This window comes from Myotis daubentonii, chromosome 9 (assembly GCF_963259705.1).
Source record: "Myotis daubentonii chromosome 9, mMyoDau2.1, whole genome shotgun sequence".
Taxonomy (NCBI): Eukaryota; Metazoa; Chordata; class Mammalia; order Chiroptera; family Vespertilionidae; genus Myotis; species Myotis daubentonii.
The window spans coordinates 68,531,969-68,676,147 of record NC_081848.1 but is presented as its reverse complement, the minus strand read 5'-3'; the positions used below and the strand labels follow the sequence as shown (position 1 = coordinate 68,676,147).

Below are 144,179 nucleotides of genomic sequence, written 5' to 3'. Positions count from 1 at the left end.
TCCTATCCTCCATGAAGTCTTCCCCATGTTCTCCCAATGGGATGTGAGCTTCCCTTCCTGGGAGCCCATGGTGCTTGGTTTCAGCAGCTCCTGGCACATATTGCCTTGTACCATAGTCACCACAGCGTTGTCTCTAGAACTCAGTGACTGTCCTTTTTCAGTGCACCAGGCTTTGTTCTACATATGGTTCCGTTTAATCCTCCCACCACTCCTCGTTTTTGTTCTTGTCACACCACATCCCTCCCTCAGGGCACAGCAAGTGCCAGGGAGGACAGGGAGAGATTTACTGCATGCTGTACATTCTCCCCTGACCCTACCACAGGACTTTGCCTCGGCTACACGTTTAATAACGGAGGGCTGCACTTATAAATTCTAAAATTTAAGTCCCTTGGGGGGAGGAAAGGCATGAAATACCAAATTCCAGTAGGAGGTGAGCAGTATGCAGTGAGGTGTGGCTGTTGTTTCCATTTTCACCTTCTCTTTTCATTTTTAGCCAAAGGACATTCTCCCCAGTCTTTCTGATGCCAGGAGGGCAGGGCCCCAGACTGGATAGAGAGTAGGTACAATTCTGTTTCTTGTCCTTATTTGACCTTTAGCTCCTCATGCTAGTCTGTCTGGAAACAAGCTGCAATACCAAGTAGATTTTCCATGGAAATGTGGCATGACCAGAGAACATTCTTCTGGCTGCCTTAGTGAGCAGGAATTGGTGTAGAAAACTTCCTCTTACCCACTGTCATTGTGTAGACTTTGGGAGGGGCGGGGCTTGTTTCAGTATTTGCCCTTCCTCTCAGGAAGCTGGTGAGTCTTTTTTTTTTTTTTTTTTTAATACATTTTATTGAGTTTTCACAGAGGAAGGGAGAGGGATAGAGCTAGAAACATCGATGAGAGAGAAACATCGATCAGCTGCCTCCTACACACTCCCCACTGGGGATGTGCCTGCAACCAAGGTACATGCCCTTGACTAGAATCGAACCTGGGACCTTTGAGTCCGCAGGCTGATGCTCTATCCACTGAGCCAAACCAGTTAGGGCTGGTGAGTCTTGATTAGCACCTCCAGGTCACGTTTCTTTTTCTGAACCTGTTCTCCAATCATATTTTGGAGGGTGATAGTGACCTGAATCTATTTGAAAATACTCTTTTTCAGGGCCATAGTAAGTTGGGTCAACAACTGTGGTTTTAAAATTTGCCAAATTGGTCCCACACTGGAGATTTGGGCCTGGATTGCAGAGGAATGCACTATAAGAGCAAGGCAAAATGGGCTTTCCAAGATTTCAGCTTGAGGCCATGAATCACGGAAGACTAGTACAGTGTGTGGGGACCTCCCCAAGACATCTCTTTAGGCAGCAGACAGATGAGGAAGCTGATTCTTAGGGACAAAATTTGTTGGAAGGAAAACACTCAGTTGCTTTAGAAATTTAATCAGTCACCTTCAAAAATATTCTGAAAAGAAGGCATTGGTTGGTGGCAGAAGAACCTTTCATTTGCAAATTTCCCCTTAAGACAAAAATCACAGTGCAAGATTATCTCAAGTCTTAAGAGACAATAGGATGTGGGGCCAATGGGGGTGGGGGTAATGAGATGTCACATGTGACATTCTTAGGTACCCGAAAAATCTCTGCAAAGGAGATAAATGCTCATCTTTGTCTATATTTAAAAAACAAAAAACTCCAAGATTAAATTACTATGGCATTTAGAAAGGCAGCCTGAATAAAGCCCCCCAATATACAAGGATGTTCTAGAAAAATCCATCAGAGGAGCTGACACATAGATCACTCTGAAGAAATGTTATCCTCCAAAAGCGGTAGAAATCCAAATAAGGACTGATACTACTCCTAAAGAGTAAATCCTAAATATACAAGAACTTTGCTTTCCAGCTGCATAAACCATCATAACAGTCTAGGTGGGCCATGGCAATTGTATCTATTTTCAGTTACTTCACCTGTTTATCGTTCTGCTGAGGCAAGAACTACGTATTTCCTGATTTAAGACCATTCTGCTCTCTGTCCTATGGGAGGCCTGTTCTTCAGTTCACTGCTTTCACTAAGAGCTGGGCCTTTTTCTTCAGATGGATGACTTACTTACCATTTGGTTCATTTGGCTGATTTTTTTCCTCAGCCTCCATGAAGCAGTAAATAGACCTTACAATTTGAAACTCGGGTTTGAATGCAGCTTTGAAACCTACTCTGCAGTTTTGAATGAGTAATTTAATCTGAATCTCATTTTCTTTATTTCCACCAAAGATTATGAGAAAACTTATGCAACAGGCTTGGCAGTTATTACTTCCCAAATCTCTCTCTTCCTGCTCCCTCACCTTAGACTGACCAACTGCATATACTGCTGCTCCTTGATCAGCTAGTTTTTTTTATAAAGTCCAGTGTTTTAGGGGGCCTGTCTAAAAGGGCTAAATGTAATTATTTTCACAGAATTTCAAATCAGAGAGAAGTAATGCCCTGCTGGGTAAGCCTTACACTTGGTTTTGGATGTAGTTTCCATTTTGTCAGTTCAGTTTATACTGTAATTACGGGACTTGGGGGAGGGGAGTTTGAAGGCAAGTACCTTCAAACTAGGATTATGAGTGAGAGACTTCACAAGGAGATCGCACAAGAGCTGAGTCTTACTATAGAGGACAAATGTCAATGGGAGAGGGAAAGGAAGACAGTTCTAAAGTAGATCACAACAAAGCCAACGTATGTTCAGGTAACAGTAAGAAGCTGGAATGTAGGGTTATGTTTAAAGTTTATTTCATTGTAAGGTTGCTTTTACAACCACCCCAAAAGTTCCAGGAAACCCCTCATTCTTTTCTTTATTTAATCAAGGCTTCAATGACCATCACACTCCCTAGAGGGGGATATTTCCTGGCACTTTTGCTCAGCCCTGCCAAAGCAAAGCACTTGCCCAGTGTCACGGGTGCGGTTTACTAGATAACTCTCATATAACTCTATATTACATATATAATGAGCCAGTTCATTATTTTTACATATGTATCTTAAGAGTAACTTTGAATTTAATAGCCCCTGAATAAAGTTCAGACTTTTTATTCTATGAATAGCCTTTAAACTTAATGAGGAACATAGGAATAGCACCCTTATCGGACCTATTGCTTGGATGTAATCAGATTGCCTAGACTAGTACTTTGAACAATTCCAGGCCTTGGTGAAATATTTTAGCAACCCAACTTGCACAGGCAAAACCAGAGTCTTGGCGCCCTCTGGTGGTAGAACGGTCCTTACAGTCAGACTCAACTAGGAAGAGGCAGGCGTGTATGAGCACAGAAGCCACAGGATAATAAACATGGCACATTTTCCTAGATCATCTTTACTTGAAGATTTTTTTGGGGGAAAAAGATGGGTAATGCAAAACATTTTTATATTAAAACAAATGCATATAATATTGAATAGAATATAAAATTTACATTACTTTTTAAGACAAAGTAAGAGATATCAAAGACATTTCAAGGTAAGCTACTCATGAGCTTCAGGCTGATTCCTAAACCCTGGGGAAGGAGAGACCTGCATGCTCAGTCGGATATCCTGGGGGCTGCTGCTTTCATAGAGAAATCTGAGAAGCAGCAAATTAAGTGCTTTCTCATTTGGCAACATCCTAGTGGGTTACTTAAATAAGTAAAACAACATGCTTTCTCATCTTGGAGCATTTTAACCTGCTTTTAAAAGTCCTGAGTAAATAGAAGCTTTATGCTTGAATTGAAATTCATTGCCTCCTAAAATGATTTTTCCCCCTTCTATAAATGCTGTTAACATGCCTAACTGAGGGTATGACATGCGAGGTGGTCAATATCCTAAGAACCCTGTGGACTGCATCACCTGATATGAAGTTACAAGTACACTTTCCAAGGGTGTCATAAGGAATGAAAAACAAACTACTCACCTTCTGCAACAAAAAGGAAACAAAACAAAAACTGAAGAACAAGAGTATATACAATTAGAACTATGTAATGATGTCATTTAGGGACTGGAAAACACTTAGCTTTTAGAGAAGGGGCTACTGCTGCAGCATTTGCTTTTCATATTTTAAATAACAAGAATTTCTTTTGGGGGGGGAAAGCCAGTATGCTTCTTTTCCAAATCTTGCTTATTCTCTATAATTGTCTTTTTTTTTCTTTTTCTGTTGACAACAATTTATTACTTTGCAATAACAGACTGAAGGTGTGGATGCTTCATGTAGAGATTTTGTAGGGTGATTTAGCAATGGATTGTCCCTTTTATGAAGTATGAGAGACAGGATTAATAAAAAATGCTTAGAAGCATATAATGGGAGGCAAATTCTGGAGGATACTGCTGAGTTTTTAGGGTGTACTAAAGAAAGGTCATTCATGACCTCCCATACAGTTTGCCTTACTATTCTGAAATTTTACAGTATTTATCTTTCTTCTTGGGACTGTACTCTTCATTTTACAAAGCCTTGAATTAAGGCCAAATCACATGACAATAGTTAGGAAAATGCAACTTTTTTCCCCTGTTTAAGTAAAATAAAGAGTCTGGAGCAAAAATGTACAATTGCAGAATAACTAAAGGGGGAATATTAGTGGTAAATTATGCTGTGCTAGGAAAAAGAACAAAAAAAAGGCAGACACCAAATACCTCCATTTTCCCAAGATTAAATGATTATTAAAAAAGCGTGCCACACTGTATAGAAATCAACATTCTCTCCCATAATTCTGTGCATCTGGGACTATAGAAATGTCACTGTCCCTGTCCCACATCTTCAAATTAACATTCTCAGGTCACAACAATAAGTCTTCCCAAAGGGGACCTTCCGGAAAAACAAGCTATTTCCTCGGCTCATATTTCCCTGGAAAACAAATAAATACAAATAAAATCTAGTGTGAAGATGAGATCAACCAGTCCAAATCAGTAGAGATGCTTCTAGACATGTTTCTAGGAGATGTAACCAAGCAGCTAGGGCAAAACCAATGATCATGAAGAGTAGCAATTTGTACTTTCTGACTCATGCTAAGCTTTTGTGGAACTAACTCCAATTTTGCCACATGGATAAGGCAAAAAACTTCTTACTTATTTAGACAAAATTCCCAGTTTGGACTCTGGCTCTGACACTTGCTGGCTGGGCTATGAAATGAATCACTATATATAGAGTGCTGAGAACAGTCCTAACAGTCAGTAAGTGCTAGCTTTTATTTATTTTTAAAAATACATGTCTTTATTGATTTTTAGATAGAGAGGAAGGGAGAGAGAGAGATAAAAACATCGATGATGAGAGAGAATCATTGATCAGCTGCCTCCTGCACGGGGATCTAGCCTGTAAACTGGGCATGTGCCCTGATAGGGAATTGAACTGTGACCTCCTGGTTCAGAGGTCAACACTCAACCACTGAGTCACACTGGCCAGGTGCTTTTATTTATTTTTTAATAGAATGGTCAGGTCTCTAGGAAGTGGTTATACAATCTTATAATTAAAGTAGTAATGTGTGAGTTTAACTGAGTAGACTGTGAAGTTAGATAGCCTACACATAGATCCCACTCTCCCAAATATAGGTCGTGTAACCTTGAGTTACATAATTGGTGTTATTTAACTGTTCAAAATCCCAGTTTTTCCCATATGTAAAGTAGGATGATAGAAAATGGTTATTTTGCCCAGCCAGTGTGGCTCACTTAGTTGAGCATCATCGATGCACCAAGAGGTCACACATTCAATTCCTGGTCAGGACACATGCCTGCATTGTGGGTTCCTTCCCCAGTAGAGGGCATGCAGGAGGCAGCAGATCTATGATACTCTCTCATCATTGATGTTTCTATCTCTCTCCCTCTCTCCCTACTTCTCTCTGAAATTAATAAAAATATATCTAAAGGTGGTAAAAAATATACACATATATATATTTAAAAATAAAATTATAATAAAAACATAAAGAAAAAAAAAGGCCCTAGCTGGTTTGGCGCAGTGGATAGAGCATTGGCCTGCGGACTGAAGGGTCTCAGGTTCGATTCTGGTAAAGGGCACATGCCTGGGGTTGTGGGCTCGATCCCTAGTGCGGGGTGAGCAGGAGGCAGCCGATCAATGATTCTCTCTCATCATTGATGTTTCTACCTCTCTCTCTCCCTCTCCTTTCCTCTCTGAAATCAATAAAAATACATATTTAAAAAAGAAAAAGAAAAAAAGAATTCTAGCCTGGATTCAGGAGGGGCTTGTTGTGTATGCACACTGAGCATAAACAACTGCAGTAGTACTGAGCTTTATGAACAAAGGCCTTTCTCATATGTATCACTAGTGCTATAATATAATGAAACAAAGAGTTTCTTCATATGTTTTCTTCTACAATCCTATAAAAAGTGCTACCCACTTGCCCTGGCTGGTATGGCTAAGTGGGTTGGACCATTATCCTGTGCACTGAAAGGCTTCAGGTTTGATTCCTACTGGGGGCACCTATGTGAGGCAACCAATTGATGTTTCTTTCACACATCAGTGTTTCTCTCTCTCCCCTCCTTTCTCTAAATTTAGTAAAAACAGCTTTAAACTGATGGCAATTTTAAGTGGTCCTGTGTTAAATTTAGCACACAGCCATCCATTACTTTGGTTCCTAATAAAACTTTGCCTAGAGTGATCAGGAATTTTTGGTTGCAGATGATATATCTCACAGCAATAACAAACAATAAATTGGAGTCAAAACAAAATGATTCACTAACGTATTTAGGAGACATAACTAAATAACAGGACAAAACTGGGACTAAGACTCTAGCAGTAAGAGATCAGGTCTATCAACATCATTGTGAACAAATAATGACATAAACAACTTCTCATTTCTCCGTTTACTCCTACCACACTGTGAGAAAAAACTGGAATACATAAGGAGATTCTGAGAAGTTACAAAAAGGTGAAGTGGGGAAAAAAATCTGAAATCAAGGCTATCATTTTCACAACCAGGATAAGCGTTTACCCGGAGCCCATTTGTAATTTGAATGTGATAACTCAAAAGGCATCTGGATCACATCTAGGGATTCCTGCTTCTTCATTACCCCTGCTGGTTTCTAAGCAGCATATTTTACTACTATGCCAGATGACATATGGAACACTGTCAAGGGCACAGTAATTGGTAGCTAAAAGGTAAGCTACAAGAATTAACCTGGGATCCCAGAAACATTAAGAAAACAAACAAGAACAAAATAAAGTAAAATATATGGAGGAGGAGGTGTGTGAAGGGGGGAAGAATAGGGGCAAGAGAGGAAGAGAGAATGAGAGAAGTACCTCTTTTTGTAGCATGCTCCAGCAGTCTATCCAAGAAGTATATATTGGGGAGTAAGGAGGGCACCCACCAGCAAGCCTGAAATAGAAATAAAGATGAGCCATTCAAGTTAATATTCACAAAACATTCTCTCAAGAGTCCAGTAAATCTTTGTCAAAACATTCTTCTGCCTAGAAGTTTCTCTGAGAGGCAATTTTAGTTCTAATAAATTTCCCTTATATTTATATTTTGAAATCAACAAATAAACTTCAGTTATGTATTTTCTAAAACATCTAGGTTTTTAATTTGTGGAGATATGAAATTCTAAAACACATCAATTATATAACTAAAGAGTAGGAAAACGGGATTTAAAAACTAAGTGGTGTTTAAAAGCACCTATTGAGGGAACAGTGGCTCTTTTTTCCTCCCTGGCTGCCTGAAGATCAACCTTCATCATGAATGACACAGGAACTATATGGATCAGGAAGCTAATGACCAACAGACTACTTCAGCAGAAGCAAATGGTCATTAATGCCCTTCACCCTGGAAAGGCAACGTACCCAAGACAGAAATTTGGGAAAAACTAGCCAAAATGTGTAAGACCACACCTGATGTCATCTTTGTGTTTGGATTCAGAACCTACTTTGGTGCTGGTAAGACCACTGGCTTTGGCATGATTTATGATTCCTTGGATTACGCAGAGAAAAATGAACCCACATATAGACTTGCAAAACATGGCCTAAATGAGAAGACGATGACCTCAAGAAAACAGAAAGGAACGCAAGAACAGAATGAAGAAAGTCAAGGGGACTGCAAAGGCCAATGTTGGTGTTGGCTAAAAGAAGGAGTAAAGGTTCTGCAGGACTTTATCTGTGGTGATTGTGCAGATTTTTCATGAAAAGATTAATAAACTAAACTTTTATGTGAGGAAAAGAAAAGGCACCTAAATATGACAATGGATGTAACAGTGGTGACTACATGCTCTTACTCACGTATAATCACTTCCTCTCCAAAAATTATAAGGAATAAACACACTTAACTCGTCCTTCAAGTATGCTCTGGGCTAAAATATGGCAGCTACTCTACAAAGCAAACAGAATGTAACATGATATGAAATACTAGAGGCCTGATGCACAAAATTCGTGCGATGGTAGGCCTTCCTTCTCCTGGCTGCCAGCACCCAGGCTGGGCTTCCCTCCCGGATCGATCACTACCCCCACCCCAGGCAGAGGGAGGCCCAGGCTACCCGGCCAGTAGCGCTGCGGCGGGTGGGCAGGGCCTCCCTCTTTGGGGTGATCACGGAGCCCCCTGATCAATTGCCCTGCAGAGGGTGGCCTGGGTCTCTCTTTGCGGGGCGATCGTGGAGCGATGGCGGGGCCCCCTGACCAATCGCATCGCACCCGCCTTGGCTGTCCTGGCACCAGTGCATGTCATAGTGTGTTCGTCCAGATGGTTGTTCTGCCCTTTGGCTGTTTGGTTGATTTGCATATTATGCTTTTATTATTATAGAAGATTATTATAGATGACAACTGTGCTCAAAACTACATACAGCTTTCCAGTTGCTATCTTGTTGGAAAACAATGACATACACGTCCAATGGTATATTGTATCAGGTACTGTATTAGAACAGAGTTCTCCTGAATCGAATCAAGAGGCAAAACCTGTTTCAACTTGGTATGGTCACTTGGCATCTAGAAGCTTGAACTCAATGGTGTTCAGCACCACACCACACCTATCCTTCCTGACCAATACACTAAAAGGTTAAGAAACTTTCCATGGACCAAATTCCCCATTTTTCTTTCTTTAAAACTCACTTTCTCCTAGGAAAAACAGGTACAGATTGTCATTCAATCCCTGATATACCTGTTGTAACTTTCAAGGAAAAGAGGATAAAGATTTAAAATAATGGAAAGATGTAAAAATAGAATAATTTGGTAATTATCCAGTCCTTTTCGGAATAGGACCTATAATGGCAAGTGCATATTATATTTAAGGACTTGAGAAACATTATCTATGCTTTCTCTATTCCAAAAAAAGGATATGACGTGGCCACTTATAATATAAACTAGAGGCCTGATGCATAAAATTTGTGCAAGAGTAGGCCTTCCTTCCCGTGGCTGCCGGCATCGGCTTCCCTTCAGCAGGCACCCGGAACCTGGACTGGCTTCCCTGGGGCCGCCCGCAGGTATCAGGGGCCCAGGCTGGCTTCCCTCGGACCGCCTGCCGGCCCGGGCTGACATGTAAGCCTGGCTTCCCTCTGGCCCCAGCTTCGTCAGGAAGGACGTCCGGAAGACGTCCGGTCTAATTAGCATACTGCCCTTTTATTATTATAGGTTAATGCCACTGCTGATACATGGGACTTACAGAGAAAAAAAATTGGAAATATAGTAATAGCATCAACTGTACTTTTCTCCCTGACATTTCCACCAGGACCACTCTGCCTGTCAAGCACACAGCAGCCAACTACCAGGAGAAGAAATGCAAAGCACTTACCCGCAGTTGTTGACAGCCATGAGATTAGAGACAAGCACAAAGGGATAGGTCAACATACTGGCAAAAAACTGTAAAACAGTAAAACAATAGCTAAGTTATTAGGTCATCAGTCTCCTTTCTTCTCTTCTTTCTTCTCCCTTAAATTCCTAGCGTCTCTGTGGTCAAATACTCCAATACTGGCTTTGCTTTTTCAGTATTCCAGGAAAGACTAAATGACAAATTTTCAGCTTGAGATACTTCCTTCTCTTAATATACCTCTATAGCTAACATATTAATAAAGGCCAGAAGAATTCCTTATTTTGTGATTGAGTCCTCATTTAAATAAAACTGAACTACAGTATTTAAGAGAAAAAGCAAATATTACTAAATACAATTTCAAAACACCCCTGAAGAAAATAAGAAAAAACGCTTGGCTAGTGTGCTCAGGGGTTGAGCATTGACATGTGAACCTGGAGGTTAACAGTCTGATTCCCAGTCAGGGCACATGCTCAAGTTGTGGGCTCAATCCCAAATGTGGGGCATGCAGGAGGCAACCAATCAATGATTCTCTCTCATCATTCATGTTTCTATCTGGCCCTCTCCCTTCCTCTCTGAAATCAATAAAAATATTTTTTTTAAAAAAAGAAAAGAAAAAAAACATGAGTAGCCTTCCAAAAACAATGAAAATGACTTCAGAAGTCAACTACTGGAAGGCTCCATATGACTAAAGTGGGTGACTTCTCCACGGTAAGATCAACGGGCTGCAGGGAGAAGCAGCCCTGAGAATCAGGGTAAGCGGTGATGAGAATGCCCACATCCCCCTCCTGAAAGCTCAACACGAAACCATGTGGGCTCATTATCACTGGTACTGTCATGTAGGAACTCTGGGCTATTCTTAGCTCTGCCAAACATTAACAAATCTGACTTTCCTGGGAAACATCTGGTTGCTTCAAAGCAGTATAACACAGGCCAAATTAAAAAACACACACACAAAATTCCTAGAAGGTTAAAGGATTTAAAAAAACAGCAACTCACTCCTGTGACAGCTTGGGAATAACTCTTCATTTCATTCATGGTAGAAACCTAAAACAGGAAGGAAGCCTTTATTAGAATGAATAATGAGATGAAGTTGATATTAACAGCTACTTGTCCCCAACCATACCCATATATTCTATCTCTAAATTATCAGTTTGACAGCTTAAAAATTAATTTTGAGCATGAAAACATAAAATACTGATTATGAACATAAAAAGATAGTGGTCAAAATGATGAATTTGATTCAAAATCAGTAGACATATTCACAATAGATGAATTTATAAGATGGCTTAGGAACCAATGTAACAGCCTGAGGATTTCAAAAGAAAATGAGATTGTTAACCTTTCCCCATGTCCTAGAAATAAAATCTCCAGAAATTCCCTTTACCATATACCTCTATGTGCACCCAGCTGTGTTCCAGATGCTTTGGAGACCAGGCTCTGTACTCAAGAAGCTTACAGCATGGATTTAGTCCTATCCCTGGGTCTGTTCTATTTTCCACCATGCGAGGGACTACTTGTGTACAAAGAGGCCCACAACTGCTGAAGTGGAGGAAACATTACTTCTAGGGAAGGCCGACTCCCCAGACCTTCCAGACTGAGGTTTCTAGAAAGCCCAATACAGGAGTTACCTTAACATTTCAGATTAGATAAAACACATTGAATAAGTGGGTTTGGAATAAAATTTCTCCTTGTAAAATGAAAAAAAACAACACCACACACATTGAATAACTACAAAACAGTCCTGCTTCATGGTGGCCTCTACAATTAGCTATCAATAAAGAAGTGATCTCCTTGCAGCAGAGACAGGGATAAATCTCTTGGGCTTACTCTGCTACACCGAGGACTTTTTAGGTACATTTCTCTATGGTAAATAGCATGGGTCATTCCGTGAGCCTTTGAAAACTTGACTGATGTTTAGCTACATAATGATGAGTCTGGCACATAATAAACTGTCATCTTACTTTTTAAAGCTAACCTAGCTGCCTATCGAATACAATAAAGTCAGCACTAGCACATCTCATCAAGGTCACAACCTACCCCACTGTCCAGTGCATAGGTATTGACGAGGTAGGCCAGTGAGTTACAGAGCCACAAAGAAATGATGTCACCTAGGAGGCGAGGAATAAGACCCCTACATGGAGAAACAATACAAATAAGAATTAAGAAGTGTGATCAATAAAAAGATAATCCAAACACTTCCCAATGAATTAGAGATTTCAAAACATTCCAGAGAATGGAAAAGACATCGAATAACAGAACCTAGCCCTTATTCTAGTTGATACAACTGTACATGAAGCTAATCTCTAATGACTTTCATTCCTATTTTTAAAATGCAGGCCAGCCATACCCTTTAATCTATGGCCAATGGCTCACCTTACTATTAACAACTACTCTGGAGAAGAGACTTAAATACCTTTTTGCTAAACTATACTTTATATTCAAAGTTGGCAGGGCAAGAGATGAAAAAAATTACAAAATGAAAATGATCCAAACACAGGTACAAGTAAGAGACATAAAAAACCCACGTTTTGAGAGTCTCAGTGATCTTTGTGGGGGAGCATGGAATAGTGGGACAAACATTAATCTACAGACTGAAGACCAGACTCAAATGTCACATCTATCAGATCAGCTATAGGACCAGCATCAAATGAACTTCCCAGAGCATCCATTTTAAAATATATATCTAAAATGAGAATAATATGGCTGTTCTGCCCATTTCCCAGAGTACTTATGACACATGAATAAAATCAATTATGTAGAAACACTCTGAAAATTAAAAAGAACCATTTACTTAATAATGTAGTTTTTACTATTAATTAAAAAAGAAGAGGATAGTAATCTTAAGTTCTTTCAAAGTAAATTCAAGGGAATTGATATACCCTTGCAAAAACGTATTCTCTCAGGATACACGTTAGATGATTTCCCTTTTTTCAAACATTAATTTTCCTTATTTCCACTTACAAAAATCACACACACAAATCAGCGATTTACTCACGCAAAAAATCCTATCATGCCCTCTTCCCGATAGATGGTTACTATGGAGTCACAAAGTCCACTAGGTACAGAGGAAAGAAAGGTAAAATACATTAAGATTCTTTTCAAGCTATTTTTTAAATATCCAATTATCATTTCTGACATGGTCAAATCTCCCCTCCTCACCCCACCACTTTTATCACTCTCACTCTGCAAAGGCGGTTGATTTTGGGCACAGAACTGAAGGTATTACTACCTAAGGATATTGTCACATGGAGCCATTGTGAGTTTTGGCTTCAGTGGCTCTGTAACTTATGAGGTCCCAGGTAGGCTCCTAAACCTGCCTGGGCCATTTTCTACTATTTTCTGGTTTTTATGCAGATTAAATGATATAAGGTATATGAACTGTTCTATAAACACTAAGGCAACATAACAATGTAAAGCACTATTATTCTAATACATTGGTTTCAACATATCTCCTTGAATACTTGAAAACAAAGACACTTACCAGTACTTGGATTCTCTGCCAATGAATTGTACCATGGATCTCAGAGTGATCACTACAGAACACAGAGAAAAAAAATTTTTTTTAACTATACTGAGATAAATTTTGATAGCCCTGGAAAAAAAAAAAGGTTTTCCCACCTAAAGCCACTTTGCTTTCTGGATAAATTAGATAAAAGCCAAAACATGAAGCATACAAAAACATGCAGGCAAGGCACTTGACTGAAATCCCATGTCAACCATCTAAGCAGTCAGGAGAGATCATGTTATAGAAGAGAATAAATCAGATTTCAGTTATCAATTGCAAACATACCATGGAAGGGATGTGTGATGAGGGTAGCAGCAGAACGAGCCATCATCTCTCGTGTTGTCTAGAAACAATCAACACACACTTCTGAAATCTAAATAAATGACACTCAAATTCCTGTGAGAAGGAATGTGGGTGGATATTGTAGAATAAGAAAGTGAGCGACCAGCACCCTTGCCCTGAAGTCAGGAAGAATAAGTAGTTTAAATAATTACAATATAACACACCATCACTGTATCATATCTTTCATTCATGGATTTCAATGTTTAGTTACTGCTTAAAGTTTCTCGGCAAAGATTTATTATCTTCTCAATTTTTCAGACAAGAAAAACAAAAGTAAAGAAACAGGGAGGGCCTGGCCATTGTGGCTCAGTGGTGGATCGTCAACCTATGAAACAGGAGGTCACGGTTTGATTAGTGGTCAGGGCACATCCTGGGTTGTGGGCTCAATCCCCAGTGTGGGATGTGCAGGAGGCAGCCGATTGATGATTCTCTCTCTTCATTGATGTTTCTTTCTCTCTCTCCCACTTCCTTCCTCTCTGAAATCAATAAAATAAAAATAAATAAATAAATAAAAATTAAACAAACAGGGAGAGTCACCGGCAGTCACTGAGCCGGAATAAAACTATGAGGCCTGTATTCAGATTATTAAGTGGCTCTCTCATTGTGAGTGATTTCAGAGACTGATAACTATGCTAGACAAATGTGAGGCTCAATTTTATCTGTACCAACATCTCTGGGAGAACAAAACTTTGTTTTTTTACCACAACCCTATAACCCTGCAGTATCTTAGAGCTGCTATATTTATCCTACTTTATCTGTCTTTTTACAGGACTCCATATAAAGGTAGTAAAGAAAGCTAAATTATAATACTTGGAGGCAGTTATAAACAGATCAGGTCAGTTATTCATTTTTGCATGTAAACATCTTCAGTCACTAAGTTAAGACATTCCTCACTCCTATTCCAGCGGTAATTCTGAAAAGATCCTATGAGACGGGATGGGTAACTAAAGTTAAGAAAAGACCAAATGCCTATTAATACATTTATCTCTATTTTTAAGGCAATTCACTCCAAAGAAAACCAAGTTGATTCATCTGACATCTAGACCTACAGTAAGGTTTGTTTTGGAATATATATTTTAGATGGCAGCACTTACTAGAAAATTGTGATCTTACTAAAGACAATTAGACAATGTAAAGACTAAGAAATAAGAGTAGTTATGAAAGCCATAAATATTAAGTCAGGAATGAAACAGACTCCAATGGCAGAGTATAAGAGTGGGAAATGAGTCATGAGGAATCTTCGAAAGTCAGAATAATGTTGCAAAAACATTTCTGGATATATAATATCAAACACACAAAGGGCCTGGCCACTATTTTAACATCTCTGTACTAGAGAATTCGAACTCTACTCTTTTAGTAGAAACCTCTTCAATTTTAAAGATGAAATGAGTGGCAAAATTAAGTTTCCTTGAAATGTACATATTCATAACAGCACGCAATGCTTTTCTTTTCTCTCTTTTTAAATATTTTATACACACACACACACACACCAAATTACATTGAAGGTTTAATTCCATTTGGAATAGACACTGCAGACAGGCCTGATGATCCTGATCCTACAGCCACCACACTGCACATTCCCTTATTTAGGGAAATAGCATAGGACATAACTCATCTCTTACCTCCTTGATAACTTGGTCGAAGGAAGATGGAACTTCTTTTGGTACATTTCCTGGTCCTAACTCCTGGAAATCAAATAAAAGACACAGCTTGATGGTTTTAAATAGAACTGTTAAATAGGAGGTCACCCTCTATGCCAACATTCACTGAGATGAAAGGGAGACTGCCTGCTTGCCCCTTCTCCTAAAGAGGACCAAAGAAGAATAACTTGCAAGGGAAATGGGCCCAAGCATACAAATCAGCTCCAACATACCTCAACCTTGTCACTCTCCTGGTAATGCTGCAAAGGAAGAGAAAAGAAAGGATGAGAAGGGCTGTCACAGTGTCACTGAGGGAGGACATAAAATGAAAACTCTATTGATAGAAAATAAAACCTTTTTTTTTTTTTGCTGCAAATCTCCCATTAACTTCTAACTTTAACTAGTCAATTATAAGTAAGTAGCTCTAAGACAATCTTGTTGCTAAGTTTAACATACTGGGTCAGCTGAAGGGACAAGCAAATGCTCAAGAAAACACATCTAAAAGGAGAAAATGGAAAACAAAAACAAAAATCTAAGATCATTTACTAAACATACATTTAACAGAAAACAAATTTGTTAAAAACATAGCCTAGGACTAAGGCCATGGAAAAAACCTCCTGTCTTTCACAGAGAAAAGCAGGACAATACCAAATTAGGGCAAGACTCTTTTCTTCACTGTACAAAAGAACAGAGAACTGGTGCTAAGTCTGAATAGCTGAAATCGCCTCACATTGTCTTTTGTATCTCTTTCCAAAACAAGCAAAGAGAGACTTTTTTTCTACCAGGGAAGAGAACATGAATACTGATGGAACTCAGTTATATTGAAAGAGGAAATAGTATTTGTGGGATATTTCAGAAATAAAAGATGGGCTAGGTGAAATGGAAAGACTCAGACAATTAAGCTCCTAGTCACACCAGATTAAAAAAAATAGACACTTTATCTTGTAAAAAGAAGTATGTTTTTAAAGATCAGAGGCAAAAGAACAAAGATCAAGAATAAACAAAATAGTGTTTTTTGGTCAAATTAGAGGTCTTTGACTAGAATTAATTGTAATAGTTTCGGGCATGTTTAAAACAATTCTCACTCATTTCTAGACTTTGCTTTTTATTCCATTAATAAAATTTTCTGCCTGTCACTTTCCAAACAGATTTTAGTTTAACCCTTGTTCAGATATGTAGAACTCTTTCTTATAAAGTTTAACAGTTGCATCAACCCTGAATTGGTCTGTCTTCTTGATTGCATAAGCTCTTTTTGATACTAAATGTAGTACCAATCCCGTTATTTTAATTTAACTGCACGTAAAACACATATTCCAATGGATATTTGGATACCTCAAATATCCTACTTTCCGGAACTTGGTTTCAAGCAGTAATTTCACTTTGCTCTCAGTCTATACCTAAACCTCTTTGACTACACGACAATTGCCTTTGTGTATATGAATCTCATTTAGGTAACAGCAATACTTTCCCTGAGCCCAGAGTAGGGTGTGACTAGAAAAGAAACAGTAATCAATGCACCAAAAAATCATTAATACTCCATCATTCTGACCCATAGACTACCTGGAACTGGGCTTCTAAATTCAGTCCACAGGCACAACAACAGGAGTAACATTAAGAGCCCAGCTGGCATGGCTCAGTGGTTGAGCATCGACCTATGAGGAGGTCATAGTTCAATTCCCAGTCAGGGTACATGCCCAGGTTGTGGGCTCAATCCCCAGTGTGGGGCATGCAGGAGGCAGCTGATCAATGATTTTCTCTCATCACTGATGTTTCTCTCTCTCCCCCCCCCCCGCCCCCTTCATCTCTGAAATTAATAAAAAAATATTTTTTTTTAAAAAAAGAATAACATAAATAATATTAAAATAACTGGAGGTTGAAATAGTTTCCATGTGAGAAACTGACTGAAAAAACTCTCCAATTCAAATCAAGGTTGAAAAGCACTTAAAATCTTAAAGGCAATTAGATCATGCAACTATTTAACAAAATCATGATTTGCTGATCAGATGATAAAACATTAGAATTGGGGCAATGTTAAAGCCTAAAAAATTACAAGGAGGATTATACTGAGTACTATTTAAATAAGCCATTAGTAAATATTTGGAATTTAGCACATCTGATACATTATAGGTTGAAAGTATTATACAGATTTGGTTAGCATACACTACTATATATTTTGAGTTATAACACAGAGTATAACACACTCTTGGTACCAGTAGGAGACAGAATAATTCACTAGGAAAAAAACCATTAATTTTGCATTCTCAATTATACTAATGCTGAATAACCTTCTCATAGACTGTTTTAAATGATGTAAAATTTGTATTCATAACAACCTTTATAAATAGAGCAAAGGGCAATGCTGTTTGACCTACATTGTAATGGTGCAACTGAGAAACCAGTACAATTGAAATTATATGCTTTAGCATTTGAAGTTAAAAGAAGGTGGTAAAACAAAGGATCACTAAAAAAGAAATCAATGTAACTTTGATGTTTTCAAAAACATTATGGCCGAAACCGGTTTGGCTCAGTGGATAGAGCGTCGGCTTGCGGACTGAAAGGTCCCAGGTTCGATTCCGGTTAAGGGCATGTACCTGGGTTGCGGGCACATCCCCAGTAGGAGATGTGCAGGAGGCAGCTGATCGATGTCTCTCTCATCGATGTTTCTAGCTCTCTATCTCTCTCCCTTCCTCTCTGTAAAAAATCAATAAAATATATTAAAACAAACAAACAAACAAAAAAACCCATTATGAAACATCTCAAACATACAGAAAAAAATTCACCTTTATATCCACCACCAATAAATGTTAAATAGAGGTTAACATTTTGCCCCTTTTGCTTAAGATCTCTTGCCTTCTTAAAATAAAATGCCACAGCCCTAACCGGTTTGGCTCAGTGGATAGAGCGTCAGCCTGCGGACTGAAGGGTCCCGGGTTCGGTTCCGGTCAAGGGCATGTACCTTGGTTGCGGGCACATCCCCAGTAGGGAGTGTGCAGGAGGCAGCTGGTCGATGTTTCTCTCTCATCGATGTTTCTAACTCTCTATCCCTCTCCCTTCCTCTCTGTAAAAAATCAATAAAATATATTTAAAAATAAAATAAAATAATAAAATGCCACAGATGTAGCTAAATTCCACCCTTACCTCTTCCCCCTTCCCAAAAGTAACCACTACCCTGCAGCTGTTGTATACTTTAGTGAGGTTTTAAAACAAATTTTCAAATTTATGCAAATGTAACACAGATAAAGAAACAGTGCACAAAATACAAATGTATAATGTAATAAGTAATTAAAAGGAAATATCCATATAGCCACAGTCCAGGTCAAGAAAAATCATTTGCATTACCCCAGAACCAATGCAAGGTCCCTCTTCCTCTCTCTCCCCCCACAAATAAGTATTATCCTGACCTTTATGTTGATCTTGTTAAAAAACTTTAAAATTGTAGCAGAAAGCATTTTACTAGGGATTACTCTAGAAATAAGAGGAGAATAACTTCAGAATGAGTTATGTTTCAATCAGCTTTACTTTTTCAAAGAAATAAAATCAGCTATACAGGAGATCAAATAAGTGTATTTAATTTTTGCTCCAACAATAGGTTCAATTCTGGTCAAGGGCAGAATGCAGACTTGACCCTCAGCCCTGGTTGGGGTGCATGCGGGAGGCAACCAATCGATGTCTCTCTCACATCAATGTTTCTCTCTCTCTGTCTCTCCCCGTCCCTTCCACTCTCTCTAAAAATGAATGGAATATCCTCAGGTGAGGAAAAGAACAACAGGTTCAGAGGAAGAAGGTTGTGTAATAAAGATCAATTATTTCATTTCACACAAATTCCCTTTGCTTCCCAAGATAGAATTAATAATGGGTATTTCATGCAAATGTTTTTAAAGAAGAAGAAAAGCCACGGCATATAAATATATATTTGGAATTGATAAGTAGGACAACTGCATAAACGATAATCTAAAGCTGTAGGAAGATTATCTGATTTTCTTCTTACCTGTAAAACTTTGCCATGGACCACAGTCCCGAGAACTCCTGAACACAGCCTTGGAGTTAATCCTGTGAACAACCCACGCTTCCCATCGATGCTCGCAATGTGCTGAGCTAAGAACACAAGTCAGAAATTTAAATTCTAGTTGAAGAAAAGGGTTACACAGACATTTCAAGGAAACATGGTTTCTAAGAATTTTCTTCAGTAACTCCTGCCTGTCATGATCCTCAATGTCATCCAATTCCAAATAAATCAAAGACACTTACCATAACAAAAGAGACCAGGAAGCTGACATACTTGCCGCCCAAAAATATTTCGTCCAATTGTTGGAGGAAGAGGTTCATATCCCACCTTTGAAAACAAGAGAACACATCATCACTACTAAGCAATATTCCCTTGAATGCCTTGGTTGAAAGGTGTTGAATTAAGAACAAAATTAGGGTTAATATTTAACACAAGTTAAAATGCAGTGTATGTTTTCCAAGGTGATGATGAAGCATCATCCTTGACAGTTTTTTGTTTTGTTGATTGATAAGACTGGTTTCAGTTAACTCCAAGTTTTCTTTTGGTTCAAATTCTATAAGGCAAGCCATTTAGCTGAGATACACTAATATCAAACTGAAAGTAGAAAAAGGGAACTTTTGTGCTAGGAAAGCAAAAATATTTTCTGAAGAAAACTAACACATTTCATATATTTGGACAAAATGAGAAGACTAAGCTATCAAATTTGTATTTGGTTAGCAAAACAAAACACTCAAAAAGCAAATGCAGATACAGCTGGATAATTCACTTGGGGAATAATTACAAGCTATGGCCACGTTAAACAGCAGACTGTCATGAACAACCAAATGAAGGCCACTTTAGAGTTAATGATTATCATCTTATTTCTACAGTATATTCTTTTTAGAGTTTGAGAGAATGAAAACGCTGTAGGACACGGTTTGGGCTCTACTGCGGTGATTCTTAACCTGCTCAATTAAATAACTCCTGATGGAGCTCCCTGAAAGTGTAACTATGGCACTATTTTAAAAACTATGTATTTGGATTTCATCTTGAAGGGTGTTTGCTGGTTTCCATTGTCCAAGAACTGCATTTAATACCAGATAAGACTCATCATGATCCCGTTTTCTCAAGCTTCTGACCAGGGGAGCTGGTTGCTGAGAATATGGCAGGGATGGTTTCCCCAGGATTTTTACAAATATATCTCATTTTTAAATACTGGATTAAGCATTCTCCTACTGGGAATTTCTGTGATCGCTTTCTTATCGAGTGATATTCCTTTTTCTCTTGCAATGATAATGGCTGTTTCTGGAGTTGTTTTTGCTGTTATTGTTGTAATGTTCATTTTCTATGAAGCTGGCCAAAACTCAGAAGATTCACCGTTCGCCTTAGAATTATCAAACCTTGGAAACACTCAGGGGCGCAGAAATATTGATTGTGAAATGGACGCATGGGCAGCAGGCACTAGACCAGGGGTGGGCAAACTTTTTGACTCGAGGGCCACAATGGGTTCTTAAACTGGACCGGAGGGCCGGAACAAAAGCATGGATGGAGTGTTTGTGTGAACTAATATAAATTCAAAGTAAACATCATTACATAAAAGGGTACGGTCTTTTTTTTTTTTAGTTTTATTCATTTCAAGTGGGCCGTAGTTTGCCCACGGCTGCACTAGACTATAACTTCTATTAAACCCAAATATCTTTGGGCCTTTGGACTCCTGTACACATTGTTTTAAATAGAAATAAACTCTGGCTTATAAAAAACAAACAAACAAAAAAACAAAACTATGTATTTGGGAATTTTACCATAACCCCTGAGACACTTGGCAACAGGTAAATTTTGTGTAATTAGGATTAAGGATATTCAAGTTTTTGAGGCAAAAGCTTTGAATGTCACTAGAAAATCCTACGTTCCGGAAAAGTACTGGGCAATGGACTCATACCGATTTACTGTAAAATGCTGTCGTCGGAGATACTCTCTGGCCACAAACCTGTCAACTCCGGTTTAGATGACATAGTATACATTCCCATCCAAGTCTTTGTTCTTGGATCAAATAACTTATTTTACAATAGCGTATTACATATAGAATCCGAATCCACACGGGTCAACTCAGCAACACACCATTTGGATCAGCATCAACTCAAGAAGAAGAAAGGTGGTCCTTCCTCCCCAGTGCCTTGCATATATTTTTTGTTGCTGTTAATCCTCACCGGAGGCTATTTTCCCATTGATTTTTAGAGAGTGGAAGGGAAGGGGAGACAGAGAGAGAGAAACATAGATGTGAGACAGACACATCAATCGGTTGCCTCCCACTCACTCCAACCAGGGCCGGGGATGGAGCCTGCAACCCAAACACTTGCCCTGGACCAGAATCGAACCAGAACCGGGACCCTTCAGCCCGCGGGCAGATGCTCTCTCCACTGAGCCAAACCAGCTAGGGCGTGTCTTGCATATTTTTGACAGAAAGGTAGACTTCTTGATTTTTTAAGATTTTTTTTATTGATTTCGGAGAGGAAGGCAGAGATTGAGAGAGAAAGAATCACTGATCCCCTGCCTCCTGCACGCCCCAACCAACCGTGACCTCCGGGGTCACAGGGGGTCACTGAGGCCCGGCCAGGCAGAAAGGACGACTTCTAAAGGCGTCCATGCCTTGGCACAAGGCGTGATGTAAGTATGTCAACTCTCAACAAAGGTAAGCTCTGTGAGTTCCCTCCCACCGGAGGGAAGCTAAAAAGGCAACTGGTAACACTAACTTTATCATAGGCTGAAACCTGGCCTACTTGCCTGTGAATACAAATACCTTTAAGAATTGCCCTGAGCGGAGGCCTGCGGACTGAAGGGTCCCGGGTTCGGTTCCGGTCAAGGGCATGTGCCTTGGTTGCGGGCACATCCCCAGTGAGGGGTGTGCAGGGGGCAGCTGGTGGATGTTTCTCTCTCATCCATGTTTCTAACTCTCTGTCCCTCTCCCTTCCTCTCTGTAAAAAGTCAATAAAATATTTTAAAAAAAAGAATTATTTTACAGTGCACTGGAAACTAACATATATGTTTCAACGCGCTGACACTGTTTCCGCTGAACTGATTTCCAGCGCAGACATGTGATTTCGGCGTCAGGTGCCACAGGGGCGGCTGCCGTCGAGGGCGCTCGGGACCCTCCGCAGTTCCGGGCCCCCTTCGCGGTCCCCGCTGAAAGGGCTCCTGTGTTTATCTGGGGCTAAAATCTCGGAACAGAAGAGCGGCAGTAAGAGCAGTCAAAGAAGAAAAATAATGCTCATGAAATGTTAGCTCTCATTTCAGATTTTAACAGATCTGCGTGTTTCCCGTCCGGGCAGGGGAAGGAGGGAATACCGATTTCGGAGAGGCGAGGGGTGGGAGTGGGAAGCCCTCGGCGACGAGCGGCCGAGATCAACCTCAGGAGAGAAAATACAAAGTTCAGAGGAGCCGCCGTGCAGGGCAGGGCGGCAGTTGGCGACGGGGACCGGGCGGGCCTCGCCTCCTGACAGAGTAGCCGAACCCCCTAAGGCCCACAGCGGCGGATGGGCGGCGGGCGGTGGAAGCTGTCCCTGCCGGGAAGGACGGGGCCGCAGAGGAGCATCTCGGGCAGCTGAAGGCCCGGGAAGGCTGGAGCCGGCCCTCCGGCGCCGCGGGCAGCGGCAACCGAAGAGGGAGCCGGGCGGGGAAGGGAATGGCGACGACTCATACCTGGATGAGCACCTTCACGTACATGAGCGGCTGGGACAAGATGGTGAGACCGGAGCCCAGGAGCACCTGACTGGCCGCGTCCGCCATGATGGCACCCGCGGACGGACGGACAGACCGAGCCACCTAGCGACCAAGCCGGTCCCGGATCACTGGCCCGCCCGCGGCGCGCGCGCACGCACACACAGCGGCGCGCGCCTCTCCCCCAGGCCCCGCCCACCGCCCCGCCCCGAGAAACGGCTGGCGCTCGCGCGCCCGCGCAGGGGGTCTGGGCGGGGCCTACGGGTCTGGGGCGCATGCGTTTTGTAGTAGGATCCGCGCCCTCCACTAGGAACGGCAGTTTCTCCTGCGCCTGCGCAGGCCGGAAGCGCCCGGAAGCAGAAGAATGGGCGTGGCAATGGGGTGTGTGTGACCCTGACAGCTAAGGCAAGGTCAGAAGAAGAAAATAATGGGAAGGATTCTTCGTTATGACTCGCCTCTGCAGTTGGCATTTGGGTATCAGCAACATAAGGTCCAAACGGTATTCGCCGTCAGAACCATAAAAAAAATCTAATAGCCAACAAAAACTCGGGTTGCTATTCATGCATTCATTCAATTAATGCTAGCTTCTCAGAAATGCTTTTTCTGGTCTTTCTGTAAATTTACCTCCCCCTTATTTCCTACCACAGCGTCCTGTAGGACATATCCTTGTAATTTATCTGTTTGTCTTCTCCACACTACAATGTAAACTGAGTTCAGGAACTTTCAGCCTTTTTTCATTGTATATTGAGCCTGGCACATCCCAGGTGCTCATGAATGAACAAACACTTTCGTGCCCATCAGAGTACAGGCTTTTAGAAGCAAAAAGAAAAAGACATTGTCCTTACCCCTTCAGCCCCAGCCCACATGTTCTATATCAAACAACACTTAGTGAGACAAAGTGGGGCACAGAGAATGAAATGCCAAGAAGTCTTGTATTAGATCCTGACTTTATTTTCTTTTTCTGGCTTTCTTTTGTATCAAAGTGATTCAGAAGTCATTTTCTCTTGTTTTCAGATTTTGTATTCAAATTTAAGAGTAACTCTAATACCTATCTCTCAGGGTTACTGAGCATTAAGTGAAATTGTGTACAGGATAAGATTTTTTAAAAACTGTATAATAAAAGACAAAAGTTGCAGGGACTGGTTTGGCTCAGTGGATGGAGCGTCGGCCTGCGGACTGGGGGGTCCCAGGTTCGATTCCGGTCGAGGGCATGTGCCTGGGTTGCGGGCACGTCCCCAGTGGGAGATGTGCAGGAGGCAGCTGGTTGATGTTTCTCTCTCATCGATGTTTCTGGCTCTCTATCTCTCTCCCTTCCTCTCTGTGAAAAATCAATAAAATATATATAAAATATATTAAAAAAAAAAAAAGACAAAAGTTAGCCGAAACCGGTTTGGCTCAGTGGATAGAGCGTCGGCTTGCGGACTGAAAGGTCCCAGGTTCGATTCCGGTCAAGGGCATGTACCTGGGTTGTGGGCACATCCCCAGTAGGAGATGTGCAGGAGGCAGCTGATTGATGTTTCTCTCTCATCGATGTTTCTAACTCTCTATCTCTCTCCCTTCCTCTCTGTAAAAAATCAATAAAATATATTAAAAAAAAAAGACAAAAGTTAGTTTTGATTAATATTGTCCTGTACTCAGCACAGTGCTAGATGATATGGGGAGGCAGTTTACAGAGCAGGAAGGAGCTTGGTCTTTAAAATTCAGTGGACCTGTTCCAAAGTCATCTTCTACCAGTTATTAACTGTGTGACTTTAGGCAAATCACAGGACCTCTTTGAATCTTAGACAAATTAGTATTGTAATGTTTACTTCATACTGTTATGAGGATTGAATGATATAATAAGCCTATCCATCCTGGCACAAAATAAAATAATATATAACTGTAGCTTTTAGAATGATAAGAAACATAAGTTGCTTCTAACTAAATCCAGAAAATTTTAGATATCAATACAATTGATAATCTAAACAACAGTGTCTAACCAGACAATGTCTGAGATCATTTAGCAAGAGGACTTTTAGTCATAGATTTGTATATTGGTGGTGCCAACAAAATATCCACTGTCTTCCCCACTGATACGTGTGGGCACTGAGAGGTACAGAGCCTCTGGCAAGAGTGGATGGTTGGGAGATAAAAGCGGCTCCACCTTATTCTCCTATGGTACAGGAGAGAAGTTGCCCACGAAGTTTGGGGAAGAATCTCAGAGGAAAGGGAGCAGAAGTCAGCAGCATAGATAAGAGAAGTGAAAAAAGGTATAGGGCCCTAGCCGGTTTGGCTAAGTGGATAGAGCATCGGCCTGTGAACAGAAAGGTCCCAGGTTCGATTCCGGTCAAGGGCACATGCCTGAGTTGTGGGCTCGATCTCCAGTGGGGGACTTGCAAGAGGCAGCTGATCCATGATGAGCGAATCATGGATGTTTCTATCTCTCTCTCCCTCTTCCTTCTTCTCTGAAATCAATAAAAATATATTTAAAAGAAAAAGCAAAAAGGTGTAGGGCTGCACCCCAATGTGATAGGAAGAAAGTAATTCAAATGGGAAGCCTGGGAGGACCTGGGGTGATCCTTTCTGAACATGATACTAGCACGCTGACAACATAGGTGCTTGTGAGGGACCTAAAATTCCTGTTCACAAAAGCTTATGCAGTTAACCAATCAATGGAAACAACTGGTTATAGAGAAATAATTTTAATAAATGGGTTTTAAAACTTACATAACTGTGTTGAACATAATATATGCAACATTAAATTTCGGGTAATACATGAATTGTTTTCTATATGTGGGAACATCTCATCCTGAGCAAGTCTGAGATACCACAGTTTGACATCACTAGCAAGTTGTGACACATTTTTAACATGGCACACTCACAGAATATGTTTAAAACAGAGTTTATCACTTAAAATTGATTTGCCCATAATTTTAGACAGGATATCTACTGGTTAAAGTGAGGTATTTCTGTCTATAGTTCCAGGAGAACACACTTGAACTTCTGATAAAGGAAGCTTTTCCATACATCACAATGAAGCTTCATTTTATGAAAAGTAATTTAATGAATGAGGTGTGCATCTTGAAGGCATGCACATAGTGGAAGGTCAGTGCATGTGAATGCACAACACAGTACACCACCAACGAGCGTAGTTACCCACCACACAACTCCCTCATTACAAATGAGGCTCACCCAAAACATGCCATGGAGGCACCGTGTAGTGCGGCCCCAGGGCCCTACGGGAATGTGTATATGTGCAAGGACGGGCACCCCGCCACGGTGGTGTGGCCTCTCTTTGTGGCAAGAAACCTGTTCCTGGACCAGTGTGGCTTCGTATCCGGATCTGGCTCTTGGCCGGTGTTTGTGCTTCTCTTTGAAGAGCATGCAAATCCTGGCTTTTCTGTCTGTGCAAACAAGATATAAAAGTTGAGCTCACTTTATGTTGCAATTTGTAAAGTTAGAATAAGGATGCAGGTTGGTTTACAAGGAGTTAGTGAGAAATAGTTGTTACAGGGCAGAGGCAAATCAAGCATTTGCCTTTGTCCCTCAGAGTGCCAGCTGTCTATGGCCAACATTTTAAAAAAATCTTTATTGTTCAGATTATTACGGATGTTCCTCTCTTTTTCCCCCCATAACCCCCCTCCACTCGGTTCTCACCCCACCCCAGGACCTCACCACCCCACTGTCCGTGTCCATAGGTATAAGATCTTTGTCCAATCTCTTCCTGCACCCCCACACCCCCCTCCCCCTGAGAATTGTCAGTCCACTCCATTTCCATGCCCCTGATTCTATTACATTCACCAGTTTATTCTGTTCATCAGATTTTTTATTCATTTGATTTTTAGATTCACATGTTGATAGATATGTATTTGTTGTCACTTTGTTGTTCATAATTTTTTATCTTTACCTTTTTCCTCCTTCTTCCTCTTCTTAAAGAATACCCTTCAGCATTTCATATAATACTGGCTTAGTGGTGATGAACTCCTTTAGCTTTTTCTTGTCTGTGAAGCTCTTTATCTGACCTTCAATTCTAAATGATAGCTTTGCTGGGTAGAGTAATCTTGGTTGTAGGTTCTTGCTATTCATCACTTTGAACACATTGTATGCGGGAAACGTATTTATATGTTTTACGTATTTATACGTTCTACCAGTGTAGTAGAGTGCGGGACACGTATTAATACGTTTTTTATAGACTAGCGGTAGAATGCGGGTAATGTATAAATACGTAAACTAAAGTTATCGTAATTTTACTGAACATTGCCATTTGTGCAAAAAATTAGCAAAAATGGCCCGCGCCACCTGTTAGCACACGATAAAAACTACCCGCAAACAATGTGTGAATATTTTTGCCACTCCCTTCTGGCCTTCATAGTTTCTGTTGAGAAATCAGCTGACAGTTGTATGGGTACTCCCTTGTAGGTAACTAACTGTTTTGCTCTTGTGCTTTTAAGAGTCTCTCTTTGTCTTTTGCCCTTGGCATTTTAATTATGATGTGTCATGGTGTGGTCCTCTTTGGATTCCTCTTATTTGGGATTCTCTGCACTTCCTGGTCTTGTAAGTCTATTTCTTTCACCAGGTAGGGGAAGTTTTCTGTCATTATTTCTTCAAATAGGTTTTCAATATCTTGCTCTCTCTCTTCTTCTGGCACCCCCATAATTCGGATGTTGGTACGCTTGAAGTTGTCCCAGAGGCTCCAGAGGCTCCTTACACTATCTTTATATTTTTGGATTCTTTTTTCTTTTTGCTCTTCTGGTTGGGTGTTTTTTGCTTCCTAGTATTTCAAATCTTTGACTTGATTCTTGGGATTCTCCAGTCTACTGTTGAATCTCTGTATATTGTTCTTTTTTTTTTTTAATATATTTTATTGATTTTTTACAGAGAGGAAGGGAGAGAGATAGAGAGTCAGAAACATCGATGAGAGAGAAACATCGATCAGCTGCCTCCTGCACATCTCCCACTGGGGATGTGCCCGCAGCCCAGGTACATGCCCTTGACCGGAATCGAACCCGGGACCCTTCAGTCCGCAGGCCGATGCTCTATCCACTGAGCCAAACCGGTTTCGGCTGTATATTGTTCTTTATTTCAGTCAGTGTATGCTTAATTTCTGACTGGTCCTTTTCCTTTTTTTTTTTTTTTTTTTTTTGCATTTTCACTAATATTCTTGTAGGTCTCACTAAGTTCTTCGGAGGTTTGAACTCTATATCCAGTAGTTTGCTTTCTTCCATTTCTTTCCTTTATGACATGTTTCTTTGTCTCAGCATTTTGGCTGCTTCCCTGTCTTTGTTTCTATGTATTGGGTAGCTGTTAAGTCTCCTTGAGTTGATAGAGTGGCCTTGTGTAGTATGTGTCCGATAGGGCCCAGTGGCTCAGCCTCCCCAATCACTTGAGGTGGACACTCTCTGTGCACCCCTTTGTGGACTGTGTGCACAGTCTTGTTGTAGGTGAGCCTTGATTGCTGTTGGTATCACTGGGAGGAATTGACCTCCAGGCCAATTGGCTGTGAGGACCAGCTGTGTCTACAATGGAAGAGCTGCTGTACAGGAGACACCCTTATGGGGCAGGACTTGCTTCAGTGGGGCTTTGGTGCTCACTGAGTCTGCCCCTTGAGTGTGTCGCTTATGGATGTGAAGAGTTATAATCTGGTATGGCCTCACACTCACCATTGGGTACCCTGGCTCTTGGACCTCCAAGGAGGTACAAAGCCAGCCACTGCCTGGGTCCACCCAGCAGGAGCTATGGAGAGATCTGCAGATTCCTCCTCTTTGTATCAGGTTTGGAAGTGCCCAGATACAAGCAAGGCACTGTGCAGCAAGGTGCCAGCCTTGGGCCTTCTTTTGGTAGCTTTGGGGCTCCCTGACCTAGCTGCAGCTTGTTCGACAGGTTTCAGGCCAGGTTTTAGGCCGAGAAAGGACAGGCCATTCATATGCAAAAGCTGGTGTGCACAGCTTGGGTGGAGTTGTAAATTGGGTGGGGCAGGTTCTCAGGGAATCTCCAGGGTGGAGCAAACAGCAATGGCTTCCAATCAGCCCTGCACCTGGGAGGTCCCAGCACAGGAGCAATGACCACTGCGAGCATCTCTGTCTGGAAGAAAGCTGCCCCCATGTTCTTGCCCCGATGCCAGACAGTCCAGTTTCTCCCCGTATGTGTCTGGGTCCCCCAGAGTCTTGCCCAGCACTGGAGCTCAGAGCAAGTGGGAGCTTGTATCTCCCTCCTGATTAAAAAAGCAGCGCACCTGGGTGCCAGCCCGTTCCGTGCCTCCACACCTCCTACCCGTCTCGCTGTGCTTTCTTCTTCACCTCTCTGGTTGTAGTACTTCCACGCAGCCAGCTTTCCCGCGGTTCTGGATGACAGTTGTTCTGTCTTTTAGTTGTAATTTTGATGTCGTTGTGGGAGGCAGCAAGTACAGGTGTTTACCTATGCAGCCATCTTGGTTCTCTATGGGCAACATTTTAATTGCTCTGAGCAGTTCAGGAACTGCATTTTATAAGCTGTCTTGAAGTTGCATGCCTACATTTCTGTTAGAGAGATACTACACTAGGAACTTTAGGAAAATTAAGTAAAGGTACAGGTTTGGAAGGCATTCGTCCAGTACACTGGGTTTCACTGAATCCCTGGTTACATGTTGCAGCTTAACCAGCATGATTCAGTTGCAGGATATGGTTTTAGGCACCCACAGCTTCTTGTAATAAATGCTGAATGGGGAGAAAGGGCAAGTCCATCACTTATTTGTCTGTCAGGACAGAAACTCTCTTTGTTTTGACTTTATTTAAACATCTCTTCTTTTTTTTAAAATTATATTTTTTCAGTTATTTCAGAGATGAAGGGAGATAGATAGAAACATCAATGATGAGAAAAAATCATTGATTGGCTGCCTCCTGCATGTCCCCTACTGGGGAGGGGATCGAGCCTGCAAACTGGGCATGTGCCCTTGGCCAGAATCAAACCTGGGACCCTTTAGTCCACAGGCGACACTCTATCCACTGAGCCAAAACGGCTAGGGCTAACCCTCTTTTTTCATTGCTCTTCAGTTTCTGTTATACCAGGTGGTTGGACTATCTTGCCCCCCCCCATGTAGAGGGTCATTGCCTTAAGGGAGGGGTCATATCTTACTGTCCTCAAAGGGCCTGGCACCTAATAGGTTCTCCATAGGATACTGCTGAATAAATGAGAACATCAACTTGACAATTCTCAAGCAACAGATTTGAGAAGAAAGGAGGGACTTCCCCTCAGGAGAACTGTGGGTGCTATATCCAGTATACCTACTCAATCCAGTGGTTTCCAATCTTTCCCTGGACACATGAGCTGCACCCAGTGGTATTTGAAACAACAGCTTACTTACCATATGTCCCTCTAGCCTCCCTTTCAGGAAAGACTATGCAAGTGCCAAGGAACAAGAGCGATGGACAGGGATAAATATGAGCTCACGCTAACTTATCCTTCTAAAAAAGCAAACCATTCACAAACCTCAGCATTGAAGGATCACTGTAACACAGCGCGTGGGGCACACGTCATAGCTACCCTACTCCACTTGCTGCTAATAACTCTTGAGGTGAGAACTGCTGCATTACGCTATCTCTGTTTTACCTGAGACGTTGCCTGGAGTTACAAAATAACAGCTGCCTAACAAATGTTCGTTGAAATAAAGGTACCTTCTCCATGGCAAACTGTTAGCTCTGGGAGGGCTGTCTGTGTCCTTCAGTACCTGGTGGGCTGTGCCCCAGGGTGCAAATTACCTGAGCAGAACAAATCTGAGAAGGTGAAACTGTGTGGACTGTGGATTACCACCCCTCCAAATCACATAATACATTTCAAAACCAAATAAAGTAAATCACCAGCATATAGGTATAATATATGTTAGGTGAAATACCTGCTTTCTTTCTTTATTCTTAGTCAGAATCAAGCTATTTGCTTTTGACAGGTCCAGGGAGATGTCTTTGTCTCTTCCATTTAACTGTGACTAGAATAAATGAACACATTCTCATTAAAATTTCTACTTGGATAAGTGTGAGTATGTAGAATATACATTCTCTAAGTGTTTTTCATTCATGCATGTTGATTCATTATGATACTCTTAACACAAAAAGAGAGGTAGGACACAAACAAATAATTCAAAGAAAATAATTCAAATAATTCAATAATATTTATTGAATACCTACCATATGCCAGGCCCTTTACACACAGATTCACATCTAATCTTCTCAACCAACCTTATGTTGTTGTTATAATTACCCCAACTAGAGGCCTGGTGCACGAATTCATGCACAGGTGAATGCACAGGTCCCTCGGCCTGGCCGGTGATTGGGGCCAATTGGGGCCCATCTCGCTCAGTCCCTATCAGGCTGATGGGGGCCAGCCATGGGAGGTTGGCTGTGGGAGTGCACTGACCACCAGGGGGCACCTCCTGCATTGAGCATCTGCCCCTGGGTGGTCAATGCATGTCATAGCGATTGGTCATTCGGTCGTAACAGTCACTTAGGCTTTTATATAGATAGATATTTTAGATGCAGAAACAGAGTCCCAGGATGGTTCAGTATCTCACAAAAAATTACATGGTGGGGGTGACGTTTGAACTCAAGACAGATTTCAGAGCTGTTTCCTTGTCACTATTACACTAGACCCCAGCTGTCTCTCACTACTGAATGGAGATGCCTGCGCCTGTGAGGGTTCCTCAGTGTAACACAGCAGGGCCTCTTTATCTTACTGTTACTCACGGGGTAGCATTCTGCCACAGGAGGGCCAATTGTACATTCTACCCACTAAGAAGTAGCTACTGTTGTACCAAAACTTATATTTATATGTAAAGGAACCAAGGACTGCCCTAGCTGGTTTGGCTCAGTGGGTAGAGCGTCAGCCTGCAAACTGAAAGGTCCCAGGTTCAGTTCTGGTCAAGGGCACATGCCCAGGTTGTGGGCTCGATCCCCAGTGGGGATCTTGCAGGAGGCAGCCAATCAATGATTCTCTCTCATCATTGATGTTTCTATCTCTCCCTCTTCCTTCCTCTCTGAAATCAATTAAAAAAAAAAAGAACCAAGGACTTTATAGCCACAAAACTCGAAAGTATAAAAGTTGGTTAGGTGCTTCTCCTCTGTGTTCCCTGTGTTCCCTACTCTGTTATGTCATTTGCTGTTCACTTGTCAAATCCCCAGCCCAGACTCTAAGGTCCCTGAGGCAGAGATAGTGTTTATTCAATGTCGTATTTGCAACATCCAGGAGAGGGCCTGGCACATAGTGGTTACACAAATACAATTTGTTGAATAAACGGCTGGCTGGATGATAAAACAGACTGTTCTTATGTTCTAGATATAAAGTCACAAATCACCAAAATTTGGTGTCAGGCTTCAGTGGTGTGTAATCTAAAGCAGAGCCAGTCTCCCCACCAAATGTTAGTGTTCCCCTGCTCCCAGTGTCACTGACAGGTAAGGGTGACACAGAGGGCTATTGTGTTCTTCGCCCTGAGGGAGAGACATACTAATTGGAAAAATTACAGAATCTGTGTGAAAGAGAGTTAAGAATGGACCAGAATATAGAGCCCAGAAATAAAGTCATGCATATATGGCCATTTAATTTTTAACAAATGAGCCAAGAATATACAATGGTGTTGCAAAAACTAGATATTCACATGTGAAAGAATGAAACTGTACCTGTCTTACACCATACACAAGAGTCAACTCAAAATGGATTAAAAACCTACATTTAAGATCTAACTCTGGAAAACTCCTAAAAGAAAACATAGGAAGTAAGCTCTTTGACATTGGTCTTGGCAATGATTTTTTTTTTGTTTTGACAACAAAAGCAGACAACAAAAGAAAAAAATAAACAAGTGAGACTACATCAACTAAAAAACACAGCACAGAAAATCAATAAAGTTAAAAGGCAATCTACTGAATGGGAAAAAATATGTGCAAACATATGTTATTTAGCCATAATAAAGAAGGAAATTCTGCCATTCATGACAACATGGATGATCATGGAGGACATTATGCTAAGTGAAATAAACCAGACAGAGAAAGACAAATACTACACTTATATGTGGAACCTAAAAAACTCAAACTCATAGAAACAGAGTAGATGGTGGTTGCCAGCGACTGGGAGGTGGGGCAAATAGGGGGAGGATGGTAAAAGGGTACAAACTTTTAGTTATCAGATAATGTATGACGATCTGATGTATAACATGGTGACTATAGTTAATAATACTGCATTGTATAATTAAAACTTGCTAAGAGTAGAAATGGACATGTTCTCACCAAAAGAAAAAAAGATGACCATGTGAGGTGATGGATGTGTTAGTTAACCCAACGGTGAGAATCATTTCACAATGTATGCACATCAAATCATCACGTTGTACACTTTAAAAAACTTACAAAAAAGTTTTAATACATTTTTTCCATGAGTGAGTTAAAAAAAGTCAAGCAAAAACATTACCTCATTCATCCTTGGTCTTTCATTTTTTACTGTTGAAGAACTGGCATTCTCAGAATATTTTAAAAAGGAAGGCTGCTTTTGCATCGTGGAAGCAAATCCTGGTCTTTTCTAGAAGGATTAGTGCAAAGAAAATGTTTTTCAATTGACGGATTGCAATTAATCTGCTCATAATTGACCCAATTCACCCAACAGTGAAACGCCCACCTCTGAAAGCATTTTCAACTTTAGAAAGCAGAGGGTATGATGTAGGTACAACAGCTGGGAGAAAGACAAGGAAGGAGCTATCCAGGTGTCGTTAGTGTTAGCGGGGCCAGGCCTGACCCCTCAGCACCCAGCAACCGTGACTAGCTCCAGCCCCTCTTTTGCCAGCCATTCCACCACTTCCCTCTGGAAATCCAGACTTGGTAAACGCCCAAACTTGCAGCTCCAGAGCACAGCAGAGGACCATGAAAGACAGAAAGCTTTCACCTCTGACCCCCTTCTGATTTAGAGTAAACCTTAACCCCCAGTACTGCCGTTAATGGAATACTCTTTACCTGACAGTAGAGGCAGGCAGCAGAGCTTTCTTACCAGGGCATCTTCTGTTGACTTCAACTCCCGTATCATATTATTTTTCCGATACTGTTCATTTCGCTGTTTCCTCGTCTGAAGCGGCTTCTTTTTTTTCTTCTTGTATATCGTCTTCTTATGATGCAACTATTTCAAATAGTACAGAGAAACTAGTCATAGAGGATCCCAGAGGACTCTTCACACAACACTCAAGATACGATGGCTGAGCCAGTGTGCGGTCCTCAGGTTACACTGTTGGTTTGCAGAACAAATAGTTATTACCTCCTTATCGGAGGCTGCTTCCCATGTAACAGCCCCCAAATCCTACTATCATACATACTCCAATGACCAAGTATTTGTGACTTTTAATTTAAAGCCAGATCACTATGGCAATAATGTCAGGTACAGGCAATACTGACTATTTGATGTGTGGTTAAAAGATTCAATTTGGGCCCTGAATGGTTTGGCTCAGTGGATAAAGCGTCAGCCCGCAGTCTGAAGGTCCCAGGTTCAATTCCAGTCAAGGGCACATACCTCAGTTGTAGGCTCAATCCCCAGCCCTGGTTGTGGGGTGAGTGGGAGGCAACCAATTGATGTGTCTCTCTCACATGGATGTTTCTCTCTGTCTCTCCCCCTCCTTTCCACTCTAAAAATCAATGGAAAAATATTCTTGGGTGAGGATTAACAACAACACCAAAAAGATTCGATTTGGTTGTTACTTCAAGCAAATGACGCTCAGGACAAATTTTCCAGGTACCTATGGTGTGGTGAAGCTTAATCTGATGTTGCCGTAAATACAGTTGAAGAAACTGCAGGGCTAAGTATAATTGGGCTGGCTCCCCCTGACACTATGATGGAGATACTTCTTAATGCAATTAGGAAATCATGTGCATAATAAATCATAAGAAATATTTTGTTGTTTGTAAATATCTATGTAAGAAAACGTCTGTGAGCAGGTGGGGCAAAAAAAGTTACTTAATATGTGAAAGTATAAAAAACGATCTAAGACGACATGAATAAAGAAACACTTTTTAGTCCTGCCAGGCAGTTCAGCTGGTTAGAGCATCGTCCTGACATGCCAAGGTTTCAGGTTTGATTCCCTGTCAGCGCACATACAAGAGTCAACTAGTGAATGCATAAATGAATGGAACAAGTTAACGTCTCTCTCCCTTCCCTTCTCTCTCTAAAGTCAATCAATAAAAAAAGTTTTTAAAGAAACACTTTAAAAAAAAATTATGGGTCATTTTTTTAAATAAAATAACTAAAAACAACTTTAAAATTTCAATTTACATTCAATATTATTTTTTGTAGTCTCAGGTGTACAGCATAGTGGTTAGATAATCATATAATTTCCATAGTGGTCCCCGATATTTCCAGTACCACCTGCCACTATCCATAGTTATCATAATACTAGAGGCCCGGTGCACTCGGGGGGAAGGGGGGGGGGGGTCCCTCAGCCTGGCCTGTGCCCTCTCACAGTCTGGGACCCCTCGGGAGATAACGACCTGCTGGCTTAGGCCCACTCCCAGGTGGCAGAGGGCAGGCCCAATCCCTAGGTGCAGCCCCTGGTCGGGCTCAGAGCAGGGCCGATTGGGGAGTTGGGGAACCGCCCCCTGTCACACACAGAGCAGGGTCGATGGGGAGGTTGCGGTGCCACCCCGTCACCCACAGAACAGGGCCAATCCGGGGGTTGGGGCGCTGCCCCCTGTCATGCACAGAGCAGGGCCCATCAGGGGGTTGAGGAGCTCCCCCCTGTCACTCAGAGAGTAGGGCTGATAGGGGAGTTGGGGCACCGCCCCCTGTCACACACAGAACAGGGCGGATCAGGGGGTTGGGGCGCCGCCACTCTCACACTCAGGGCAGGGCCGATGGGGAGGTTATGGCTCTGCCCTGTCACACACAGAGCAGGGCCCGTGGGGGCAGAGGGGAGTTGGGGCACCACACCCTGTCACACACAGAGCAGGGCCGATCAGGGGGTTGGGGCACCACACCCTGTCACACCCAGAGCCGCAGGGCGATCAGGGGGTTGGGGAGCTCCCCCCGTATCAGGCACAGAGCAGGGCTGATCAGGAGGTTGGGGCACCTTCCCCTGTCACGAACAGAGCAGGGCGGATAGGGAGGTTGTGGCTCCACCCCCTGTCACACACAGAGCCGCAGGGCAATCAGGGGGTTTGGGCGCTGCCCCCTGTTACGCTGATCCCGGTGCCGGGAGGCATATTACCCTTTTACTATATAGGATAGAGGCCTGGTGCATGGGTGGGGCCAGCTGGTTTGCCCTGAAGGGTGTCCTGGATCAGGGTGGGGGTCCCCACTGGGGTGCCTGGCCAGCCTGGATGAGGGGATGATGGCTGTTTGCAGCTGGTCACATACCCTTCAGGGTGGGGGTCCCCATTGGGGTGCCTGGCCAGTCTGGGTGAGGGGCTGAGGGCTGTTTTCAGGCTGGTGGGTGACGGAAGCTCCCAACCGCTCCTTTTTTTCTTTTCTCTTTTTAATTCTGGGCCAGCTTTAGCTCTGAGGCTCCAGCTCTTAGGCCTCCGCTGGTAAAAGTAGGTAATCGAAACAATGTATAACTCCAGCTCTGAGATCCCAGCTCGCTGAAAGCTGGTTTCTGGGTTTTTTTTTGTTAAAATGTTTCAAACTGCCCGCCTGCAGCAGACAGGCGGGAACGTTGGTTTCCTCTGTCACTGAAGCAAGCCTCATGTTAGTTTCAAGCTGCCTGGCTGCCGGCCGCCATCTTGGCTGACAGTTAATTTGCATATCTCACTGATTAGCCAATGAAAAGGGTAGCGGTCGTACGCCAATTACCATGTTTCTCTTTTATTAGTGTAGATTATTGACTATATTCCCTGTGCTGTACTTCATATCCCCATGACTATTTTGTAACTTGCCAATTTGTACTTCTTAAGACCTTCACCTTTTCAACCCTCTTCCCCTCTGGCAAGCAAGTATCAGTCATTTATAATAACCTATTTCTTAACATGGTTTTCACTTTTATTTTATTATTATTTTTTTTTATTTATTTATTTTTTTTTAATTAAATCTTTATTGTTCATATTATTACATTTGTTCCTCTTTTTTCCCCCCCATAACTCCCCTCCTCCCAGTTCCCGCCCCACCCTCCGCCCCCACTCCCCACCCACTGTCCTCATCCATAGGTGCACGATTTTTGTCCAGTCTCTTCCCACATCTCCCACACCCCTTTCCCCCCCAAGAATAGTCAGTCCATTCCCTTTCTATGTCCCTGATTCTATTATAATCAACAGTTTATTCTGTTCATCAGATTATTTATTCACTTGATTCTTAGATTCACTTGTTGATAGATGCATATTTGTTGTTCATAATTTGTATCTTTACCTTTTTCTTCCTCTTCCTCTTCTTAAAGGATACCTTTCAGCATTTCATATAATCCTGGTTTGGTGGTGATGAACTCCTTTAGCTTTTCCTTATCTGTGAAGCTCTTTATCTGACCTTCAATTCTGAATGATAGCTTTGCTGGATAAAGTAATCTTGGTTGTAGGTTCTTGGTATTCATCACTTTGAATATTTCTTGCCACTCCCTTCTGGCCTGCAAAGTTTCTGTTGAGAAATCAGCTGACAGTCGTATGGGTATTCCCTTGTAGGTAACTGAGTTTCTTTCTCTTGCTGTTTTTAAGATTCTCTCTTTATCTTTTGCTCTTGGCATTTTAATTATGATGTGTCTTGGTGTGGTCCTCTTTGGATTCCTTTTGTTTGGGGTTCTCCGCGCTTCTTGGACCTGTAAGTCCATTTCTTTCACCAGGTGGGGGAAGTTTTCTGTCATTATTTCTTCAAATAGGTTTTCAATATCTTGCTCTCTCTCATCTTCTGGCACCCCTATAATTCTGATGTTGGTACGCTTGAAGCTGTCCCAGAGGCTCCTTACACTATCCTCGCATTTTTGGATTCTTTTTTCATTTTGCTTTTCCGGTTGGATGTTTTTTGCTTCCTTGCATTTCAAATCATTGACTTGATTCTTGCGCTCCTCTGGTCTGCTGTCGGGCGTCTGTATAATATTCGTTATTTCAGTCCGTGTGTGCTTAATTTCTAGTTGGTTCCCCAATATAAGATCGAGGGTCTTATTAGTTTTCGTGTAGAGCTCATTAAGTTTATCGGCAGCTTCTAAACAGTTCTTGAGAGACCTTAAAAGTGTGGTTCTGAACTCTATTTCTTCCATTGACAATTTTGTCCTGTTTCTTTGTCTCCGCATTTTGTTATGCTTCCTTGGTGCACCCCCTAGTGGTCTTTGTTTGCAGTCTTATAGATAAATCTTGATTGCTGTAGCTAATTCCAGGGAGGGTTTGACCTCCAGGCCAAGTGGCTATGAGATTCAGCTGTGTCAGCGGTGAGAGAACTTCTGTCCTCTAGGGAGGTGCTAATCTAGCCTTTGCCTGAGGCTATCCGGCAAATGCCTCTGTGCAGGGCTTGGGCAGGGCGGGTCGAACAGGATCAACAGGGTGGGCCGGAGAGAGCAGTTATGGCGGCTCTCAGTCCTGTTCCCAGGGGCTCTGCCTCTCTGAGTCCCAGCACCCGCTGCAAAGCTCGGAGAGAAAGCTGCACTCGCTCTGACCGAAGCCAGACAGTCCCGCTTCTTCCGCCTGAGTCTGGGTCCCTAAAGACTCGCCCGGATCTGGAGCTCAGAGTCTGCGACTCCCTCCCGATTGAAAACAACAACCGCGCCCTCCGCCGCCAGCCCGCTCCGCGCACTCCGCACCTCAGAATTTGACTTCAGCACTGCGCCTCCTCTGAGTGTCCGTATGCGTTTCTCTTTCCTCCTAGTTGTAGGACTTCCACTCAGCCAGCACCCCGGTGGTTCTGGGTGATGTCCCTTCCGTTTTTTGGTTTCACTTTTGAAGTAGTTGTTCAAAGCAGCAAACTCCGGCGTTAACCTATGCCGCCATCTTGGTTCTCAATCCTAATATTCCATGGTTTTCACTTTTAGTTAAACTTTCTTTTTCTCACTCTCAGTTAACTTGGAATAAATATGGAGTCCTCACCCCCCCCCCCCCTAGATTTTTAAAATGAAAGTTATAACAGACAAAGACTTCATAACCAGTTGGGACACTATTGCTCTATTTTCTGCAGATCTTAGAATAGTTGGACAATTCCACCACATTATCTAGTGGTGCCATGCTTTTTAAGGCTGCTACTCTTTGGGTATAAGAGTCTATCTAATCTCACCTCATGTGCTATGTTCAGGAGTTGAACAGGGAGACCGTCTGAGAGGGAACTGTCAGAACCACTGGTGCTGTTTTCAAAAGGAGAGAAGAAAGGGAAAAACCCGTTATTCATGTCTGGAAGTATACCATTCACTAGGCCATCTGCATGCGGTTAGGATATCTAGTCCACTATTTGCCCACTCTGTCTGTGTTTTAATTGTTAAGAATTCTTGACAAGCATATTCATTCATTCATTCATTCATTCATTCATTCTGAATGCCCATTGCATGCCAGGTAGTGCATCAGGCACAGGAAACAGAGATGGACACGGCAGAGCTCCTGCTCCAAGGAGTTTGCAATCTGTGTAGCAAAAAACAAACAAACAAAACAAAAATAAAAACACCTACCTGCCCTGGCCAGTGTGGCTTAGTTGGTTGGGCATCGTCCCATGCACCAAAAGGTTGCAGGTTTGATTTCTGGTCAAGGCACATGCGAGCGTTGCTGGCTCAATTCCTGGTTGGGGGCATGCAGGAGGCAGCCAATCAATTTTGCTCTCCCATCAATGGTCCTCTCCCTCTCCCTTCCTCTCTCTAAAAATTAATTTTAAAAATCTTAAAAAAAATACCAACCAGTCAGATGGGCAGAGCTGCCCTTGGCAGCAACTGTGAGAGGCTGCAGGATTCTCAATGTGCAGCCCTAGAGAATGCCAGGGAACTGTAATTTGTTTGGAAGCAGGGACTCTGTCTCATTCATTCCTGTCTGGCCAGTACCAGTTCAGAGAGCCAGGATCCTACCAGGTCTTCTTTAAGAATGTGTTCAATATATAAATAAATATATTCAATACAAAGAATCTATAGGTCAGAGACTAGGAGTATTATTTTCATCACCCCAATTCACCTTTCAAAAGTTCTGGATGCATGTCTAGACTGATCACAAGTCCTCCCTCACGAACTGTCCCCGCCCCCAGTCTTCAAGGGCTAGGATGAATGAGTCCTCAGATAATGAACCCTTTCTTCCTTTATCATGTGTCACATTATCTTTTCCCCTTTCCTGGAGAGTGGCTGGCTAGAATTCAGAGCTGTGCTCTGCAACATGAGCTCCATATAAAAAAATGTCTTCGGCACAAAACTCAAATCTGGGTAAAGACAGCATTTCAAACCTTCCTTTTGCTCAGTCCTTTCATTCTGTTCTTGCTCCCCCTCCCTCCCGCCGGTGCACAACAAGGAGGAGCCTGACAGAAGACCGCGGGAAGAAAGCCTCCTCTTCTTTGATCTAACTCCCAATTCCACAGCCTTTGAGGCCACTAGATAACAGTCTCTGAGGTGCCTTTCAGAGGCAATGGAGAGCGTTAACAAACGGAATAAGAGCATTAGATGCAGTATGTATGGCCCAGAAATGCTCAAAACCAGTGTGTTCACACCCAGACAGAGCAAACTCCAACTGAGCTTGTACACGCAGTCTGCTTCTCTGTGTAATGGTGAGAATGGAAAGGGGGTTCCTGATGCAGAGGCTGGCAAACTGGTTTCCATAATTCCTAACTGAATGCGTCGGCATTCCCTGCTGAGCATCTGGCTGTTTCTGAGTTGAGTCCCCTGGGCTCTGTTGTATGAGTTGATATGCAGGGGACATTTAGTTTTTGAGGGTGAGAGTGGGGTTGGTGCACTTATCCTGGGGAGTTAGGCAAAGGATTCTAGGAGAATGGAAGAGGAGACCTGGTGAATGGGGCGCTTCACTGGGCCTGATGGTCTGGCTTAAGGTTCCTAAGGAGGCATCTAGGAGACTCAGCCAGCAGAACTGCTTTAGGGTCAGATGTCGATGTGCCACAGGGAGTGTGGGAGAGCCATCCGCTTCCCACTGTCCCCACAGACTACAGTGCAGCCCCTGGCAGAAGACCTCCATGCCTAGCCCAGAAGCCTTCTGACTGAGGGCAGCTGGTGCAGGCTTGAGGCACCTTGGCCAGAAGCTGGAGTAGCTGGTGTTCTTGCACACACGTGAGATACCCACCCACATACAGCTGTGGAGACTATGAGGGTGGGGCTGAGATCTATGTACTAAATTATTTCACTTAATTATTTACTGAGCTCTCCCCATGTGCCAGGTACTGTTGTAGAGATGCATGAGATATAGAAGTGAACAGACTAAAGATCTCTGGCCTTGTGAAACCTACATCCTTGTAGGGAAGATAACAAATAAGAGACACAATACAGTTGTAAGTGATACAGAATGACAGAGGTGATAAAATGCTATAGGTCAGAGACTAGGAATATTACTTTCCTGGGTGCTCTGAAAAAGTCCGAGCAGCCAAGGCAGATGGGCAATGGCAGGAGGGTGAGGCCAGGGGAGCAAGTTGCAATATTAGCGTGAGGAAGGTAGGCCAAGTTCAAAAAGTTACATTGAAGCCTGGCTGGTTGAGCATTGACCTATGAACCAGGAGGTCACAGTTCGATTCCCAGTCAAGACACATGCATAGTTGTCAAAGGAATGAAGTGTATTTAAGTGTGCCATGATTTATTTAATATTTTGCACCTGAGGTTTAAAACCAACAACAGAGCGGAGTAAAACTTTTCTGGTTTTTCTTTGAAATGAAGTTTGTTACCTGGATTCGATGTCAGAGAAAGAGATGTCATTCCAACTTCTTTCTAAATCCGTATCTTGTCCAAGTTCATTGAATTTCTTATAAATTTCCTTTTGTAAGAGCTCTTTAAGCTCTACTAGACACTGCATGAACTGTGGAAATGAAGAAGGAACTATTTTTGATTATTTATTTATTTATTTACTCATCAAATATTACTAAGTATATGCTAAAAGGCACTTTATTGCTGGGGACATAAAGATGCATAAGCTGTGCCCTGGCGGGGTGTGGAAGTGGGGAGGGCTAAGTTGGTTGGAGTGTCGTCCATATACCCAAAGGTTGAGGGTTCAATCCCCAGTGTGGGCATGTTCGGGAGGCAACTGTTGTTTTTCTCTCACGTTGATATCTCTCTTCTCTTCTCTTCTCTTCTCTTCTCTTCTCTTCTCTTCTCTTCTCTTCTCTTCTCTTCTCTTCTCTTCTCTCCTCTCCTCTCCTCTCCTCTCCTCTCCTCTCCTCTCCTCTCCTCTCCTCTCCTCTCCCCCTTCCTTTCTCTTTAAAATCAATAAAAACATATCCTCAAGTGAGGATTAAAATTTTTTTTAATTAAAAAAAAAAAAGGATGAGTAAGCTGTCATGTCTGCTACTAAGGACATGTTAACAGCTACATGAGCTATGGGAACACAAAGAAGTGTTGCCAAGTGGCCAAAGAAAAGAAGGAACTCTTCCTTTTTGCAACAGCATGGATGGACCTGGAGATTATTATACTAAGCAAAATAAGCCACTCAGGGAAGGACAAATACCATATAATCTCACTTATATGTGAAATCTAATGAACAAAATAAACTGATGAATAAAATAGAAACAGGCATGGATACATGGAACAGGCTGACAAATGTCAGAGGGGAGGTGAATGGGGCGGACTGGATGAAAGAAGGTGGAGGGATTAGACAAAGAACATATATGCATAGGCCATGCACACAGACAACAATGTGGTGAGGGCCAGAGGGAGGGGAGGGCAGGGTCTGGGTGGAGGTGGGCACAAAGGGGGGAAATCTATAATAATGTCAACAATAAAAATAAAATATTTTTAAAAAAGAAGTATTTTGGGGGCAGAACACCAAAGAGCACTGCTTTAGCCACTTTTTCCTGCCCATAGCCAATTATAAACTTCTTAACCCAAAGGCCTGATTAATTTAATTTTATTATTATTTTTTAAAATATATTTTATTGATTTTTTTACAGAGAGGAAGGGAGAGGGATAGAGAGTTAGAAACATCGATGAGACAGAAACATCGATCAGCTGCCTCCTGCACACCCCCTTACTGGGGATGTGCCCACATCCAAGGTACATGCCCTTGACCGGAATCGAACCTGGGACCCTTCAGTCCGCAGGCCAATGCTCTATCCACTGAGCCAAACCGGTTAGGGCTAATTTTATTTTTGAGTAGTAAGGAAGGAAGTTAGAATGGGGTGTTCAGATTTTGGCCTATGGCAACTATGATTTAACAGGCCACGTTGCGGTCAAATTCTCCTTTCAATATATTTGTTTAAACAGTTGCATCCAGCCCGGCCAGTGTGGCTCAGTGCTTGAGCATTGACCTATGAACTAGGAGGTTCAATGCCCAATCAGGGCACATGTCTGAGTTATAAGCTCGATTCCCAGTGGGGGGCATGCAGGAGGCAGCTGATCGATGATTCTCTCTCATCATTGATGTTTCTGTCTCTCCCTCTTCCTTCCTCTCTCTGAAAGCAATAAAAACCTATTTAAAAAAACCAAAACAGTTGCATCCAGAGTGGTGCATATCAGGTGTTCCCAGGGCCGACAAGTCAGATGGGGTCTGAGAGAGGAGGTTGTAGGGATGCTTAGCAGGTGCACAAAGGGCAGGGTTAATTTTGGAGAAGAGAAAGGACAGCAGGTTTTCTGAAATGGAAGAAAGGAAATCAAGAATGAGTGCTCTCATGGGTACGCCTGGACGTGAGGGAGAGGAGTGCTGAAGGGAAGCTGGAACAATGGCTTCTATCATCTTGGTGAATTGAGGTCTTACCATTTGCCGAGAGTGTGTAGGCTGGGCCTTTCTTATTTTCTTTGATCATAAAAGCTTCAGAAAAATACTAAGAGGAAATAAAAATCACCTGAAATCGCACTGAGCTGACTGTGGACCCATGGGAAACTGATCACAGTAGCGGCATCACCACACTTCTTGAAGCCCCATTTTTACCTTGGTTCGGTCAGGATCACAGAAATCCAGGAGGGTGTCGCAGACGTGGTAGCCTAGGGACTTCAGATCCTCAGTGGTAAAATGAGTGTCTCTTTTATTGCCTGGAAAAACCCCATAAACATTTCTCATGAAATCTTAATGAGCAAATAAATGCAGATATAATTTACGAATATCTCATTAAAGACACCACCTCTTATTCTAGAACATTGTGCTTCTGGACAGGGTTTCTCTCCTAGCTTTAGGTTGGTTCAGAAGAATCTTTGACAATGAAAATGTTTACAATCATGATGGCTGTAATTGTGAAGCTGTAATTACAATGATAACGTTTTACTCGGTAGCAGGCACTCTGCCAAGTGCTTTCCATGCACTAGCTCATTAAGTAGTACCCATAATGCAGGCACTACTACTGACATTCACAGAGAAGATGAGGCTCAAAGAATTAGGTAACTTCCTCAGGATCACACAACTCGTAAATTCAAACCCAGATCTGCCTGATTCCAGGCCCCTAGCCACTACACTATATTGCCCCATCAAATACTATATTTCACACTCATATTCTGGGTGCTCAAATTTGGCATAAGGCGCAGACAAGAAAAGCCTCTAGATCAACTCTCCTCTCCACATGTTTAAGGATTTCACCTCCCCAGTGCTTCACATGGCTCCCTGGCCATGCTGGCCCACGGTCTACAGAAGTGAGCTCACCCAGGGTGGACCCGCCAAAGGTAGACTCCATGGTGTAGCTGTTCAGGATTCCCATCCGCCACATCACGACTCGTCCTGTTCCTTCTTTGCACTTTTGGACCTTAAAATTACAACTATGAAAAGAGAACTGAAGAGAAATCCAAATCCTCTGTTAATCATAGACTGGCAAATGTAAGATATAGAAGATTCACTGATATGCTACAAGAATGTTTCTCTTGGGAATCTATATATTACTTCCTAAAGTGTGTCCCCTACAACACTGGTTCCCAGGGATGCTAATAGGTATTAGGGAGGAAAACATGAGTTCTATGGTCATGTTCACCAGGGAGATAAAGGGCTAAGAAAATGGCGCAGGCTTCCGCTGCAGCACCTCTCAGGCTATTTAATATGCTATTGTGGACTGTGATCCTCCAAAGGCCAGAGAGCATGTTGCTTTTCATTGCCCATGAACCCTTCCTTCTCCTCCCCATCTTCTCCAGGGGCATTCTGCAGGACTCGGGTTCCTTGAATGTCTGTTTGGGAATGCTGGCTTTCTTTGGCATTCAAGGCTAGTAGCCAACCTTTGTAAGACTTATTTTCTACCTCTCTCCAATTTGAACCCTTCAATATGGTTGGGTTGATCCTCTCTATGCGATTTGTGTATGCCTCAGCCCTACACTACAGTCTCTGCCTGGAACGCTCTCACTCCCTTATGCCAATGTTCTCAGGTCCAAGTTCAGTTTCTTCCATTGTCTTTCATGACCATGCCAATGCTCTTTCCTCTCTTGAAGTTTGTAAATACACTTGGCACCTATCCCAACCTATCCTAGCCCGCCCTGCTGGAAACGCTTTACATTTGGGAGATATCTCACTACCTTGTGGTTTCTAACTGTGCTCTATAGAATCCAGGGCTTCTAATGAGGAGCCACAGGGCAGTCCTGTCCAAGGCCTGAGGGAGGAGGCCGAATGGACAGGTGTTCCAAGCCTTCAACCCCTCTTCAATAACATAGTTCTGCTTTTAATTCTTTTAGATACTGGGTTCTGGATGTGATTTCACTTGAAGAGATACCTGGCAAAAATCGAAATGTTTAAAAAAGAAAAAAGAATGACCCTAGCCTGTTGCTCAGTGGTTAGAGCACCGGTCTGCAGATTGAAGGGTCCTGGGTTCAATTTCAGTCAAGGGCATGTACCTTGGTTACAGGCTCAATCCCAGGTCCTAGTCGGGGTGTGTGCGGGAGGCAACCCATCAATCAATTGATGTATCTCTTTCATATTGATGTTTCTCTTTCTCTCCCTCTCCCTCTCCCTTCCACTTTCTCTAAAAATCAACGGAAAACATATCCTCGGGTGAGGATTAACAACAACAACAAAAATAAAAACAAAAAAAGAAGGAAGGAATGAAGGAAGGGAAAGAGAGAGGAAGAAAAGCTTCCTCTTTTTTAAAAAAAAAAATATATTTTATTGATTTTTTACAGAGAGGAAGGGAGAGGGATAGAGTTAGAAACATCAATGAGAGCGAAACATCGATCAGCTGCCTCTTGCACACTCCCCACTGGGGATGTGCCCGCAACCAAGGTACATGCCCTTGACCGGAATCGAACCCGGGACCCTTCAGTCCGCAGGCCGATGTTCTATCCACTGAGCCAAACCGGTCAGGCGCTCTCTCTCTTTTTTTTAATAATAAGAGCAGCAGATACAAAATATGTCTTAAAGATCTTTATGTGAGAAAATTTGTAATTTAAATGTTTTCCTGAATCAACCCAGTTTCTTCATTATAAGGACAGTTACATTTTGTGGATGTATTTATGATGCTGAAAACCAACTTTCTAAATCAATGCAGATACTCTGTATATGTCCGACTGTCACACTCAGCCAACTATCAAAAACTTGTTGCTTTAAAACAAACAAACAAACAAAAAAACTTGTTGCTTTCATTAGCCCTTTAATATCTTTGTTATTTGTGATCTTGCATTACTCAAACTTTTCTTTGGAGGCTCATGTAACATTAGCATTTTGTCTGTCCTGCAATCCCTGCTTCCACTGCAAATCACAGGATTAATGATAGATAACTCTACCACTAAGAGTTTGAACTTGTGCCCAGGCAAAGCAGCCAGAGCAATTTTTAAAAATCACCTTTATTGAGATATAATTCACATACCATAAGATCCACACATTAAAAGTACACAAGTCAATAGTTTAAGTATATTCACAGAGTTGTAATATAAGTTTAGAATATTTTTAATACCTTCCCAAAACCCAGTACCCATTAGAAGTCACTCCCATGTCACTTGTCCCCAGTTGAGGCAATCACTAAACTACTAGTAAGTTCTGTCTCTATAGCATTGCATAGAATGGAATCATGCAATATGTGGTGTTTTGCATCTTTTCTTTCACTTAGCATCATGATTTCAAGGTTCCTCCATGACCTAGCTGCACAGTGATGGCGAACCTTTTGAGCTCGGCGTGTCAGCATTTTGAAAAACCCTAACTTAACTCTGGTGCCGTGTCACATATAGAAATTTTTTGATATTTGCAACCATAGTAAAACAAAGATTTATATTTTTGATATTTATTTTATATATTTAAATGCCATTTAACAAAGAAAAATCAACCAAAAAAATGAGTTCGCGTGTCACCTCTGACACGCGTGTCATAGGTTCGCCATCACTGAGTCCTAGCATATCAGCAATTAATTCTTTTAAAAAATATATATATATTATTGATTTTTTTACATAGAGAGTTAGAAACATCGATGAAAGAGAAGTATCGACCAGCTGCCTCCTGCACACCCCCTACTGGGGATGTGCCCGCAACCAAGGTACATGCCTGGGACCTTTCAGTCCACAGGCCAACGCAGTTAATTATTTTTATTGCAGAACAGCATTCCATTCCCTCGACATAGTGCATTTTATTTATCTGCTCATCAGTTAGTGGACACAGAATAATTCTTAAAACCACACCTTTCTAAATTCTTCAAGTCCAGGTTGCTGGGATTTACCCAAGATAAAAAAGAGAGACAAAATGGCAAATCAAACACTATTATTGGGTATAGGAAGCAGAGAGTTTCCTTCTTCCTTAGTCAATGAGCAGAAAATTACCTTATGTGCTTACCTTGTCTGGTACATTTTTGCTCAACATGAAAGGAAAGACTCGTTCATGAAGCCAGTACTTGCGATCATGGCTATTACAGCCATATAGGAAGATGTTATTCTTGCGGCTGTGGCCATGGAAATCACAATACAAGAGAACTTCCCTTTCTTCGAGAAGTCTATTAAGGGGAGCAAACAAAGGACTCAGTGGACTCCAAAGGCGTGGATTTTTTTGGAGTCTCTTCCTAAGTATGTCTGTTGACACCTTCCTTTCTAAGAAAGTGTTGACCCTAATGGCCTTCAGAGGACCCTATCTCTACCCTCAGCCACTGCTGTAAACTCGGCATCAGTCCTCCTTGCCCCTGCCCGACAGAAGGACTTGAGATGTGCTGACGTGGAAAGGGGTGGTGGGTAGGCCTTGTGTAAATGAACAAGTGGAGGAAATCTGTTGAAAGAAAGCCCACCCTGGTGCAGACTCGTGGGAAGAGGGGAGAGGTAGAGAGGCTGTAATCGCAGGGATGAAAAAGACAGAACCAAAGAAAGCCTTGGGTCCTCATTTCCAGGGCTCGTTCCTATAAGGCTCAGGTCTGCCTGATCTCCTGAGCACCCAGGACACCTATTCAAGCTTCCAAATGAGGTCACCATCCCCCTGATGGTCACAGGATGAAGAGTATGATAACAATGCCACACATTAACAGTGGCTGGGGACTATGCTAAATAGATAACATGTTAGCTCACCATTTATATATATATATTTAATATATATTTTATTGATTTTTACAGAGAGGAAGGGAGAGGGAGAGAGAGATAGAAACATCAATGATGAGAGAATCATTGATCGGCTGCCTCCTGCATGCCCCACACTGGGGATCAAGCCTGCAACCTAGGCATGTGCCTTGACTGGGAATTGAACCATGGCCTCCTGGTTCATAGGTCAACGTTCAACCACTGAGCCACGCCAGCCTGCTCTCACCATTTATATTTTCTATCTCTCCCTCTCCCTTCCTCTCTGAAATCAATAAAAATATATTTAGAAAAAAGACTGTCTCAAAAGACATTTCCAATTCTTACAACATTAGATCTTCCCTCTTCCCCAGTCCCTGCCATTAGATAGTGCTCACAGTAACCAGAGAAAGTTCAACAGATTAGGGGACTCACCTCTTGATCATGTTCCTGGTGTGCCAGATGCAGGGGAAAGACTCCTTCAGAATGGTCTTATAATGCCTGTTCAAGTCCCTGCCAGCCAACGAACACCGGTAATTCCCCACAATCACTCCATCTGGATTTAACATGGGAATCACTTTGAAGACAAAGATATCTCTGAGGAGCTCGGCATCTGGGGAGTTGCTAAGAATGAAGTCCAAAAAGCCTTTCATGATCCAGGAGCCATTACTTTCCCCAGGGTGGACCCTGGCGCTCAAGACCACGGCTTTCTTCGCAGCAGCCTCTTGCCTGGTTCGGGATGGGTTGGTGATGGTGAGCAGGTACACGGTATTTCCGGCAAGGCTCCTGCATAAAGTGCGGAGTTTGCAGAACTGAGACTGGACAGGGTTTTTTGCCACCGACATGAGGTAGCATTGCAAATCCGTGTATGTATATGGGTAGAAGTGTGCAAAGAAGCAAGTGTCCTGGTCATGAGGAAACTGAATGGTCCACGTGAGACAGTAGAAGGACTGCTGCCCATTATCCGTGTTGTTCTTGTAGTACTTGATTTCATTTCCTTCTCTCCTCCAGCCAATGTTGTAGGTGTTGGCATCCAATTGGGAGTACATGAGCGGCTTCATTCCTATAGTATAAAGGCTCTTGGGTTTTAGCAAGTTGACGATGGTGAAGCGATAGGTGGCATCTTTTCTGGTGTTCTGAACTCGAAAATAAAACCACTGAGTGTGTTTGTTCGTGTAGAGGTCAGTTCGTAAGGTGAGTTCATACTCATAGGTGTCTCTGTAATGAAGAATATAGAATATCTCTGTAATACCTCCCTCAAAAAATAAATATGGGAAAACATTGTTTTTCCCTGGTAAAAATAGATCAAATCACAACAGAAAGGCTGCTACATCAAACATTTGTTTTCTAATCTACTTAGTTCTCCAACTCATGTTAGGCTAACAGGGACTTGGGGGAAGAACGTGCATTTGGGGTGGGACAGAAGAGTTTCATAATTCACATGCAGCACCGGATGTTTGGGCGCGCTGAGCTTCTTGGTGCCTTTCTAGAGCCCGGAAGGTGGTTTCCAACCACTTCCAACCATTTCCCCGAAACACACTGAACTCAGGGAAGCCGGAACCTCTGTTGGCTGTACCTACATCCTGGGCATCACCAGGATGGATCAGACCCGTAAGCTTCCTGTGCTATTTTTATCTCTTATCATCAATTGTTTGAAGATAAGGGGGCTTTGCCAGAATGCATGCACCTTGTGGAAAAGAAGGCCTAACCTGCAGAAGAGGAAATACAAATGCCAAAAACATGAAAAGATGTTCATCCGCATGCATCATGAAAGAAATACAGATTAAAACAGGATGTACAGGATGCCGTGCTTTCTCCTCCATCTCAGCAACATTTCCACATTGGGCAACAGGCCCTCTCATCCACAGTTGATGGGAACTGAAATCATGCTGGAGGGCAATGGGGCAAAAACTAGCAATGCTTAGTGTTCAAACCCTTTGACCCACCAATTTTATATCAGAATCTGTTCCATAACACCACAAATACTAAAAAGTATACATGCACAAGGGTGTGAATTCTGTTCATTCATTTAATAAAAAATTATAAATGTCTTAATTTCTCATCAGGTGGGACTAGGGTAAATAGGTATGGAACACTCATATAATAGAACAATATGAACTATTAAAAATAAGGACATATGTCTGTGGTATTGTCATAGAAAAACATCTAAAATGTATTAAGTGGCGCCCTACCTGTTTGGGCTCAATGGACAGAACATGGGGGTCAGGGTTTGATTCTGGTCAAGGGCCCCGTACCTTGGTTGCAGGTACGTGTGGGAAGCAACCAATTGATGTGTCTCTCTCACATCGATGTTTCTCTCTCTCTCCCCCTCCCTTCCACTCCCTCTAAAAATCGGTGGAAAAATATCCTCAGGTGAGGATTAACAAAAAATAAATAAAATAAAATGTACTAAGTAGAAAAAAGCCAATTTGCAAAAACAGTGTCCAAATGTATACACCATTACCCTATTTTTAAAAATATATAATTTGTGTGTATTACACAGAGAGAGAAACAACTAATGCATAGACATCAAACTGTTATCAATTGCTTGTGTCTGGGAGTCATGATTATAGGATTCAAAATTCTGTCAATATAAATTTTATATGAGCACTAATTTCTTTTATAAACAGAAAAAAACAATTTAGATAAATTTTTATTCTGGGGAAAAAATCATTTCCCTTCACCTCTTTTGCAGAAACACTCCTGACTCCGACTATGATTCCTGAAGACACTTCTCAGTCACTTCAATCGCCATCCCTTTGGGTAAACCCACTTTGTTACTCACACTTTGACAGCTTTTTGCAGATTCCCACTCTCAAACCTTGATTCAAACAGGAGGGTGTTATCTTCTGGTCCTTGCAGTGTGACAGCGAGCTCCTTGATCACTCCCCGCTTGCCTCCCACTCTGGAGCTGGTGAAATAGGAGCCTTTGGTGGGCACTGCAGGTGAGACAGACATATTTAGCCACATTCCTGTCAGAACCCATTCATCCAGCATATTCTTTGCACCCCTCTGTCTTCAGCAGCACTGCCCTAGGTTAACAACAATGAATATTCTAATTTTCAGTTGTTTTTGCTGAGACTTTTCATTCTAAAGTATATTTCTCTGAAGGACTCTTAGAGCACTTCCTTTTGCTACAGGCAACCCTTGTCAGCGCAGATAGTACTGCTTGTGCCCATTTGAATACTAATTTAAAAGGATGTTGGCAAAAGGTAATATTCTAAATCAAGCATCTGAGAACATTTGAAACCTTATTTATAAACACACAACAAATAGCACCTATTTATTGATTTAAGAAAAAGATAAGGGGAAAAACAAAAAAGAGAAAACATAGTAGATGCCATAAAATGTTTTGATATATGCTTCCAGATTTAAATATAACAAAAATAGCAGTTTGAGAAGAATTGGTATGGGTGAATGCCCTTGGGAAAGGAACCAAAATGTAGTTATCAGTGAAAAGGAAGGTCACAATTGAAATTTTAACTTTAAAATGAAATTTTAAAAATGTATGAAATTGCCAAAACCGGTTTGGCTCAGTGGATAGAGCGTCGGCTTGTGGACTGAAAGGTCCCAGGTTCGATTCCGGTCAAGGGCATGTACCTGGGTTGCGGGCACATCCCCAGTGGGAGATGTGTAGGAGGCAGCTGATCGATGTTTCTCTCTCATCGATGTTTCTAACTCTCTATCTCTCTCCCTTCCTCTCTGTAAAAAATCAATAAAATATATTAAAAAAAAATGTATGAAATTTATCTTATTTAACAAAATTTAGATTATAATCACAACCTCTTTCTAATACTTGGGATAATAAAGAATCAATTACTATTATTTTTTTGTGGGGTTATAATTTTTCAGACAAATTCAGTAAGGGTGCCATATGACATCTTTGTTTTGGCAGTTACTTTTGCAAAACTTTCTTAGGACTTCATAGTTCCCTAAGGACTTCCCTTTGTACCACAATGTTCTCATCTTTGTGTCTAGAAGAACCTATTTTTATCATCTTTTGTTGATTTTGTCTTTGCCAACTGATAAAAAATTTTCTAGGTTCTAATTTGTCAGTGGTTTCACAAATGATTCAAGCAATTCTGTAACATTCATCAACTTCTATTTCATAAAATCCTGCATCTCTTGTTAAAAATCGTAATTTCACTTTGCAATGGATTTTTATTTATTTGCATTATATTACCAGATGTTATTAATATCCATCAATCAGCAAGTGACTGACACCATCAAAGATGCTGACCATGGAACATTAAACAAATAGTAATATGTGTGGGGCACGATTATATAAGTGGCCAGTTCATTAGTAAATACAGTAATGCTATGAAGACTTTTTCTCCTAGGCAACCATGTCACTAGAAAGACTTTATAATAAACATATAATAAATAAACTATATAATCAAATACGTGAGAGTGAAGGAGGACTCAAGCTTGAAAAGATTGGGTGAAAGAAGAGGAAGGAACAAAGGCAGAGGCCAAGAGTCCATGTTGTCTAAGTAAAAGCTGGGGCCCCACATGGTTCAGTCTCCTCATGAAACCAGAGTGCAGCCCAGTGACCAGATGTCATTAATATAGAAATTCCAATATTTTCTTGAGTCTCTTAGGTAACATTAAAGATCCAATTCATAGCTCACAGTAACATTTCTCAAAAAAAAACAAAACCAATTTCCTTTTTTCCTCCAATATTCCCACAGCATGTAGTTGCTGTGGGGCCCCTAAAATGACAAACTCCCAAATTCTCTCTGGAGCCCCATCTTCTCAGTTTTCTGCTTCTTTATTCCTCCAATTAGGTGGGTTCAACTCTCCATGAATCCCAAGGACAAGATTAAGGCAGTGGCCACAACTGTGTGTTAACAGAACAAGGACATTCTGCAAGGGCTGCCATATCAGGAGAAAGCACTTCCACCCCAGGGTTCCTTCTTGGGTAAGATACAAAAAATATCTCTGGCTAGAACAGATGAAGCGACTCCAAACCTGTAAAACAGGTTTATAATCCCGAGGTTGTAGAAGCAGCACATAACCTATTATCTAAAACCTAAGTCTACCCACTTATACCTCATACCTTTTAAATGCCTTCCAAACGCCTCCTCAGACATTCCACAAGGTGGAGCTAGGTGGACTGAGTTGCTCCACGGTATTTACTTCACTAGAGGCCTGGTGTATGAAATTCATGCACCGGGGGCGGGGAAGGGGGGGGAGTGGAGTCCTCAGCCCAACCTGCACCCTCTCGCAGTCTGGGAGCCCTTGGGGGATGTCTGACTGACGGCGTGGGGAGCAGGCCTAAGCCGGCAGTTGGACATCCTTAGTGCTGCCATGGAGGCAGGAGAGGCTCCCATTACCGCCACTGCACTTGCCAGTTGTGAGCCTGGTTTCTGGCTGAGCGGCGCTCCCCCTGTGGGAGCACACTGACCACGTGCGTTGAGCAGGATTGGGCTGAAACCAGCTCTCCAACATCCCCCGAGGTATCTCGGATTGTGAGAGGGTGCAGGCCAGGCCAAGGGACCCCACCTGTGCATGAGGGGCTGGGGAGGGACACGGGAGGTTGGCCAGCTGGGGAGGGACTGCAGGAGGGCTCCAGGGCGTGTCTGGCCCATCTCGCTCAGTCCTGATTGGCCAGATCTCAGCAGCAAGCTAACCTACTGGTCAGAGAATCTTCCCCCTGGTGGTCAGTGCACATCATAGCAAGCGGTTGAGCAGACTTAGCATATCATCATATTATGCTTTGATTGGTTGAATGATGGACTGGCCAACCGGCCACTTAGCATATTAGGCTTTTATTATATAGGATTGCTTATAGCTTTTCCCAACATATTATTAACATGAGAGTTCATAATCAAGGAAACTGTGGTGGAGTATGTGCAATTACATCTCAGTGGGGCCCTCGGGAATAACTGGCTCATTTTATTCTTCCACTTGAGGAATGTAAGCACACGGTTGTCCCTTCTATTTCTGGTTTTTCTCCCGAAAGCTTTCCCTTATGTCACTTCTTTAACCTTTTGCGCTCCAACGTTGAGGCTGACTCAACAGACCAGGCACTAGTAGCAGGTCCAACGTCGAGTTGGTGATTGAGCTAATTGGCAATTTCCACCAGGGAACTATTGCAACCAAGAGAGGAAGGACTTCCAATTCGGACCAGACTGTTTGAATTCCAAAAATAAAATTGGAGCGCAAAGGGTTAACACATTCTCTTTCTACTAACTAAACTTTGTGCAGATTCCTCTTCCAGTAAAACAGGTTTCCTTTCTGATAATTATTACTTAACAGAGATTGATTTTTCAAATTAGGAGGATATTTTTTTGCTTTCTATTTCTTGAAGACAGTATTTTCCAACTTCAGAGAATTCCTTTTAAGAAGTTCCAATGAGCTCTGGTACCTGTGGGTTCAATGAGCACCAGGTGATTTTTGGTGATGACGAGGATATCCTTGTTGGCAGCTCCCTTCCATGTCCCTCCCTATTACTAAGCTAGGATCCTGACATTATTAATTCAAAATTTACTTCCCTTTCCTCAGGAAGGTTCATATTGTATTTCTTGGCTCATTGCTCTTTAACATTACCTTTCCTTTCTGTCTTAAGTGTTAGTATTACCACCTGCTCCGCATCCTCCCCAGCACTGGTTATTGTCTATATTTTTATTATAGCTGTTTTGGTGTGTGTGAAGTTGATCCATTGTTTCCGTAAATACCACTTATCGAGTTGGTTAAGAGAATTCTCTTCTATTCCTGGTTTTCTGAATGTTCTTATCACGAAAGGCTGAATTTTGTCCAATGCCTTTTCTGCCTTGACATGGCTGTTTCCTCCCACTCTGTTCTACTAATGTGGTTCTGCTTATTTTCTTACTAGAGGCCCAATGCACAAAGATTCGTGCAAGAATGGGCCTTCTTTCCCCTGGTTGCTGGCACTGCCTTCGCTCTGGCCCAGAGCTGCCCAGAGGCCCGGGGTGGCTGGGGCGGTGCAGAACACCCTGCCCCACCCCACCCCCGCCGCTTGGCACCTGCAAATTAACCTGCCATCTCTGTTGGGTTAATTTGCATGCTCACTCTTGATGGGCTGGTGGGCATCATGAAGGTACGGTCAATTTGCATCTTTCTCTTTTATCAGTGTAGATAGTGAACCACCCCAGGCCTCCTGGGGCAGATCCCCTTCGGTCATGGTGTGTAATCCTTTTAATATGCTGTGGGATTTGGTTTGCTGGTATTTTGTTGAAAAATTTTGCATTTATATTCATAAGGAATACTGATCTATAGTTTTCTTGTGATGTCTTTGTCTGGCTTTATTATGAGGATGATATTGGCTTCACCAAAGAGAGTTGGCAAATGCTTCCTTCTCCTCTGTTTTCAGAGTTTATAAGGAATTAGTACTATTTCATCTTTAAACGTTTGATACAGTGCAAACAAACCCTGGCAAGCCATCTGGGCCAGGGATTTCTTTACAGGAAGATTTTAAATTACTAATTCAATTTTTTTGTTATAATCTATTCAGACTTCTAATTTCTTCCCGAGTCAGTTTTGGTGATTTGTGTCTTTCTAGCAATTGTTCCTGTTCATCTATGTTGTCTATTTGTTGGCGTAAAGTTGTTACAGCATTGTCTTGTAATTCCGTTGATTTCTGTAGAGTTGATGCTTATGTTTCCTTCCATTGCTTATTTTGATCATTTGTATCTCCTCTCCCTTTTTCTTGGTTGGGCTATTTTGTCAATTTTGTTGATTTTTGCAAAAAACCAACTTGATTTTTCTATTATTTTTCTGATTTCTATTTCACCTATTTCATTAGTATCTTTATCAGTTCCTTTCTTCAGCTTGCACTGGATTTATTTTGCTCTTATTTTTAAAATTTATTAAGGTGAAAGCTTGGGTAATTAATTTCAGATCTTCCTTATTTAATTAATTTCCTCCCCCCCCCCTTTTTTTTTTACTGTCCTAAATTGTTTATTATGATTTTACAAACATTACTTATATTAGCAGTAACGGTGAACAGGAGAGTAGTGTGCCTTCTCCAAGCTGCACTATGAGAACCACTAATAGTGTGGTGGGACTTGTGGCCCTTTCTAAGGCCACAGCTCTTGTGCCTGCAGATGTCAGCCCTCACATCTCCCTGGGCTTGCGGACTGGTTTGGTGATCCACTAGGTGTCAGGATTTCTTCTGATAGCCTATGGAATGGAGCAGTGAGGATAACCTCCAAGAATTTGTGTGTGGAATCTTCACCAACCCAGTGAGAATTCAGGACTCTCAGAGCCCCAGAGTGGTGCCCAGCTAGCTCCTCAGCAACATACTGAGGCTTCCAGCAAACTAGCTGGTTAGCACCATGATGGACAGGCTTGCCACTGGTTGCATCCTTAGGAACAGGGTGTTTGTGGCCACCACAGCACACATGAGTCCAATATATGACATAACCTTGTATTCCAGTCTGCTGTGCTTTATTGGGCTTGGTAGGCAGGGGTCCCAGTGGAGCGCAGAGAGCTGGCGTACTGCCAGCAGCACAGCCTGAAAAGAAAGCTTCCTCCATAGCTCCTGGATGTACTTGTAAGCGCCCATCTTGGTTTACCTGACGGCTGTGGGCAGCTGGGAAGGAAAAGACTTTCTCCCACAATCCCTTTTGGGCTCCTTCTCTTCCTTTCAAATATATGTATTTAAAACCATAAATTTACCTTGCAGTGCTTTAGCTGCATCCCATAAATTTTGATATGTTGTTTTATTTTCATTCCAAAATATTTTTAAACTCGCCTTGTGATATCTTTAACACATGGGTTACTTAGAAATGGGTGTTTCCGTCTTGTTCATCACTGTATCTCTAAGACTAAGCACTGTACTTAGTATACAGTAGATGCTCAATTTCCAAATATCTATAGATTTCCCAAATGTCATTCTGTTGTTGATTTCTAATTTAATTTTGTCGTGATAAGAGGATATATTTGGTATCATTTCAATCCTTTTACATAAAAGGTATTAAGACCTGCTTTACAACCTAGCATATGGTGTATACTGGAGAATCTACCAAGGGCCCTTGAAACAAATGTGTATTTTGTGGCTGTTATTGGGTACAGTGTTCTGCACATTTTTATAAAAGACATGCATTCTATCTCTAGGAAATCTGCAACTTAATGCAGGAAGCCACATGGTAAATGACAGTCATATGCACATACTATAAAATACTCACCCAAGTACATATAGGAGGTGGCGAAAAGAAGAATGCATTTCCCAAAGATCCAACCTCTGAATTTCAGGAAGAGGAATTACAAGGGAGAAGCTATAAAATGGACTTAGATTTATTAAGAAAAAGGTACTGTCATTTAAAAAAAATGATTGAAATTTTAAAGCTGATTATTCATGAATATCTGGGTTCCCATTCAGATTGGTTTGGAAAAGACAATTTATCACTGAACTATGGATTTTCTAAAATCACATTTATTATAGAAAATATTTATAACCTTATCACGATTAATTAATTACACACTGCTCAGCGTAATGACAATACCTGAATCTAATTGATAGACAATTGTGCCTTTTTCCTCTCCTACAATTTCTGGTACCTTTTCATTTCCTGTAGGTTGATAAAAATATTCTGGTTGAGGTGGAACTCCCTCTGAAAGAAGACATTTAAAAAGTACAAAATAAGAAATAATGCAGAATCACTTTGTCAGAACCTAAGTTTCTAATTTGTTTGTAAGTTGTCTTGCTTCTTTCCATAAGACTATGTGGAGACTTTTAACAAAAACACATAAACTTTAAATAGAAGATTTAGAAGTAAGCTGGAAAAGTCCATTTAATTGCTGTACTAACTCTTCAAAATTTGGTCCTGAGCTTCCTTTTAAAATCAGGAAAATATGATCCGCTACATACTTTTTATTACCATAGAGGAATAAGTATATCACTTGTTTCAGAGAAAACAAGGCTTTTTCATCAACATTCAATTCTAAAAGATTCTTCGTATGAAACTTGGGGAACTTCTCCATATCATTTTAAGTGATGAAAACCAAGGGCATATAAAGACACAACTCAGTAAAAGACAATGTTCCTTTATTTTCTTTAAGGTAATGGGGAGTAATGAGACTCTGACAACTCAGTTTAAACAGCAGGTACTTGCTATTAGAGTTCTTTGAAATAAAAAAAAAATTGCTTTAAAAAAAGATTTAATGGTTTTTTAGTGGATTATGTTTTACACTTTTTAATTTTCCTTTTGGAATTGAGCCCAAAATCTTCACAGGAATTCTCTATCTTATTCTATTTTATATAGAGAACTACAAAATCCTATTGTCTGGCCTGATCAACTTGGGCTTTTATCTAAGAACTAGAGGCCTGATGCACGAAATTCCTGCAAGATAGGCCTTCCTTCCACTGGCTGCTGGCCCCGGCTTCCCTCCTACACCCAGGACCTGGGCTTCCCTCGTAGCCCCGGCTTTGTCCGGAAGGTCGTCTGGAAGGACGTCCAGTCTAATTAGCATATTACGCCTTTATTATTATAGATTGTACAGAATAGGGGCAGATGACCTTAGGACTTCTCAGCTACTGTGCAAACTCAAAATGGGCCCCCTCCCGCCCCCATGCCACACACATTTCCAAACACCGAAAGAGCAGTTCTATCCCAACCACGACACTAAGCCCATCCCTATATTTCAGCTTCATCTCATCTTTCAGGCTCAATGTTTCATGGTTGCCCAAACATGACATTCTCTTTTTCTGTTCCCTCTAATTGGAATACTTTTCTTTGACACTCTCAATTGGATTACTTCTAACTTCTCCTTCAGATCCCAACTGACATTTCAACTCATTTTGGAAACCCTTACTGATCTTCCAAGCTGAGATTAAGTGTTCCCAAGGGATCAAACTCTATGCAATTGCCTGGTTGTATCTTTAACTTTCCCACTAGTCTGTGAGCTCTGGGTATCTCTGTCTTGTTCATAACTGTATATCTAACACTAAACATTGTACTTAGCATATGGTAAATGCTTCATCAATATTTATTGAGTGAATAATAAATGAGGAAAGGGAGAAAATAAGAAACATCCAGTTGTTTATCCAGCAGTCTAAAGCAGAGGCATTATGTCTGGTAGATATATGTATCCTACCAATTAGCAAAGTCCCCACTTTTCAATGCAATCCATTTCTAAAAATGCTTCACAAAATGAGTGCTGAAGATTATGTTTGCACCAATAGCTCAAAGATATGACCAGCAATGCCATAAAAAAATGTTTAAATGTCTCTAACTGCCCAGCCGGTGTGGTACAGTGGTTGTGTGTCGACCCATGCACCAAGAGGTCACAGGTTTCATTCATGGTCAAGGCACATACCTGGATTTTGGGCTTGATCCCCAGTAGGGGGTGTGCAGGAGGCAACTGATGGATGCTTCTCTCTCTCTCTCCCCCTCTCCCTTCCTTTCTTTAAAATAAATTTTTTAAAAAGTCTCTACCATTCCCATAAAAACTCCAATAAACTAAAAATATGATTAAAAACAGTACAAACTCCGTTCTGACATATATGGTGTGCATCAACTATAACAAGGCCAGTAAAAATACAACTTTTATAAAACTCAACTAAGCACATTAATACTGAGATGGGAATAATCTAGAAAACAGATTTAAGAAAGAATATATTTTGGCCTCTAATAAGGTATCCTTCATTCCAATGGACTCTGAAACATTCTAATTTACACATTAGTGTAACTTTTGACTTTGGTGAGTGTATTTCAGTATCCCAGGGTGAGATAATCATTTTGGGGTGAGATGAGAGGTGTTGAATTTGTCCTGCCTTGTACTTTAGCATATAGGACTTAAAACTATGAGGTTTTGTAATAAAGTCTGTCAGAACAGCAAGACTATGACACATAAGTCACATACCAATATGATGAATGCTTTCTTTGATGACCTCGCATTCTATTGGCCACCTGGGAACCTGCAGTTGCCCGCTGCAAGAGTAAAAGGCAAAGAGATCTTGGGGTTCCCGAAGACATGGGTTTACTTCACCAAAATCATCGTGAAGAAGGAGTCTGCTCCTGAGAAGTGATGAACTCAGCATAAAGGAATCTGCCAAAGGGCAAGGGAATGAGTGAGTGGCTTCTTTCTTCCTTGGGAACTTCACTGATCAACTAGAACCACTAAGCAACTCTAAGCACTACTAAAATATGAGCACAGCCCTAGCTGGGTGCTAAGTGGTTAGAGCATTGGCCCTTGGACCAAAGGATTGCAGATTCTATTCCTAGTCAAGGGCACCTACCTTGGTTGGAGGCTTGATCCCTGACCCAGGTCAGGGCATGTGCAGAAAGCAACCAATCCATGTGTTTCTCTCACATTAATGTTTATCTCTCTCTCTTTTCCCCTTCTCTCGTCCTTCCATTCTCTCACTCTCCCTCAAAAAAAAAAAAAAAAAAAAAAAAAGCACAGATGTGCAATCCTATGACATATTTCTCCTTCAAGGAGATTTAGTCCAGGATGATGGCATAGAAATGATAAAAATCAAATTAAAATTTGACACAGCCTATTAAATATATTTTTTTATATTTTTATTGATTTTTTACAGAGAGGAAGGGAGAGAGATAGAGAGTTAGAAACATCGATGAGAGAGAAACATCGATCAGCTGCCTCCTGCACACCTCCCACTGGGGATGCGCCCGCAACCAAGGTACATGCCCTTGACCGGAATCGAACCCGGGACCCTTCAGTCCACAGGCCGATGCTCTATCCACCGAGCTAAACCGGTTTTGGCTCTATTAAATATTTAAGTGTGAAGTTTTAAGAGTAAATTAGAAGAAACATTTTTGTGTTTTAAAAAAATCAGAGCTATGTATTTAAGACATCTCAACAGTGCGTTGCAAATGAATAAAAAGTTATTTAATGTGTTCTATTACTTTTGTTTAGAGTGAGGCAAGAGAGGGAACTTTCAATTCACCCATTAGCATTTTAGAAAAATGTACATAAAACTATTAAAAACAATCTGCAAGTTAAATTTCAAGTTCAAAATATAACCATTCAAAGGACAGAGCGACTTCGAAAACAGAGGATGATACGGGAAGTGGGAGAGTAGCGTGAATGGTCAGGAGAGAGAGAGGAGCTCTTGGCAAGTAGAAAATGAGAAAAAAGGGAGGAAAAGAAAGGTTTTCAGGGAGAAAGAAAAAGGAAACGAGAGGAAGAATGAAAAGACAGAAAATAACGGGGAAGGAACGAAGGCCCCTCAGTGTGGTGATTCTCAGCTCTGGGGGCGAGAGAAGGGGTGAAGACATGTTCCCACAAAGGAGTTTTGAGTTTTCTGGTCTGGAGGGACATGAAATACCTTTGCTCACAGCGTCTGTCTGTTGATGCACAGCTGAGGACAGACAGGTAGGCCCTAAAAAGAGGAAGGAGGAGGCACGGTTTGTCTTTCTTTTTTCTGCCCCTTTCCATCCTCCCATCCCCACTTTGGAGCCCACTATTTCTGTCTCTAAATCTTTTCCTCACTGTTTAATTGGGGGGTGGGGCAATAAACATTTTAAAATATGGTGAAGCTGTTCAATCTCATTCGTAAAGAAATGTAAATCAAAATGAGAAGGAGACGTCAGTTTTTTTACCTAATGGGAAAAACATTTATAGGTTTGCACACTCATCCTGGCAAAGGTGTAAACAAACAGGTATTCTCAGGCACAGCTGCCAAGAAGCTCAATTGGTGCAACCATTCTGGAAAGCAGTCTAGCAGTATCTGGTATGATTTATATTTACATACTCTTTTTCTTTTTAAACCCTAATCCAGAACCTGGAGAAAAAATTCAAAGGTCATGCTAGCATTTATTGAGCACTTAAAAATAATTAGAAAGTATAAGAATATCTGCATATATTCAATAGTGAGAAATGATGGTACCTTGGGCTGGGGGCAGGGAGGATGTGGAGTAAAGAGAAGCAAATTGATGTTTGGTTGAATATGTATTTAGGGGGGAAATCTATTGAATTCCTGCCCTTGGATTCTAGAAGAAATCTGTGGAATACCTTTAAAAAATTATTTTTGCTTAAGCTGGAATTGGTTTCCACCACTCTTTTGCAAAGAGCCTTAACAAATATATCCATCAAACCTGTGTGAAAAATCAATGTTTTACTCTTGACCAAAAAGTTTTAACAAATTTTCCAACAATTCGGAGGAAGATAATGTATAGTATTTCAATTTAAACCTACAATCCAAAGTAGATCGAGAGGGAACATTTCTGAGTGATGACAGAAACAGTGGCCAAGGCTGCCCCTCTGGCTTCTCCTACGGTTGACCATGTTCTCGGAATACCTAGAGCAGCTGCTCAAGGCACTGAGGGTTCTGGGGATCACACACAGGGAGTATTACTCACATAGAAGGTTCTCCTTTTCCAGGTGGTCTGGTATCAAATCATCTCTTCCCCCAAAAGAGTCACTCAAGACAAATCGGGGCTTATTCTTCCAAACATGCTGGTGCGTAGCCACGTTTGGTACACTGCCTCTTTCATCTAAGAAAAGGCATTTTAAATGAAAGGTGCTGGAAGGCTAGTTACCACCTCTAACATCTAGGCGCATACCCAAACCGCTACTACCAATCCCTACTACCACAGGCCTTTACAACGAATACATCTCATTTTCCAAAGAGTCTTCACATTCCGATTTATTTGAGTTAAACATCATTTTCTCCATTTTACAGTGAGGAGCAGACTTGAGAGGCAGCATGATATAGTGGAAAGAGAAAGGGCTTGGGAGGCAGAAAGACCGGGTGGCTCTAGTATAAGAGCAGCCAAGAGAGCCCACCAAGTGAAGGCTGGTACTCCAAGTGGGAGTGGAACTGCTTTTGTCCTGAGGGCTCTGCTGAATTTGGCAAACTGGAAATTCAGTTTTCAACAACTTAGTAATCACTTAAAAAATGAAATAGTTAATAGGAAAGTTTTACAAGGTTGACAGAAATAAAATCAATATAAAAACTTAATTGTATTTCTCAATACTAGGAACAAAGTTAGAAAACCAAAATTTAAAAAGATACCATTTCAACAGCATAAAAATATGAACTTCTATGAAAAAACTATACTAGTAAACCTTTATTGGGAGAAATTAAGGAAGACCTAAATAAATGGAGAATTCAACTATATTCAGAGATTGGAGAACCCAATACTGGGAAATTCTCAGTTCTTGTGAAATTAGATTTTATAGATTCAGTGTAATCCCAACAATTTTTTTAAACATCAAAAGCCAATTCTAAAATTATATAAAAAGGCAAGAATAACCAAGACACAATCCAGCATATTGAATTTTTATTTTATTTTATTTTTTTAAATATATTTTATTGATTTTTTACAGAGAGGAAAGGAGAGGGATAGAGAGTCAGAAAGATCAATGAGAGAGAAACATCAACCAGCTGCCTCCTGCACACCCCGCACTGGGGATGTGCACGCAACCTAGGTACATGCTCTTGACCGGAATCGAACCTGGGACCCTTCAGTCCGCAGGCCGATGCTCTAGCCACTGAGCCAAACCAGTTAGGGCCATATTGAATTTTTATTTATTTATTTATTAATATATTTTATTGATTTTTTACAGAGAGGAAGGGGGAGAGATAGAGAGTTAGAAACATCGATGAGAGAGAAACATCGATCAGCTGCCTCCTGCACATCCCCCACTGGGGAAGTGCCCGCAACCCAGGTACATGCCCTTGACCGGAATCGAACCTGGGACCTTTCAGTCCGCAGGCCGATGCTCTATCCACTGAGCCAAACCGGTTTCAGCCATATTGAATTTTTAAAGGCAAAACCAAAAATACTGTCTTAATGCCATTTGGTAGAATTAACAAAGAGTGGTATTAGTGTAAGGGTAGACAAACAGGTAATGGGAAAGGAATACTTTTCATTAATAGTGCTGGAAAAATTCATCATTAGTTTATCCTAGCATAACTCTCCCAGTTAATGAGACAATTTACTTCAGGAACCCAGGAAAAGTGATGCTGGATAAGAGCTAGGTCTTACCTTTAAAGTAGCCATAGTACTGGAGGTGATGGTACATAAAGACTTCATAGGGATCAGGAAGAGTCTGTAAAAGGAAAGGCCATCTCAATCAGGAAAGTCCTTTCAAATAATACTGAACTCTTAACAAAAGGTAGGCAAGCACTGTTGCAGAGGGCAGTATACTTGACTTCTGTAAATAAACCAAGTGAGATATTTACACAAATCATTCTGTCTTGGGGATCAAGATCTCCAGCTAGAAAAAGGTGCCACCCGCAGATACATTCTTATCTAGTACTGGATTTCTGTGGAGTTTCCTGGAGAGGGGTGTGTACCGACCTTCTGCTTTAGCTCTGCTTCCAATGCTGGGAACATGTTGCTTCTGTATGGCATACTGGAGACCAGTCATTCACATAGGCATCCAGCCACAACCCTTGCCGGTTTCCAAAAGGTCAGCTGATTACACAGAAGCTAAAAAACCAGAACAGGGCAACTGAACCACCTGCCGACAGTCATCATTCCCACCCTTTGCTTCCGCAGCTCCCCCGCGATTTTAGGAAACCCTGCCACACCGCTCCTTTCCTGCCAACTCGGTGTCTGCTCAAACAAGGACCCGGCTGGTTGTTCCCATGACGAGGCCCGGAGGCGTACCTGAGAAACTAGGGAGGGCGACACGTCTTCCAGCCTTCTCCTCCCGAGGCACCCTTACCCTGGCAGGCCCCATGCTTTCCTCTCCGAAGCAGAAAGGTGCCGCAAGATGTGAAAAAAAACGAGAAAAGTTGTCTCGGGGTGGATGGAAAAGAAAAGTCAGAGGCCCGAAATTCAGGGGTTCAGGGCTTCCTGGTCCGGGTAAGGCGTGAAGGGCAGTTTCCCGAAGGGTGGTGGTGGCGGGGAAGGGAGATTTCCGAGAAGCGCGGAGGGAAAGGTGCAACCGCCTCTGCGCTCCTTCCTGCCGGTCCCAGGCTCAGTGGAGGGCGCGGCGCCTAAGGTGGTTGAAGATCCTCGGCGAGGCGGGAGGCCACGGCACAGCGGGTACAGATGCCCAGCTGTGCCCGGGGCAGAGGAGCTAACCTCGCTCACCCGCCACCGCTTTCGGCTAGGGCGCCGGTAGCCTAGCAACCAGGAAACCAAAGCAGGAGGGCGGGGCGGACGGCGCTTCCGGGGAGGGGGGCCCTGCCTCCCAAGGAAAAGTTGTTGCGCCCTGTTTTTTGGGTAATCAATGGTAATTGATTGAAATACAAAGCCTGTAGTCATACTCCAAACTTCGTTGCTGTTCCATTAGGTAACAAGTAAAGCCAGCTCAACGCGAGAAATGAAAAATTACTTTCGCTGGGCAGGTGTGGCCTCAGTAGTTGACCTTGGACACTTGAATCAGGAGGTCACGGTTGAATTCCCGGTCAGGGCACATGCCGGGGTTGCCAGCTCCATCCCCAGTGTGGGGCGTGCAGAAGGCAGCGGATTAATGATTCTCTCATCATCTCTCTCTCCCTCTTCCTCTCTGAAATCAATAAAAACATAAAAAGTAAAAAAGCAATTAATATTTAAAAGAAAAATTACGTTCTACAATAAGAAACAAAAGAAACAAAGTTAAATTAAACCCACATATTTTGTAAGGTTTTTAAAAATCTCAATTTGGTAGTGTGAGACCCCCGAAGCGGGACCCTCACTCTGTCCCACCAACCGAGGACGACCCCAATCAACCGCAGGAGACGTCACTTGATGCAAAACGCAAGAGGCTTTATTCTTTATTCCAGCGCGCTGGGGCCCAACCCGTACTCACGCAGGAGCAGAGGAGTTGTGCGCCCAGCAAGGGGTTTTTCAGCTATTTATATGCTCAAATCACACATCAGGGAGGGGTTGCATGCAGGAGGGTAAGAGGAGAACAAAGAAATTCCAAAAGGGTCTGGTTTGTGTCTTGATAGGGATAAGGCACTCCTTCCTGGTGTTTTACAGCCTGTTCCTCTCAAGGTTGATTGAAGCTGTGTTTACTCAACCCATCCTTTGTTGGGGCTATCTCCTGTAATAGCCTTGGGGAGGGCGTCATTCCCTTCCGTTCCTATCTCTAGCGTGAGAAACCTGGGGAGTTGAGATAAAACAGGCAGCTAGGCCTGGCAGCTGGGCCTGTGCAGTTTGTAACATCAACATTCTTTTATTCTTTCAGTAGGATAGTGACAAAGGCACTGGTGCTCTGTAGAAATTTAACAGCTAGTTGACAGCCTCAATTTCTAGAAATTTGCTCTATGCAATTACAAGAAAAACAATTTAGCCTTGGCCAGTTTTTCTCAGTGGCTAGTGTTGGCCCACAGAGAAGAAGGTTCATGGGTTCGATTCATGGTCAGGGGCACAAATCTAAGTTCAAGTTCTCAGTCCCTGTAGGCGTGCATGTGGGAGGTGACTAGTCTGTTTCTTTCATGGCCATGTTTCTCTCTCTTCCCCTTCTCCCTCCCTAGAAATCAATGGAGGAAATATTCTCAGGTGAGGACTAATAAAAACACACTATCTATATATATAAAACGCTAATATGCAAAATGTCCCCTTGGAAATTCGACTGGGAGCTCGATCGCTCACTATGACATGTGCTGACCACCAGGGGGCGGTGCAGAGCCTGGTCAGCCAGAAAGCCCCAATCAGCCCTGATCACCAGCCAGGCCTAGGGACTCTCTACCTGTGCATGAATTTCATGCACTGGGCCTCTAGTTTATATATAAAACGGTCACCCCAATACTTGCATAATGGTAACATCTAACACACTAGCATACATGACACTGGTTAGGTAACATTTTAAAATTACATGTATATACCAAAATAAAATTTAAACTACAGTGGGGCCTTGACTTACGAGTGTCCCGACTAACGAGTTTTTCGAGATAGAGATACGAGCACTCTCTCGGCTGATTTTTTGCTCTGAGTTTCGAGCTAAAATTCAGGTTACAAGCCAGCTTCAGATACCCCATTGCTAGTTGGCACAGTGAACGCCAAATCAGCCCAGCATCATGTGTCTCACTCGTTCACTTTTTGATTTGACATACGAGTAATTTGAGCTTCAAGCTCTGTCACGGAACGAATTAAACTCGTAAGTCAAGGCCCCACTGTATTGTCTTTGGTTGACTTTATATGTCCGTATCTGTAAGTAGAGGGTGTTCCAAAACAATGAATATACACTTTTGCATTAATTCCAATGGGTTAAATCTGAAAAAGAAACATCAAGTGTGTATTCATTTTTTGGGGACACCCTGTATTACTTTTATAATCAGAGGATTGAAAAAGCACCTTTATTTTCTCAAAATGTTGAACATATTATTTCCTGGATTTTAGTAGGTTAAACATTAGCTATTATAGAGTGCAACCTCCAAAATTGAAGAAACACAGCATCTTCTGGTACTAGAAGCCTTTTTCTAACCCTGCTGCCCTCCAACTGATTCAAAATCTTGCTCTTTTTTAGAGCTGTCCTTTAATGTTTGCCTCCCTACCATATTTGATTAGAAAAAAACAATTACGATTGACTTGTCTTGGTTACATAATCATGAAATAACAGGTTTAGAAGAGCAAAAGGACAATCAGAAGTATAAAAAAAGCTTTATTAGTGTATATATACAAATTTACAAGGTCAGAAACTGGAGAAATACAAAGAGCTTTAAAACACAGTTTGCCTTTTCTTCAGTTTAAAGTGACTTTTACCTGATTGTGATACAATAGAAAATACAGAATAGTAAACTTTTTAAATACTGGAATTTTATGGAAAATACGTTCACACATGAAAGGGAGGTGAATTTTGGAATAAGACAATATCAACACATACAGTGGCTTCTGTTACATTTACTGCCGCAGATGTAAGGGGAAATTCTCAAAATCAAAGACCTGAACTTGCTGCTGTTGCCTGTACTGAAATTTAAATTTCATCTAGCGCACGAAATGACAGCTATCAATTCTAGAATGTGTGAGATAGAATACTTTTGGAGAGTGTGGCCATCTATCAGCACATGATAAATGACTTGATATATCCTAGCACTCCAGGGTGGCAGACTGGAGGAAGGTCAGAAAGATCTGATAATCCCAGTTAAGCAAGGTAGAATACACAGCTGCCTTCTTAATTGCACTTGTTCTGGAGCAGAAGTTAATGAGAGAGAGAACCATACTAGGAACCCTTATTGAGCCTCCAGTAGGCAGGGAAAATCCTTCACTTTCTGTCAGTGTCCTCTAAAAAGGTGTCACACTCATGAGCCACATGTTCCAGAGTGATGAGGTTAATGTACCTAACATGCTGAGTTTGTCGGTGTGAGAACAAAGGCAGCCAGGTCAAAACAATCATCTTACCCTTCAGCAAAACAGAAAAAATATCATTTCCCAAATGTGAAAACTTTATAGGTCTTATGTTCTTGCCCAGGAAATTCAAAATTCATATGCTCTCCCTCATAACATTTATAGTTTATTGACAACATAAAACAGGTTAAGACTCTGAACTGAATACACACATCCACACACACACACACATCCACACACACCCAATAAACATTTGTTTTTTAATTTTTTAAAATATTATGTGTTTGGTGCCATTTTCCTTCGTTTTAGTCTTGCTCGCCAATCTTCAGGAAGGGCTTCAAAATTAGCGTTTCTCTCTGCCATGCCACTGTGAAAACAACAAATAGATTACTTCACTGGGAAGAAAAAGAATGAATCGGTTCATTACCTAGTACATAAGAAAATACCTCTTAACTGAAACTGAAAATTTGACCTATCACATCTATGTTCATGAAAATGCTTCAAGTTTCTCAGCTAAGTACCAGCAAATTCTTTATCAAATTTCTTCTGATGGGTCAACAAAAGACATACACACATTTTATTAAATTTATTTATCTCCAACAACCATTAAAGATACACTGAAGGAGTAAAGCATTCTTATAAAAGTTTCTCTTGGCCACTAGGAGTTATGATTCTTTAAGGAAGATTTTTTAATCTTCAATATACCATAAGGGACCTTTGGACCTAATGTTTTAGAAATTCTTTTGATCAGTTCTATTTGTAAAGATTGATATCTCATGACAGTCATCTAAAAAATAAATTAAAGCTCATGTTCTATCTTGCAATGATCAGAATGGATGCACTGGATGCTTTTATAAATCTAAAATACTCTAAGATAAATTACAAGATCACTGTGATTGCCTCCCATCATCTTAAATCATTTGCTAATTTCATCTTATAGGAATTCATCATTCAATTCCCAGCAATACTAAAAAACACTAAATAAAAAAACCTGAATGGAATCACCTACAAGGATGATGCAAAAGTGAAATAAACTATCATTAACACCATCCCCTCAGTTTTATTATGTTGCCGAAAATAGTGCATCACTTTTCAAGGAAGTAAAAAATGAAGTTTGGAGACATTTGCATAGTCTTTTTTGCTTTTACAAGTATAAGATGAATGCAAAGAGACAGAGAGTGGCACTAGATTCAATTTCATAACCTAGTATTTTATAACATGAACCCGGACCATCTCATTTTCCTAAAAAGATGTGTAGCAGGAATCTTCCCCGCTTTCCGATGCTGCATGCTAAAATTTATTTGATAGGGTTCTCAAGTGGACAAATGCTGAAAGCAAGTGTGCAGTGATTGGAGAGAAGTAGATATTTTAGAAACAAATTCACTGGAATGACCATTCAATTGACATATATGTATCAAAAAATGAAAAAATGTTTTCAATTATGAAGCAATGAATGACTATCTTTCTCTCAAATTTTTTCTAGTGAGTACATAAAGTATGATACTATTTATTTTGTATAATTTTTTTAACATTACAATTTTGTTACTTCCAAATGTTTTCATATGTACTGTGTTTATGGATGTTGCAAGAGCAAGAACCATAAATAATAAGCTAGACCCATCAGAGACAAATTTGAAATTGGCATCAATCACTATTTATGAGAGAAGTGTGGTCCAGATTACACATGACAATTGAACAACATTAGAAGGATGCTGCTCATTTCAGTATGCGTACCTTTCAAAACTAGGAAAATAAAGAATACAAATTTGGTTTAACTATGTGTAAATTCTTATTAAAATTTATTTTTTTAAAAATATTTTGTATTAATTTCAGAGAGGAAGGGAGAGGGAGAGAGAAACATCAATGATGAGAGATAATCATTGATCGGCTGCTTCCTGCATGTCCGCTACTGGGGATTGAGCCCGCAACCTGGGCATGTGCCCTTGACTGGAATTGAACCCAGGACCCTTCAGTCCACAGGATGATGCTCTATCCACTAAGCCAAACTGGCTAGGGACTTATTAAAATTTCTAATGAAGTGTTCTCCCTTTCTCTTTATTTTTACTTTGGTAAATTATCCTATATAATAGAAACCTAATATGCTAAGAATCTGATCGTCCGTTCAACCAGTCAAAGTGAAGTGCAGTGAAGTGCAGTCCTATCTATGTATCTAATCTCTTATCTATCTTATCTACCTACCTACCTACCTACCTACCTACCTACCTACCTACCTACCTACCTACCTACCTACCTACCAGTGTCCGTGATGACTAGGACGATCAAACGACCGGTCACCATGAGGTGCATTGAGCACCTCTCAGTCCCTCCCTGGCAGCCCACAGGCTCCTATCGCAGCAAGGCAGGCAGCAGATGGGTGGGACTGCAAGCAGCGGTGGGCTACTATGTGCGACTTCGTGTGCTGGGCCTCAAGTCTATAATAATAAAGTGTAATATGCTAATTAGACTGGACATCCTTGCGGACGAAGCTGGGGCTGTGAGGGAAGCCCAGGTCCTAGGTGCCAGAGGGAAGCCGGTGCCGGCAGGGGGAGGAAGGCCTACTCTTGCACAAATTTCATGCATCGGGGCTCTAGTACAATAATGATATGCTAAGGCTACTCAACCACTCGCTATGATGTGCACCGATCACCAGGGGGCAGATGCTCTGACCGAGAGGTTAGCTTGCTGCTGGAGTCCAGCCAATCGGGACTGGAGATGGGCTGGACATGCCCTGGAGCCCTCCCGCATCCCTCCCTGACCGTGATTGTGCACTGGGCCTCTAGTCTGTAAAATTGAAAAAAAAAAAAAATTATATATATATATATGGGTCTACTGGATCCATAAGTAAATGGGGAAGTATGCTGTGCTAAAAACCATTCCTTTGCATAAGATGAGCAATTGATGGGAGAAAGTATTACAATTCTGATAGTTCTGATGTTCAAAAAGGCCAAACCATAATTTTTATAGATAAATGTTTCTATGAATTAATCACAACCCACCCCACCTTTGGTCTCTTTTCTTTTACCTGACCAGCTGCTGCTGTTTCCACTCTTCAATTCGCTTCTGTGCAGTTGATTCCCGGTCCTCTTCACTGGAACTAGAGTTCTCCTCTTCATCTAACTCACGCTGTATGCTCTGCCACTTCTTTACCAGAGATGGCATTTTTGTTTTACTCTTCTTTGCCTATAACAAAGGTTAAAGGTCAGAAGGAATTTAATACATAAGGAAATAAGTCCTTCATATGACATTAGGATCTTTTCTTAGTGCTAAGGATAAGTAAACTTTAAAACCAAAAGAACAGAAACACAAAGTAAGTGCCATTCTACAGTTTTTGCCACCAAAGATTTCTACCGACTATAAACTTAATGCTTGGTTAAAAAGAAAAACTGTAAATGTAGCTATTTTATGAAATCACGTCAGAAAAATTTCCTTTATTAGCCTCCTTATTCTATGGAATTCAGAACTGTAGCCCTTATCTCACCTCAGAATTATGGTGCTCTCCCTTACAAATTTTAAACAGATGCAGTGTTAATAACATCAAGTGAAAAATAGAACTAAGACACCAATGACCAGCTTTTCTGGAAAGAGCAACAAGGTCAATAGCAACTATTAAATATGAAAAAAAGCAAGAATCTATCAAAATATGAATGATGACATTAATTCTAAGAAGGGGGTATTATGATAAATTTTATTTTCTTTTGGCTTAGGTTTGTTTATAAATTGTCTATAATACATATGCACTTTTGTAGTAAAGAAAAATAATTGTGATATTTGCAAAAAGAGAACTATATATCTGTCATCTTATACTGCTTCCATGCTTCCCCCCACTGCATTTTTAATGAAAATAAAAAAATATTTTTATTGATTTCAGAGAAGAAAGAAGGTGATAGAAACACCAATGATGAGAGTGAATCATCTACTGGATGCTTTCTGCACCCACACTACCGGGCATCAAGCTTGCAAACTGGGCATGTGCCCTGACCAGGAACCAAACCATGACCTCCTGGTTCACAGTTTGGGGCTCAACCACTGAGCCATGCCAGCCAGGCCTTTCACTGCATTTTAAAACACTTAACATTTATTTGCTTATCTGTCTTCCCAATTCTATTCCTGTATCTCCCCAATCAGCCAGTAGAGAAACTCCACAAAAGCAGGAATTATATTTGTTTTACTACCAAATCCCAAGCTCCTAGGGAGAATGCCTGATTAGTGTGCATTCAAAATATACTGGTTGACATGTGTGATTAGTTATGTGAAATTAGAGAGCCACTGTATTAGAAGTTGTTTTTAAAGAGGAGCAATGATTCTCTCTCATCATTGATGTTTCTATTTCTCCCTCTCCCTTCCTCTCTAAAATCAATAAATATATTTTAGCCCTAGCCAATTTGGCTTAGTAGATAGAGCGCTGGCCCATGGACTGAAGGGTCCCGGGTTTGATTCTGGTGAAGGGCACATGCCTGGGTTGTGGGCTCGATTCCTAGTAGGGGGTGTGCAGGAAGGAGGCAGCTGATCAATGATTCTTTCTCATCATTGATGTTTCTCTCCTCCCTGAAATCCATAAAAATATATTAAAAATATATTTTAAAAAAAGAATGTCTTAAACGCACACCATATTCTATGCAAACAGTGATCAAGACAAAATAGACTGTAAGTAAAAAACAGTTATAAAAGATAAACAAGGGCCCTAATCGGTTTGGCTCAGTGGATAGAGCGTCGGCCTGGCGACTGAAAGGTCCCAGGTTCGATTCCGGTCAAGGGCATGTACCTTGGTTGCGGGCACATCCCCAGTAGGGGGCGTGCAGGAGGCAGCTGGTCGATGTTTCTCTCTCATCGATGTCTCTAACTCTCTATCCCTCTCCCTTCCTCTCTGTAAAAATCAATAAAATATATTAAAAAAAAAAAAGATAAACAAGGATATTATTTGATAATAAAAGGGTAAATCCAAATAAATTAAAACAATACCACTTACAATAGCATTGAAAAGTGTAGGGAGCAGCTAAAGGGTTAAGCCTGGGACTGACCTGTTGGCAAAACCACAAACAAGTCCCAGCTTAGAGGGCACAGCCCTCTTAGCATAATTAGGCTTGACTTTATGAGCTCCCTAGATCTTACCTGGGTAGCTAATGGGCTGTGGGAGGTGCAGCAGCAGTGCTGCCAAAACAAGTGAAACTCACAAGAACATTTTAAGTATGGTGACCACTACCTTGTTTACCTCTGGCTATAAAATAAAGGCTCAGCTTGCTGTCTGGGTCTCTCTCTGTGGCCTTAGCCAGGCACAGGAGATCCACCTAGACCCAGCTTATTCTGTCTTTTCTTACATCCTTCCACATCCCCCCTCAGGCTCACTGAACACTTGACTGAGCTGGCCCGGCACACAAAAGAATAAAATACTGAGAAAAATATAGCCTAGTAGGTAAAAGACTTGTACACTAAAAACTACAAAACATTTCTGAAATAAATTGAAGACCTAAATAAATGAAAAGGAATCCTGTGTTCATGGATTAAAAAATTCAATTAAAATTGTTAAAATGGTAATGACTCAACAGATTAACGTAATCCCTATTAAAATTTCACTGGCATTTTATGCAAAAACTAGAGGCCCGTTGCACGAAGATTCATGCAATAGGTCTTTCTTCCCCTGGCTGCCGGCACCGGTTTTCCTCCGGCACCCAGGACCCAGGCCTTTGGTCTGGCCACAGCAGCAAGGCTTGGCTTCTCCACTCCGGCTGCTCCCAGCCCCTCCTTTATATTTTTTTTCCAGCCCCTTCTTGAGCAGAGCCCAGGGTGGGCAGGAAGCTTGGTTTCCTCCATCGCCGGGAGCAACCCAAGCCTTCTGCTCGCTCCAGTTCCATGGCCACCGCCATCTTCAGTGGTCTCCGTGCCTGCATATGCAAATTAACCACCATCTTTGTTGGGTTAATTTGCATAGTTGCTCTGATTGGCTGGTGGGCATAGTGGAGTGACACCAATTTGCATGTTTCTCTTTTATTAGTGTAACTAGCATATAGACCACTGGTTCTCAACATTCTGGCCCTTTAAATACAGTTCCTATGTTGTGACCCAACCATAAAATTATTTTCATTGCTACTTCATAACTGTAATGTTGCTACTGTTATGAATCGTAATGTAAATATCTGATGTGCAGGATGGTCTTAGGCGACCCCTGTGAAAGGGTCATTTGACCGCCAAAGGGGTCGCGACCCACAGGTTGAGAACCGCTGATATAGACCAATGGAATAGAATTGAAAGTTCAGAAATAAACCCATACATTCATGGTGAACTGATGGGTACATACCTCAGTTGCAGCCTCTGGTTGGGGCATGTGCAGGAGGCAATCAATTGATGTGCCTCTCTCACATTGATGTTTCTGTCTGTCTCTCCCCCTCCCTTCCACTCACTCTCAAAATCAATGAGAAAATATATCCTCAGGTGAGGATTAACACAAACAAAATATATATAAAAATAAATAAATAAAAGGACACGATCAGAATGAAGACAACCCTCACAGCAGGATAAAATACTTTCAAATCACATATCTTAATGGGGACTTTTACCTGTAACATATACAGAACTCTTATAATTCAATAACAAAAGACAATTAAATTAAAAAGTGGACAAAGGGCCCTGGCCACATTTGCAGCTTAAAAAACATGGGGTCTTAGCTACTGTGACTCGGTTAGTGTTGACCAGTGGACTGAAAGGTTGCCAGCTAGATTCCCAGTGAGGGCACATGCCCACGCTGTGGGTTCGATTTCTAGTCAGGGGTGTGTACAGGAGGCAACCAATCAATGTTTCTTATTCGCTCTCACCTTTCCTCTCTAAAATCAGTTTTTTAAAAATTTAAAAAATTTATTAAAAAAAAAGGACAAAGCACTTAAGTATACATTTCTCCAAAGATATACAAATGGTCAATAAGCAAATGAAAACATACACAATATGATTACTCACTATAGAAACAGAAATCAAAACCATGAGAAGATACCACTTCTTGGCCACTAAAACTTGTATAATAATTTTTTTAAAAATAAATTTTTATTGATTTCTGAGGGGAAGGGAGAGGGAGAGAGAGATAGAAACATCAATGATGAGAGAAAATCACTGATCAGCTGCCTCTTGCATGCCCCCACCGGGGATTAAGCCCACAACCCAGGCATGTGCCCCTGACCAGAATTGAACCCAGGACTCTTCAGTCTGCAGGCTAGTGCTCTAGCCACTGAGCCAAAACAGCTAGGGCTATAACAACTTTTTAAACACAGAATCATCCTATGACTCAGCAATTTTATTCCTATATACCCAATAGAAATGAAAACAAGTACTCAACATGCATGTACTCATATGCACATTTATATCAGTACTATTCATAATAGCTAAAAGGGGGTAAAACAATGTCCATCAATGAATGCATAGATAAACAATTTGTGATATATACAAATAAGTACCTTTACTCAGCTATAAAAAGGATGAAGTACTAATACTAATACATGCTACAACATGTATAGACCTTGCAAACATTGTGCTAAGTAAAGGAAGCCAGGCATTGAAGATCACATATTCATGATTTCAGATTAGGTAAATCCACAGAGACAGAAAGCAGATTGGAGGTTCCAGAGACTTGGGTAAAGAGGTGATGGGGAATGGCTACTTAATGGGTACAAGGTTTTATGCTAAGGTGATGAAAATGTTTTGTAACTAGAGAGAGGTGGTGGTTGCACATTGTAAATGCTATAGAATTATATACTTTAAAATTGTTAAATTTATATAAATACCATCTTAATAAGACATTTTTTCAAATAAAAACTAGAAGGGAGATTTACTATACCTTATCTTTCTTTCCTTTTTTTGTCTTTTCAGGTGGTGGCACTTTGGGAGCTGGTGGTGGTGTTGATGGAGGAGGAGGTGGAGGAGGTGGAGGTGGCGGTGGTTCTACAACAGCAGTTGTAGGCACAGCACCTCGAGCCAGGACTGGCTGCAATGTGGGAGTAGTCACTGCCATTTGGACAGAACATTCAGCATAACTCATAATTGCAGAAGCTGATGCCAGTCCTAGGTAATTTGACTGTAAGCTTATTCCTCTGGCCTGATGACCTATTCCAGTTGCTGGATGGCTAACTGATGATACTGCCTGGTGTCCAATCCCTGCAGACTGTTGTCCAGTCCCCGTTGACTGGTGACCTAACACAGAAAACATAAAATGAAACTTTATGACAAAGGCCAAAAACAAGAAAAAGAAGGAAAAGGGAACCGAGGAATTTGTAGATCAACATATCTTTTCCTAAACAAACAAATAAGCCACATTTTCTGGTAGCAAAATGTTAATTTCTTAGTATTTTTAGCATTAAGGTACCTGAACATAAAAATCACTGATGTTATGTAAATGCACAGAAAACAACCTGGAAGGAAAGATAACCAAACTGTTAATAGTAACTGAAGTGTTCATCAAGTGAAAAGAAACACATATAGTCCTTGCAGTGAAAACCCATTAAAATTTCTTTATGACATATAATTCTGGAAACAAAGATATAATACATCGGAGAAAACATTTTAACCATAATGCTTACCTGTAGCTATAGCTGATTGGCTGTACAGGACTGGAGAACTACCAATGGTAGCTGATCTCTGAACTACTGCAGTACTACTTTCTGTAGCTTTTCTCTTTACAGCTTTAGTAGAAGGAGAACTAGAGGTGGTAGAATCAACTGAACTCTGAAATGCAAAAGATCCTAGTCAGTGCTGCAAAGGCCCTAAACATCTTCTTCTAAAATAGAACATGGTGTCAATTATGCCGGAGTCCCCAGAAGCTCTTTAGGATGTCAAATGGCATTCTCACCTGGCTAGTTACAATTGTAGTTTGTGTAGAAGGTTTCAATGGAGTATCCTCCTCTGTTCCTGGGGCAGGAGGCTCCTCATTTCCCTCATCCTCCATCTCTACCTCCTGGATCTCATTATCTTCTACAGGAGGAGGAGGGGGTGGAGGAGGAGGAGGGGGAGGGGGAGGAGGAGGAGGAGGAGGGGAGTCCGGGGGTGGAGGTGGGGGTGGCGGCATTTCCAAAGGTAATGGAGGTTGAAGCACAGGCACATTTGACTGAAGGAGGGTCCAGAATGGAGTAAGTGGCATGAGTGATGAAGAAGACACTTGACCAGAAAAGGACTCTTTACAAAGAGAACCTAAAAAACCAAACAGGAGTCAGGGAAAAGGCAAGACAAAACTCCGTATTTACAGAAATGCGCAATTGAGTGGTAAGACAAAATCTGACCCACAGATCTATTCTACACTGATGCCACTGAAATACTAAATAACTCAGTTCAAAATGATTCTCATGGAAAGATAAATTTATAAACCTCACAGTGAGCACTCACCCTAGCTATGAAATACCAATTTTGTTCTTTGGGTCCAGATTCATGAACAAGTAAGTGAAGCACATCACATCAACCCAATGAGAAATTCAGTCATCTGAACCTACACTAGATTTCAAAATACACAACCTGGCTCTAGCTGGGTAGCTCAGTTGGTTAGAGCATTGTCTGATACACCAAGGTTTCAGGTTTGACCCTCGGTGAGGGCACATACAAGAATGAAGCAATGAATGCATGAGTAAGTGGAACAACAAAAACCAATGTTTCTCTCTCTCTTCCTCTTTCTAAAATGAAAAAAACACACACCACCAAACCACAACTAGAAGACAACACTCTAGGTTCTTTTTACTCTTAAAGGTGAGGAGCGGGGAGTGATGCGCATTTGCGGTACTGATTCCGTGTATTTTTAGTGGGTTAAACAAGTATTTGAGGATAACCCAGAACTCCCACACAAATTCTATCCATTTTAATTAATTTGGGTTACTAAAGTTAAAAAAATCCATTTGCAAGGTGCTATTGTCAAACCTATCATTCCTTCACATTTCTGAAGGAATTGTGAATTATACTCATTTGTTAAATCACAGCAACACAAACCAGGAGGGTAATTTTATTTCTGTGACAAGAAAAGGGAAATTTAGGGGAATAAATCCTCAAGGTAAATGATAACTCAGAGGTGTTTGAAGATGCAGAGGATTTGAAATTGCTGTTGAATTCTGAGTTAAATTACAAGCTGAAAAGCTGTAGGATCAGCTTTCCTCTGGTTTTGCAAAATCCAGTTAACTACCGTCCTTTCTCTGCTGGGAAAAGCTTTAAGGATTAGAGAAAATAGGAGGATATACTTACTTGTAGCCTTCCCCATCCCTCTTTATCGTCAATAGGTAAGTTTCACAATATGTGAAACTATTAGATATATATCCCAGGAATGTTGAAGGGGATTTTCTCCCTAAAAATCATAGAATTTAGGAGTAGAAGAGACATGAGAAATCATCTAGTTCAACCTTCTCTTTTAAAGGTAATGAAACCCAGGAAGGAAATAAATTGCCCAAGATCATACAGCTCTCTTAGTGGCCAGTTATGACTCCTAGTCTAGTGCTATTTTTACCAAGATTTCCTGGTGAAATATCAAAAGTCCAAGAGCTTTAGAAATCTCAAATAAATCTCACTTCTCCTGGAGTAGAGATCCAGATGTAGGTACCTGTTAAATTTCATGGTCAAAAGCAGTGGATTAGATAAGGGCTCTATTATAAAAGGCTCTGGGACAAGGATAAACATTTTACTGTAGCTTGCTGAAAATACACCACACAAGGGCATTCAACAAAGTGACCACGAACCATTTGGCTTTTATATTAGCTTTACTTTTCATGGATCAGAAAAATGACACATTATGTAGGACTAAGAATCTGATTCATATGGTTACTGTAACTATTTTGAATTGTTTACTACTAAAGAGCACAGAAAAAGTTCATCAGAAAACAGAAATGCAGTTTTCTAGCTAAAGACTTCAAATATGTCATTTAAGACTTTAAAATATGTCATTAAACTTGTATTTGATTATATCTAAAATGAATGTAAACACTAACTTTTAGACAAATAAAGTCTTGGTAAGACTATATTCTAATAATATATCAGAATTACATCAGAACTAAGGTAATAAACATTACTAAACTTCCTTCTAATAAATCAACCACAACATATGGTTGGTAAAATGTCAGATTTTATATAATGGCAGATATCTCATCTAGAAGCATAATGCAATGCCAATACAGTAATGATGGTGATATGCTGCTGTGCAAAGGAACTCAAGAAAACATGGGTTCAAAATTAATAATGTGATTCACAACTCCCAAAGTTAATCAGAATTAAACTTTGTAAATATAAGGCAAACTAATCTTGATAAACTTTGCAGTGAACAAGAGCATTTTAGAGTTAATATTTGAATCTCAAACTACATTTACTCAAGACAAAAGCTGTGTCTTAACATTCATTATATTTTTTAGCTTAAATACAAAGAACGTCAAGAAATCTAGTTTGAATATTCATGGATGTCATAATGCTTTTCTTCATTTCTAAATGTAAACCAGTTGTTATATATTTTGAAGTCTGAAGTCCAAGGAGAGATTAAAATGGTATACACAGCTTTTATTATATGCTAACAGATTAAAAAACTGTAAGCTTAAAGACAGTATAGTTCAGGGAAACAAATTTTAAATTCTTTAAGAACATACCTTTTCTATGCATCTTTATTTTTATTTATGGGTAGGCTTCCTTTGTTTTTGTGTATTTCCCTGAGAAAATTTTGCTTAGTATTTTGAGCCAAGAGGCCAGTTTAGCAATGTAAAGCAAGAAGTTATTATATAAATAACAGGTCTCACAGAGACTTTTTTTGAAAAAGCAGATATATTTAAACTAAGTGACACAGTCCAGTAAGACAGACATACTGGGTATCTTGAAATATTGCTTATCTTTAGAGACATGTTAAATTCAAACACTGATTATAATAAATAAAACTCTGGAACTTCCTTGCTCCACAGTGTAGTAATTTTTCTTCTTTAAAAGATGGTTTAACCACTGCTAAACTGACTAACAGCACATATTAGAAACTTTCTTTATAGGCTTAAAATAGTGATCAGTATTGCTTTTAAATCCTTAAGGCCTACATACAAATTTTACATCAAGTTTACCATATGGTTTTAGTGATTCTCTCAATAAAGATGCTGAAGAATGTAAGATGGTCTATCTCTGGCTTTTCCCTACATTTTAACTTAGTTTTACTTTAATCAGATAGGAATGTCTCAAGATCTTCCAACTAGTTGTGTCACAAAAAACCCCCCAGACAAAATAACTTATTACTTAACTCTAAGGTGGTCATTTTAGACTATCCAGCTTTGGAACATACAAAAAAGGGACATCAGACAGTGGTCAGGAGTGGAATTACCTACCCAGAACCATCACTACGCCTCTTACGTTCACTAACTACAAAAAAAGCTAACAATAAAACCAACTTATTAGACTCTGTCTGCCTGTCTATCTATCTAAACTATCACTGCTACCAAAAGAATGGGAAAAGTAAAAGTAAAATATCCCATAACTTGAGAAAATGTATTTCTATGAAAAATAAGGCAAAATAAAACCACCCTTTTGCTGTTATAAAATTATCACTGCAGTGATATGTGGCTTTTTATTTAGAGCAATCTGATAACAATTCCTAGACTATTTAAGAAATTAAAATCACGACTAGTTTCATTTGCTACATCATCAGAATTTTTCTACTGAGATTAGGCAGTACAAAGCATCTTTTTGATAAGCAGAGGACAAAAGAATTCTGCTTTTTACTCCCTTATTTTCCAACAAATTCCACCTCTTTTTATCTTCAAAGGTTTATTACTTTAGAAGCCACTCTTGGTCTCTTGCCTTCATATGCCATCATTTTAACAAATAGCTACCAGTTTTTTAGATCAAACGGTTAGTCAGTCTTCATTATACTTCATTATTCACTTATTTTTGTCATTTCAAGATGGACTTTAAGGGAAAAAATATGTATCATCTTCCGTAATGTGGAAATCAAGCCACGACTCTTAGAAGAGCTATCAGATTCTCAGAGTAACCGAGGAACTATGGAAGCCTCACTCCCCCTTTTAATGTACAGCAGGTCCTCGAATTACGTCATTTTGTTATAACGTCAATGAGATGACATAGGAAGTTAACTCGTTTAATTAATTAGCCTATGGTAAAACATTTCATTATACATTGTTCTGCTTAAAGTAACAGAACCTATTGAAGAGTTAAGTGAGGACTTCTGTATTTAACTGAAGTGAAGAGCTCTGACAGTACTTTAAATGTGTTAAGCCATTCTGACTACTTTATAGAAGAATGTTGTTGACTATTTGCAATGATAAATTATTTTGTTTCTCTGAACAAGTATGGCCCTAATTTCATAGCATTTCTTCAGATCATTATGATTTGTAACAACCACACTTCTTATAGGACTTTTTAGAAGTGGAGCTGAAAAATGAGGTTATGCTAGTTCTACAGAAAGGTGGAACAAATCTCACATTACTCCACATAGATATTAACAATTCAACAATCTAGTCCCTTAGCAATAATTAGCATTCCGTTATTGGAAATCCACAGCTTGTCTGTGACATGAGAGAGTGGTATGGGACAGCATTTTAAAATCAAAATACACTGGCTCATCATTTCATTTTTTTATCAATGGTATGCTGATTTTCAATCAGTCACTGTCTGTTTTCTTCAGTCTAACTTCTGCAATTTTTTTTAGGTCAAGCGACTAGTTTTTAACTAAAAATCTGTTATGATTTAAATTATTTCTTTTTTTAAAAAAAATTATTTCCTTTTTTAATGATCTTAATACTAGTCTTTTTTCTAAAATAATTTCTCTCCAATTAGTACAGGGCAAATTGTCCCACCTGTGGAATTCTCAGAGGGTTCTGTAGAATTTGAATCAGTGCCAGTTTTGTCTTTCAAGGTCTGTTTAGGAAGAGTCTCGTCTTTACTTTCTTGTGCTTGGCTTTCTTCCTCCTCCTCCTCACCATCTGGGAACTCCCACTGAGACTCGCCCGAATGTTCGTTTACATAGAAATATCGTCTATGATCCCTAAATTACAAGAAAGAAAAACACATGTCTTAAGACCCATTCTCCAACAAAGACACTTCCATTTGGTCCTGTCCCAGGACAGCAGTCTGCTCTCACAAGGACGAACCTCTTCTGAATGGACTGCTATTCACAAAGGCAACAAAGAGCTTTGACATTTGAGGATGGAGAACCAAGGAAATTCAAAGCTATTTGCACTGCCAGCAGCTCTGTGAATACAGCCCTGAGCCCTCTCAACTCCAACAGATGACTTAGAAAACACCTCTCATATTCAGTTTTGTTTTGTTTTTTTTGGCCAATGCTTTTCAGGATTTCAAGTGTCATTAACGGAGGGACTCAATTTCCTAGAACACTAATTTCCCTTCCAAAGAAGAGAACAACGAAGTTTGCGAAAGGTGACTCTTCCCCTCTTGGACCGTGGAATTCACATTTCATATTCTTGATACCAAACACAGTGAAAGCTAAAGAGAGGGAGAGTATCTGGGAGCTGAAAAATAAAAGAGCAAAGATTTCAAATAACGAAAAAAAAAAAATCAAGAAAAGCCAAATATAAAAAGAAATGTTTTCATCTGACCTGCTGGCAGAAGATAGTAATCTTGTTCTTCATTCACATCTTCAGCCACGAAGCTTTCCTTAACTTCACCGAGGTTAATCAGGAGTAGTTGCTTCCAGAGGTCCTGTAAAGCGCACAGAGCTCTCGCATGCGCTTAACCCCCAAGCCCGCCCTACTCCGTGCAACACTCTGGAGAGTGAACCAGCTTGTCCAATCTTGGAAAAAAATCCGTTACATGGAACACTGTAAACATTGATTTGTGTTTCTCCAACACGTGGCTGGCGCAAACTCTGTAATCGCTTGTGGTGCTTTGCCTGCCAAGCACCGCTAACTGCAGCTGCTCTCAGTCTCCAGACAGGCTGTCATGTTGTCAAGGTGGTGGTGATCACAAATCATGTCTGAGATGTCAAAGGTGAAAGGTGAAAAGGGGAGAAGAGTGCGTACCTGTCCCAGTGGCAGGACCAGCCTTTAGGAGTGGCGTTTATTTCATACTGTTTTAGTTGTTCTGCTGCATCCTGAAGTTTTCGTTTAAGGTAGTTTCCATTAAGAGCACCTTCCCGCCAGTCTGCAATCCGAGTCTAAAATCAACAAACAGCAATAAGTGTTAAAGACTTACTATTATTTCAGGAGACAGAGATAAGAAGTTCATGAGTCTTCTAGTCCGTGACTGTATTACTATACTGTGGCAGGAGTAAACCAAAGAGGAACAACATCAACAAAAATCCCATCTTAATTACCTAAAAAATCTTGTTTGTCTGCAGTTTCCTGAAAAATGAGATCGGACCCCAGTACATTTTTACACTGCCAACTCTCCTGTCCTGTGAAAATGAGAAGCAGTTTTGGTTTTTCCCCTTTAGATTATATTAAGATTGGTTCCCCAATAATTTTGGATAGATAGTTCATTCAGTTTAGCAATGTTATTAACCAAAGGTTCAGTTCTTAGCTTAGGGAAACCAGTCAGCTTCCTATAGGAGTTCATTATCTAATCCTACCCTACATTTTATATAGTATGCTGGTTACAAATATGACTGCTAACTTTTCTTTTTAAATGGATTTCTAATGCTTTAACAATTATAAAATAATTTCAACATTATATCACCTTATTGGATCATTATGAAGAATTTTAACTTACTAGAAATAAATCTGTATTAAAATATATGCCCTTTCAGTTGTACACCTGAAATGTTATTAACCAACTAGAGGCCCGGTGCACAAAAATTTGTGCACTGGAGGGGGAAAGTAGGGTCCCTCAGCCTGGCCTGTGCCCTCTGGCAGTCTGGGACCCCTCGGGAGATAACGCCCTGCTGGCTTAGGCCTTCTCCCGGGTGGCAGAGGGTAGACCCAATCCCTAGGTGCAGCCCCTGGTCGGGCTCAGAGCAGGGCCCATTGGGGAGTTGGGGCACCGCCCCCCGTCATGCACAGAGCAGGGCGGATTGGGAGGTTGCGATGCCACCCTCAGTCATGCTCTGGGAAGGGCGGATTGGGGGGTTGGGGCACCGCCCCCGTCACACTCAAGGCAGGGTAGATGGGGAGGTTGCGGCGCCACCCCGTCATGCACAGAGCAGGGCCAATCAGGGGGTTGGGGCTCCTTACCCTGTCATGCACAGAGCAGGGTTGATCAGGGGGTTGGGGCGCTGCCCTCTGTCACGCACAGAGCAGGGTCAATCAGGGGGTTGGGGAGCTCCCCCGTCACACACAGAGCAGGGCCCATCAGGGGGTTGAGGAGCTTCCCCCTGTCACTCACAGAGTAGGAAAGATAGGGGAGTTGGGGCATCGCCCCCTGTCACGCACAGAGCAGGGTCGATCAGGGGGTTGGGGAGCTCCCCCGTCACACACAGAGCAGGGCCCATCAGGGGGTTGAGGAGCTTCCCCCTGTCACTCACAGAGTAGGAAAGATAGGGGAGTTGGGGCACCGCCCCCTGTCACACACAGAGCAGGGCGGATCAGGGGTTGGGGCGCCGCCACTCTCACACTCAGGGCAGTGCCGATGGGGGAGGTTATGGCTCTACCCTGTCACACACAGAGCAGGGCCCGTGGGGGGAGGTTGGGGTGCCGCACCCTGTCACATACAGAGCAGGGCCGATCAGGGGGTTGGGGCGCCACACCCCGTCACACACAGAGCCGCAGGGCGATCAGGGGGTTGGGGAGCTCCCCTGTATCAGGCAAAGAGGAGGAATGATCAGGAGGTTGGGGCATCTTCCCCTGTCACACACAGAGCCGCAGGGCAATCAGGGGGTTTGGGCGCTGCCCCCTGTCACGCTGATCCCGGTGCTGGGAGGCATATTACCCTTTTACTATATAGGATAGAGCCCTGGTGCATGGGTGTGGCCGGCTGGTTTGCCCTGAAGGGTGTCCTGGATCAGGGTGGGGGTCCCCACTGGGGTGCCTGGCCAGTCTGGGTGAGGGGCTGAGGGCTGTTTTCAGGCTGGCAGGTGACTGAAGCTCCCAACTGCTCCTTTTTTTCTTTTTCTTTTTTTTTATTCTGGGCCAGCTTTAGCTTTGAGGCTTGGCTCCAGCTCTTAGGCCTCCACTACTGAAAGCGGGTTTCTGGCCTTTGTATACCTTCTGTATTTGAAACAATGTTGCGATCCTGCTGGCTGAAGCCCAGCGGACTAAAGCAGGTTTCTGGGGTTTTGTTTAGCTTCTGTATTTGTAACATAGTTGCTTAGAGTTGCAGCTCAGAGGCCTGCAGCGGCAAGTGGGGAACACTGGAGTCCTCCATCACTGAAGCAAGCAAGCCTCATGTTAGTTTCAAGCTGCCTGGCTGCCAGCTGCCATCTTGGCTGGCAGTTAATTTGCATATCGCCCTGATTAGCCAATGAGAAGGGTAGCGGTCGTATGCCAATTACCATGATTCTCTTTTATTAGATAGGATGTTACCCCAACACATTAAATAAATCATTTATGACTACTGAAGGTAGTGAGTATAAGCATCATCATTTTATACAAACTCTCAGTATTCATCTTAATAATTATATTTTGCTTTAGCGAATACAGTTTTATTTCCTGGGTGAGAAGTTAAAATATGCATCAAGGTTAAACATTCAAATTCAGGATTAAAACATAAACAAGACAGATTCTTCACTTGTAGCATTTCATTTAAACACTGACTATACCAAAAATGGCTAATTACCTCAGTCTGTAAGAGCAGCACATGAAAGTTGGAGATGGACTGTCTATTAATGCCTAAAAACTCAAATTTACTCATCAGGGTATTTGCTAGTTCTCCAATCTGAAACTGTAATGCAGGAAAAAAAAAGTTAAATGGAATCAGCAATATTTTCTGTATTAAATAAAATCTGGTATTATTATAGACACTAAAAATATGGGCCTCAAGTAGCTGCATCCAAATAGTTATGCAGAAGATAAGTTTATAATTTATAGCAACGTAACTCCAATAAAATGAAGAATAATGACAGAAGGTTTAGAGAAATTAAATGCGTCCCTACTCTAACACAACATGGAATTCAACAGTTGAAAACAGATCTGAAATGATGCAACTCTCGGTATTGTTCAAACTATCACTTATCCATTATTGTGTATACTGGCCACAAACTGAAAAATATTAATTTTCCCAGTCCCTTCTACATGGCTGTACACTAGCTAGTAAATAAACTCTTGAAGTCAAAAGGATATGCTAACTGGTTTTCCCAACAAACCAACTCTAAATAGCCACATACTTAATATAGGCCAATTCTTCTATTAGGAATGACATCAACCAAAGGACTTATATGCATGCATATAGGCCTAACCAGTGGACACAGACAACAGGGGGTGAGGGCATGAGTGGGGAGGGGACAAGGGGGTAATGTGGGGATAAGGACACATATGTAATAACTTAATCAATAAAGAAATAAAAAAAAATCATCCATGTCATAGGAAAAAAAATGACATCGGAAGAAAATTTGCGTTTGTGTAAGGACATGTACTTCATGTAGAAATTAAATTTATGACTTTTAATCTCTTTAGTACTTCCAGACTAGAGAATCCTTTACATCCTGGCTGGTGTGGCTCAGGGGTTGAGCCAGGAGGTCAGTTAGATTCCATCAGGGCACATGCCTGGGTTTCAGGCTTAATCCTCAGTAGGAGGCATGCAGGAGGCAGTCAATCAATGATTCCCTCTCATCATTGATGTTTCTATCTCTCTCCCTCTCCATTCCTCTCCGAAATCAATAAAAATAATTCGGGTGTTCTCGGCCAAGTTGTTCACAGAACAAATACCTTGGTTGTTGAACCAAAGTTACAAACTTTTCAAGCTGGTAACTCAGCACGACAAAAAGCATCTCAGACAACCAACAAAGGAGAGAATGCTTTTATTGCTTGCAAATTAACCATTAGCACAATTTTAAAACATAAAGAGGCCGTCATGAGTGCTAATGCTGTTAAGGGTGTGATCACAGACAATTGAAGAGGTAGAAAAACTGTTGTTGATTTGGATAAAGAAAAGCAGTTAGCCAGTGACAAGCCATTATGGAGGCAGTGATATATGAACAAGTTAAAGATGCTGCATGATGACCTGAAAGAGATCCCTGGACCAAATGCTAAGTGATTTGTTTAAGGTGAGTAGGTAGAGGTATCGATATATATAAGAAAATAAATGTTTATTTATAGATTAAACAGTACATCAGATATGTACTATATATAAGAAAGGTTAAAACAGAGAATCATTTGGGGGTTTGGAATGGATTAACTCAATGACCCCACTGAGCCATGCCAGTGAGGCTCAACTGATATTATCTCTAATGGGAAAAAATGATTTGGCTTTCCAACAAATTGCTTGTCGAGATGCCTTCCAGAATGGAATAAGCTCAAGAACTGAGGTTCCACTGTATTTGATAAGCTATTGCTCTCTAAAGGCGGCTTCTTGTAAGAAAGTAATTAAGAATTTATTAGATAATTTATCTACATAAAGTCAGTCTTATAATTCCTTATTTCAATCTTAAATATGACCTTTTCACCTAAGTAAATAATTTAGATTTGGAGATAAAGATTACTTTTACTACTTGCTAATAAAAAGTAATTTAATGGTTAGCTAATTTAAAAGTATTTGTCAAGTTACATTAAGGAATATGTATACATACTTTTAAATCCTGTTCTTCTTCTACTTTAGGTGCTGTTTGTACTTTATTCTTCTCTGAAGATTCTTCTACTTCCATTTCTTTGTCTGAATTCTCATCTATTTTTTCTGAATTTTCAGCACCAATTGCTGCAAAAAGAAGCCACAACAAAAAAAACCCCACATAAAATTAATTCTAAGGGACAATACTGATAGAGCCCCATAAACATTTTCTTACCCCTGTAGAAAAGAGATCTGAAAAAGTTTACAAATTCTCTCTGTTGCTCGTGTTTCTTTCTTGTTAAAGAAGCCCTAATGCCTTGGCCAGTTTGGCTCAGTGTCTGGAGTGTCAGCTTGTGCACTGAAGAGTCATGGGTTTGATTCCGGGTCAAGGACACATACCTGGGTTGTAGGTTCCATCCCTGGCTCCAGTTGGGGCGAATGAGGGAGGCAACCAATTGATGTGTCTCTCCTACATGATGTTTCACTCTCCCTCCCTCCTTTCCACTCTCTCTAAAAATATAATTGGGAAAAATATCCTTGGGTGAGGATTAACAACAAAAAAAGCCCTAATGATTTATCAACCTATTATCTTGATAACCAAAAAAACGTTATCTCTCATAATCACCTTTCTTAAAATGGGCCTATTTGTTTACGTCATTACTCTGTAGTTTCTGCTTTCCCTTTAATCTTTATTAATCTTTTCTAATCTCCTCTTTCAGAATACCACAAATTCACTTACTTACAAAAGCTAGATATCAAACTCAGAATATCTGAGGATTATCAAGTGAGTTCTGAAAAAAAAAAAAAAAAAAGACAAAAAAAAAAAAAAGACTTTCTTTTTATTTTATTTAAAAAAGTTTTGATTTCAGAGAGGAAGGGAGAGGGAGAGAAACATCAATGAGAGAGAATCTTTGATTGGCTGCCTCCTGCATGCCCCCTACTGGAGATGGAGCCCATAACCAGGAATCGAGCCATGACCTCCTGGTTCATAACTAGTGACACACACCTGCCGGCCAAAAGGCTTTCAAAATCAGAACAGCATTTTAAACTACCTAATAACTTCATTTCTGAACTGGCTAAGAACTGTAGATAATCTGTATTGGAACTACCTACTCTTCTGGTTCGTGCTGATTCTGTTAGTAACGGGAATCTCCAAAAGAACAGGTTTACCACCAACTTGGAGAAAAGGATAACTCTAGCCCTGGCCAGGTACATCAGTTGGTTAGAGCATCATACCAATACACCAAGGTTGGGGGTACAATCCCAGTCACAGCACATAAAAGGAGCAACCAATGAATGCATAAATAAGTGGGTCAACAAACCAATGTTTCTCTAAAATCAATTAAAAAGAAAAAAAAGTTAGCCCTGGCCAGTGTGGTTCAGTTGGTTCGAGTGTCGTCTATACACCAAGATAGCTGGTTCGATTCTTAGTCAAGGCACAAAGGTTGCAGGTTAGATCCCAGTTGGGGTGTATATGGGAGGCAACATCAATGTTTTTCTCTCACTCCCTCCCTCCCTTGATCTCTAAAAATCAATAAAAAACATATCTTTAGCGGAGGATTAAAAAATAAATACAAATATGAACTCTTTGTTAGGCTTGCTTCAAAACACCTGCTTAACAACTAATCCCCATATAAAATGTAATTTTTTCAGTCATGAGAACCACTTTTTTTAAAAAAATAATCAAATTTGAGCCCGGCTGGCATGGCTCAGTGGTTGAGGGTCAACCTATGAACTAGGTCAAGGTTTAATTCTGATCAGGGCATATGCGCAGGTTGTGGGCTTGATCCCCAGTGTGGGCACATGGGAGGCAGATCAATGACTGATTCTCTCTCATCACTGATGTTTCTCTCTCTCTCCCTCTCTGAAATCAATAAAAGTGTGTGTGTGTGTGTGTGTGTGTGTGTGTGTGTGTATGTATATATATATGTATATGTATATATATATATATATATATATATGTATATATATATATATATATATATATATATAAATAAATAAATAAATAAAAGAGAGACATCCATACCACTTTGTGGTTAAAAACAAAGATTTTCAAGCCATGTTTTTAAGTGAAAAAAATTATGTTGCCTAACAATCTACAGGGCTAATCTCATCTCATCCATACAATAATATGTTCATGTATACATAACTTTAAATGTGAAAGGTCTAGAATATATATGTAGGTAAAGGAGAATGGATGACCTTAGGGGTTTGGAACGAGAATAGAGCAAAGATGAAGGGGGTCTTTTAGAATTCTACTTCACGTTCTTCTATATTGTTGATTGAAAAGAAAAAAAATCAAACAAAGATGTTTTCATTTATCTGTTTTTGTTCATTTGTTGCTTTTTTAGCCATAACCTATAAGGTATCTTCTTCTGCTAGACATACTCTATTAAGGTTTGGTAGTCAAATCTTATTGCTAACTTTCCACTACAAAATTAGGGTCAAATGGAGATAAAAACATTACTTCTGATAACAGATAGGGAAAATGCAACAGGATCTCTTCTACATTACTGTGAATGAAGATAACCTGAGTCCTAATGACAGCATCAAACGTATCTACACAGCCAACCAGAGGCTGGGAAACTTCCTAGAAGTTGTCAAAATTTGCCCTGCTTACCTACTGGAAATAGTGAACCAAGTAAGGAGAGCCCATGGTCTTATACAGATGAATTATTGTGTCCCTAGCCAACTTTCTCAGTGGTTAAAGCGTTGGCCCGAGGACGGAAGGGTTGCAGGTTAGATTCCAGTCAAGGGCACATACCTCAGTTGCAGGCTCAATCCCCAGTTCGGTTGGGGTGTGTGGTAGGGGGCAACCAATCGGTGTGGTCTCTCCCACATCGTTTCTCTTTCTGTGTGTCACCCCCTCCCTTCCACTCTCTCTAAATATCAATGGAAAAAAATATCCTCCGATGAGGATTAACGAAAAAGAAAAAAAAAATTTAGTGTGGCAAGAGAGTAAGAAAGGAGAAAGAAGAGCCAATCTTGTTTTTCTGTTTTTGAGGGAGAAGTAACCTCCAATCAGTACTGAATACATAACTGAACAGATGCCATCCTTTCAGAATCTTAACTCTTCCATTAGTGGACAGGAAAAGGTTGAGAGAAGTGAAAGGAAGCTTCCTCCCCAGCATTTCTGTAAAAGGGTAAAGTGCTGTCCCCTTTTTTGCAGAAGAGGGAACAAAAAAGGGAAATGAAGGAATTTCCTTCCACATCTTTCATCTTTAAAGTTTAATGTAAGGCACGAATTACCAGTTTCTCCATTTTCTGGAGTCTCCCGTCCAGTTTTGCTAGAACTCCGGCTGGTAGATTCTGGACTGGTAGCTCGAACAAACATCTTCCATTTTCCTTTTTTAGACATAAGTCTACGCATTCCATCTTGTGATGCCGGCTGGCTGATATCAGAACATGGACTAGACCCTGACACACTACCATCTCCTTCCTCCAAGGCTCGCAACTCTGCCTACAAAGAACATGAAAATAAAGTCAGTGCCATTAACTGTTAGTAACATTAAAACGTGTGAGAAGCCATGTGTTTTCTAAATTTAAATCCTTTGAGGACAGGAAGCATTTCTTCATGAGAATTGAATGTTCAAGGGCACATACCATATTCCACATTCAATTGTTACTCAATAAATGCTAACTCATGATTATATTCAACAAATACGGATTTGAAGGAGATAGGTTCTAGAGATCCACTAATAGACAAAATTTGCAATATGTGTACAAAAGAGACAAAGCTTAACTTTGCTAATCTCTCTTTATAATGTCAAGGAGATATTACTGTTATAACACGTTATGATTTTCCTTCATTCAAGGTAGCAGTAGATGAAACTGTTCAAAGGAAATCAGGGTAGAAAAGATGGTGTTTTTTCCCCTTTTAAAGAAAATCACATGAAATTATAGGTTCCTTATAATTCTTCTGTTCTTACAAAGTCCATTTAATATCAAAACATGATATGCCATGGCTGATAAGCAGACACCAACTTGTACTTTGTTGGATTAAAAAAAGTTAATTGCAAGAATTTGCAATGCTTATTTGTTAAGAAGCTAAATAAAATATATTTTATTCACTGTATCTATTCTAAATCAGGAAAATCTCAGTCTTTATTGGTTGTCAACTACCAAAAAACATCGTCAGGGACCGAAACTACTACAATTCCATAATTCAAGTTTCTATTGCATAAGCTTAAACATAGCTAGAAGAAAAGAAAAACAAAATCCCAGTAAGTGTGCTATAATTTACGCCCAATGACCCCAGAGTATGATAGTACTGAGGGAAGAAAATGCACCATAGTTAAAATTTCAAAGCTTACTTTTTTCCTTTCCAAAACGAGCTCCAGTTCAAGGGTATCTTGTTCCTCCTCCTCACTTTCTCCAGATTGAACAACACTGCAAAGATCCTCCTGAGAAGGGTCTTCCATATTGTCCAATACAGTTTCCTGTGGCTTTACTATTGTTGCTGTTTCTTCTGTTGTACTTGTTTCTTTCACTTCTGAAACTGGCTCTACTTCTTTACAAATTACTTTTCTTCTCCATCTCTCTTCCTCCTCTTTTATTCCCTCAGGCAATAAAGGAGCAAGCAGTGCTGCTGCCACCCCTTTTCTCTCTTCCTCACTATTTGAGAGAGCTTGAATTCCTTCATTTACTTCCTATAAAGAATAAAATAATTTCACTTTTCAAATAAATCTCACCTGAATATATGTAACTTTTCATGCAAAAAAATGACTGCATTTTTCAGTCATTGATTATTGAAAACCAACTTCCAACAGATAAGTATGTTTGTATAATTTTCCTTACATGTGCATAATGGAAACACTGCTATTTAGGAAGGCAACCTGAACTAGAACCTCGTTGCGGGTGGAACTCAAAACATATCCTTCCCCCATTCTCCCTATGTCAAAAGACAAACTAATAAGAAGCACAAGTAGATTTAAGGAAGGTCAAAGTTGTCAGCCCAGTACATGACTGTATAACTATTCACCTTTCTCTTCTCTATGATGGGATAACCTCACATTTATTCTAGAAAGGTGATTTAAAGGAAAGCAAAACATTTCTAAAATGAAATGTAATTATATTTAAAGTGTCTATTTCCTCCACTGGGATATTTACTTTACCTCCCTCCTGGAGTTGCAAATATTAAATTATTCCAAAAGTAATTTTTGGACACTCCCCTACTCCATTATGTAAAAATTCAAGAAAATTAAATTTCAACTCACACACCCTGCAAAATACAATAAACTTTTCTTATTGATGAGGCTACAGAAATGCTCATTTCACTAGTTTTAATTAAGGTAACTGATCACTTTATTTTAAAAGACCTTCATAACTGTTAGAATGGCTATTAGCAAAAAATCAACAAAACTCTGTCTGGTGTGGCTCAATTGGCTGGGCATCATCCTGTGCACTGAAAAGTAGGAGGTGTGCAGGAAGCAGCCAATTGATATTTTGCCCTCACATGGATGTTTTTCTCTCTCTCCCTCTCCCTTCCTCTCTCTCTAAAAATAAAAAAACAAAACAAACTATTTTTTAAAAAAATCAAGTCAACAAGTGTTGGCAAGGAAGTAAAGAAAAGGGAACCCTGATACATGTTGATGGCATAGTAAATTAGTAGTCACTATGGAAAATAGCATTGAGGCTTGTCAAAAGATTAAAATCAAACTACCATACAGCCCAACAATCCTAGTTCTGGGTATTTATCTGAAGAAAATAAAAATGATAATCCAAGAAGATATATACACTCTAATGTTTACTGCAGCATTATTTACAGTAACAATGATATGGGAGAAATTTAGGTGTCTATCGAAAGATGAATAAACATGCAGTATACATATAAAATGGAATATTACTTAGCCATAAAAAGAAAGGAAATCTTGTCATTTGTGACAACATGGATGGCTAAGTGAAATAAGTCAGAGGACAAATACTATCACTAATGACTTATGTAAAATTAAAAAAAACCCACAGATTCGGAAATACAGAGAACAAACTGATAGTTGCAAGGGGGGCTGCTCAAATATAAATAAGTCAAAGGGATACAAGATACAGCATGACGAGTATAGTCAATAATATTGTAATAACTTTGTACGATGACAGATGTTTAATAAACTTATTGTGATGATCATGTTGTAAGGTGTATAATTATTGAATCACTATGTTGTACACTTGAAACTAATACTATATTGTATTGGCAACTATACTTACGTGGAATCCCAAAATAAAACTATTCTGAAGTGAAGAAGGGGGACTGAAGCTATGGCTACTGACTGCTCCCACATCTTTTAAAATGACCCAAGGAGCCTCTATGGTACCCTAAAGCTCCAAAAAAATCACTGAACTTGTTTAACTCCCATAAATGCCACATAATAAACAGAAACAGATTAAGTAAAATTTTAAGAAACAGGATTTATCTTATTACTCATCTGTGTTGTAAAATACTAACAGAAGGCCTGGCCGGTGTTGCTCTAGTGGTTGAGCATTGACCTATGAACCAGGTCATGTTTTGATTCCTGATCAGGGCACATGCCTGGGTTGCAGGAGGTAGCTGATCAATGATTCTCATAATTGATGTTCCTCTCTCCCTCCCCTCTCTGAAATATCTATATAAAAGCCTATGTGACTGTCCGACTGTTCACCCAGTAGCTATGACATGCAATGACCATCAGGGGGCAGGCACTTTGACCAATAGAGGAGGGAGCCTTATGCCTCATGGAATGGGCTGTGTGTTAGGTTGTTGCTGGGGCACTGTTGGCCCTGAATCTGCTTCACCTGCACCCCAGGCCCATTGGAGGATGTCGGAGGCCTGGTGCTCATGTACTGGTGGGGATGCCTGGCCTGCGTCCTCTTGCAATTTGGGACCCTTCGGGGGATGTCAGAGAGCTGGTTTTGGCCCAATCCCCGCAGGCCAGGCTGAGGGACCCCACTGGTGCATGAATCCGTGCACTGTGCCTCTAGTATATCTATATATATAAAATGCCAGTAACCTTAACAGCCATAACGACCAGTCGCTATGACGCCCACTGTGGTCCAATCAGGGGGTGGGGCCGGCTGGCCAACCTTGCAGCCCCTCCCCCCTGCCAGCTGGACTCTCCCACCCAGATCAAGAGTGGGGTGGCTGGCCAAATGCCCCCTCCCACTCCCCCAAACCAGCCCCACCCCCGATCAGCCAGACTTACCACCATAGGCCCACAGCCCCTCCCCCTGGCCATCCCACCCTTGATCACACCCCCCACCCCAATAGGGGGTGGGGCTGGCCAGCCAACCTCTTACAGCCCCTCCCCCTGGCCAGCCCAGTCCGACTGCTACCCCATCTTAACAGGAGCGGGGCCAGCCAGCCAACTTCCCGCAGCCCCTCCCCTTGGCCGTCCTGCCCCGGAATGCCCCCACCCCAATCTCCTGCAGCCCCTCTCCCTGCCCGGCTCCACTCCTGATCAGCACCCCCACCCCATTCAGGGGCAGGGCAGGCTGGCCCCGCTCCCCATCGGCCCCCTAACCACAACCGGGGGCAGGGCTCGCCATCCAATCGCTCATGGCCCCTTACCCCAGCCAGCCCAACCCTGATCGGGCCCCGATCGGGAGGGCTGGCCTGCCAACCTCCTGCCATCTCCTCCTCCCAACAGGCCCAGCTCCGATCTGCCCCGATTGGAGCTGGGTGGCCAGACCCCACCCTTGCATGAATTCGTGCACTGGGCCTCTAGTATATATTAACAGAAGTCTTCTATACCTGTGCCACAGTAACATTCAAATTCTTTAGATATGGCCCAGCCAGCATGGCTCAGTGGTTGAGCATCCAACCTGGAACCAAGAAGTCACCGGTATTCCCAGTCAGGGCACATGCCCATGTAGCAAGCTTGATCCAGAGTAGGGGGCATGCGGGGGGCAGCCAATGGATGATGCTCCCCTCTCACCAATGTTTCTATATCTCTATCCCTCTCCTTTCCTCTCAAAAAAATAAAAAAAAAATCTTTAGATTTGAAAATATGCAAATGGGGTAAGTTGTAACACTGACCTTTTTAACTTCTCGCTTGGCTATGACTGGTCCACTTTTACTACTGGCAACAGAAATATTTTTCTCCTTGTTATACATGTCTGTATTCACCACAAAATTAGTTTCAGTACCTGTTATTGAACTTAAAAGAAAAAAAAAAGGCAATTATCATTAAAAGATAAAGACTTAAATTTCCTTCTAGGTAATTTCTTTTTCAAGATATTCCTACCTGGGTTGGTAATGTTGTAATCCCTGTACCTGGGTGGCAAGATACGGGGGTAATTCCCATGTCACTTCATTTGTTTGTGTATTCCAATAATAATAGCATCCTGTGTTCTCATCCCAGACTTCTTGCCAATCTCCCATCTCAATCTCAACTATAAGAAAATAAAACAAATTTTAAGAAGCACAAATTACTCCACAATTCTGACTTATAACCCGTCACCTCTAAAGCCCTAACAATCTAACACAGGATTTCTCAGCCTTAGCACTGGGACATGATAGTTCTCTGTTGGTGGTGTCGGGAGGCAGTCCTATGTAGCGTTTGGCAGCATCCTGGCCTCTACCCACTAGATGCAGTAACACCCCTCCCACCTCCTGTTGTGACAACCAAAACTGTCTCTAGACCAGCCATGGGCAAACTACGGCCCGCTTGAAATGAATAAAACTATTGAAAAAAAAGACCGTACCCTTTTATGTAATGATGTTTACTTTGAATTTATATTAGTTCACACAAACACTCCATCCATGCTTTTGTTCTGGCCCTCCGGACCAGTTTAAGAACCCATTGTGGCCCTCGAGTCAAAAAGTTTGCCCACCCCTGCTCTAGACACTGTCAAATGTCTCCCGGGAGGCAACTCCCCACACCCCATCATCTTGGCACATGTTTTAAAAAAGCAGTTTGATAGTGCAAAAACATATTTTGAACCGCAAAAGACTTTTTAAAATAATGACTTCAATCATTCACTTGGCAAAATCTGCTACTGGTTAAAAGGGCAAGCAATTGCCCTAGTTGGTTTTGCTCAGTGGATAGAATGTCAGTGCAGACTGAAGGATCCTAGGTTTGATTCTGGTCAAGGCACATGTTTCTATCTCTCTCTCCCTCTTCCTTCCTCACTGAAATCAATAAAAATATATATATTTTTTAAAAAGGGAGCAAGCAATTACCTTTCAAAAAATAAAAAATGTGTTCTAATAATTCTCAGAGGTAACTACCCTATCTTATTTTTCAAAATACTACATTTAAAAGGCAGAATCCTAGTCTGGGGCTAAAGCACTTGGGTGCTCATCTTTCGGAATCTCAATGCCTAGAACACCTTTTATGATTGCTCTTTAGACTTCTTTAAAAATCAAAGGATTGGTGTGCCCTCCCTAAGCCCTTCCTTGTTTCACTGTCCTTAGTTTTAATAAACATTCTCTCTCTCTCTCTCTCTCTCTCTCTCTCTCTCTCTCTCTCTCTCTCTCTAAATAAAATCAGCCCTAGCCAGGTTGGCTCAATAGGCAGAGCATCAGCCTGCAAACTGAAAGGTCCCAGGTTCAATTCTGGTCAAGGGCATATGCCTGGGTTTTGGGCTTCATCCCAATAGGGGGTGTGCAGAGGGCAGCCAATGAACGATTCTCTCTCATCATTGATGTTTCTCTCTTTCCCTGTCCCTTCCTCTTTTTGGGGGGGGGGGGGGGGGAGGAATGTATGTGTGTGTGTGTGTGTGTGTGTGTGTGTGTGTGTGTGTGTGTATAATTGTTTTTTTTACAGAGAGGACGGGAGAGGGATAGAGAATGAGAAACATCGATGAGAGAGAAACATTGATTCAGCTGCTGGATGTGCCCGCAACCAAGGTACGTACCTTTGACCGGAACTGAACCTGGGACCCTTCAGTCTGTAGGCCTACGCTCTATCCACTGAACAAAACTGGTTAGGGCTCAATAGATATATTAATAAATAAAAATAAAATAAAAAGGATCAAGCTTACCTCCTGCCAGTGAACACTGAGTGTCATACTGCCACCCTGATGTCTGCGTTGAGTCTGTTCCATTCGAAGTAGTGGAAGAAAGGGCAGATGCTGCTGATTCCTTTGGCTCTGGGCGAGGTGGAGTTGGAGGTGGAGCAGAAGCTCCTGTAGAAGCAGCAGGCTGAGGGGCTGTTATTGCATCAATCTCCTTTAGAAAGAAAATAGTAACAAATGCATTAATCACATCAAAACCAGAAAAAAAAATCCTACATGCTCAGTTCTTAGCTTCTCAAATCAAAATCCTCATATTCTAATTAAACAATTTCTCCAAACCTTTCTATTATCCACTTTTTTTTTTTTTTTACAACCTTAACAAAAAGATAATACGAAGAGCCTTAGCCAGTTTGGCTCAGTAGATAGAGCATTGGCCTGTGGACAGAAGGGTCCTGGGTTTGATTCCAGTCACTGGTCCAGGCCCTGGTAGGGGCACCGCAGGAGGCAACCAATCGATGTGTTTCTCTCACATCGATGTTTCTCTCTATCTTTCCCTCTCTCTAAAAATCAATGGAAAAATACCCTCAGGTGAAAAAAAAAAAAAAAAAGATAATATGAAGAGAGATGGGGAGGGACTAAGGAAGACAGATAAAAGGGGAGAAGTGAGGGGGAGAGACAGATTGACAAGTATGCTAACCAGTGAGATCTAAGTCCCCAAAGTGGTTCCAATAAGTTAAAAACCCAAACAAAAGCACCACTAACCGCTAGGAAGTTGGCCAATGTACTGTCAATATCAGTTGACTGATTTCCATTCGCTTCTTTAGATTGTGCTGGTTTTTCCAAAACATCACTCTCTTCATCATCACTATCAGCATATGCACCAAGTAAGCATAAACCTCCTAGAAACAAAGAGGTAAGGAACTTTAGTAATAACAATGCTAATATGTCCTAGGTAGCATCCAAGGAAAAATATAACATGGTTCTTCAACTAAACATTTAGTTTACTTACAGATTAGAACAAACCTTAAAATAAACCATCAATGAACTACCTGAGAGGCAGAAATTACATTATGCATTTAGAGCTAAGAAAATCAATTTGCACAGCTACTTGACACCCTACTCAAAATACATGCTCAAGCATTCAACTTTATACTCTGTCAAAATAGCATATAGTGTATCCTGACTTTAATATTTGTTGATTTATGTATCCATCTCAAACAAGTAAACCAATTAGGATTTAGTAGATGAAACAAAAAGATTTTCAAAACTAAAAACAAAGTTCTTTTCCAATTATTTTCCCCTCAAACAAAACATTTCAAAACGCTAGACCCAAAACAAAAAACTAACAACAACAACACTAGCACCAATGATCAAAGTCTTCCTCAAACTCAAGTCCAGATATGGCCCCTGAAATGTTGTTATGCTATTTCCTTTGTATCACCTGTGGCTACTTTAATGTCACAATCTAAGTGAACACATACAGGGGTGGGCAAAAGTAGGTAAGAACTCTGTGCCCAAGTGAGCTTGAGTATAACAACTACACTACAGAATGTGTAAATAATTAAGGCTGGCAATTTGTACACTTATATGAAATTTCTTTGTCGTACTTTCATAAACGAATTCATGGGTTCACATAAAAGTAAACACAAACTGTTCCATTTATCATACAAGAAGAGTTCATATTAAATGGTTTAATCACATAAATCTTGTTTTAGTACATAGGTAGGTTCTTACACTAAACATTTAATTTCCAAAATACTTTAAACTGATTAGAATGTGAAGGAGACATTTGACAGGGTTACCAAATACTTCATTTTTCATGATTTTGGGGTACACCAGCCAATTTTCCTAACAAGAGTATGGAATAGACTTGTAAGGGTACAGCTACAGAAGTAGACATTTCTGTATGGACAAATTCTGCCCGTTAGCAATCAGCACTGATGGTTTTTTGAGGGAAGGGGGAAGATGGAAAAATTTGTATTTTTACATAAAAACACTTCTTAGTTTAGAAACAATCATAGATCTAATCACCCAGTTCACTGTCTTTAAAACTTCATATACTCTTTGGTAAAAGGTTCCAAACCAGGTGAGTTGTGTGGAATTTTAATTACGAAATTCCCCAAGCTTGGAATGAATGGGTCTCACAGGCAATAGGTTTTGCCAAGGCTCCACCTATTTATTCCTTTTTTCTCAACCTAAGAACATTCCACAGCACATACATCAAACCTCTTCTAAGCACCTAATAATATAATTACTATTAAATAGTAAAGTAAATTATTAAACTTGGTATTTGGGGAAGAGGCATACTTAATATTGTTAGAGACACCATACATTAAATTGATTCAATATATTTTATGAACAATCTGGTAACATGTACCAAGAGCTACTACTTGAAGTTTCTTTTAGTTATTCTCATCTTTGAGGATATAACCCCAAGAAAGAATTAAAAAAAATTTTTTGCACAACATTTTCTAACAGCCTTACTTAAATAACTAAAAGCTGTGAACAACTCAAATGTTCTCAAATAGGGGACTAGCAAATCAAACTACAGCACAGTACCAGATGCAGTATTGTTTTATGATTAATCAGATCATTACAGTATTACATGGAACAGTGCTATGGGGACAAAAAGTAATGTTAACAGAATAAAAACAAGATAAAAGCAAATAATAAAATGTATGTAAATTCTAATTACATGTCTGAAAATTTAATCCATACATTGATAAGAACAGGAATAAGTTTAGAACACAAAAAAAGTTCACAATATTCTGCAAATTAATCTTAGAAAAATAAGTGTCACAGAATCATGTCTCACAGAGTACATATACTCTGTCAAAATAGCATATAATGTATCTCAGAACCATGTCCTAGACCAGTGATGGCGAACCTATGACACGTGAACTCATTTTTTGGGTTGATTTTTGTTAAATGGCATTTAAATATATAAAATAAATATAAAAAATATGTCTTTGTTTTACTATGGTTGCAAATATCAAAAAATTTCTATATGTGACACGGCAGCAGAGTTAAGTTCGGGTTTTTCAAAATGCTGATACGCCGAGCTCAAAAGGTTCGCCATCACTGTCCTAGACTATTATTGGGATGTTGTTGCTACTTGAAACTAGAGGAAGCAAGGCTATTCTTTGGAGCCATAGTCCTTAGCAGCATTTTTTTGAGAAGAATATTAACTCCTCAAATTTCAATATGCTTACTTTAATGTATGGTGCCACACAATTTGCAAATCAACTAACTATATCTGGCTGTAATTTCTTAGATTATATTTTTTACTTTCCTGATAAGCTTCAAACAGTAACTGCATTATACTCTGAGTAACTATTATAATTTCCTCATAATATTGCTGAATAGTTGTTTTTAACCCTTTTAGTCACAGGAACTATTAATAATCCAGATGATAAAAGCTATATACTTCCTCCCAGGAACACACATTTGAATGTGCAATTTCAGGGGGTCCAGAGACCTGACACCCATTTTGTGGTTGCTGCTAATCCTCACCCGAGAATACTTTACCCACTGCTTTTTCAGAGAAGGGGGGAGAGAGAGACACTGGTATGAGAGAGACACCTTGACTGGTTGCCTCTACATGACCCCAGACAGGGATGCGGGGAACGAGCTTGAAACCAAGGTATGCGTGTGTGCCCTTGACCAGAATGGAATCCAGCACCCTTCAATCCTCGGGCAACACTACCCACTGAGCCAAACCGGCTAGGGGGCTTTCTTTGTTTTTTGTTGGACAAACTTTTTCCTATGCATTATACCAACTGGTAGGTTAAGAACTTTAAAAACTGAATGAACTGATATATTATTACCTTGTAGGATGTTGCTGGACAAAATGAAAACATTTCTGGTCATAAGGCATATAAAGGCCTGAAGTGCTGACACAGCAATCAAGGAAATTTCTCCTAGAAACACTGAAATTCTATCTTACGATTCTTAGACTCAAGTGAAATAATATATGTACTTTACAAATACAAAATGGTATTTTCTAGTTTGGGAATTTCTCTCAGAACCAAGTTTTAGCTTTTCTAACCCACACAGGGTTTTCTTCTTTTTTTTAAGTGACAAATGGGAGGAGGAGGGAACAAGCATCTATTATTTCAGGTGTCATATAGTACAAAAAGTACACCACACTTAAAAGAATAAAATTATTACCAATTAATAGGATATTTAGTATCAAAACTATTTTAATCTTTCAATCTATTTATATATAAAACTAACATTTTTTGATACTTCCCTGTCAAAACTTGACATAAACTTTTCAATGTAATCATCAAAATAACATAGAGCTTAAGATCCACTTTACAGGTGAATGAGATCCTGATTTCTCAGAATGAATGCTGAAGTGAAGATCTGAACTCAAATTTGTCTACAAAACCACTGCTGCAAATATTCCTTAATGCAATTTCAGCTCCACAAACATTTGGTAGGTACTAATCAAGGCAATGATGTTAGGAAATTAACAGAAATCGATGGTGTTCCCTAAAGCCAGATGGGGAAGCCAGAAAACTCATTATAAAATGGCATTAGAAGAAAAAGTAGTATATTTTGGGTACAGATTAAACAGCAACAAATTTTACATTGGTTGCATGTACATATACTAACAAACTCTCACAAATAGATTTAAAATTCCCGTTTTGGGGGGGAGAAATATAAATTAGCCAACACTGAAGCTGTCAACAAAACACTCAATAAACAAACCCAATTTGATCCTTATGAAATATATTATAAAAAAGATGTAAAAAAAAAATCTATACCTGTTGCTTTCACGGCGGTCAGTCTGGTGGTCATGACTGGTTTTGGAGGATTCTGAACTCTGGGAACCTCCACCACCACTTCCTGTTCATCTGGATTTGGAAAACGAACAGAAGAGAACTGCAGTCATTCCATGGACCAGAGAAAACACTACAGGTGACAAAACCAAGCTTTGATTTGACCTTTCAAGTCCAGATTCCATCTTTTCAAAAACAGTGTACAACCCATCACTGACCCAAATAATTCGGGAGATAATAAACAAGCACAGCTAGAATCTTCTGTCTCGTGACTTTAACATTAGGAACGTGAGCATTATAAAAAAAAAAAATCAAATTACATCTGAAATAAACGCTCTTTCTCTCTCTCTAAATGTGCTCTAGGCTACTACAAAGCCTTTACAACAAGCACAGCCATAGCGTTTTCTTTCGCACGAGCTACGCAGCGTGTTGGGTTTGTTGTTTTTTTTTTTTAAATATCTGAAACGATCGTAGCTTCTCCGGGGTCTGGTCCCTGGATTAGAGCTATCGAATTACTCTTGTTTTAAATAAAAAAATAATTTTTTTTTTTAAATTACAGTTTGCATTCCATATTATGTTGTAGTAGTTTCAGGTGTATAGCGTAGCGGTCAGACAAGTTCCAGTCCCGGGAGAAACACACAAACACTTGGGCTACCCAAAAGTCTCACTTCAGAAATTTTCGGGTGGGGATACCTGCCAATCTGGGGGTTCCGGAAGCTTTGGCTGACATAATACAAAGGGCTCGCTCACTTCTAAAGAGTCTCCGTTTCCACAAAAGCGAAAGGAAACGCAGATGACGTGCAGAAAAGGCCAGGTCCCCAGTCACCCAGCCTCGGACGCGGACCCTCATACTCTCACGGCCACCGCGCGAGGAGTCCCACACACAGGGCGGACGTTGGCGCTCCAGGCCGCCGCGCCGCGCCGCCCTCTGCAGCAGAGATGGCGCCTCTGGGATTCCCGCGCGCGGCTCCGCGTCCCTCCGGTCGTCTTGGGCCCACAGCCGCCCTCCCCGCAGGCCCCACGCGCAGGCCTCGGATGCGGACGCCGCCCTCCCGGTTGGTTGTCCTCCTAGGGTCCTGCCCGAGGGACTAGGCCGCAAGCCCGGAACTCGAGTTTCGGACGCCTCTCCTAGGGGCCGGGGCCCCTCGCGCACCCTTACCTTCTGAAGGCGAGTCTTCCGGGGCTGCGGCGGCAGTCACCGCGGTCGTCGGCGCCGCCGGGGCTGGCTGGCTAGGCGTCGCCGCCGTCGAGTCCGGCTCGGTGTCGGGTTCGGGCTCCGGGTCCCGGCCCGGCGTGCTGCTCCGGGGACCCGGCGGAGAGAGCTGCAGGATAGGCCTTCGGCCGGGTACCACCCGGGACTTCTTCCCCATCGCGAGCCCGAGCGCGAGGTGCGAGCGTCGGGAAGCCGAGAAGGGCGGTGCTCGGCGCGGCGCTGCGTCATCAATATTCATACCTCGCGACAGCGCCTCTGGCGAGGATCCGCTTTTAACGGCGGAGCGCGCGTTGCGCAAGCGCCTTGAGCCCGGTACAGTCTTCTGGCTCCTCCCCCCAGGGGAGAGGGCGGGCTTTATTCACAGAGCTAGGCTATTGGCTATTTTGGCCTATTGAAGGGGCCTATAGCCAATGGAAAAAGGAAAAACGAGTGCGCGTCAAGCCAATTGTACGGAAGGGCCTGCGTTTAGAATGATTTCCCCTGCACCTCCGGCTCCACCCATGCGTCTTTGGCGGAGTCTTTTCTTTACCCGCTTGTCTTCCATATTGTGCCTGTTTTCTGCCTACTGTTCCTTATCGTTTGTCCTTTAGGGAGGTGGGCTGCTTTCCAGGTCTTTCCCCCAAGTTTCTCTCTGATTATTGTGGCTTACTTTGGGTATAGCATTGAACAGTAAATAGAGTACTGGGTCTTTTATGCTTTTGTAAATTTTTTCTTAGGGCATAACGATGATGTAGTGTTGCTCATCAGTTGGGGGGGAAAATCACTAGAAATTACACTACATACGAGGTAAAAGCCTAAGCTGTGCGGTGAGATACAGGAGCTTCCCAATCTGGCCCTCTGGTAGCCTTAACCTGCTTGATGTATCTTCCTTGGCACTCTCCTTTCCTAACCCCCAGCCCCCACCCCTTTTCTGGAGCCAGCCACTAGGAACATCACCTGTCTCACGTGAACTCCTTCACATTATCTGGAATAACTACTGCATCACATGGCGAATTTTTTTTTAATTCCTCAAGACCCGTGCAGGCATTACCTCTCTGAACCTTCTGTCTCAATGTTGAGCTCCTCCCCTGCACTTGGCGTTTATACATACTGTTGGTACTCATTTACCCCTTATAAAGTGAGCTTAAGAAATCCAGTGGGATATATTTTTATACCCCTGACTGCTCAGTTCTTACTAAGCATACTAATAATACCTAACATTTATCGAACACTTACTGTATGTCGGGTACTAAGCGCTTTACAAGTAGAATTGCATTTAATTCTCACAATCGTGTGGGGTAGAGATCATTATGCCCTACTTAGGGATGAACCCTCATATTGGTTGTTGAGGTCCCTGTAAAAGCTGGCCAGTGTCTTATGAACTGTCACCATGACAACCCCTGCTTTGATAAGCAATACAAAGGATAGGTTTTTCAACAGTGCTGATCTCCAGCTTCTTATCCTCTAGAAATGGCAACAACTAGGTTTGATATTTTTCAGACTGTGGGTTATGATCCATTAGTCACTCATGAAAACAGTAAGAGGATACATCCTTTGTGAAACCTTTGTTTTCTTGCTGTAGTTGGAAGCCACAGGTTTATAATGCTGGGAGGACAAGGGCTGTCCCAGTCCCGAATTGCATTAAACACTTCATATTTATCATGACAAAAGTTACAATAAAAAAGAACCAAATACCACAATTATCTACCAATAACAATACCACAGGGAAACTTTGTTATTTAAAATATATAATGTAAATATGGTGTTGATATTATAAAAAAGGCTTATGAAAAACTCAAGAAAGGTCAAAAGGTATACAAGCAAATATATACAGTTTCCTTAAAAGATAATTTTAATATACAGAATAAAATGCAAGATCTTATTTTTCACTTTCCCCAAATTTGTGGGCATGAATGCTTTTGAATCTGACCAGGAACATTTATATTTTGGCCCAATACATGATTAGACTAACTGTATGATCAAGTCCGGCTTGATTATTATAAATCACAGACGTTAACAGAATTTACTTTGAAAATTTATTACTTTTATAGAGGATGTATTTCTAATTTTTTCTTAACTAAGAGTTGATTCAACTTTAGCCTGAGAACCAGATTCAAAATAAGATATCTTCTTTGACAGCTGGTCTTTGTTTAGGTTTAATCTAGGCAAGTTATTTAATACTTTATTGAAGATCATACAAAAATTCCACAATAAATAATGAAAAGAGTATGTAAAATCATAGCCTCTGTTTGCAATACAGAAAATACATGTCAGTTCTGGACCAAAATAATCATTGAAATACAAAAAGTGAGAGGGAAGAATGAAAGGATTTGCAGTGACTGCTTTTGGTGGTCAGCTACAACAAACCAACAACCATCACCCATTTGGAAAGTGAAGGTGGGTTTAATTTGCAGATAAAGAATGTCTCCGGTAGTTTAAAAAAATATAAACTCTAAAAAAGCTTGTGAATCATATACAAAAGCAGCTGTTTGAGACCCAAGATGAAACCGGAAATTGTATGTTAGCACCGCCAGCAAGCGCAGGTCCTGTGACTCCTCTGTCCAACTCTCTTACGCAGAATGCAGACTTGAATGTTGTACACATCATTTACAGGTGTAAAAATTAGCCTGGAGTACAGGGCTCCTGTAGGGTAAAGTCTTAAGCCCTAAGAGGCACCAAGCGGTTACAAAGGCTAGGCGACCATCTGGATCACAAGTTCCGACGATATAATAAATCCCGTGTTGCCTTATCAACTTTTTGTTGGTAGTCCTCCAATTTGTCAAGTATTTTCTGTGACAGCTATTGGAGAAAAGGAGGAAATCATTACAAAATATGTCAAGGACTGCAAAAGACTGAGGCTTTCATTTTGACTTCACCAAGCAGATTCCCGTAATGAAGATGTTAGCCACTCTGCTTCATTTAATCACTATCCAGTATATGAGTCTGCTTTGGGACTCTACTGATTAAAACTGGATTTCTGTTATACTAGTATATATAATACTCCAATCCTGTTTTCCTAATGATTTTCCAATTATGCAAATCACACCAAGATCTTCAATAAAGCATTGCCAGCTTTCTTCCCAGAACCAGAGAGGCCACATCTGATTTAACTAGTCATTTTATGAAGAGACTAGAGGCCCAGTGCACGAAATTCATGCACTGGGGTGTGTGTGGGGGGGTGAGATTGTTGTCCCACAGTCTGGCCTGCACCCTCTCACAGTCCGGGAGCCCTTGGGGATGTCTGACTGCTGGCTTAGGGCCTCTGTTCCCTTTGGGCCTCTGGATAGTGGGCCTACGCTGGCAGTCAGACATCCTTAGCGCTGCTGCCACTGCTGTGCTTGCCAGCTGTGAGCCTAGTTCAGGGCTTCTGGCTGAGTGGTGCTCCCCCTGTGGGAGTGCACTGACCATCAGGGGGCAGCTCCTGTGTTGAGCATCTGCCCCCTGGTCGTGCGCATCATGGCAACCTGTTGTTCTGCTGTTTGGTCAATTTGCATATTAGCCTTTTAGTATATAGGATTGAGGCAGCATGTTAGGGGAATACATGGTGCTGCCCTTTCCTTAACTCCTTGAGAACTGGAGAGCCAGCTGTCAGATGTAACAGCTAGTGCAGGGGCATAGAAAGGAAAGGACTGACTCACTGCAATGTTGTGACTGTTGGCACTATTCTCTCCCAATACTTGGAGAAGCTGATCAATGGAAGAGTATGGGAGCCACACCATTGGAGCCGTCGCAGACAGTGGAAACTGAAAGAAAAAATATCTATAATTTAAAGAAAACCAAAAAGTGGACCATTGCTTCTGGTAGTTACTTTCATAGGCTTTGATTAACATAAAATGTTTTACTTTATTTTTTTCCACAGTAAGAAATTGCATGAGTGCACGCGCGCGTGCGCGCACACACACACACACACACACACACACACAATTGGAACCCCAACTACCCCCTTTCTCTTTTCAATGGGAGAACTTGTGCTTTTCTCAAATATGAAATTAAATATATTTTTAAATTCATGTCATCTCTTATTTTAAAGGAGCCCTAAGGCTCCTAAGTTTATCTCATTAAGGATAAACATACTCAACAAAACTTCTCTAAAATTTCAAGGAATGATACTATTTTCAGTCTGAAATTTAGATTCCAATTATCTGGGAAAAAAAGGTTTGGAAAGAAAAGTTTAACTTTGAACGTTCTGAATACTTTCCTGAGAGTTTGGGAGCTTGGTTCTGCTGTTAACTAGACTTGAATTTTAAATGTGGTTCTCCTATTTACCATCGGTGCAAACTTCTGTGACTTCAAGTTAACACCTGAGCCTGTTTCCTTATGGGTTAAAAAAAAGGTATTAAAACAGTCCCTTATAGGCTACTGTAAAGATTGAGAAAACACTGGTAGAGACTCAGCATAGTCTTCACATACAAAATGCCATTTTGTTCTTATTTATCTCCCTCTTCCAAGTACTAACTAAAGCCACACTCCTTTGATGGAGAAAAATGAAAGTATTCCCATTTTATAAACAGGAAACAGAAGACTCTTAAGAGTGCCAGTCCCTAATCTTGGAGAAAACTAGTTGTAAAATTACTAACAATTAAGGTTAAATCTACTACTCTGTAGTCTAATCGTTTCAGCTCCTGATTTTACTTAGTGTGCTAACAGAATGAAATGAAGTGTTATATATACACCAGAGGCCCGGTGCACAAAATTCATGCACTGGCGAGGGTGGGCGTCCCCTCAGACCAGCCTGTGCCCTCTCGCAGTCCAGGACCCCTCAGGGGATGTCTGCCTGCCAGCTTAGGCCCAGTTCCCTACGGCCCTAAGCTGGCAGGCGAACATCCCCCAAGGGGTCCTTAACGCTACCGCAGAGGCGAGAGAGGCTCCTGCTACCGCTGCTGCGCTCGTCAGCCATGAGACCGGCTTCTGGCTGAGTGGTGCTCCCCCTGTGGGAGTGCAATGACCATTGGGGCAGCTCCTGCATTGAGTATCTGCCCCCTGATGGTCAGTGGGTGTCATAGGGACCAGTCATTTCGCCATTTGGTTGAGTTGCATATTAGCCTTTTATTAGATAGGAAGCCTACCTCAATTCCAAAGTACTGGTGTCCTTTTCCCAGAACAGCATCCACATATTCTGAAACCAAATCCACAGCTTCTTCCAAAAGGTCATAATTTAAGTATAGACGGAGCAACTCAGCGGCATCAACCTTCTGTAAAGAGTCGGCGATTAAAAACATCTGCTTGTTTCTATCTTACTTAGGCAATGATCAAAGGATGTTGTGTCTAATTCTCTTGCACTGATACTTCTCAATAAGAATAAAAGAGCACCTTGGTTTACTTAACTTGGTTTATTTATCTTGTGATAAGGTTTGGATTCCCAACAGCCCAGTTACCCTCTGGCACCTAGTGAGGTCCTATCCTGATTTGTGATGTAAGACACATTTTAATTCTTTTCTACTTGTTTCCACAGTGGTAAACCTTCCCAGCAATGCTGAGTACTAAAGACAATATATTTACATCAATTCCCAGAAATAAACAAATGACAAATGCAAAAGAAGTTAAAAGAATCATCAACTTCAAAAGCCTGAATTAAATTCATATTTAACTTAGGGTGTGAGAAAAGTGAATACAGCCTCAGTTGGGAAGGGCTCCACTCACGTTAAGTAGGCTTTCTGTATCCTGATTAGATCACAACCAACCTTTACCATCTTAGCTGCCTTCTCTACTTTCTAACTCAAAAAAATGACTTTCTGGACGTTAAGCTTTACATTCCCTCCTTCTCTATTCTTCCAAGGCATTTCAGTTCTAGTACTTCTCAAACGTAAGAGTGCATCAAAGTAAATTAGGAGCTTGTTAAAATATAGATCCTGCTTCCTAGCTCCAGGAAAGTTGATTTTGTAAGTCTGGAATGGGATGGGGCCCAGGAATATATATTTTGAAGAAGCCCACTATCCAAATAATTCTGAAACAGGCTGTCCAAACATCCAACTTTGACAAAAATGAAAGACTGCTGTAGTAATCTGAAAACTACTCCACCCAGTCCTGTTAATTTTTTGAGTAGTGAATAGTAAATACTGTGTCATGCATATACTCACTGTGCTAAATATACTAGTACATTCATTGTTCAGTGAGCACACAAGCAGGCATTAACTTAATCACTAACCTGCAGAACTTTAATCACTCAGTACTTCATGTGGAATAGAAATTAAGACTGTTTTGTTTTTAGCTAAGATTGAGAAGCTGCCCAAAGTATGTAAGTCAGTATATTTCCATAAATTATTACTCTTTATATATTTTTTTACTCATCTCAGAAGTTATTCAGAATCTTAAAGATCAGCTTTTTACTCTCTACAAGTGAAGATACCACTTACCTTGTAACTGTTTATAAGCCAATTAGGCAGAGGCACTCCATGAGACAAAAGCTTGTTGATTACACAGTGGTGGTATAAGTTATTTTGGACTTTGTACCTTTCCAGGTATGTTGATAACAGTCGCCATGCTTCATCTGTAGCACTTGATAAAAGAAAGACTAATGAGTTCCAGATTCTTAACAGATATTTATAGTACCATGTATTTACAAGGAAAAAAATCTTTGGCTTTGTCTGGTTTGGCTCAGTGGATAGAGTGGCGGCCTGCGGACTGAAGGGTCCCAGGTTTGATTCTGGTCAAGGGCACATGCCTGGGTTGTGGGCTTAGTCCAATATGCAGAAGGCAGCCAATCAATGATTCCCTCTCATCAATGATGTTTCTATCTCTCTCTTCCTCTCTAAAATCAATTAAAAAAAATTGTTGGAATCTCACAACTGAGTTAATAATATAGCTAAATGACACTTAATATTAGGGTCAATGTGACTTTGGGGTAGTACTAGAAACTAGATGACTTAAAGTCTTATATTTCGTCTCCCACTAACTACATATTTACTGGACTATACAATTCACTTAATTTCTTCCAAATTTCTAAAATAAGAAAAATGGCTTAGATTACTGTTTTCAAACCTGATCAAGCACTACAATCATGTACGGGCCGCGAGTTTGACATGCTTGATGTACAAGTTCTGATTTAGAAGGCTAGGGTATCAACACTAATAAAAGAGAAAAATGGTAATTGGCGTACGACGATACCCTTTTCATTGGCTAATCAGGGCTATATGCAAATTAACTGCCAACTAAGATTGGCAGTTAACTGCCAACAGGATGGCGGTTAATTTGCATATGTAGGCACAATGCAGGGAGGCGAAAGGGAAAGCAGGAAGAAGCCCCCTGCCACTGACAGTGATTGGAAACCCAGGGGGGAGCTAAGAGCTGGGGGGCAGGGCAAAGGTGGCCCTGGGGCCGCCTTTGCCCTGCCCCCCAGCCATGATCGGAGAATCAGGCGCCTTTTCCGCCCTGGCCAGTAATAGCAGGAAGTAGGGGTGGAGCCAGTGATGGGAGCTGGGCACGGTCGAAGCTGGCAGTCCCAGGAGCTAGGGGTCCCTTGCCTGGGCCTAAAGTGAAGCCCACGATCGTGGGGCCGCTGCAGCTGTGGGTCCCCGCTGCCCGGGCCGGACGCCTCAGCCAGAGCGTTTGGCCTGGGCAAGGGGCCGATCCTGCGATTGGAGGGTGATGGGGGTCAACGCCTGAGGGCTCCCAGTATGTGAGAGGGGGCAGGCTGGGCTGAGGGACACTCCCCCCCACACACACCCAGTGCACGAATTTCGTGCACCGGGCCCCTAGTTATCTCATAATCTGTATTTTACTTTTTTTTAAGAGAGAGAGGATGGGAGAGAAAGAGAAATATCGATTGGTTGCTTCCTGTATGCACCCCGACCAGGGATCAAATCTGCAACCTGGGTCTGTGCCCTGACCGGGAATTGAACTAGCTGGCAACCTTTCTGTGCATGGGACAATGCTCAACTAACTGAGCCACAATGACTAGGTCTCGTAATCTACATTTTAATAGTGATTCTGGTGTGCTAACTTAGGGGTTAAGAGACTTCCAAACTGTAAAATGCTACAACTCTAAAGTGCTATGCTACATGATACAGACTGTAAATGCATTTCAAGGAAGGAAAGTTTTGAAAATTAGAGTTGTCAGAGAAGCACTCTGAGAAACGGAGATAGTCAGGCAGACACTAATTGGCTGTCCTAGGGAAGTACCTGGAGGGTGAGCCATCGCACGGTCGGAGGAATACTAGGGCTGTACCTGGACTCCTTTGTGGTGATAACTGAAGAGAGCTGATTGGCTGCTAGCCAGGCCCAGGCTTCTGCTTGTGCTGCCTCTCCTCCAAACTGCAATTTGATGCATCTGCAATGAAAATGGTTCCACACACAATAAACCAATTTGCTGAGAAGCACCACCTTACTTTGTTACTAAAACTAGAGATAAGACAACAATTTTAGCTCTAGTCTATTCTGAATTCACTACTGGGGTACTGGCTCTTTTCCCTCCTCATAGCCAAAAAACTGAATGACCCACAAGGCCATCAATAAATGTTAAGAGATTATTTACTTTCAAGAGAAAATTGATGTTGAAAAATTCTGGAAGTTGATATTTCCAATTCACAAAGTACTTGACCAATATGTAGGTATAAGGTAGCTTCAATAAGGAGTACTTTTTAAGAATGCTTCCAGGGACCAGATGTCCTAAAGGACTGAAAAGATCATACATTGGCTAAAATGGACACAACCATTCTTTTTTTTTTTTTGGTGCGCTTCACTGGAATTGAACCTGGAACCCTTCAGTCCTCAGGCCGACACACTATCCACTGAGCCAAACCAGCTAGGGCGATACCACTATTCTTAATCCAGGTTATCTACTGTACTGTAGGAATGAGGTCCAGGAATGTCAGATCTTCTCAAGAGAAGCTATAACTCAATCTAAAAAAATCACAATTGACTAAAAGAAATTAAACAACCTTTGTGTGAACTAAACAAAACACTGGGTTATAGGAAACTGGCTTGTGTGACCCCTGCTTCACACTAAGCAACAGCACTGTGCATTAGGACAATGAAAACTACGAAAAGACAGTGTCATACATACTTGAAAGCAAGGCCCTCAAAGACTGGCGTTAAGGGAAGCTTAAATGTCTGACACAGTGATATGGCAGTGTCGAAAAGGCCAGCTTGAACCAAGAGAGTGACCATCTCCTCTGCTGATGAGCTTCCTATGGAAATGGAAAAGCACCACTCAGTGCAACCAGAGGTATATGCAAATGAGCCCCCAAACTGTTGACAAGTATCCAGAATAACAACGGAAAGCTTTATAGCCATCTAGCATGCCAAGTCCACTACCTGGCCCTCAAATGTGCTGTTGGTACCGACAGACTAATGCACCCCTACCTGCAACAGCAACTGCTGACGGCTCATGGTGAGCCAGGGCGAGGCGCACTCGAGCCAAGGAGCACTCTTTCTCCAGGTCTTCCAGGTCCAGGATTTCAATCTGCCGATTCGCTATCAGCCAAAGACAAACAATTTCAATTCTCAAAGTACAAAGGAAGTACCTATGAGACTAACCCAACCTGTCAATTTCCACTAAATATTAAATAACTTTCCATTTAATTTCCAAAGGGAGAAAATGGGAGGCTCCATAAAGGCTAACTTAAAAAATAAAGCAACAGCTGAGTCAAATCAAAGCAGTACTGCAGTGAGGAGGTGTTTACAAGGTATTCTACATATAATTTCATTTAAACCTTATAACTGTAAAATACTATCTCTATCAGTAAGAAAGGAACATGCCCAAAATGAGAGGCAGAATTGAAACCAGGTGTCCCACTCTAGAGCCCAGGCTTCTGAGCAAGGTATCATGCCTCCATGGAAGTATAAAGGAGCCTGATAAAATAAAAGCTTGCTATGAAGCTGATTTAAATACAACAAGCAACAAAACATACTTTCAAAGCATTTTCATGTCTCATACAGCCATACCAAGTTTTGAAAGGGCCACCAACCAACTTTTAGCAGATTAAAATAACATGTTTTTCTCTCTCTTTCTCCCTCTCCATTCCACTCTAAAAATCAATGGAAAAATGTCCTCAGGTGAGGATTAACGACAAAAATACAAAATAATAAAAATACAATAAAAAGGAACTCTATAATATAACTACTAGACATATGTAATACATAGTATATTACGATAACTATATATACTTCAGTAGAAGTATATTAAAACATATATAAATCTAAAAATTACTACTATAACACAACAATGTAATTAATTACTGTCCAGCAAAGTATCAGTGAGACCCCTGACTCACTTGGGGCAGCAGTGCACTCTCCATCATGATTCCTCTTAGGGGATGCACCAGGGCGATCATACTGAAAAGACAAATTTATTTAACTGAAAAATTACTATTTTAATTTGAATCCAGAACTCTCCCTGCTTAAATTCTCTCAACATAAATTATTCAACTAGCACTGCTTCTCTTATAAAGGTACTATAACTATCATACAAAGAAATGTGGTGTTTGCCAGGTTGGCTTACTTAGCTCTAACATATTATTGGATTTGGACTTGTTACAAGGACATGGATTTGATTTCCGTATAAGCCACTTGACTTTCCATGGTTGCAGTTATATTCTCCATGGAGAACTCTGGGAAGCAACCTACTAAATGTAGGAACTATACAATAGAAGTAGCTGGGCATATATGACATCAGCATGACAGAAAAAAGTCAAAGTATACATCGACATCCTTTAAAACAGTAATTGTAGATGGAATGAATAAAAACAAATGAAATATTTATTGAGCACTTTTTGCAGGCCAGGCACTGTCACAGTTCTAATGCCCTAACAATTCTATAATGTAGACATAAACATCATTATCGCTTCTGCACTGGTGGGGGCATGGCCTGTGGGGATCAGCCTGCTGTGGGAGCACCGCTCATCCCGGTCAGCCGAGTGGCACTCCCACTGTGGGAGCGCACTGACTACGAGGGGGCAGCTCCTGCATTGGACGTCTGCCCATGGTGGTCAGTGCACGTCATAGCGATTGGTTGACCAGTCGTTCTGGTAGTTCCACCGTTAGGTCACTGGGCTTTTATATATATAGGTTTTATGCAAGATTAATTTGCTTTTAGTTAGTCAGGTCTGACTCCAAAAGTGCTTTGTAATGCTTCTTCCTACAGTGATTCTGAACTTGGGAACTGAAGGTATAGTAATATATAACAACTGAATTGCTGAAAAAATAAATTAAGTTCACAAATATCACAGAAGAAATTTTAAATGAGGTCATAGTTCTAAAAGAACCAGATAAGTGAAAATGAATTCCAGGATGAAAAGTTTTCATACCACTGCACCAGAAGCTGGTTGCACAATCCATGCGTATTCTGGACGAATAAGTCGTAAACAATTAATTGCAGCCAAATAACAGTTGCCTTGCTTCTCAAGTCCCCGGAGAGTTCGAACCTCTCTGCCAAGACGCATTCCATACTCAAACATCACTGTGCCAGCTATGAGACAATAATAAATTAGACATTAGAATTTCAAAAGTATCTCTTTAGAGATAGAATTTGCTTTACTTATCAAATATTAAAATTTAAAACAAAATTGAGTTTAACCTAAAACTGTATGGCAGTTCCTAAAAAGATTACCTTATGATCCAGCAATTCCACTTTTGGGTATATACTCCCCCAAACTGAAAGTAGGGTCTTGCCCTAAACCAGCCGTGGGCAAACTATGGCCCACGGGCCGGATCCGGCCCGTTTGAAATGAATAAAACTAAAAAAAAAAAAAAAAAAAAAAAAAAAAAAGACCGTACCCTTTTATATAATGATGTTTACTTTGAATTTATATTAGTTCACACAAACACTCCATCCATGCTTTTGTTCCGGCCCTCCGGTCCAGTTTAAGAACCCATTGTGGCCCTCGAGTCAAAAAGTTTGCCCATCCCTGCCCTAACCGGTTTGGCTCAGTGGATAGAGCGTCGGCCTGCGGACTCAAGGGTCCCAGGTTCGATTCCGGTCAAGGGCATGTACCTTGGTTGCGGGCACATCCCCAGTAGGGGGTATGTAGGAGGCAGCTGATCAATGTTTCTCACTCGTCGATGTTTCTAACTCTCTATCCCTCTCCCTTCCTCTGTAAAAAATCAATAAAATATATTTTAAAAAAAGAAAATAGGGTCTTGGGAGAGATATTGTACACCCTTATTCATAGCAGCAGTATGCACAACAGACAAAGATGGAAGCAATCGAAGTGTCCATTGAGGAATAAATAAAATGTGATACATGCATATAATGGAATATTATTCAATCTTAAAGAAGAATGAAATCTGACATGCTACCCCATGGATGAACCTTGAAGACATTATATACACTAAGTGAAATAAGTCTGTCACAAAAAGAAAAATACTGTATGAGCCCTGCCAGTGTTGCTCAGTGGTCAAGCATCAACCTATGAACCAAGAGATCATGGTTTGATTCCTGGTCAGGGTACATGCCTGGATTGTGGGCTTGATCCCCAGCGTGGGGTGTGCAGGAGGCAGCTGATCAATGATTCTCTCTCTCTGATATCAATTAAAAAATATTTTAAAAAATAATGTATGATTCCAGTGGCAAATTTATAGACACAGAAAGAAGAATAGTCGTAGTTACCAAGGGGAAGAGGGCAATGGGGAGTTGTTTAATGGATAGAAAGTTTTAGTTTTGGAAGATGAAAGAAGTTTGGGGGATTGGTTGCACAACAATGTGAATGTATGTAACACTACTGAGCTGTACACTTTAAATTGGTAAATGGTATTTTAACACAATAAAAAATTATTTATTAATGCTAATTAACTCTTATTTAGAAAAGTAGCATGTTAGTTATTTCAAGTAATAAATTACAACTTATGTTTTAACACAATTAAAAAATCAATGGGAAATTGTTTAATGAGTATAGAGTTTCTGTTTTGCAAGATGAGTTTTGGAGATTGGTTAAAAATAAATAGCTCTCATAAGTATATATAGAAGGTTATAGAAGGTGAAGCTAATTTTGTCCTTAAACATAATATTTGTCCTTAAACATAATAATTTTGTCCTTAAACATGTGAATGTACTTAACACCACTGAATTTTATGTTACGTATACATACCACAATTACCACCCCACCCTCCCATCATGTAAAATGTTTTTTACTTTTAGATACTACATTCCCAGACAAGACAGAAGACTAGCTTAGAGAGCAAGTCTCAGCCAAACCGTCACCTCTCTCAACCCAGGATTCTGAGATCAAGTAATGTTTGGATGGTCTGTTTAAGACATACTTATTTTTTTAATAATACTTTACAAGGTTGAAGAAGATATTGACTATTTTCCTGAGAGCATGCAACTCCAGAAACCAAACAGCATTCAGTTTTTGAATGAAACTATTTTTCTTCCCAACAAATATTTTTGAGTGCCTGCAATATGTGAGACATTTTGTTAGAACAACAGATGTTCAGGTCTTGCTCCAGAAAGACACGAACATTTATCCAGTTAAACTGGTCTTAATCAGATTGATGTAAGGGATGTTGCTATAGTGAAAGCAAACAATGGGAGATCTTTAACCATAATTTCCCTTTCTGTATGATTCAAGAAAATAAAGAATATGCAAACATGTTTTGGCATTAGGAATATTAAGAAAATGTTTACAAATTACTTCCATTCATTCTTTCCAATGAAAATCAGCAAAAAATATAATGAAAAATTCTGAGTGAAAATGGTATAAAAATGTGAGATGTTCAAAAGGGGAACCATAATGCTTATCTCATTTTAGCTGTTCCGGTAAAGACTTCCTCAGTCATCATACAAACATAAATTAAGATGTACTCTACAACAACGACTGGCCTAAACTCTTCAAAACATCAATGTCATCCAAGGGCAAAGTAAGGTTAAAAGAAGTGCTTCAGATTAAAGGAGAAGAGGTATGATACGGCAATACAATATGTGGTCCTAGGTTGGGAGGAGGACAGCTATAGAATGGAAGGAGTGTGTTATTCAAGAAAATCAGTGACAACTGGCACAATTAAATATGAGCAGCACATCAGATGATAATACCACATTTAGATTTAATTCACAAAATTAATTTGTTACATTTCCTTAATTCAATAATTGCATTGAGGTTATGTAAGAAAATGTTCCTTAGGAGATGTACCTGAAGTATTCATCCACTGAGTCATAATGTCTACAACTTACTCTCAAAAGGATCAGCAAAAATAAGTAAGGAAAGAGAGAAGGCCCATGCAAAATGGCACAGGAACTCAAAACCAGCCACAAGAATTCAAGGTGACTTTAAGGAAAATTTTGTTTAAAATCAGAAGATTCACATAGAAGGTCATCTTACTGGAAATGCCTCAGGATTGGAGGCGTTTAAGGCTAACAGGTAATCCTCAAGAAGGTGAAGCTAATTTTGTCCTTAAACATAATTTCCCCAAATGCTCATGGAGACCACTTATCCAATATTAAGAATAAGGTAAAAATTACGTAAGTCAAACATAATATATTTGTAAAATGTGATTAAACTGGTAAGGTTGCCTCCGACAAAGACTGCCTGCTTCAAGTGCTTACCCTTTCGGTAATTGTGGCGATAGATGTGAAAGGCATAGAGAAGCTCATAGTAATTATGAGTCATGAGGTCCACAGCTCTGGCACGTGATTCAATTATTCCCACAACCTAAGGAAGGGGAAGCAATCAGACATCAAAGTTAGTAATCATGACAGCCAACACAGTTGCCATTAGTCATCAGTGGGTACCTAAATTACCTCGTTATGCAGATTCACATAGGGAAACTCTACAAGATCCTGTAGCTGTGAGCGTTCACAAAGAACCACCACCAGCTGCCGTAAACAATCTAACTGCCTAGAAGGAAAGAAAGGCAGACAAGGGTAAACTGTTTTCGTGGGTTAAATATGTTTGGTAAATCACCTTCTTCAAAAAGATCAAGATTGATACCTGCTGGAATCGGGAATTTGGGTTAAGGCTTCATATGCTTGGCTATTGTGACCCAAATCCAAATGATGTTTGAAAATGCATGTTCTTAAAGTAGCCTAAATATCAGATACAGGGGAAAAAAGAGTAATAGAAATCAAAACATCACATTCATGACAAATCTCAAGAGAAATAACTAGACTATAGTCAGTTCTTACCTGACTCTTCCAGTCATCACCTGCTTCAGTTACTGCTGATGTAGCCAACTGAATAACGAGTTCAGGCAAACCAACAACATCTAGTAGGCGCAAAACCTGAGGAGGAATAGAAGCTTGTATTAAAGTTAATATGCATTTCAAATTGATATATGATTTTAAATCCATTAGATAACTGGGTAATATAAAAATTAAATCAAAGGTGCTGAGAAAAATGAGGATTATTTGGTCAATATTTGAGATTTTCCTTTAGATTCTACTGTTAAATAATAGGCTTGTTGTAAAACTTTCTATTGGTCTTTTTTGTTCACAGGTCTATCCTCAGTGTTTAGTATAGAGTAGGCTCTCAGTAAGTATTTGCTGAATGAAGGAACAAATACAACTTCACTACTAACTTCTCATACTAACTGTTTGGGCCATAGATAAATTTAAAGCCTAATAAATAAACACCATGGCCTTATAAAAAAAACAAAAGAGCCCTGGCCAGTGTTGTTCAGTTGGTTGGGCATTGTCCCATGCACCGAGAGGTCGCTGGTTCAATTCCTGGTTAGAGCACATGCCTGGGGTACAGGCTAGATCCCCAGTAGGGGGTGTGCAGAAGGCAGCTGATCGATGTTTCTCTCTTCCTCACCTTTCCTCTAAAATAACTAAAAACACATTAAGAAAATAGGTAATAACACACAGGTTATCTAAAATACAGCATCAAGCACAGTTAAATGTTATAAAGCAGGGCCAGGAGACTCCCCTCGGTGCCTGTCTGCACGTGTGCATATAAGGGAGAGGGAGCAAGCACACAGGACCGCAAGGGTTATTCTACATAGATAGGCAGGGAGGTGACAATGAGCAGACGCCTGAATGCAATGAGGGCATGAGAAAGTTGACTACCTGGTGGAAAGCATTTCAGGCTAAGGCAATGGCAGGCAGAAAAGCTCTGAAAGGACCAGAGTATGTGCTCAGCTTGCATGAACAGTAAGAAGGCCACTATCATTACAGTTGAGTGACCAGAGGAAAGTGGTAGGAAAAAACTCAGGGGCCAAATCGTAAGCTAAAGTTAAATATAGCATTGCAAGTTAATTCTCTGAGTTATCAGCCAAACTAATGTTAAGTAATAAAAGTTTTAATGATGACTGAGCTAATAAGATGATATTTAAGTTAAAAACATTTATCAAATTTAATTAAAAATGTTTCTTCAATTTCTCTCAGCAAACTCATATTCTCTTTACTTAGAAATTTAGGGAATGATTACATTTTTATCTTATTTTTCTCCCAAAATAACAAGGTAATGTATTTCAAATAAATTTCTACACAGGATAGTAAAAAAAAAGAGCAAAACCATGACATAAAATACCTTATCATAATACTGTAGCCTGGGATTGGAAACAATCTCCCCATCCTCAGACCGGATCAAGCGATCTAAGAATTCCTCTTTGCCCACTTCAGATGCTGCCTGACAGAAACATTCCAGAGCCTGGAGAAGGAAAAGAATACAAAGTGACTTACAATGAATTGTTCCAATTCTAGGTACTCATTTGCTAAACAAAGCCAAAAAAGAAACAAAATTATTTAAGACTACTGACTACATTCATAATTTCTGCCATTCTAAACTCTATCTAATGAATTATTTAATACCTTGTATCTCACTTCTTTAAGCACTATTAAAAAGTAAGCTTTAAGTAAGATAATTGGTAAATATATAATAAAGCAACTGAGCAACATGTTAACATCTGTAGAATTTGAGTGGTATGTATATGACTGTTTATTATAAAAGTCTTTAAACTTTTTTGTATGTTTGAAAATTTAGATAGTACGATGTCAGGGGGAAAAATAGAAATGTAAACTACCATACTGGGAAAAGCAGCTGCATTAAAAAAAAAAAGATATAATGAAAACAATGTAATTGAGAAATGCATTATTTATCAAAATGCATCCCTAAAAACACCTGCACGGGCAGGAAGGTTGCACTGTTTCCTTATTCATATTTTCTTGTGTCCTAACTAATCTGCAAAGTACCTGAGGCTGAACATCCTCCACAGGTATACAATGCCCCTCACTGACTCTATGCCTCCCACTTCCTCCAACCTAGCTAGATGGAAACGAAGTGTCCTCCTTGCACTAAAGCTTGTTCATCACTTAAAATGCAGTTTTACCTTCTGTCCCTCTCCTGTAACCAGGTAACACCTTCCCAGCATAAATCGACAGGAACCAACATTGACTTGACACCAGGGATGTAGCAGATGAATATAATCCTTAAAGGCATAAAAGGTGCTTTCTGATTAAGAAAATAAATACTCATTTCCAAGTTCTTCACAGAGGGAGAGAAGATGTGGTCAATCAACACATATATTTTCTGATATCTCTGGAGAGTAGAACCTAATTCGGTGAACCGATTCTTGGGTTAGGCTATTAGATACTTTAAGAAAGCAAATAGAACTCCAATAACACAAACACATACATCTTCCTAAATTTTAGCGATTTTCCAACTTTTGGTATTTACTGGTTCAATGACTAGATGCCAGTAAAGGATTTATATGAAGATAATGGTATGTTTGTTTTACCTAATACAGAGAATTTTAAAAAAAAGGATTCTAGAAAAACTTATGTTAGAAATGATACTGTGAAAGAGGCAAGAAGAGAAAATCCGGAGTATGTTTTGGTGCAATGGAGTATAAATTATTATGATTCTTATTATCAGCCCAATTAAAATGCAGGTAACATTTACAAAGAAAAATGTTCCAGAAATCCCATTCTTTAGAAGAATAATTAAATCTGAAATATTCAATAGTACTCACTTGCAATTGTACATACTGACAATTTCCCATCAAACATTCTAGAAAGAGGCAACTGGGATTGCTAGGCCATCTAAGTTATTGGTTAAGGAAATTTTTTTCTTTTTTGGACAAACTTAAACATACACACTGGGCAATCAGACTCCACAAAATGGCTTAATTTTTAAAAAAGAAGGTAAAGAGAGGTTAGCAGAGCACATGTTCTTTCCACATAACCATGTAACTTTAATATTAGACAAATATAATGAAAAGGTTATATACAAGGAACCTTGTCACCGAACTCAATTATTTATGTGCTAAAGAATGTATTTCAACCTTGTATGATCATTTCTAATTCTAGCTGATAAATTGCACAAGCACCTAATATAGTGCGTGGCATATAGAGCCATTCAACAAATATCTGATAAGTGAATGTATAATGCTACAAGAGATCTACGCGTGAAATTTGTTCATACCAATAAAATCTGGCTTAACTCCTGAGCAAAAAGAAAACCAAAATAAAATAAAAATTGGGATCATATCTGAAAGTATTATCATCTCTTGTTGGGGGAATAAGCACCCAACCTCATTAAAAATCTTCATTACAGCCCCAACAAGGTGGTTGTTAGTTGGAGCATCATCCTGTACAACAAAATGGTTTAGGGTTTGATTCCTAGTCAGGGCACTTACCTAGACTAGAGATATGATCCACAGACCAGGTGTGTACAGGAGGCAACTGATCAATGTTTGTCTCTCACATCAATGTTGATCTCGCTCTCTCTCTTTCCCTCCCTGCCACTCTCTCTAGAATCAATAAAAATATATCTTCAGGCAAGGATTAAAAAATACACATTTATATATAAATAAAATCTTCATTACATAGACAGAACAAGAGCCTTAGACTATTTAGATAGAAGAAACCTTTCAACTGATCTATATATATAAAAAGCCCAGGGCCCTAACGCCATAATGACCAATGACCAGCGCAGGTGGGCGGGGCTGTGAGCACAGCAAGGCACCTGCAGGTGGGTGGGCAGAACGCGCAGGGCCACGTGATTTCATGTGCTGGGCTTCTAGTTTTTAAATAAAAGGATACAAGAGCTGCAATAAATAACTAGTAATTGCAGTAATCATCTCAGGCCAATTCAACCCAGTCTGGCTAAGCGGTGCCTTTGGTTGAGAGAAGAGATGAGATGTAATATGTTTTCTTGCAACTTCTTGGAAGAATAATTCCACAAGTGACTGAGGGCTAGAAACTTAAAAAGAAAAAGTAATGACAATGAGCAACTCGTGATATAATATCAATTTTTAATGAAGAGAGTCTATCAATTAATTTTATGCCTATAACAAAGAACACTTATTTCAAAATATAAAATGCAACATTGATATTATCAATGGCAATATAAATAAAAGCAATTTGTAAACTGTGAAGTACTATACAAATGCAATAAAAAAGCCATTTAACATTGTAGTCATTTTTTTTCACTGGTCTCGCTAAACCTAAGTGTCTTCCCTAGAATGTTTATCATAAATACAGTTCCAATATTCAAAAAAACACACAAAATAAATTCTCCAGAACAGTTCTCAAGCATGAGAGGGGCTCCTTTTGAATATTTACTAATTAAGACAAATTTTCAAAGCTACTATGAACTTAGTAAATGTAAAAAAAAAAATGATTTTGAGTTAATCACTGGAATATCAATATCAATGAGAAAGCAGCAGTATGTCTATCCATGTATTTTATGCCTGACCTGGGACTATGGTTTCCAAAGACCCCTTGCCACAACGAGAAGATTCAGCTTGTGTACCCCCTCTCAAAGTGAAAGCAGAGCATTGTCAAATTTGCTAAAGCAAAGGTGGCAAAGACCACTTTAAATGCTAAACGTAAAATCCAATGCGTATCCGCCCCGTCCTTACCAAACTTATTCGCCACTGAAGCACTGGAGTCAGTCAGTTCCAGCACTGACAAGTGTTGGAGGTTAGACTCCCTGTGAAGAAAGGGGGAAAACAGCTTAGTTCCTCTAAGTCAAATACAACTTCCACAAGTTGTCCTATCCAGAATGCTGTCAATGTAATTAGCAAACGGCACCTGAAAGCTCCATTGAAAGAAAGCATGAAAATATCTGGAAAACACGTCACAGTTTAGACACTTGCCCATGACACCACTCAGTGATTCTGCAATGAGACGCCACGGAAGGAATGTCTCCAAGACCTCCATGTCATGAAAAGCCTTCCTTTGCCAGAGAAAACGGGTGGTTTATCTTACAGAAAATGTGAATCTTGTAATTGTTGGATTTTCTTTTTTCTTGGGGTTATAAAGACTCTCAGCCTGCCTTTAAGAATTTGCACAGCCCTAACTGGTTTGGTTCAGTGGATAGAGCATCAGCCTGCGGGCTCAAGGGTCCCGGGTTCGATTCCGGTCAAGGGCATGTACCTTGGTTGCGGGCACATCCCCAGTGGGGAGTGTGCAGGAGGCAGCTGATCAATGTTTCTCTCTCATCAATGTTTCTAACTCTCTATCCCTCTCCCTTCCTATCTGTAAAAAATCAATAAAATGTATTAAAAAAAAAAAAAGAATTAGCACAATGTTTCTGTGTGTGGCCTAACTTCCTCTCTGACCTCTTATTATTTTGCCTTCAACAAAATTTATCTTTACATTATATACATACATACATACATACATAGAAAATACATATTTTTTGTTGTTAATTCTCATTCAAGGATATTTTTCCATTGATTTTTTTTAAAAAGTGGAAGGGTGGGGGAAAGGGGAGAGAGAGAGGGGGAGGGAGAGAGAAACATTGATGTGAGACACACACACATCAATTGGTTGCCTCTTGCATGTGCCCCAACCAGGGCCAGGGATCGAGCCTGCAATCAAGGTATGCGCCCTTGACTGGAATCAAACACAGGACCCTTCAGTCCAAGGGTTGATGTGCTATCCATTGAGCCAAACCAGCTAGGGCTATTTTCATTCTTGTAAGTCGCCTTCAACTTTTAGAAAATGAAGCATCTAAAAGCTCCTTGGTCCTGGCTGGTTGGCTCAGTTGGTTAGAGCATTGTCCAGTGCACCAAAGGGTTGCAAGTTTAATCCCAGGTCAGGCACATACAAGAAGCAACCAATGAATGCATAAATAAGTGGAACAAATAGATGTTTCTCTCTCTCAAATCATTAAAAAAAAAAAAAAATTAAAAGCTCTCTGAATTTTAAAGGCAAAATACATAATAGCACAATATTTACAAATTCCTTCTTGTAAGCTAGTGAAAAAATAATTAAACTTACAGTGTGTCAACTGGAACATCAGTTGCCAAGCATTGACATCCCCACTTAATGAGGCGATAAGATAAGAGTAGGGGAGCTGTTCGATGGAGTAAGTCTTGCTGAGCCTGAAAGAGCTGACCGGCTCCCAAAATCACCTGTACATGACGGGTAGGGGATGGGGTAAGATAGTGAACAGCAATTAGTAATGATAACTCTTAAGGTTCAGGTGGAAGTAAAATAAAATTAACACAGTTACAAAGGGCATTTAAAAAATAACATTTACACATAAATAACGGCAACATTATATTTTGGGGTGGCAGATGGCAAAAGTATCTACTCAAACATTTAACAGTATAAAAATAATCAAGAACAGCTCACCAACTCATGGGAGATGATGGCGAAAAAGAAAACAATTTGAAAAGCTTAACTTTCATTAAATCTGTGGGTTGAGAATTCAAGAGGAGAACTAGGGAAATCTAAGACCTTTTTATGCTTCTGGTCTTGGGTAAAAATAGGTATGACTATTAGAGAAAAATTTGGCATTGCAACCAAAAGCCTTAAAAATGTATATAGCCTATGACCAATCAATTCTAGTTCTTACACTTTATCCTGGAGATATAATCAAAGGTCTACAGAAAGTTACAGCTCTAAGAAAAAACTGGCAATAACATGGATGGCCACAAATGAGATTGGCTGAATAAATTAAAATTGTTACTAGATAATCCTATATAATAAAAGGCTAATATGCAAATGGCCATGACGCCCTCACACTATAACTGATCAAGCAGGAGGCTGAGTGTGCGGCAGGCACAGGCGGGCGGGGTTGTGTGTACAGCGAGGCTGGGGGACGTGAGGCTGTGTCCCCCGCTCGGCGGAGTTGACAGGGGTGGGGCCGGCCGGGTCTGGGTCTTGCGTGATATATTATTTTCATATACATTTTATTAATTTTCTTTCATCGCTGACACTTCTATTATAAAGAAAGGGCAAAGAGCAATATTAAAATATTTCCTCTAATTAATTCCCTTTTAATGTGCACAAATTTCATGCATCAGGCCACTAGTCCTATATAATAAAAGGCTAATATGCAAATTGACCCAATGGTGGAATGACCAGTCACTATGACACACACTGACCACCAGGGGGCAGATGCTCAATGCAGGAGCTGCACCCTGGTGGTCAGTGCAATTTCACAGGGGGAGCGCTGCTTAGCCAGAAGCGGGGCTCAAGACTGGCAAGCGCAGAGGCATGGTGGGAGCCTCTTCCGCTTCTGCAGCAGCACTAAGCTGGCAGTTGGACATCCCCCAAGGGCTCCTGGACTGCAAGAGGGCGCAGGCTGGGCTGAGGGGACCCCCCCCCAAGTGCACGAATTTCATGCACCGGGCCTCTAGTTAAAAATAATATGATAGAATACTTAATGTAAAAATGCTGATGAAATTTGTGAGTAGAAGAATAGAAACCATCAGATTACAAAAAAAAAATAACATGTAGAATATCCTAATTTGATGAATAAAATAAAAAACAATTTGCATAGAAAAAGGGTGCACAACAAAATGTAAATCATGGTCATCGTTGTGTAGAAGGTTACAGATTAATCTTTATTTTCCTTTTGTTTACTAGAAAAAAATGGCTTCCATATAAAGGCTCTACAATAAACATCTATTACTTCTATGTTTAGGAAAAACCAACAAAGTTTACAATAAAAAAAAAAAAAAAACCACACCAAAAAACCCCAAAAACCCCAAGCTCCTAGAGAAATGGGAAAATCTATAAAGATCGGAAAGAACTTAATAAGGGCTGCCCTAAGGGACAGACTCTCTTTCTCCTTGGTGGCCCTAAACAAATCATCTTCTCCTAAATGTTTTCCCTTATTTTTACCCTAAATTCTACCATTAGCAATGTATTTGAGTTAATAAATTCTGGTTTAAAAGTATTAATACCTCTGGGAACACAAGGCCTTTTAATTCTTTACACATTAACATGAATTAGTTTAATCAGACTGCTTCCTGTCAGGCTCATTATAAATTACTGAAGGAGAAACAAAAGGGACTTCTTACTGTGGACAGAAAGCTAATTTCTGAACACGGAACATTCAGCGGGTGAGTGGCAAGGACTGCAGAATCTTTAGAATCTGGTAACCTGAGAATAAGAATACGGTGGAAAAGAAAGCACAGAATGGAGCTGGGAGGACCCTAAAGACACACTGCAATCTCAACATCGTGTTTAGGGTAAATCCTGTACTGCAGAAAGAGAATTTTCTTCTCTTCCTCTCTCCTCCCACTAAATGGAACCCAGCCATCACATCCAAAGTCGTACTAATGATACTCAATTTTGGGACAGCCAACCTGAGAAAACTTCCTAGCATTATGCATACAAAGGGAAACGGTGAAACAATCTGCTCCTATGTTCTTGATCTGTGATTTTCGATTCCTATGCTGACTCATTCCTAATGCAGCAACTTTTATAGAGGCCTACTAAAGGCCAAGCATGGGAGACAGCAGAGAATAAGACAAAATCTGTGTGCTCATAGAGTTGACACACTGCCACATTCCTGTAGGTGTACAACAGGCTTCATAAGTTTTCTCTCAAATAGTACTTACTGCATCTCCTAGTCTCATTAATAGTTGCTGTAAGATCAAAAGGTCTCGGCAGATGAGGAAGCGAGTTGTGGCAATTTTATGCACACCTCTGCACATGATATACCCTGCTGTGCTACTACCATAGAGCTGGGAAAGATTCATTCGAACATTCAAAGGCTGAGCTATAATTAAAAAAAAAAAAAAGGAAAAAGGAGTTAAATCATTTTCTTCTCTAAGTCAAAAAGGCACGTCTGTGGTCTTGTCATTACCTGGATCGAAGCCCTTTTCCACCTCCACCTCTGTTTCGTAATCCATTTCCCGTAGAAGAAGCCCAATGGCGTGGACTGGGTTCCTAACCTCCTGCAGTTTACTACAAACATCCTCCATCACATTATCTCTAGGAGGACAATTAGAAAACTCCTATTACTATCAAAGACATTGAAGACAAACTTTGTGTAATCCTGAAAACTTAAATGTGCTTAGAAATAGGAAATCCAGCCACAGTAAAGGAATGGAGATAATCATTCTGGCATACAAGATACTTCTACTCCATGAAGCAAATTTTACCTTATTTTTCCACACATGACAGACAATATGAATGTGGAAAAACACTTAACAGTGAACAGTTTAAGCCACTACTTTGTACGTACTTTAATGTATATTAGAAACCTGACTTTGGGGCTAAAAATTGCTAAATTTCCATTAGGAAGTTCACTTTACCCTAAATTCTCCTTACACATCAATAGTGATCAAATCTTCAAGAATCTGTTCTGCAGCCTTTTCTGGCGACTGCAGGTTGAAACAGCTCATCTCCATCATTACTGACATATCCATAGTCACAGACCCTCCAATCAGCCGAAGGCATTTTATAAGACATATGACATCCCGAGCAGCATCCACGTCTGTGAGTAAGAGAAAGGTAACAATCATGCCTCCAGCCAACGAAGAGCTACTGACTAATATACATGAAAACTAGAGGCCCGCTGCATGAAATTTGCGCAAGGGGCGTGGCTCCCGCCCACCGCAGCCCTGGCCCTCACAGCCCTGGCTTCGTCCGGAAGGACATCCGCTCTAATAAGCACATGACACTTTTATGATATGGATATTAATAATTAAATGCCAAGGATTTATCTGAGGTCTTAGAGATGCTTAGGACTCTTCAGGTTTCCTTAAGAGTGATATCTAGTGTGATAAAATGACCAGGCAAGGTCACAGTGGCTATTGAAACAAAGCGTAGGGTTCATGCAGGAAGGGGATTAAATATAGACATAACATTACTATTACCATCAGATATGGTCGTCTCATCCTCAGTCAAAAGGTTCTCATCAGGCAGGAGGTACAAATGATCCACTAAGGAGGAAGGCATAAGGAAAGACAGGTACCCCTGGAAATACAAACCCAGTTAACTTCATTTCAGTGAATGTTTAAAGGTAGAAAACAATTAAGACCTGAATCTTATCATGAGGAAGCAACCACACAAATCCAAATTGAGGGACACTATAAAACAATAGGTATAGACTTTAAAACATGTCAATATCATGAAAGACAAAGAAAGGCTGACAGCAGTTTGAGATTAAGGTAAAAAAACCCATGACGTAACATGCAAGATCTTGGATTGGATTCCAGATAAGAAGAAAGTCATGGGCACAACTGGTAAAATCTGAATATGAACTGTATAATATTACATCAATATCAACTTGCCTGATCATTAACTTGTGCTGTGATTATGGAAAAATACCCCTGACCTTAGACACATGCTAAACTACGTACAGATAATGGGGCATGAAGTCCTCAACTAACTCTCAGGTGGAGCAGGAAAAAAAAAATATAGAAGGAAAAAAAGCAAATGGATGTTAACAAATGGTGAATCTGGGTGAAGGGTATACAGTTCTGTGTGCTATCCTTGTAAGTTTTATATTAAGTTTGAAATCACTTCAATATAAAAGGTAAATAAAATGGAATGCAAAGAAGTACAAACAATGCAGAAGACTATCTAAATACTAATGAAATAGAATTTGGGGGGCAGGGGGAGTCCTAAAAGCCAACTGCAACATACAGCAGACTAGCATTCTGCAAGACTCATCGATTGTCTAAAGGAGTTCTTCTCTACGCCTCAATGTCCTTACTTTTTTCAGCAGGCACACCATGTTTGTGTGTGGATTCAAATGTAGGGCGAGCGGATGAGAGAGGGCTTCTTGATACTGAAGACAGCAGGCATAGAACTTGCACCAAAATTCCTGTTGTAAATTTCGAAACTGTTCCTGGGAAAATTCATACTCTGTTACACTTCCTTGGAGCTGGCAAAAAAAAAGAAAAGAAACTCTTAATACCATTAGGGATCTTTCTCCCCCAAAACATAACTGTCTAATATTATTTTACTAAGCTAGAGCCAAATGAATAATCCTTATGGCTTACATGCCACAGTCTATGTAAATATATATCTAATTCTCCAATTAAAAGATTTAAACATTTATACTCCTAGTGAATTCCTCAGTACCAATCTGCCCATATCAATATGGAAAAATAGATTTGTTTTCTTTACCCAGACCTCACCTCACTTTCAACAGCTAAAGTAACTTCTTTCTTTAGTTCACTCCAGGAAAGATCTAAATTCCTCTCAGTTCCTCGACAGAAAATCTAAAATTAAGAGAGACATGTGGGAGAGTTATATAATACCTAAAACTAAATGAAAAATGCTCTAGTTTAGAAGGCATTGAAGCAATATATAACAACACATAAAGACTAGACATGACCGGAATATAAAATTATCCCTAACATTGTGCAAATAATTCCCGTAACTGAAATCAAGTTTAGGGTAGGTTAGACCAGAATAAACTATAGAAATCCATGATTCTGAAAGAGTTATAATAGGGCACATTTGGATCATTACAAAAAGCAAAAGGAAGGAGAATGGCTATTACTCAGCTGGAAGGAAGACATAAGGTGATACTGAATATACACACCCTGAGACCGGCACAAAGCTGAGCTAGAGCAGTGATGGTGGCTCACTACTGACAATGATTTTCATAGAGGAAAACATCTGATAAATGCCTTACTGATTATCTAGTACCTCAGTGTGCAAGAGACATTGTGAGAAATATTATCATACACTTGATTATTGTTAACAAGAAAAAAGTGCTGATGAGATGAAAAGAAGAGGAGAAAGTGACCATATCATTCAGAAGTTTTATCAAAGAGAAAACAGAAACATAGGGTAGCCAGATATTAAAAAATGAACCTGGGCCCTAGCTGGTTTGAGTCAGTGGATAGAGCGTCGGCCTGCAGACCGAAGGCTCGGGGTTCAATTCCAGTCAACAGCACATGCCTTGGTTGCAGGCTCTTTCCTGGCTCAGGCCCTGGTCAGGGCTCGTGCAGGAGGCAACCAATCGATGTGTTTCTCTCACACTGATGTTTCTCTCTGTCTTCCCCTCTCTCTAAAAAAGCAATGGAAAAAATATCCTCGCCTGAGGATTAGAAACAAACAAACAAAAAAATGTACCTGGAAGAAAAGTCAAGGGCCTGGAACATTTTCCCCCCACTGTCTATTTTATTTTTTAACCAATTGGGAGAAAGTTAAAGAACTGGCATATTAATTCTGGAGAAAAAGAACATGAAAAAAATTCTTAAAATATCTGAAGGTTGCTTTATAGGAGAGACAAGTTCTATGATGTTATAAAAGGAAAAAGCCACTAAAAGGATAAGGGTTAAATCTGACCCAATACCGGGAGGAACTTTTAAATGACACAGTCTGTGAGCAATCACTAACACAAAGGCCACTGAGCACGTTGCACTGGGAGGCAGAGGCAACTAGAAGCTGAGGAGCTTCCTGCACAGAAGCCTCACTTCTGCTGTGCGTGGGGGGTCAGATCAGGAGACTCTAAGGGGCCTTTCCATCCTGAGTGATATTCTATTTTAAATTCACCAAGGGTGGCAACTTAAGGAAGCCTAAGTGACTGTAAAGAGTCCTTTTGTAAAATTTTTTTAAAAAATTTTTTAATATATTTTTTACAGAGAGGAAGGGAGAAGAATAGAGAGTTAGAAACATCGATGAGAGAGAAACATCGATCAGCTGCCTCCTGCACATCTCCCACTGGGGATATGCCCGCAACCCAGGTACATGCCCTTGACCGGAATCGAACCCGGGACCCTTTGGTCCGCAGGCCGACGATCTATCCACTGAGTCAAACTGGTCAGGGTCCTTTTGTAAAATTTTAAGGATCTCTTAAACCATGTAATTTTGAAGGTTAGATTTCAGATTGAACCTGAACCAAGTCAGACCTTCACTGTACTAACAAAAGGGTAAAAAGAGAGTACCACCAAAACCAACCAAGAAAATATTTTATTTATTTTTAACTGTTTTTATGTTTTATTGGAAAATATTTTAAATTTCTTTCAAGTATAGAGATTACATGTAGTGTAGTGTGGTATCTTTTCATAATAGGGCAGGCACAAATTTCTCTTTGTACCACTGACATGCTTAATTAGTCACTGGAAAAGTACCTCATCTTACCGCCCTGCTGGGAGTCTCACTTAATAGAAAGACCATTTATAAAAATTATAATAGCATTTACAAACACATTTATAAAGTGTTTATTTAAAAGTTGCATTATGCAATTGCAAAAACACATTCACTGTTGATAGTACGTGCAAAACAACAAACATTAATAGCAGTCATTAATTATACAATAGTAATAACACAGATAAACTTAAATAAACATTAAATATTTTCTAACTGACCTGTAAAGCTTTACATAAAGCTGCATTTATGAACCGTCCTGGTGTAAACAGACTCTGCAAATACATCTCCTGTTAGAACATTAAAACCAAAATTAGTTATCATTCTAAAAAGATAAAAATTGGAAAAACTGAAGAATTTAACATGTTTGCACCAAAGCTGAGTTTCTATTATAGGAACATGGAAATCTGGCCCTTGGACATTTGAGCAGTGACAGGTAGTGGAGCAGTTCTATATCCGCCCCCCCCCCCTCCCCCAGAAAGTGAGCGCTGTGGTGTCTGAACCAACGAGAAGCACAGTGTGCTCCTCATGAGCACCGCCGGGTTCCACTGGAAACCAGTTTAGTAAACTCCCAACTTAAACCAGAGAGAGGCAAATCTCATTTACTGGTGATATGCACTAGTGAGAACAATTAAACTGGTTTCTACACTACCCACAAAGTACACATTTTATGGCTTACATATTAAAGAAAACCCCCCAAAGAATAATAGGAGTTATGTGTAAAAAACAAACAGAAGCCGAAACCGGTTTGGCTCAGTGGATGGAGCGTTGGCCTGCGGACTGAGGGGTCCCGGGTTCGATTCCGGTCAAGGGCATGTGCCTTGGTTGAGGGCACATTCCCAGTAGGAGATGTGCAGGAGGCAGCTGATAGATATTTCTCTCTCATCGATGTTTCTGACTCTCTATCTCTCTCCCTTTCTCTCTGTAAAAAGTCAATAAAATATATAAAAAAAAAACAAAAACAAACAGAAAACTGCAATAAGCTAAGTGGGGAAATGATGTAGTGAGAATAAAATGGAAAATCTCACACTATCTAATTATTGTGACCCAATTTCATTAACCAGATTTGCCAGAATAATAAACCTGACTGACTTTCTTTCAAGTTCTTACCTTGTACTGGGGTTCTGGGCATGGTAAAATGACCAAAATGAAGGGGAAAAACAAGGATTTTAATAATCACCATCTGATTTTGGCGTTGAGATTAAGGTCAAGTGCCAATAAACTCTTGGGATTAGAAACATGGCAATATTCAATTTCAGATATTTAAAGTGGGCTTTCCAATCCCACAAATAGTCAGTTTCAGAATCATAGCCCATAATCTTCTACATCTCATTTTAATACCAAGGCATCAACTGAAAGCTTTTTCTACCATTTATCCCAAGGGTGTCCCTGGAAAACAGGACTGGCCTGTTTGCTCCCTAACGCACTACCTTTTAAAGTTATTTTCTTCATAGCATGTACCTCTTCCAGCATTTATATTATTTCAAGCTTATGTGCATGTACCATCATAGGTAGTACAGTGATTTGTGCCTGCCCAGAATCCATTTCCTTTTCTTTTACTAACAAATCCCTTTTCTTTTTCTAGGGAACCATTCTTCCACTATCTATACTCAACTTACTTCAACCACCTTCCACAACAGCAAGGCCCAGGTCGGGCATGTTTCTCATGCCAAGCCAGAATATTCTTTCCTCTGATCAAAGTGACTGTGTCAGGAATTACTAGATGACCCAAGCCAGGCTAGTGAGCATCTATTCCAGGACCTGGGACAGAGGTGCTCTCTTCCCTCTGGGGTTGCTTGGTTCACAAAATGCACAGGCTCAGGCAGGGAGCTTGCCTGAGAATAAAGCCAACAAGGAGGAAAGCAAAACAGAGACAAAGCAGAGATCAAGCCTTGACGGCACTGTTCCAGCCACGGCTGAAGCCACGAACCAGCCAATGTATTTTCCTTTTAAACCCAAGTCAGTTAGAGGTGGTTTCCTTCACCTGCAGCTGCAGGAGTTCTAATATAACTGGCTCTTCTGCAACTAGTAATCGGAGTAAACCACCCCCTTATGTAATACTTTAGCATTGCTTACTCTGGGGTCTTGATCATCTCTGATAATGATCTCTTCCTCTGGCAGAGGCTGCATAAAAACTGGATTCCACTGACCTGCAACATTACTAGAGAGAAAAAAAGTCCATCAGTCTATAGAACAATCCTACATAATCAAAGGGTAAATGCAAATTGACCCTAAGACGGAATGACTGGGAACCACTGACTGGAAATGACCTGTTGCTATAATGCACACTGACCACCAGGGGGCAGACACTCAACACAGGAGCTGCCCCCTGGTGGTCAGTGCGCTCCCACAGGGGGAGCTCTGCTCAACCACAAGCTGGGCTGATGGCTGCAAGTGCAGCGGCAGTGGCAGGAGCCTCTCCCACCTCCTCTGCAGTGCTAAGGATGTCCGACTGCGGCTTAGGCAGTCAGACATCCCCTGAGGGCTCCCAGGCTGCCAGGGGGATGTCTGACTGCCAGGTTAGGCCTGATCCTCCAGGGAACAGGCCTAAGCTGGCAGGTGGACATCCCCCAAGGTATCCTGGACTGGGAGAGGGCGCAGGCTGGGCTGAGGGCATGAATTTTCATGCACCACCTCTAGTGATGAATAAAAGCAAAGCTTATGCCATTGGCAGTATCTGGGCAGGGAGGGCCCTATCACTGAACCTCTGCATTGACTGCTTGATCAATTGTTAAAAATCACTCTAAAAATCAATACAATATTCTTAAAAAAAAAAAAAATTCAATAAAAAAAATATTCAGCCCTAATTGGTTTGGCTCAGTGGATAGAGCGTCAGCCTGCAGACTGAAGGGTCCCAGGTTCGATGCCAGTCAAGGCATGAACCTTGGTTGCGGGCACATCCCCAGTAGGGGGTGTGCAGGAGGCAGCTGACCTATGTTTCTCCCTTATCGATGTTTCTAATTCTCAATCCATCTCCCTTCCTCTCTGTAAAAAATCAATAAAATATATTAAAAAAATCTTCAGAAGCCCTGGCCAGCAGAGGCTCAGTGAGTTGGGCACTGTCCCATGCACCAAAAGGTTGCCAATTTGATTCCCAGTTAGGGCACATGCCTAGGTTGTGGGTGCAATACATGCAGGAGGCAGCCAATCAATGTTGCTCTCTCACACTGATGTTTCTCTTTGTCTCTCTCTAAAAATCAGTAAAATATTCGTAAAGAAAAAAAATTCAATAAAAAAAAATCTTTTAAAAAATTACCAGATTTATGTTAGAAATTCTCAATACTGGTACATTAAATTGTATTATAATATTCATAAAACACTAGGTTTGTTATATAGTGGAGTTCATTATCTTTTGGGGGAAAAAAGGGTTTCCTGTTTTAAAAAATGTTTGAGAAGCACTGTATTTGTGTAATCTATTTCCACATGATGAGGAAACTGAGATTCCCAAAGGGGTTTCAGTGTCTTTTGGAAGTGGTGGGTATCAGAAATAGTCTTTGCTTAGAAGCAAAAAGTACCCTCCCAGATTAGAAGTATTTTGGATATGTGCTATCTCTCAAAAAAACAACAAAAAAATTCAGTATTTTCTTCATTTCATTCCAATGCTAAGAATCCTCATTTCATCCTAAAATCAAAAGGTAAGAAATAACACAAACATTTTTAAAAGGTTTTTCAGAAAACAGTTAACAACAGCCAGAATTCTTTATATACAAACACTTGATTTTAGTTCTACATAAAAAGCTCTCTTTTCCTTAGTATGAAACTGCCTGGGGTAAGGTAGGATGACAGAGGTAAGTGATACATACTGTTCAAAGTTGATGTATTTCACTACTGTTTGGTTTTCAGCATCATGCCACAGGGCCCAGATATCCGTAGAGGTTAAGGCAAAGTCAATCAGTGTTTCCTAGGAGGAAATGGGGTGGGGGGTGGGGGGAACAGGGGGAGATAGGAGGTTTAAAATAAGAAAGGATAGACCTCGCCCAGTTTGGATAGAGTGTTTGTTGGCTGTGGACTGAAGGGCCCCAGTTTGATTCCAGTCATGGGCACATGCCTGGGTTACAGGCTCGATCCCCAGTGGGAGGTGTGCAGGAGGCAGCTGATCAATGATTCTATCTCATCACTGATGTTGCTATCTCTCTCTCCCCCCTTCCTCTCTGAAATCAATAAAAATATATTAAAAGTAAATAAAATAAGAAAGGGTAGCAGTTTATAATGACTTGAATTTATATCCGTAGGAGATAAAAGCATAAAAACAAAAGACAGTGCCCTAAGAACGAGGTGAAACCAAAATGAAATTTTGTTTGCATACATCATGAAATATTCCATTTTAGAATTTCAATTCCAGGACAATATAGTTGTTAGCCAATACTTCTTTCCTGTATTTGTGTGACATGCAAAGGATGATTGAACCTACCTGAGAAGTGAACAGGGAAGAAATGTGATCTAGACTGTAGTGGTTATTCTCAGCGCTCACCAGTTGGAAAATGCAGAACTGTTAAAATGTAAGTTGGTAATTTATTACTTGAAATACAACATGCTACTTGTCTAAACAAGAGCTTATTAGCATATAGAAACCAATTCTTTAAAAAGTATGGTCAAATACACAATAACATTTATCATCTTAACAATTTTTAAGTGTACAGTTCAATAGTATTAAGCACATTTACATTATTGTGCACCTGATCCCTCAAACATTTTTCATCTTACAAAACCAAAACTCTGTACCTATTAAACACTTCCCATTCCCCTCTCCCACTAGCTCTTGGTAGCTTCCACTATATTTCCTATCAATATGACTTTGACTACTGTAGGCATTTTATATAAGTAGAATCTTAACAGTATTCGTCTTTTTGTGACTGGCTTATTGTACTTGTCCTTAAGGTTTATCTATATTGTAACATTTATCATAACTTTCTTTTTTAACTAAAATGTATTTATTCTATAGCAAGGTAAAAGCATTTTTGTCTTAAGCAAAATACAAATAACTCAATTGCTGCTACTGTAATTCAAAAAAGTATAAAACAGCATAGAAACACAATAAGTTACATAGCAATGAGTGGTTCATGTCACCTGTGTTTACTTTAAAGCCTTGTTTATGAAAACTTTTACAAAATGTGATATAAAAACTTACAACTTTGAAAGAAAATATTTACATTGATTATTCGTATGTGGTATGCCTTTAAATATTGTACCAGTATTTCATCATAATAAAATTCTTGCCACTTCAATTCCTGGTCAGGGCACATGCCCAGGTTGTGGGCTCAATCCCTGGTTGAAAGTGGGGGTGCAGGAGGCAGCTGATTGATCAATTAAAATATATTAAAAAATAATAAAGTGTGGTATAAGAGTCCAACAGGAATGAGGACGGCACCCAGGCAGGGCCGCAGCCAGCATGGGAATCAGCTCTGGCACAGAGAGGACAAACCTTACTGGAATGCTGTTAAGATTAAATGGATTGGGGGAAAAGAAGATATATGTGAAACTTTAGACAAAAAAAAGAGAAAGAAACCCTTTAAAAAAATGCTTTCTTATATTTGGGGGAAAAAAAAAGATTAAATGGATAATATCTAAAGTGTGAGCTCAGAGCAAGCAGTACAAGCATTTGTTATTTAACTTAAATGGCACTAATGCTGTGCCAAACACACAATACCAAATAAATGGCGGTTTATCACACTATTATATCATTGTATTACTTCCTACTTACCTCATTTACGTACAACAGCTAGTGTTTAGATGAGCAAATTTCTAAAATTTAATTTCCCCTTAACCACCTATGAACACCTATATCCCTTTCATAACTCCATTTTTCACACAGACTTGCAAGTTTGTTTTCTTGTTGGTTTTTGGTTAACTTTTCCTTTCATATTACTTTAAACTCTCTACACCCTTTCATCCTGACTTCTCCTGCTTGATCTTTTAATCCACACATGAGCACAAAACCCACCACCTCTGCAGAAAGGAGACATTGAAGCTGACGTGAAGAACTGAAACAGACTTGATGAGTTCACAGCCACTTCCCCACGTATAGAATAACTTCATACATGTCATGTGTTTCATACCTGTCCCCGTTTTGGTGCATGCATGTAAATCCCCAGATAGAGTCCCATGGCAGGGGAGTAAGCAAGTCGTAATTTGTGTCCAGTCCCAGCAGTGAGCTGAAGGTCTTTTTTCACAGGGACATACTCCAGTATGTTGGCTACCATCAGGCACATTTGGTCCTGTCCAAGTAATAAATGGCATCAAAAAATATTTAGGTTAAAAAACAAGTCTCCTCCCCCTTTAAAGGATTCATCCATTACATCTAGCACTCTGCCTAATTTATGTGGTGAAGGACCACACAGGTGTGTGTGTGTGTGTGTGTGTGTGTGTGTGTGTGTGTGTGTTTTGAGGGCTAAGATGAAATTATCTTAGTCTGATAGAGATAATTATCAGCTGTTTTGTGAATCTTGGAAACTATTTTACCAACTGCATTTCAAAAGCATATTTGGCCTGGCTGGTGTGGCTTAGTGGTTGAGCATTAACCCATGCACCAAGAAGTCATCAGTTCAATTCTGGGTAGGGCACATGCTTGGGTTGTAGGCTTAATTTCTGGCAGGTGGTATGCAGGAGGCAGGCAATGGATGTTGATATGTCTCTCATCAATGTTTCTATCTCTCTCCCTTCCTCTCTCTCTAAAATCAATAAAAACATATATTTTTTTTAAAAAGCATATTTGTTCATCTTAAGGGAAGGATATACTCTACTATTATTTCAACTTTTCTATTATTTCATAATTTTCAAAATACAGATGAAAATTTAGCTGAGAAATGTATGAAAAATGAAACCAAATGAAACTGGAAATGGCCCATAATTTTCCAACTAAGTGATCTGATAATCTAACAGAAGCAGCAAGATTAACTTCAATTATCTTACAATTCACAATCTTTTTTTAACTTACTGTAACTAAAAATGTAGCATTTTACCTTATAAGACCACATGCGTAGTTTATGATCTTGGCACAGAGCAAAGATGAAGGCATCATTCTCAACACAATGAACAGCAAGACTGAGAGGACGATCTGAAGACCCCTGATCACCTCTAAAAACGCAAGGCCAAGTTTTACTATTGCAAATCATCTGGTCGTTATAAATCCCAATTTAAGAGATAATGCACAGTTAACAGGAGCAACAGATTGTACGTTGGCATAAGGTCACTACAGTTTCTATTTAATTTACAACCAATGACTATGATAAATTTTAAAAGGCTCTACATAACAATGGAATACTGTTCTAAACATCAAATACTTTCTACTTCTAGTATTACATAAAACTGGATTTGGTAAGTCAGGGCAGAGTGCCAAACTGGATGTTGAGAGCATACACAGGAAGCCAGTTTCTGTGTCAAGGTGTCCAATCCCAAGTTAAGTGGGCTCTGCACTGTGGCTCTCCGCAGATGGAATGTGATGTTGGGCATACTCTGACCCTTTCCAGTATCATTTTTATCTGCCTTGGAGTAAGAATGGAAGCACTACTAACAGTGCCGAACAGTGCAAAAAGATTAAATTCTTAGGCCTTTTGATTTACCTGCCAGGTATCACTTACCTGATAGCTGTTGGCATCCAGCCTACAAGCAGTCGTTGCATTACTGAACTCTGTTTCAGTTCCACAACTGACGCCATCCCTACAAGATTGAAAACAGACCAATGATGTATCCAAGCCACCTCCTGGCGATACTCGGTGAAACGCAAAGGTGAGAAGGATGCAACTATGAACTAGGTCTTTATAACAGGTGACAGGCTTACACATTTCTATCTAGGGAAATCTTAGGATGTGCTTTCCATGAATATTATACCTAAAATCTTTTGAATCATTAGTGGCTCAATAAAAATGACATTTTCAGATTCCTAGGGAAAATTGTTGCCATTTATAAATAGTAACTCACGTTGCTCAGAAATACTTCATTCCTCTCAAAAAATCACTGTGGACCTTTCATGTGTTGGGCAGTGCTAAGTGCTACAGATGGAGCAGTAAACAAAACAAAAAACTCCTGCCCTCATGGAATTCACATTCCACTGGGAGGTGGGAGAAGCAAGAGTTAACAAATTAAGTAGAGCATAACAAACTAAGCAGAGCATTAAGCAGCCAAAAATAAAACACGGAAAGGCCATAGTGAATGCTAGGGCGGGTGTGCAACTTTGAAAAGGGTGGCCAGGGAAGGCTTCACCAAGGGGACACTGAGCAAAGACCTAAAGGAACTGAGGGAAGGAGCCAAGCGGTAGCTGGGGAAAGGTGACTCCAGGCCAAAGGCCTGCGGAATGTATGCCTGGTACGTTCAGGGAATTGTGCGAAGGGAAGCAGCTGATGCCGAGAGGTGAGGGGGAGAGAAGGTAAAGTGAGGCAGCAGGGGGTCACTGTATGCCAATGTAAGGACTTTAGGTTTATTCAGAGTGAGACGAAGAACAATCCTCATTTGAATGATTTGAACAGAGTGGTAACGACTCGATTTAGGTGTTAAGTGTATCAATCTCCCGAGAAGTTTCTGTAGAAGGGAGGACAGGTCTGGAGAGGCATCTGGGAAGCGACAGCAATAATCCAGAGAGAGAGGGTGGTGACTTGGAGCAGGGGATCAGCAACCCAACTTCCTTGTGTCTATTATTTTGGTTATAATACCTCAACCTGAAGACCACTAGTCAACTCATCTCTACTAGCAGCCTTAGAATAGGTTGTCTTGCAGTTATCTTTTCCCATATTCTAGTAAGCCTTCCAGTTCCTCATCCACTGTCTAAAATCTTGCTCTTTTGGAAAAAACAACAGTAAAGCAGTAGGCTCACTACGTAAGTGATGCTGAATGACCATTGGTATGGAAGCAATTCCTGTATTGAATGATGAGTTTGGGCTTTTAAGTCCAGCCTTCCTTGTTTAAAGTTAAATCCACGCTCAGTTCCCATTCTTACCAGGTATGTCATAAGGAGGTAGTTTAAGAATAAAGATTCCCCCAGCAGCAGATGGCAGAGCAAACAGGGCTTCTCCGTCACTGCTAAGCCAGGCTGCCGAGGCGGTAGAATTAGGGGGGAGTCCAGGGACTGCTGGAATTAACTGATAGTTGCAAGGATCCCTAAAGTCAACTTTTCCAACATCAGTGAATATTGATTGCATTTGACTTTCAACTACCAACTCCTGTGGAGAAATCAGAAAGACAAATCTGTTAAATCCAGAACGAGCAGAATTTTGCAGTTCCTCTCAATTGCTAATTGTTGAGCTTAAAAAGAAAGCAATTCTTTTTAATAAAATCTATTTCTTCAACTTAAAATGTGTCTGATCATTTTAAGCAGTAACTATCAAATTATACTTGGTGAGGGCTAACAAGGAATCCACATTTCCTTAACTTCCAAAGGATATTCCTCTAAATCTGTGACAACCAGAGGCACCCGGGAAATAAATGACTTAACCAACTTACACTCCTATACATCCGGGAAGGGTGAGGTAAAAGCAACCTGTGCACTGTCTGATTGGTTAATATCAAGATTATCACATGATTCTGAGTCTCAGAGACATGAACCCCTCCAGGTAAGAGGCTACAATTTTGGAATTTGAGGCGAACTGCATTATTCAACAGATTTATGTCCAGTGACTCTTCTACTAGCTCCAGTGTATCTCCGGAGGTCTTCCTGTTTAAAAAAAAAAAAAAAAAAGAGACAAAAAAAGGACATTTGTTCAAAAAGCTTATGCTTTTCTTTCTGATTGTTGCACTGAAATATATGAAAATAATTTCCAGGTGAACTTACCCAGTATGAAAACTTTGGACAAAGAAATTCAGACCAATTTTTACATTCCAAACCACCACATTATATAGATATACAAAACAGCACAATATAAAATTCAAATATTATGTGCCTGTTAAAAAGAGGTATTTCCAAACTAGATAGTCCACTTACTTAAATTCCACTATAATGAAAATCCATGCCACCTCCCTCCCTCTTTCACATTACTTGTGAAAGAATGTGGCCTCCATGTATGTAACTACAGCCTCAACTCACAGTGACCCTAATAAATATGGGTATTTCCCCCTCTAGTACTTCTGGTACTTATTCCCGCTAGGATGCAGGGTGGACTCTTCTTCAGGTGCAACTCTGCCATGTGGTAGCCCATCATCTCATCTACCATATCACCCACATTATTCCCCCAAAATGGGTCTCCTTACAGCAGGGGTGGGGAACATACGGCCCATGAAATCATTTGGTCTAGCCCTGCCAAGGCATTAGGGGCAAGTTAAGAAAAGTTTTGACTAACAGGCTATATATATATATATATAGCAGGCTAATTTTTAAGTGATAATTTTGTATTGTCTACAAATGTTATAAATATCCAAATGGCCCTTGGCAGAAAAAAGCTTCCCCATCCCTGCCTTACAGCAATTAAAGGCCAATTCCTGACTGTCTCAAGCATATCCCTCCTGCTTCCATAAACACTCAAATACACTCTTCCCAGGCCTCTGCCTTTCCGTCCCCCATTCTGGCCCCCATCCAGCTATCATGTTTTCTCCACTGTCCTCTATGGCTGTGCTTTCTCTATTTCCTCACCTCAGTGAGTCCCTCCTACCTCCCCAAATCTCAGCATCTCTCACATCACTTTCTCCCATTGCACTCAAGCCACAGACAGTCAGCTCTTCAAGTTCTTCCCACCTCATGGCCTTTGCATAGGATGATCCTTCTTGCCCAACTGCTCTCTCCCCCAAACCCCTGCCTGGCCAACCCTTCATCCTTCAGATCTCAGGTTAAATGGGACTTCCTTAAAGGCTTTCCCACCCCCACAGAAAACATTTGGCCCTCCCCTTGGCCTCTCACAGTCCCTATACTTTTCCCCGGAAGCAAGTATGAAAAATATGTATTTATATACCTATGCTGTGGTCATCGATTTAATATCTTTCCTTCTGAAAAGGGCCCCACGGAAGGTGAGCCCCCATCTAACGCCGCTACATCTTACATGATGACAATGGTGGTGGTTTTCGTTCATCACTTCACCCCTAACACACCTAGCAGAGTGCCTGCCGGGCTCAAACCCGTCTGCAGAGTGAAGGGCACTATGAAGCATTATAAAAACACAACGGGCTTACGTTTACCCCTGGTCCCCGGGGCTCTATCCCTTACGCTGCTACATTTCCCCTGCGTTCAGTACTGCCCTGATGGGGCACATCCCCTGGGACCCTGGTTCCCTTCATTTCCTCCGGATTCACATAGGATTAGAAAACGGTCTTTTTTCCTGCTGGGCATCGCTTTGGAGGATGACACTCGGAGAACGACCCGACCCTCCGGGGGTTTGGCGAGCACCGCACTTACCAATGAATGAACCTGTTCCTGGTGACGGATAACAGCGTGCCGCTCTCCACATAGCAGAAGCCTCCCGCGCTCTCCGTGTATTTCACAGTCCCGGCCGCGGCACCGGCGGTCCCTGCAAGAGGAGAGCGATCAGCCTGCGCCCAAGGTTCCCCGGGGACGGCAGGCACTGAGGGCGCCGAGGAAGCGGAGGACCACAGCCTGACAATCCATACAGAGAGAAAGGGGAGAAGGAAGAAGAAGCAGGACACTACGGAAGCCCGTGCCCGGCTCTAGCCATGTGGACTTCGGAGGATGAACTGGGAATCAGAGACTCAGGGGCCCAGGAGAGGGGCGCGAGGGGAAGAATCGGGTCGCGCCCTCCCCGGCTGCTCCCGTACCAGCGCCGCACACTGTGAATTCCCGAAAGTGCCTCGGCCTTTCGCGCTCAGCACCGCTGAGCTCCAGGAAGCTCCGTTCCAGGGCTCCCGCCGCCGCCATCTTCCCGCCGCTGCCGCGAAGCCCGACGGGACACCAGCGGGACCGGCCGCGTCGTCACTTCCGGGGGCGGGGCGGGCGGAGGCGCCGGCAGGTAAAGAAGCTCGGGGAGGAGGAGGGCGGCTGCGACCCTGCCTGGCGGGGCTCCCACCGAGTTGGCCGGAGACGAGGGCGGAAGACCGAGGGGAAAGGGGAAAGAGGAGCCGGCTATGTCTGCGGAACCTTCGCGCGGCGGTCCCGGGCGTCTCCGGGGGGGCGGTGCCCTTTTCCCGGCGGCCTCGGGGCC

The 144,179-nt window shown here is 40.9% G+C and overlaps 4 protein-coding genes and 1 pseudogene across 13 annotated transcripts; all 5 read right to left on the bottom strand.

The window, feature by feature from the left end:
- Positions 1-4,085: 4,085 nt before the first annotated feature.
- MTCH2 (mitochondrial carrier 2) lies at positions 4,086-23,043 on the bottom strand. Its single transcript, XM_059709385.1, has 13 exons — positions 22,872-23,043; positions 19,439-19,523; positions 19,179-19,285; positions 15,424-15,450; positions 15,173-15,235; positions 13,494-13,551; positions 13,185-13,236; positions 12,699-12,758; positions 11,741-11,834; positions 10,700-10,747; positions 9,686-9,753; positions 7,216-7,291; positions 4,086-4,809 (listed from the first exon to the last, which is right to left on the bottom strand). The coding sequence occupies exons 1-13, from the start codon at positions 22,956-22,958 to the stop codon at positions 4,723-4,725; spliced, it is 912 nt and encodes a 303-aa protein (XP_059565368.1). The 5' UTR covers positions 22,959-23,043; the 3' UTR covers positions 4,086-4,722.
- A 2,157-nt stretch (positions 23,044-25,200) lies between these two features.
- Positions 25,201-65,686, bottom strand: AGBL2 (AGBL carboxypeptidase 2). 10 transcript variants are annotated; one of them, XM_059709376.1, is made up of 18 exons: positions 64,848-65,686; positions 64,480-64,667; positions 64,221-64,284; positions 62,589-62,723; positions 61,556-61,609; positions 60,127-60,312; positions 57,768-57,875; positions 51,083-51,236; positions 48,733-49,515; positions 47,597-47,753; positions 44,507-44,606; positions 43,805-43,905; positions 41,610-41,740; positions 39,036-39,102; positions 33,861-33,986; positions 33,291-33,398; positions 30,736-30,825; positions 25,201-26,272 (listed from the first exon to the last, which is right to left on the bottom strand). In XM_059709376.1, exons 2-18 carry the CDS (start codon positions 64,603-64,605, stop codon positions 26,105-26,107), a joined length of 2,658 nt encoding a protein of 885 aa, XP_059565359.1. In that variant the 5' UTR covers positions 64,606-64,667; positions 64,848-65,686; the 3' UTR covers positions 25,201-26,104. The 10 variants fall into 10 exon arrangements, with proteins under 10 accessions (XP_059565359.1, XP_059565364.1, XP_059565360.1 ...); XM_059709375.1 differs by having other exon boundaries at positions 25,202-26,272; positions 44,507-44,633; XM_059709381.1 differs by lacking the exon at positions 60,127-60,312 and having other exon boundaries at positions 44,507-44,633.
- On the bottom strand, positions 52,043-57,434 carry LOC132241181 (large ribosomal subunit protein eL15-like; annotated as a pseudogene).
- A 2,067-nt stretch (positions 65,687-67,753) lies between the features above and the next one.
- FNBP4 (formin binding protein 4) lies at positions 67,754-104,220 on the bottom strand. The gene is made up of 17 exons (XM_059709374.1): positions 103,905-104,220; positions 102,731-102,820; positions 98,721-98,857; positions 97,986-98,172; positions 96,245-96,392; positions 96,037-96,157; positions 92,345-92,680; positions 91,281-91,491; positions 88,054-88,178; positions 86,106-86,210; positions 83,417-83,550; positions 82,235-82,422; positions 77,281-77,618; positions 77,012-77,156; positions 76,273-76,625; positions 71,479-71,636; positions 67,754-68,823 (listed from the first exon to the last, which is right to left on the bottom strand). Exons 1-17 carry the CDS (start codon positions 104,194-104,196, stop codon positions 68,733-68,735), a joined length of 3,159 nt encoding a protein of 1,052 aa, XP_059565357.1. The 5' UTR covers positions 104,197-104,220; the 3' UTR covers positions 67,754-68,732.
- A 1,448-nt stretch (positions 104,221-105,668) lies between these two features.
- NUP160 (nucleoporin 160) lies at positions 105,669-143,944 on the bottom strand. The gene is made up of 36 exons (XM_059709373.1): positions 143,797-143,944; positions 143,420-143,531; positions 141,541-141,751; positions 141,038-141,260; positions 139,686-139,764; positions 139,068-139,182; positions 138,165-138,323; positions 136,520-136,597; positions 135,912-136,009; positions 134,185-134,269; positions 132,330-132,398; positions 130,146-130,229; positions 129,719-129,889; positions 128,877-128,976; positions 128,329-128,494; positions 127,862-127,989; positions 127,614-127,774; positions 125,038-125,171; positions 123,672-123,742; positions 122,851-123,010; positions 121,779-121,848; positions 121,137-121,235; positions 120,338-120,457; positions 118,993-119,088; positions 118,799-118,893; positions 118,609-118,705; positions 118,414-118,519; positions 115,181-115,341; positions 114,149-114,209; positions 113,238-113,348; positions 112,939-113,062; positions 112,102-112,203; positions 110,291-110,432; positions 109,004-109,129; positions 107,576-107,680; positions 105,669-106,736 (listed from the first exon to the last, which is right to left on the bottom strand). Exons 1-36 carry the CDS (start codon positions 143,894-143,896, stop codon positions 106,647-106,649), a joined length of 4,209 nt encoding a protein of 1,402 aa, XP_059565356.1. The 5' UTR covers positions 143,897-143,944; the 3' UTR covers positions 105,669-106,646.
- Between the last annotated feature and the right edge of the window lie 235 nt (positions 143,945-144,179).

What these genes read in the sequence shown, in the direction of transcription:
- MTCH2 (XM_059709385.1), bottom strand. Translation starts at nt 22,958, where the DNA reads ATGGCGGACGCGGCCAGTCAGGTGCTCCTGGGCTCCGGTCTCACCATC. An exon ending in AGGAGAGTGACAAGGTTGAG is followed by an intron (nt 15,236 to 15,423) that starts GTATGTTGGAGC and finishes TTTGATTTCCAG; the next exon opens with GAGTTAGGACCAGGAAATGT. An exon ending in GGAGCATGCTACAAAAAGAG is followed by an intron (nt 4,810 to 7,215) that starts GTACTTCTCTCA and finishes TTTGTTTTCCAG; the next exon opens with GGAAATATGAGCCGAGGAAA.
- AGBL2 (XM_059709375.1), bottom strand. Translation starts at nt 64,605, where the DNA reads ATGACTGGTCTCCAGTATGCCATACAGAAGCAACATGTTCCCAGCATT. An exon ending in AGTCAACAGAAGATGCCCTG is followed by an intron (nt 33,399 to 33,860) that starts GTAAGAAAGCTC and finishes TAATCCTTCTAG; the next exon opens with AAAAGACCAGGATTTGCTTC. An exon ending in AGAATAAAGAAAGAAAGCAG is followed by an intron (nt 26,273 to 30,735) that starts GTATTTCACCTA and finishes TTGTTTGCACAG; the next exon opens with ACAGAAAAGCCAGGATTTGC.
- FNBP4 (XM_059709374.1), bottom strand. Translation starts at nt 104,196, where the DNA reads ATGAATATTGATGACGCAGCGCCGCGCCGAGCACCGCCCTTCTCGGCT. An exon ending in GACCGCCGTGAAAGCAACAG is followed by an intron (nt 98,858 to 102,730) that starts GTATAGATTTTT and finishes CTTTGTTTCTAG; the next exon opens with GAGGTTTATGCTTACTTGGT. An exon ending in TCGTTTTGGAAAGGAAAAAA is followed by an intron (nt 91,492 to 92,344) that starts GTAAGCTTTGAA and finishes TGTTCTTTGTAG; the next exon opens with GCAGAGTTGCGAGCCTTGGA.
- NUP160 (XM_059709373.1), bottom strand. Translation starts at nt 143,896, where the DNA reads ATGGCGGCGGCGGGAGCCCTGGAACGGAGCTTCCTGGAGCTCAGCGGT. An exon ending in AGGAACAGGTTCATTCATTG is followed by an intron (nt 141,752 to 143,419) that starts GTAAGTGCGGTG and finishes TTTTTTAAACAG; the next exon opens with GAAGACCTCCGGAGATACAC. An exon ending in CCAACAGTCACAACATTGCA is followed by an intron (nt 106,737 to 107,575) that starts GTGAGTCAGTCC and finishes TTTCTCCAATAG; the next exon opens with CTGTCACAGAAAATACTTGA.